General features: G+C 45.4%; 3 protein-coding genes across 5 annotated transcripts in view; 1 reads left to right on the forward strand and 2 right to left on the reverse strand.

Annotated features, from left to right (window-relative positions):
- Positions 1–9,853, reverse strand: part of CEP192 (centrosomal protein 192) — a 506,433-nt gene extending 496,580 nt beyond the window's left edge. Inside the window, exon 1 of the mRNA XM_082258491.1 lies at positions 9,677–9,853. The gene's annotated coding sequence lies outside the window, so the exon portion shown is untranslated. The remainder of the gene's footprint in view (positions 1–9,676) is intronic.
- A 24,885-nt stretch (positions 9,854–34,738) lies between these two features.
- SEH1L (SEH1 like nucleoporin) lies at positions 34,739–115,791 on the reverse strand. Of its 3 annotated transcripts, XR_014225367.1 has the most exons (10): positions 115,540–115,791; positions 111,404–111,454; positions 108,386–108,532; positions 100,136–100,347; positions 96,305–96,403; positions 95,299–95,439; positions 91,168–91,325; positions 82,226–82,373; positions 79,901–80,028; positions 66,556–66,773 (listed from the first exon to the last, which is right to left on the reverse strand). XR_014225367.1 is itself a non-coding variant. In XM_082259803.1 (9 exons), the coding sequence occupies exons 1-9, from the start codon at positions 115,648–115,650 to the stop codon at positions 34,823–34,825; spliced, it is 1,257 nt and encodes a 418-aa protein (XP_082115929.1). In that variant the 5' UTR covers positions 115,651–115,791; the 3' UTR covers positions 34,739–34,822. The 3 variants fall into 3 exon arrangements, 2 of the variants coding, with proteins under 2 accessions (XP_082115929.1, XP_082115930.1); XM_082259803.1 differs by lacking the exons at positions 66,556–66,773; positions 79,901–80,028 and adding an exon at positions 34,739–35,012; XM_082259804.1 differs by lacking the exon at positions 79,901–80,028.
- A 6,269-nt stretch (positions 115,792–122,060) lies between these two features.
- Positions 122,061–144,179, forward strand: part of PTPN2 (protein tyrosine phosphatase non-receptor type 2) — a 148,875-nt gene continuing 126,756 nt past the window's right edge. Inside the window, exon 1 of the mRNA XM_082258979.1 lies at positions 122,061–122,250. Coding sequence (XP_082115105.1) covers positions 122,194–122,250 — 57 coding nt within the window. The 5' untranslated portion in view covers positions 122,061–122,193. The remainder of the gene's footprint in view (positions 122,251–144,179) is intronic.

The following is a 144,179-nucleotide window of genomic DNA, read 5'->3' on the forward strand; positions in this document are numbered from 1 at the left end:
GCACTGCGTGACTTTAACTGACAATTGCGCGGTGGTGCGACGCTGTACCTAAAACGAATTTGACGTCCTTTTTTTCCCCACAAACAGAGCTTTCTTTTGGTGGCATTTGATCATGCGCTATAAACAAAAAAAAAAAAAGAGCGTCAATTTTGCAAAAATAGCAATATTTTTCACATTTTTTAATATGAAAATTCCCCCCCAAAAAAAATGTCAAAATCAAAATTTAACATTTTCGGTCAATTTGTTTTATGCTACATACGTTTGGTAACAAAAAAAAAAAAAAAAAAATGGGCCAACTTTGTTTAGTTTTTTTAAATGCAGTGAAATGTGATTTTTCGTAATTTTTCCAACGACAAGCATCATGCCCGGTCTAAGAACCCTGTTGACTTTGATGGGGTACTCATTCAGATCTATCCTGATGTCTCTAGGCAAACACGGGCCATGCAGGGGCTGCTGCGCCCTCTCCTTGAAGTGATCCACGTGGCAAAGGCTACTTAATATTGGGGCCATATTTTCCATCCTATGGTGCATAAACAAGGGACTAAATTCTATCTCTGCTCCCCTGATCAGCTTCAGAAACTGTTCAGCTTTCTGGAAAGGCCTGCTGTCGACGTTCCCAAACTGGTGTGATTCCCTACATAACCTGGAGGCTTCTGGCCTACCAGTACTGAGACCACAATGGATCCGACGACTTAGATAATAAGCCTCTATTCGGAATGCCCCCAGATCCACACCGAACACTTGAGGATTGACTGCCCAGCTTTTTGTGTGGGGTACTACCAAGAGAGTCTGGTTCTACAGGTGCATCTCATAAAAATTTAAATATCATTAAAAACGTTAAAGCGGAGTTCCACCCAAAAGTGGAACTTCCGCTTTAAATAGTCCTAACCCCCTGACATGCCACATTTGGCATGTCATTTTTAGGGGGGGAGCGGGTACCTAGTTTTGACATGTACCCGCTTTCACTTCCGCTCGGAGCGCCGCGGCGCCCTGAGCGGAAGTTCTCCTCTCTCCCTCCCTGCAATCTTCTGGGACATGTCAGAGGTCCCAAAAGATTGCCGGCCAATCACGACGCATAGCGCAACTCGCGCATGCGCAGTGCGTACCTGGCTGTGAAGCCGCAAACTGTCACAGCTGGGTGCCCACACCAGTGATGCCCGCGCTGCGGAGCAGAGAGGGAGAAGACGACGCATCGCTGGACCGTGGGACAGGCGAGTATGTGGTTAGGCTGGAACTCCACTTTAATATCAGTAATTTGATTTAAATAAAAAAAAAAAAAAGCGATTTTTGCACTTATCGTAAAATGTATTTATCGGAGGAGTTCGCCAGATACAGCAGTCTATAAATCATAACTAGTGGGTTGTATTGCCTCCTCCAGGAGTAGGACTAGCAGAACAAAAAACACCTGGCTAAGCCCATGGGCCGTCCACAGCTGGTATCTAATCCCCCTCTTCTCTAGGCAATCAGTTTAGTAGCAAGCAGTATTAGAAGTATCAGATCTCAATAGAGGGGTGGGTGCTGTGTCCGTTGAACTCAGAGAAATGGATTTTACAGTATGAGCAAAAATCCAAATTTTCGCTTTCGTTTAATCGACGGACACATCGCTCCATAAATCATACCTAGTGGGACGTCCAAAAGCAGTGCCAAAAGGAAAATGAGGGGTGGGGAAAATAACCAAAGGCTTAACATAGGAGCCCTTAACCGGGTCACAGGAGCAGGGCTCTGGAGTCAGTAGATAAATGTTCCGACTCCTCCATTTTCTGTACTTCCGACTCCTCCATTTTCTGTACTTCCGACTCCTCTGTATTAATATGTATTATTAATCTTTCGACACTGACTTGGGTGGGTGGCATTGCAGTAACTTTTCTGGCCACATCACTAACAATCTCTGGATAAACAAGGATGGCTTCTTCAACAGTAAGTTTTGATAAGCGATCACACTTTTCAACTTCTTTTAGTGCTTTATAAAACTCCTGTTGGAATTTTGTTTATTTGGACATTTACTGGTTCTATAACGCTTATGCGACATCACTTTCCTTTAGCAACTTCGATTTTGTCTAAGAAGGAATCAAAGTCTAATTCTTCGAAGAAGATGATCCTGAGTTACCACTATTGCTTAAAAGAACTTCATCCTGTGGAGGTATTTCAGGTCGTAATCCCTTCATGCGAACTGCTACATCATAGAGGGCCTTTTTCCCCAGTAGCAGTCTGTTCACTGTTCAACAAAAGTCAGCTCATTGGGTCGATATAAATAGCCGCTAACAAGATTTCATTTTCCAGCAAAAGACTCTTTTCATCATTGAAGATGCAATGCCCTCAGCTATTAACCCTCCATTTTTGTTCAGGCGATACAACAGGCTCTTCCATTCCAAGAGGAATTTACCCGGGGTTAGATCGTCACATTGCAACCTCTTGGTGACAGTGATGGGGTGAGAAAGAAGGTTCTCCAGCTCTTTTGTTTGTGTCCACTGGCTTTCAGTTAATGCAAGATTTTCATTGTCCATTTCTTCTATGAAGTCTTTTAAGTTCAAGCAAACGCTTCACTATTAAATAAGTGCTTCCCCAGCGAGCTGTTTGATCCAAAATGGCTTATTGCAAGTTGCAGTGTATGAACAGCACATCACATGATGAATAGTAGCAAGCTTCAATGCTTCTTCAACAAAGTTGTCTAAAAAAAATGTCAGCATTCTCTTCAGTTTCTAAACTTGCTCCAATACTTGCAGAGCTGTCTTCCTCTAACTCTAATATCTGTTTGTTACCTTCTTCATCTGCGTTCATCTTCTCAATTGTGCTCAACATGTTAGAAGCGTTATCTGTCACAACACATAAAATCTGTTCCTTTGTCATTTAAAAATCTTCTAGAACACCCTCCACTAACTTCTGAAGGTAATCACTGGTGTGATGTGCCTGAGTGTCCTTTAGGCTCAATTCACACCAGGGCGTTTTTGTTTCAGGCGTTTTTTGTGCAGGCGTTTTTAGATTGAATAGAGAACAATGGAAAACGCCTGTAATCTGCCCAAAAAGAAGCTCATGTACTTTTTTGAGCATTGGGCGTTTTGCTTCAGGCGTTAAAAACGCTCAGATGTGAACAGGGGCCATTTAAATGAATGGGATTTTACTTGTTGGGCGTTTTGTAAACTTTTTTTTTTGAGCGTTTTTGGAGCTGAAAACGCCCAGGTGTGAATGGAGCCTTAATCCGAGTGTCCGTGTTATTGTTTTGTTATTTTCATCCACAAATGAAAACATTAATAGCAAAAAAATTGACTCTGTGACGTGTGCATGCATCCATCTTAAGGAAGACAAAATGTCCTTTCAGTACTTTCTGTAGTTCTTCCTTTTTACATTTGGCCTCCTCAGTTATAAGTTTCCTTATACTGAGTCATTAATTATAACTTTTTGTGATTTGGGACATTTAAACTTGCTTTTTTTTTAAATTCCAATCTAAATTTAGTAGGAGTCGGTGCATTGTTTGCCTCTTCACCATCTGACTGCGAGGACAGCGACCCTTCAGGTGGGGGGGGGGGCGCGTCCATGGTGACCACATCAGCCTCTGAATCAGAGAACTCCACCAAAGATGGAGAAGGCAGTGGCCGTTTCGGCTATTACTCTTTTTTTTTTTTTTTATGACAAAATCAACTTTTGTTGCCAGGTTTTCCAGAGCTTTAAGAGGCGCCGATCCCATTGGTCTGCAGAGCCCCCCTTAATAAATATATATATATATATACACACACACACACAAACAAACTCTAACAGCAGAGTGTGCAGGGATATGCCCGCAAGGACCCCAGTACTGTACCACCTCCAGAGAGAACTCTCCGGAACAGCCAGCAGCAGGAAGTGACCTCGGCCTGGATGCAAAAGGTCACGCTGCTAGTGCAGCACAATAGGACCACACAAAAATGGTTGCCAATGCATTTTAAATGGGAAAATGGCTGCCCCATAAAAGTCAATGGGAAAAATATACACATTGCCCACACTTAAGATAGCGATGCCCACGGCAAGCCATGTGGCCAGGGACCCCCACAATGATGGCATCAAGGATCTACAAGACCCAGGAAGCAACAAGGTACTTTGCCACCCTCCTTTAGGATGCCAGGCGCACCAGTTGCATAGCCCCCCGCGGGAACGGGAGAGGAAGACATGGCACAGAGGCCGGGTGCCTCACAGGCCAGGGGGATCTTTTATAGGAGGTAATGGTCATATTATCCCCAGAAGAGGGCCCCCCCCCCCCCAAGGCCACCAGGGGCAAGGGGGGGGGGTCACATTTACGCACCATACCATGGAACGGGTGGGCTCCGCTCCGGTCAGACCTCCTCCCACCTAAAGTGGGAGTACTGCGACTCAGGGCGTTCCAGGTCATCGGGTCCCAGCGAGGCAGTAGCTCGCAGACTCTGGACAAGGGCACCGTTGCGGCAAGGCCTAGTGCAGTACTATAACCTACTCACGCTCGTAGGCCAGACTGGGGGGGACCATAAGGATATAGATTATCCAGTGCGAAGCCCCAGTCGGCATTGCTTGTAGATCACCAGGAGGATCCCCCTAAACACTAGCTAGCAAAGTGAGTAGAGAGTGTGGGCGTGTACATTCAAATTTTTCCTGCCTAGACTACTCCTGCAGGGAGGAGCATAACCCATTCAGCTAATAAAGACGGAGGCTGTGTCTGTCAATGGACGATAGAGAAAAAAAAAAAAGGGATTTTTGACTTAACTTAAAATCTATTTCTCTGATGTTCATTGACGGACACAGCTCCTCATCTTCTTGACTACCTGGGTTATGCTGCCCCCTACACTAGTAGGACACTAGGCAGGAAAGAACTTGACTATGCCTATGGGGCAGTCCCAGGGGGTATACTCCCACTCTCTGCTAGAAATACTCAGTTTTGTTACAAGCAGTGTCAGAAGAAAAAAACCCAAACTCAATAGATGGGTGGGTGCTGTGTCCGTCAATGAACATCAGAGGAATGGATTTTACAGTAAGTCAAAAATCCCGTTCTCTCTTTTGATGTCCGCCGGTCACTCTGCGATCGGCGGGGGACAGGGAGAAAGTCAGGCGGCTTGTGTAAACAAGCTGCCTGTCATTCTCCCCTGTGTATGAAGGATGATCATACGGTTCTACTATGTAGAACCGTTGATCACTCTTCATACATCTGAAGCCACAGCCAATCACAGTAGAAAGCACGCCCCTAGGGACACACATAGCCCCTCCCTTTAAAAAAAAAAAGTTAACCCCTTCACTGCCAGTGTATTTTTACAGTAACAGTGCATATGTATAGCACTGATTACTGTAGAAATGTCACTGGTAACCCCAAAAGTGGCAAAAATGTCAGTCAAGGGTCCGATCTCTCCGCCGCAGTACCGCAAGAAAAAAAAAAAAAAAAAAAAAAAAAAAAAAAAAAAAAAAATCGCACAGGTGATCAAATACCACCAAAAGAAAGCTCTGTTTGTGGGAGAAAAAAAAAAGGACGCCAAATTCGTTTAGATACAGCATCGCACGACCGCGCAATTGTCCGTTAAAGTCACGCAGTGCCGGATCGCAAAATACCCCCTGGTCAGGAAGGGGGTAAAATCTTCCGGGGCTTAAGTGGTTAATGGAATAAGACTGAATCACTGTCTGACTGATCCATCTGGAAATGGTCACAGCAGAAGTAGACAACACTTTTTGAGGGCCATCCGTGAGGACAAATAGGGAGTCTGACTTTCTGAAAGACTCCGTAGCTGCCAGGTACACCCTAATTGCCCGATCCACATCCAGGGAATGCAAAGCAATTTACTTAGGATGCTGAGGCCTGAGACACAGGGAAGGCAACACAATGTCTTCATTCAAATGAAAATCAGAGGACCTTTGGAAGAAACAACAGATATGGATGAACCAACACCTTCACCCTGTGAACCACAAGGTAAGGTGAATGACAAGACAGCGTCGCCAGATCTGACACCCTGCGCGCAAAAGTAATAGCCACCAAAAAGGCCACCTTCTGAGATCACGTAAGCAGGGGAACTGCCCCAATATTTTCAAAAAAGGAGGCTTCTGGAGAACTGACAACACCAAATTGAGATCCCACGGCGGCAAAGGAGACTGCACTGGAGGAGCAAAGTGTCAAACTCCCTGGATAAAAAGTAAGCAACAAGGAATGAGTGGCCAATGGACATTGAAAGTAAACCGTCAAGGACGAAACCTGGCCCTCGCCTGAAAACCACCTCCACCCGGGACACAAGGGACTCCAGGACCGCCATCAGTGCATGGATGGATGGATGGTGGGGACCCAGAGGGCCTGCAGCCTAAGAGAGGGGATAAGGTGAAGATATGTGCTCCAAGGCCTCCATTAGCCCCCAGGTGGACACACAGAATAAGGGTAAACACTGCTAAGGGACTCCCCCCACCGAACTGGCAGCAACACCTGGTCGCCAGCTACAAGCACGAATGGGCCCTAAGCAGAGAGGTAGAGGACCCCACCAGGCTCACTACACACAGACAGGCACCTCTAGTCACCAAGAGAATCTGCATGTATGTGATCAGGAAATTAAAAACATACAGGAGTCAAGCACTAGGGGGGATGAGGAGGGGCTCCCACTGCCGGAAATGCCACCCTCAGACTCCACTGTCATGGTTGTCACTGTTTTGAATGGCAAACCACCCTGCATTGTAGCCTATGGGCAACAAGAAAATGGCAGCACCGCAAGGCTCTCGGGGGACCCAGGCAGTATCCCTAGCTACAGGACAGGCACAAGGCAGGATGGTCATCAGGAACAATCCCCCCACCACCCTGCTCAGCCCATCATCTGGTCACCGGCGCTGCACCCCCCTCCCATCATGGCACCCGGCCCCCACCCCAGGGGGTGTCCAGACCACCCATACAAACCCCGCAATAGTGGAGGGTGGGGGTGCAAGGAAAGAGTAGAACCCGGGGGGTACCCCGTCCCATCATGGCACCCAGCCCCCACCCCAGGGGGTCTCCAGACCACCCATACAAACCCCCCAATAGTGGAGGGTGGGGGTGCAAGTTAAGAGCAGAACCCGGGGATTCGTTCTTTCCATGGAGGGGCCCGCGTCCACCGCAAAACCCTCCAGGGGAGGGGGGGGCAGCTACTCACAATACCAGGAACCAGGCAGGCACCGCTCCAGACAGTTCCTCCTCTCCATCGAAATGGGGAATCTGTCGGCCAGGAGGAACGCTGCGACTCAGGCTGAGGCCAGGTCGTATGCAAACTCTCACAGACGTTTAACGGGCAGGGCCAGCCCATGTCCAGTGGGGCTAGGTAACAACTGACCTAGTGCGGAGCCGAAGCCTGCATGCGCTCACTGGCCAGACTGGGGTGACCACTAGATCTAGATTATCCAGCCCATCTCCCAGTCCAGCAGTTGACCGTAGATCTCACAAGAAAAATCTTTTTTCACCTAATATTTTGCCAGGACCAAAGATCCCAGCAAGTAACTAGGTCCTAACTAGGCAGAAAAAAAAAAAACAAAAAAAACTGTGCGCCTATAGCAGGGAGAGGGAGTAGCCAGAATGTTTTCTGCCTAGTGTCCTATGCATGTAGGGGGCAGCATAACCCAATAGTTAAGAATACCAGAAGCTGTGTCCAATGATAGAAAGAAAAATTGTGGCGCTAAGTGTCCATTCACACTGGTACGACTTGTCAGGCGACTTGGTCAGCCTGACAAGTCGTGCACCATCGCTCCCACTGTGTAGTACAGGAGCCGTTCTAATAGGAGCGACACAAGTCGCTCCGACTTAGAAAAAGGGTCTTGTACTACTTTGGGGCGACCTGGAGGCGACTTGCATTGACTTTCATTATGTGAAGTCCGTGCAAGTCGCGCTGCACGCGACTTCATAGGTCGCCCCCTAAGTCGGAGCGACCTAATGTGAACGGGGACTACTGTGTGAAATTGCAACAATTGCCATTCTAGTTCCTATGGTCTGTGCTTAAAAAAAAAAAAAAAAAAAAAAAAAAAACAACAGTAAACTATATAGGTGTGTGTTTATTCTAATTAATTTTCTAGCAAAAAAAAAAAAAAACACAGATTTTTACATATTTGAGAGAAAGAGAGAAATGTCAGAATTAGCCCAGTTGGCAAGTTTTTTCTTGAAAATTTTCTTTTTTTCATTTGTTTATCAAAAAAAAAAAAAAAAACCACAGTGGACATCTGCTCACATTGCTGCTACTGCGGCAATGTGGCACGTTATCGTCCAGCGACGTAGACCTACGTCGCTGGATTCCTCCCAGGGGAGGAGCGTCAGCGATCGCCGCTGCTCTTCCCTGATCATCGGAGAATCGAGTCTGGAGATCCGCCCGCTTGTGTAAACAAAGCGGGCGGATCTCCTAAGTGACAGACAGTGACAGATTGCAGGGTTCAGCATAGCTGAACCTGCGATCTGTCCCTGTGTCACTCAGTCACCTCCCCCCACACATGTCAGTAAGCACCAGGCATACATTAACCCCTCCCTCTCCTATAAAATTAACCCCTTCCCTGCCAGTGTCATTTTTACAGTAACAGTGCATATTTATAGCACTGATTACTTTAGTAATGTCACTGGTACCCCCAAAAGTGTCAAAAATGTCAGTCAAGGGTCCGATCTGTCCGCCGCAATCCCGCAAAAAAAAAAAAAAAAAAAAAAAAAAAACGCAGGTCGCCGCCATTACTCGTTAAAAAAAAAAAAAAAACACCAAAAATGACAGAAATCTTTCCCTTAGTTAGTAAAAGCAATAACTTTTGCGCAAACCAATCAAAACACGCTTATTGTGATTTGTTTTACCAAACATAGGTAGCAGAAAACAATTTGGCCAAAAATGTGAAAAAAAAAAAATTTGATTTTTTTTTTTTGGGGGGGGGGGGGGGATTTCATATAAAAAAAAATGTGAAAAATATTTTTTCAAAATTTACACTTTTTTCGTTTATAGCACAAAAAGTAAAAATCGCAGATGATCAAAGCTGTTTGTGGGGGGGGGGGGGGGAAGGACTTTAATTTCGTTTGGGTATGGCGTCGCATGACCACGCAATTGTCAGTTAAAGTCGCACAGCACCAAATCGCAAAAAGTGGCCTGGACGTAAGACCGCAAAATCCTCCGGTGGTAAAGTGGTTAAATACCAAAAGAAAACTCAATCACATGCAAAAAAAAAAAAATAAATAAATTTGGATACAGTGTTGCATGACCACGCAATTGTCATTCAAAGTGCGACAGCGCTGAAAGCTGAAAACTGGCCTGGGCAGGAAGGGGGTGAAAGTGCCCAGTAGGTAAGTGGTCTAGTAAAACACAAACTATTCCCAGATGTATACAGAGCATTACTAGATCCTATATAACAACCATCAGCCAGAACAAGTATTACTAGAGAATAGAGATACTACACAAAGTAATAGTAAATCCTATATAAAAACCATCAGCCAATACAAGCATTACTAGATCCTATATAAAAACCATCAGCCAATACAAGCATTACTAGATCCTATATAAAAACCAACAACCTGAACACGTATTACTAGATCCTATACAAAGCAACAGTAAATCCTATATATAAACAATCAGCCATTAATGTTCTCGATAGCAACTCAGCAATGAGACAACTGTTCAGAGCGGCCACTCCCCCTCCCCCACCTCCTGCCTGAGTAAAGTTAGGGGCACACACACACAGAGCCCCGGCCTAGCACACGCTGTCCATATTATAGTTCCATACTTGCCTGACACCGCCGGCTCAGTGCCAGAGCGCAGCCTACGTAGAGCCCCACACGGTGCAGATAAACGAGCAGCACAAACACCGAACTTCGGAGAACCGCAGTCACCGCTCAGCTAGAGGGCGGGGTCTAATCTAGAGGACGGCTGACAAAATACAAAACTCGTAGCCCGCGTCACGCCGCAAGCAGTCAGCTGCAAGGGGAGGAGCGTGAAAACAGTCGTACACGCCTAGACTGCCCCTATAGGCGGTGCTAATAGACGTGACGCAAAGGGGCGGAGAGGTGCATGCGTGTGCAATGGATGTTAGGCGGTCATTGTATGGCTAGATGCGCGTTGCGCGGGTAGTTTGGTTGTGCAGATTATTGTGTGAATGGCGGAAAAATACGGAAGGTTTCTCATAATAAATAGATAACTATGGCTGGAGAGGTTTAAACTACAGTCCTGTCAGAGCAGGAGGATGACAGCAAAATGAGGAGCTTTTAATACAGTAGAGCAACCACAGTGTCTACAGCTGCAGCTTAAAGTGGTTGTAAACACAAAAAAAAAACCTGCAAGACAAAGGCATAATGAGCTAGTATGCATCGCATACTAGCTCATTATGTATTACTTACCTTAGAACGAAGCCCCGACACGGACCCCCGGACACCGTTGCGGGTGTTGCCATGATCTCTTCCAGGTTCGGCGGCTCCGGCGCTGTGATTGGCCGGAGCCGCGATGACGTCACTCATGCGCGCGGGAGTGATTTTCCGACAAGCTCCCGGCAAGGGAAGCTGAAGGTCCGCCAGACCTTCAGAGCGCATGCGCCGCTCTCGTGAGCGGCTGCATGCACTGCAAATATCTCCTAAACCGTGCCGGTTTAGGAGATATTAATTGTACCTACAGGTAAGCCTTATTATAGGCTTACCTGTAGGTAAAAGTCAAAAAAATACTACTGCTTTAAAGTGTTACTAAACCCAGCCAGGACCCTGCATTCACTATATCTGGTCTCCCACAGTACACAGAACATGGAAATGCAATTCTTTTAGAAAATATAAACTGCTAAATACCTTTTCTCATCAGCTGTATATAGCAGTCTTGTGACTTCTATCAGTGTCCAATTAAAGCTTGTAGGAGGGGTTTTTATTCTCCTCTGACTGTCCTATGGGGCTGCATGATCCTTGACCCTCTATCTGGACAGTGCTGATTGGCGTTCTGCTGATCGAATGCACTCTCTCCTAGGAATACACACCGAACTGAGCATGTGCAGAGTGCCTCCAAAGGCTCTGTCTTATCAGGAGATAGATTGGGGACAGTGGAAGAAAGGGCAGATCAGAGTAGACAGGATCAAACAGCCCTTTTACACAATGCAGAGGATTAACCCCTTAGGGTCCACAGTGGGTATAACAAGCATGCTTACTGCATATACAGACTGGTGTTAATGTTATGGGTTTAGTAACACTTTAACCGCTGTCTGAAAAACATTTGATTCTCAGAGACTAAGACCTTTAACCACTTGCCGACTGCCGCATGACTATTTACTGCGGCAGTCAGCCCCCTACAGGCAAACCGACGTAGGTCTACGTCGCTTGCTCCGGCCGCTCTGGGGTGCGCCCCCGACACCGCTGATGGTCTAATTGGGTTCAGAACCGATCAGGCATTAGGTCCAGGCTCCCCCTGCCGCCTTCCGCAGTTTTTCTCGGGCTCTCCTGTCCCACCGGTTAACCCGAGAGTGCAGACGGTGGTTCAATTATCTAACCATAGAGCTGATTGGAGACTAGAATGGCTCCAATCATCTCTATGGCCTAAGATACCAGAAGCTACCAGCATTTCATGACTTCTGTTTTGCCAGAAATAAACAGCGCCATTGGGAAAGCATTTTATCACACTAATTGTGGTGTGGTCAGATGCGTTAAGGTCAGAGGAGATATCTAGGAGATCTAGAGTCTAAAAGACCCCAATTTAAAAAAAAAAGAGTACCTGTCACTACAGATTACAGACATCATAGGGGATAGTTTAATTCACTGTGATAACAATAAAAATGATTAAAAAAAAAAAATGAAAGGAAAGGTGTCAAAATAACATAAAAAAGGGAAAAAAAAATCAAACCCCCCCTGTCCCCCCGTGCTTGCGCAAAAAAGGCTATTAGCTGAGAGGCATGGTGAGTCCATGGAATAGTTTATATTTTGCCACAAGTTTCGGGAAAATTATTATTATTTTTTTGTTTTTGTTTTTTTACACAAAGTTGTCACTAAATGATATATTGCTCACACATGCCATGGGTATATGTGGAATGACACCCCAAAATACAATTCTGCTGCTTCTCCTGAGTACAGGGATACCCCATGTGTGAGACTTTTTGACAGTGTACAGGACGTGTACTAGCCGTGTACAGGACCCCAAAAACCAATCCCCACCTTCAGGCTTTCTAAGGGCGTAAATTGTTGATTTCACTCCTTACTACCTATCACAGTTTTGAGGGCCATGAAATGCCAAGATAGCACAACCCCCCCCCCCCCCCCCCCAATGACCCCATTTTGCAAAGTAGACACTAAAAGCTATTTGCTGAGAGGCATGGTGAGTATTTTGCAGCTCTCATTTATTTTGGAAAATGTAGAAAATCAGGAAAATGCATTTCTTTTCCTCTTTTTTCAATTTCCAAAACTTTGTGAGTGACAAAAAGTGAGACCTGCAAAACACTCAACATGCCTCTGTGCAAATAGCTTAGGGTGTCTACTTTCCGAAAAGGGGTCATTTTGGTGGGGGGGGGGGGGGGGGTTGTGCTGTCTTGGCATTTCATGGCCTCTGAAACTGTGATAGGTATTCAGGTAATCATAATAGTTACTTGTCTGGACTAATACAGCTCTGTTACAGATAAAAGTGCCCTCTGTAGCAGTCTTCAGGCAATAGTGTAGTGGTTAGGGTAACAGGCTTATCATGGTGAAGTTTGTGGGCTCTAGGCCAGGTGACTGTACCTTTTTAGATTATATATATAAACTTTAACTATATTGATATTATCTTTAACATATTTTAAAATATAATTCACAATTCCCTCATGTAGGGGCAACAGTGTAATGTTTCCTACATATATTTTAAAATATAATAAAGATAATATCAATATATTTAACCACGTAACGACCGCCCAATGACTATTTACGTCGGCCGTTTAAACCTAAATACCGGTGTTATGGCAGCAGATAGCTGCCATAACCCTGGTATTTTTTTAAACGGCGGGCGGCCGGCTTTCCGATAAGGGTGGTCCCAGCAGTGGATTCGCCACGGGATCACCCTTCCGGGGCGGCGGAAGAGGTGCCACCCCTCTTCCTCCCGCCGCGTCCCGTTACTTTTCCCCGCTTACCAGACCAGCCGGCAGCGGGGAAAACGATCCAGTCCCGGATCCTCACAGACAGGATGTCGAGTGAGGGCAAGCTTGCCCTCACTCGACTCTATGATCTTGGAGGACCGGAGCGACGGCAAGCGTAGTTGCCTAGCAACTGGTTTAAAGGTCCCTCTTTTTTTTTTTCATTTTATTTATTTATTTATTTTTTTCATCTTTTAGTGTACTTGTGAGATCTGAGGACGTTTTGACCCCAGATCTCACAAAAAAGAGGTCCTGTCGTGCCTATTTCTATTACAAGGAATTTTTACATTCCTTGTAATAGGAATAAAAATGATCAAATTTTATTTTTTTTTAAAAAACGGTGTAAAAATAAAAAATTATAAATAGTAAAAAAAAAAAAAAATTAAAGCGCCCTGTCCCCGTTAGCTCGCGCGCAGAAGCGAACGCATACGGAAACCCCGCCCACATACTGTATGTAGACGGTGTTCAAACCACACATCTGAGGTATCGCCGCGATTGTTAGAGCGAGAGCAATAATTTGAGCCCTAGACCTCCTCTGTAACTCTAAGATGGCAACCTGTAGAAATTTTTAAAGTGTCGCCTATGGGAATTTTTAAGTTCCAAAGTTTGTCGCCATTCCGTGAGCGTGCGCAATTTTGAAGCATGACATGTTGGGTATCTATTTACTCGGCGTAACATTATCTTTCACATTATGGAAAAAAATGTGGCTAACTTTACTGGTTTCTTATTTTTTAATTAAAAAACAGTGAATTTTTTCCAAAAAAATTGTGTTTGGAAGACCGCTGTGCAAATACGGTGTGATAAAAAATATTGCAATAATCTCCATTTTATTCTCTTGGGTCAATGAAAAAAATATATAATGTTTGGGGGTTCTAAGTAGTTTTCTAGCAAAAAAAAAAAAAAACAGATTTTAACTTGTAAACACTGAGTGTGAAAAACAGGCCTGGGGCTTAAGTGGTTAAAGTTTATATATTAAAAAGGTACAGTCACCTGGGCTAGAACCTACAAACTTTACCATGATAAGCCTGTTATCCTAACCACTATGCTATTGACTTAGGACTGCCACAGGTGGCACTTTTATTGATCTAAGTGTCTGTAACAGAGCTGTATTAGTTTGGACAAGTAACTGTTATGATTAATCTGTTATAACCATAGACACACACGTTTTCAGCATGGCTCTTGATGGCAGAGCAGGAGGATGACAGCAAAATGAGGAGCTTTTAATACAGTAGAGGTACCACAGAACCCAGCACTGCCCTGCTTCCCTATATATACTGTGTGCTGGAACTAGGATAGATTTACAAATCTTACAGCGCAAAAGATATGTATGTCTGCAGAAAGATGATCTGTGGGTGTTACTACATTAATTCTCATTGGTTCTAAAATCATCCTAATAGAGACTACCATATTTATAAACTGAGAATTTACGATTTTTAATCTCAGAATTCTGACATTTAAACTCAGAATTCTGACATTTAAACACATTTTTTTTAACTCATATTTTAAAATAAGTTTAATATAATAAGGTGTTGCCACCTGGGCTAGAACCCAAAACTTCACCACTGTAACACCCCGTTCACACTGGGGTGACGCTACTTCCCGGGGCGACCTCACAGGTCGCGGCGCGCTGCTCGCACCGCGACCTTGGAGCGGCCGGCACAGACTTCATAACATTGAAGTCAATGCAGGTCGCTCCGGGTCACCCCAAAGAAGCTCCGGACCCTTTTTCTAAGTCAGAGGGACTTGTGTCGCTCCTATTAGAACAGGTCCACAGATTCTCTGTGGAAGGCGACCTACGGCGAGCTGTCAGGCGACCAGGTCACCTGACAGGTCGCCCCAGTGTGAACGGGGGCTTAACCTGGTACTCTTTTTAAAATCTAAAAAGGTACAATCACCTAGACTAGAACCCACAAACACTTCATCATGATAAGTCTGTTACCCTAACCACTATGCTATTGCTTCAAGACTGCTACAGAAATGGCACTTTTATAGATCTTAAGCCCCGTACACACGTACCGATTGTCGGCCGAACGATTGGCCGTCTTTTGTCCAGTGCTGTCGTGTTGGTTGAAAAGTGCTCAAGACTGCACACGAATTTTGTCGGCCAACAACAACCAACTTCAGAAGTGATGTCATGTGATGGGTAACTTTCCGTGTGTTTTTTCTTCTCTGAGCATGCCCAGTCTTGCTTATCTGGCTTTTGTCGGCCGAAATCTGTACTGACTGACGAACAATCGGCCGTTCTGGTGTTGGCCAACAAAAATTTTATAGCATGCAGACCAGATTTTGTTCGGCCGAAAAGTCGCAGTCGGTTGTCGGAAGCATCATACTAACAAGCCGACAATCGGCCGATCGGACGTTGGCCGAATATTTACGGCCGACAATCGGTACGTGTGTACGGGCCTTAAGTCTCTGTAACAGAGCTGTATTAGTCCAGACAAGTAACTGTTATGATTGATCCGTTATAACCATAGACACACACGTTTTCAGCATGGCTCCTTATGATGGAGCAGATGGCAGAGCAGGGGCGGATCCAGAGTCTAGTCTCGGGAGGGGCACTGCTAGAAAATAAAGTGTTGCTTACAAAACTGAATGTAGAACTGTGTTGCTGTAGAACGGCTGCAGTGCACCTCTCCATTCGGGAGCCTTCCTTCTTAGTTTTTTCTGTGGGGAGGTGGCGGAGGCAGGGCCATCCTCAATAGTGATTTGAACCTGGGCAAACATTTTTTAGCCCCCCCCCCCAAATTTGAATCATACAAAATAAATAGCAAGTAGATTTAAAATCAGTTTACTGCAGCAGATCACACAGCGATTGCAATTGGTTTTCAATGGTCACAGCCTGCCATTACCGCTCACTCACTGGTTGCTAGAGGTTACAACACATAATATCTGCTTGCTGATTGGTTGCTAGAGGTTACAGCACATCATTAGTGCTTACTGATTGGTTGCTAGTGGTTACAGCACATCATTTATCATTACTGCTCACTGATTGGTTGCTAGAGGTTACAGCACATCATTACTGCTCACTAAGCAATAGAGCAATCCCAAATAATTGAGCAAGTAAAGCGGCACATTAATATACATACTACAGGATATGATCAGAGACTTCAGACATAGTACAGGAGACGGTCAGAGGCTGTGGACATACTACAGGAGACTGTCAGAGACTGCAGTCATAGTACAGGAGATGGTCAGAGGCTGCGGACACACTACAGGAGACTGTCAGAGATGGCAGACACAGTAGAGAAGACGGTCAGAGGCTGCGGACATACTACAGGAGACTGTCAGAGACTGCAGACATAGTACAGGAGATGGTCAGAGGCTTTGAACACACTACAGGAGATGGTCAGAGGCTGTGGACACACTACAGGCGATGGTCAGAGGCAGCGCACATACTACAGGAGGCTGTCAGAGACTGCAGACATAGTACAGGAGACAGTCAAAGATGGCGGACACAGTACAGGAGACGGTCAGAGATGGTAGACATAGAACAGGAGATGGTCAGAGACTGCAGACTTCATACAGGAGACATTCAGAGATGGTGGACACAGTACAGGAGACGTACAGGAGACAGTCAGAGACTGCAAACGTAGTACAGGAGACGGTCAGAGACGGCGGACACAGCACAGGAGATGGTCAGAGACGGCGGACACACCACAGGAGATGGTCTGAGATGGGGGACACAGTACAGGAGACTGTCAGAGATGGGGGACACAGTACAGGAGACGGTCAGAGATGGGGGACACAGTACAGGAGACGGTCAGAGATGGGGGACACAGTACAGGGGACAGTCAGAGATGGGGGACACAGTACAGGAGACAGTCAGAGATCGGGCACACGGTACAGGAGACGGTCAGAGATGGGGGACACAGTACAGGAGACAGTCAGAGATGGGGGACACAGTACAGGAGACAGTCAGAGATGGGGGACACAGTACAGGAGACAGTCAGAGATGGGGGACACAGTACAGGAGACAGTCAGAGATCGGGGACACAGTACAGGAGACGGTCAGAGATGGGGGACACAGTTCAGGAGATGGTCAGAGATGGGGGACACAGCACAGGAGACAGTCAGAGATGGGGGACACAGCACAGTAGACAGTTAGAGATTGGGGACACAGCACAAGAGACAGTCAGAGATGGGGGACACAGTTCAGGAGACAGTCAGAGATTGGGGACACAGCACAGGAGACAGTTTGAGATGGGGGACACAGCACAGGAGACAGTTCGAGATGGGGGCACAGTATAGGAGACAGTCAGAGATCGGGGACACAGTACAGGAGACTGTCAGAGATGGCTGTGTGTTGAGTTATTTTGAGGGGACAGCAAATTTACACTGCTATACAAGCTGTACACTCACTACTTTACATTGTAGCAAAGTGTCATTTCTTCAGTGTTGTCACATGAAAAGATATAATAAAATATTTACAAAAATGCGAGGGGGTGTACTCACTTTTGTTAGATACTGTATATTGGGAAATTAAGGTAAGCGTCCTTGATATCGATAGAGGCCAGGAAATCCCCTTGATGAAGGGATGCCACCACCGTGCGAATGGCTTCCATTCCAAATTTATGATCCCGTACAAAGCAGTTCAAAGCTTTGACATCCAGAATGAGATGGACCTTGCCTTCCTTCCTGGAATCAGTATACAGGTTTGAATAAAACCCCTGAAAGCGTTCCGATTCTGGAAATGGTACAATGACCCCCTGTGAGAACAGATCCTGTACCGCCCTATGAAAACCTTGTAGACGATCTGGGGGCAAATGCAGATCGGAAGGAAAGAACCTTGCCGGAGGCAAGGACCGAAACTCGATCTTGTATCCGGACCGAATCAACTTGTGGACCCATTTATCTTGAATCCAGGATGTCCACTGGTCTAGAAAGAAGCGAAGATGTCCCCCCACCCCAAGTACAGGGGAGGGAACCCTTCCGGCAGAAGCGAACTTGTCTGCAGTCCTGGAGGGGCCCGCTCTCGACTTACCCTGCCAGGGCCTCTTGGAACCCGCTGCGGGGTTACGAGTCGATTTTGATCCATGGTCCTTAGATCCTGAAGGACAAAATCACCGCTTATGGGCCAAGAAGAAAGGACCACTGCGGAAGCAGAGTACTCTTACCTCCTGTAAGACCCTTAAATATCTCTTCCATGGAAGCACTGAACAATCGGTCTCCTACAAAGGGGAGATGAGTCAATACCTTTCTGGAAGCCTGGTCCGCAGACTAGTATTTCAGCCATATCATGCGGCGCAGAGTCACCGCTGTCACAAACACCCTGCAGGCTAAGGGGCCGCATCCAGAAAGGCATTACAGATATACTGCAACCCCTGGACCAAGTGGTCCGCCAGCTCTGCCAGGTCATCAATCCTGGCGCAGGATCTTAGCCCATTCCGTTAATGTCTGTGAAACCAAGGTTATGGCAAACACTGACAGCAGAATGGAACTGGCCATGGTGAAAAGGTATCATACCAGATATTTAGCTCTCTTGTCAAAGGGGTCCTTAAAGGACAGAGAGTAGTCCACCGGAAGCAGGGTGGCTTTATTCAACCTGGAAACCTGAGAGTCCACCACAGGTGGTACTGTCAGTTTCTTTAGCAGGGACTCTTTAAACGGATACTTTCTAGGGATACTTAGGGACCCCGACAGCGTATTTGGAGGAACCCCGTTGACTTGCGACAACGTTGTCGAAAAAGGGAAATACCTTTGCCGCCTTGGAGGTTCTGCGGGTACCAAACTGCACCGTCGCAGCTGACGCAATAGTAGCTGTGTCCCCCAATTTTAAAGTTTTCAGGACTGATACAATCAATGCATCCACCAGCGTCTTTTTATTAACGACTGTAGTGGAAGAGGAATCATCCTCACTATCAGAACACTTAGGATGCCTGGACGCAGATCCAGTAGGGTGACTCGCGTCCGTGGCAGCCAAATCCACCTCAGAATCAGAGGAGGCAGAGGATGCAGGTGAAGGCAGAGGACGCTTTTTACTCGTCCTATTTTGGAGGGCCAAATCTACTTTAGACACCAGTGACTGCAGGATCGCTGTCATAGCAGAAAAGGTGGACTGGGACCCTGCAGGTCCCGCAGCCTCAGAGAGGGGGTCAGGTGGTGACACGTGCTCCAGGGACTCCATGGGTTAACCCTGGAACCGCCAGTCCCAGTGCACCAAACTCGCTATAGCAGCTAGAGCCAAATAACCTCCGCAGGGACTCACAGATGCGGATGCAGAGTGTCAGGCTGCACGCCATGTGGTGATCAGAGGGAAGAGGAAGTTCATAGAACTGCCACTAGAGGCCCACTGCGAAATCCCCTCCCCTTAAAATCCAAAAACATGGCCGCTGATTGATAGCAATGGGAAACTACAAGAAAATGGCAACCGGACTACACAAACATGGCCGCCGATAGATACAGCAGCCATCCACAACAAAATGGTGGCTGCACACGGCTCCCAGGACCAACAGGTACAGTTGGACAGCAAGTGGGGGCCCCGCTAGGGACCCCCACCAGGACCATCCCCCCCCCCCAAATAATGTGTTTGTGTCGCCGGTGGCGCACCCCCCCAGCCCCCAGCACCTGCTCGACACCCCCACCATAAAAATCAGGCATGGCCGCCCTGGGGGGAAGGGGGGGGGAGCTGGGTATGGGTGTATGGGGGATGGTCCGAAGAGGGGCTCCTGATATTGAGGGGAGGGTAAAGTGGGAAGGAAGGGCACTCGGGGGTCTGACCAACCCAGGAAGGGGCCCACGTTCACCCAGAGTGGCCAACGCTGGTACGCTGTGACTCAGGTCAGACTAGGAACGTGACCAGAACTATGTGCCTGTCATGGTCTTACCTTCTTGCTGTTCTCCTTCGTTTGACATGTGCTGGCGGCCATCTTGGTTTCTGGGTTTCTTGTAGCCTCCCACCCTGCGGCTCCTCCTTCCCACTGGGAGGAGCTGGATGCCTAGCTCATATATATAGGAGGTCTGTGGCTTCAGTTCCTTGCTTGGTCCTCCTGTGTTCACATGCTTCTAAGACTGCTGCTGCTTCTGGTTCCTGATCCTGGCTTCGTCTGACTACCCTCTTGTTTCCTGATCCTGGCTTCGTCTGACTACCCTGCTGGTTCCTGATCCTGGCTTCATCTGACTACCCTGCTGGTTCCTGATCCTGGCTTCGTCTGACTACCCTGCTGGTTCCTGATCCCGGCTTCGTCTGACTACCCTCCTGGTTCCTGACCTCTGGCTTCGCAAGGACTCTGCTTCGGTTTCGCCATCCGTTTGGACTTTTGCTTTACAGCTTGATTTTCAATAAAGCCTTCTTATTTTCACTTATCTGTTGTTGTACGTCTGGTTCATGGTTCCGTGACATTAGGACCAAGCCATGAATTCTGACGGTACAGGGCCATCCTCGCTACCCACGCTGGTTGCCAGACTTGATCAGCAGGATCACCTGTTGGGTCGGTTCGCCGTGGCGTTGCAAACCCTGCTTGAACGCACGGCTCATTTCGCTCCCGTTGCCGATGGGTCGGTTGTCGCTCCTGGGCCCGCTCCTACTGCCGCTCCGGTTGTTGCGCCAGAGTCTACCCCGACACCTGTTGTTGCGCCTGCGGTGTTTCGGGGTATGACCGGTTCTGCCCCCCTTCCACAGCGCTTTGGGGGAGAGCCAACTCAGTGCCGAGGTTTCCTTAACCAGGTGGGCATTTATTTCGAGTTGCTGCCACATGCCTTTCCTACTGAGAGATCAAAGGTGGGCTTCTTAATTTCGCTGCTCTCGGACAAGGCCTTGGCCTGGGCCAGCCCTTAATGGGAGAACAACAATCCGGTGGTTGCTGAGTTTTCCGGTTTTGTTGCTTCTCTTCGGAGGGTATTCGATGTGCCGGCTCGTGCTGCCTCTGCTGCGAAGCTCCTTATGTCCATCAGACAGGGTTCACGATCCGTAGCTGAATACGCCATTGAGTTTCGTACCCTGGCAGCAGAGGTGGGCTGGAATAATGAGGCTCTGGTCGCTACTTTCTCTCATGGTCTCTCGGATGCCTTGAAGGATGAGGTTGCAGCTAAGGACCTACCAGTGGAGCTCGAGTCTCTTATTTCTTTCCTGATTTTGATTGACACCAGACTCAGGGAGAGACCTTCCTTTAAGGAGAGTCTGCGGAGGCCTCCTAACAGATTGGCGCCTACCTTTGCTGTCCCACCCGTGCCTCCCTCTCCTCCCACGCCTCCTGGGGATGACTTGGCTGGGGGTGAACCCATGCAGCTGGGGTTTGCTCGCCTGTCCGAGGGGGAGAGGGTACTCCGGAGACGCGAGGGCCGATGCATGTACTGTGGTCTCGGTGGGCATTTTCGGTTGGCATGTCCGAACCGTCCGGGAAACGCTCGCACCTGAGATCCTGTCGGGGGAAGATCTTGGGTGGAGTCTCCTCGTCCCCGGTTTCCCGTGTTGACAAACCACTGATCACTGTTGTCCTCTCCTGGGTCGGGGGCTCGGTGACGACCCAGGCGTTGGTGGACTCTGGTGCTGGTGGTTTGTTCATTGATAGTGTGTTCGCTGCCGCCAATTCCATTCCTCTGCAGGCTCGAGATTCTCCACTGGCTCTTGAGGCGATAGACGGCAGACCCCTTCTGCCGCCACACGTGACTCATGAGACCCTTCCAGTGGGGATAGCCATTGGTGCCGTTCACAAAGAGTCGGTCTGCTTCCAGGTTATTTCGTCTCCACACTACTCGGTGGTCTTGGGGTACCCCTGGCTCCAGAAGCATAATTCGACTTTCGATTGGAGATCGGCCGAGATCCTCTCGTGGTCACCGCAGTGTGGGGCTAGTTGCATCCATGGGCCTGTCAAGTTGCTGTGTACTTCCTCGGACTCTCTGTTGCCTCCTGAATACGAGGAGTACTGGGATGTATTCGATAAGGTGCGCACGGTTGCCCTACCTCCGCACCGCCCATACGATTGTGCCATCGAGTTACAACCTGGTGCCGTTCCTCCTCGTGGCAAAGTCTATCCACTGTCGGTAGCGGAGAATGAGGCCATGGAGGAGTACGTGAAGGAGGCGCTTTCACGCGGACACATTCGCAAATCCTCGTCCCCGGCAGGGGCTGGATTTTTCTTTGTGAAGAAGAAGGGCGGTGAGTTGAGGCCTTGCATCGATTACAGGGGTCTCAATCGCATCACGATCAAGAACGCTTACCCGATACCCTTGATTTCCGAGCTGTTCGATCGCCTTAAAGGGGCCACGGTCTTTACCAAATTCGACCTGAGGGCGGCATATAACCTCGTAAGGATCAAGGCGGGCGATGAGTGGAAGACCGCGTTTAACACCAGGACCGGTCATTATGAATCCTTGGTTATGCCCTTTGGGTTGTGCAATGCGCCCGCAGTCTTTCAGGAATTCATCAACGATGTTTTCCGTGACCTGTTGCAGCAGTGTGTGGTGGTCTATTTGGATGACATCTTGGTATATTCTGAATCCATGGAGACCCACATTCTGGATGTCAGACGAGTGTTGCAACGGTTACGAGAGAACAAGCTGTTCGGTAAGCTTGAGAAATGCGAATTTCACCGATCCCAGGTAACCTTCTTAGGTTACATCATTTCCGCTGAGGGGTTCTCCATGGATCCTGAGAGGGTTTCGGCTGTCTTACAGTGGCCCCAGCCCAGTGGTCTTCGCTCCCTGCAGCGCTTTTTGGGCTTCGCCAATTATTATCGGAAGTTCATCAGGGACTTTTCCATGCTAGCCAAGCCTCTCACGGATCTGACCAGGAAGGGCAGTAATTCCCAGGTCTGGCCGCTCGAGGCCATCCGAGCTTTTGAGGCTCTAATGTCCGCCTTTGTGTCGGCTCCGATTCTGTCGCATCCCAACCCTGGGTTGCCCTTTGTCCTCGAGGTGGACGCGTCTGAGACGGGAGTAGGCGCCCTTCTGTCTCAGCGTAGAACACCAGAGGGTCCTCTGCTTCCTTGTGGGTTTTACTCCCGGAAACTGTCTTCCGCGGAGTGCAACTATCAGATTGGTGACAGGGAGTTATTGGCCATCGTGCAGGCCCTTAAAGAATGGAGGCACTTGCTCGAGGGTTCGGTGGTTCCGGTCCTCATCCTGACGGACCACAAGAATCTGACCTACCTTTCTGAGGCCAAGAGATTGACACCACGTCAGGCCAGATGGGCTCTGTTCTTGTCACGTTTTAATTACGTGGTCTCCTACCTACCCGGTTCCAAGAACATCAGGGCGGATGCCTTATCACGGCAGTACTCCGACCTGTCCAGGGAGGAGTCGATTCCGACTTCGGTCATACCTCCGAATCAGATCCTGGCCGCCATTCGCACCAGCCTGACCTCTCCCCTGGGTGAGCAGATTTTGGCGGCTCAATCTGGTGCTCCCTCTGGGAGACCCAACGGCAGATGTTTTGTGCCTGAGGAGTTGCGCACTCGGTTGTTGCGAACCTACCATAACTCCAAGACCGCGGGGCATCCTGGAAAGAATCAGCTGTCCTGGGCTGTTTCACGTCTGTTCTGGTGGCCTTTCCTACGTTCCGACATCGCCGCATATGTAGCGGCATGCTCCGTTTGTGCCCAGAGTAAGTCCCCTCGGCACCTTCCGTTGGGCCTTCTGCAACCCATAGCCACCGGGGAGCGCCCATGGTCACACCTGGGGATGGATTTCATTGTGGACCTCCCTGCATCCCGAGGCCATACGGTCATTCTCATGATTGCGGATCTCCAACGTGTTTCATGTCTCCCTGTTGAAGCCACTGGTGTGTAATCGTTTCACTTCCTCGGTTCCTCGGATCTCGCAAAGCCTCCAGCAGATCTTTCAAATGCTCCGGAGACAGGTGAAGATTCAACTGAATGAATTCGATCTTGTACCCGGAGCAAATCAGTTTGCGAACGCAATCGTCCAGAATGAATAAAGTCTAGTATTCTTGAAAGAAGCGCAGACGTCCCCCCAACCCTGAGACGGGTGAGGGCGCCCCTTCATGCTGAACAGGACTTGTCTGCAGCACCGGACTGACCAACCTTGGGCTTGCCCCATGGCTTCTTGGTTCCCACAGAAGTTCTGAACGGCTTACCTTTTTCTTGCGCCCGGGAGGCACGAAAAAAATGTTTATGAGCAGAAACGGCGGGACCCTGCTTAGTACCGTTTAGTCTTACCCTTGGATGATTGAGGAAGAAGAGTACTCTTCCCACCAGTCAGGCCCTTGATTAACTCATCCAATGAGTCGCCAAACAACCGTTCTCCCAGAAAGGGGAGATTAGCCAGGGCTTTCTTAGAAGCTTGGTCAGCCGACAAGCTCTTCAACCAAACAATGCGTCTTAAAACAATGCCCACAGCCGAAATCCTGGCCACCAGGGGAGCCGCATCCATAGACGCATCACACAGGTACACCAGAGCCTGGATCACCTGGTCCAACAGTTCCAGCTGTTCCTGCAAACCCCTAATCCTTTCTGTCATCGTCTGTGAGACTAACAAAGACACAAAAAGGGATTCCACCCACTTGTCCACTGGATTCATAAAAACCAGGGAATCCTCCGCAGGCACAAGGGTAGATTTGTTTAATCAGGAAACAGGATTGTCCACCTTAGGCGGCACCATCCAACGGTTGGAGACCTTTTCAGCAAAAGGGTACCAGCGTTTAAAGTGTTTTGGCACCACTAACACGTGCTTAACAAGCCTTCATTGGTCATTCACAATACTGTGAAAAGTGTTGGGACAAGGGAAAACCCTGTCAGCTTTTGGAGACTTCTGAGAGCCAAAAGCCACCCGTGTCCCTGCTGGCGTGGGCTCATCCGCCAATTTTAAAGTGTCCCGTACTGAAATAATCAGGGCTTCCACTAATGCGTGTTCCCACGCTGCAGCTGAAGAGGACAGGTCCTCTTCACCATCTGACTGCGAGGACAGCGACCCTTCAGGTAGGGGGGCGTCCCCATCCGGAAAAGGGGCACTGTCGTGGCTAGGCCCAGGTAGGGACTATAATCTGCTCACGCTCGTAGGCCAGACTGGGGGGACCATAAGGATCTAGATTATCCAGTGCGAAGCGCCAGCTGGCATCGTTGCTTGTAGATCACCAGGAAAATTCTTCCCTGAACGCTAGCTAGCGAGTAAAGAGTAATAAAAAGAAAATATTCAGAAAAGAATAAAAAAAACTGAGACGGAGTCCCAGCAGAAACCTAGGTCCTACTCCTTCTCTAGGCAGAAACAAACTGATGTGCTGGGCTGTGGCAGTGGAGGTTATGCCTGGAGGGACAGCCCCTTGGGTGTGTACATGTTAAAAGTTTTGTACTAACGTACTGCCTAGACTACTCCTGCAGGTGGCAGCATAACCCACTCAGCTCAGGGAGATGAGGCTGCATCTGTCGATGGACGATAGAGAAAGTAAAATCTTGGCAGGTTTGGTACAAAAACAGAGGAAGTTAAGGCACTGAAAAGGAGACCAATGCGCATGTGCAACATGAGTGGCACTAAAAGTGGGAAATTAGAAATGGCAGGATCAGCCTGGTAGTTATCTAAATATGTGACATGAGATAAGAAAAGGTAAACAATATTAATAAAAGACATCATTATACAGATATTTTAAGTTTTAATTTAATGACACTTTAAGGGATCTGTAAGCATCCAAAAATAACTGGTTACTTGGTCAAACAATCCATTTCTGTAGCATGTAAATCTGCAGGTAAGAAAGCTTCTATTTTGCAAAATCCACTGGGCACTTTGTCAGAGAAGAGGTGCAAGTACTAACTTCCTTCTCACTTCCCTGAGAGAGCAATGATGCATGGTCAGTGTAGCCAAAAATGCTAACCGTGGGCTGTGGGACAGGATTAAAGTGAAAAATAAATAAAACCAGACAAAAAATGGATTTTTGTAAAATCTTACCGTAAAATCCTTTTCTCTTAGCTCATTGACAGACGTAGTCCTCGGTGATACAGCACCTTCGGGTTATGTTGCCTCCACAGGAGCAGGACTAGACAGGAAATAAAAATGCTCTGGCCACACCCCAGGGGCAGTCCCCGAGGGTATATCCTCTCTCTCTCTGCCACAGCAAATCAGTTATGTCACAAAAGCAGTGCTTAGAGAATTTAACCCAACCCAACTCAAAAACAGAGGGGCGGGGACTACGTCTGTCAATGAGCTAAGAGAAAAGGATTTTACGGTAAGATTTTACAAAAATCCATTTTTCTCTATCGCTCATTGACAGACGTAGTCCTCGGTGATACAGCACCTTCGGGAAGTCCCAGAGCAGTATCACAAATGAGGGGTGGGAAAATGGAAATCAAATCCCAGTCTAGAAGGCCCAACCGGTGCCAACTAGAAGTTTACAATGCTCATCCTTAATGATGAGACTCAACAAAAATAAATTTTTCAAATAGAAAAAAACCCTCGAGGTAGACCACCGGTCTCCTCAAATTGCGGCCTGCAAAACCTTGCGGCCAAATGAGGCATCCGCCGATGCCATCACATCAATTTTATAGAATTTTGTAAAGGTATGTACCGACGACCAGGTGGCCGCCTTACATACCTGGACCACTGACGCCTGATGGCGAAAGGCCCAGGAAGTACTGAGCGCTCGAGTGGAGTGCGCCCTAACAGGGAACGGAGGACTCTGATCCTTAATAGAATAAGCCTGTACCACCGTTTGTCTAATCCATTTGGCAATGGTCGCGGCAGATGCAGGCAACCCCTTTCTGGGGCCATCCGTGATCACAAAAAGTGAATCCGTCTAACGGAATGATTCCGTAGCTTTCAGGTATACCCTGATTGCCCGAACCACATCCAAGGAATGCAACGCATGTTCCCGATGATGATTGGGCTGAGGACACAAGGAAGGTAGTACAATATCTTCATTCAGATGAAAATCTGAAACCACCTTAGGAAGAAAGGATGGCTTAGGATGAAGTACTACCTTATCCCTATGAATCACTAGGTATGGGGACTGGCATGATAATGCAGCCAGTTCTGACACCCTGCGAGCAGAAGTGATAGCCACCAAGAAGACCACCTTCTGGGATAAAGTAAGCAAGGGAATCTCCCTGATGTTTTCAAAGGGAGGTTTCTGTAGAACCGACAAAACCAAATTAAGATCCCAGGGCGGTAAGGGCGCGCGGACTGGTGGAGCCAGGTGCCGCACCCCCTGGATGAAATTCCGCACCAAGGACTTGGTAGCTAAAGGTTTCTGAAAGAAGATTGCTAATGCTGAAACTTGACCCTTGATGGTGCTCAAGGCTAGTTTCTGCTCAACCCCTTTTTGCAAAAAAGCCAATATTCGAGTCACCGAATAGGTACGTGGAAGAAATCCTAAAGATTCGCACCACGCAATATAAGTCTTCCATGTGTGATAATAGACCTTGCTGGAAGTTGCTTTCCTTGCTTTAATAAGGGTAGGAATGACTGAAGCTGACAACCCTCTGTCCTTCAGTACTTGGGTCTCAATGGCCAGGCCATTAAAACCAGCGACTGTAAAGCATGATGGAAGATTGGTCCTTGAGACCACAGACACTCCCTGAGACGAAGTTCCCACGGAACGTCTGCGACTAGCATGTCCAAGTCGGCCAGGCCGGCTTGACGAGGCCAGCCTAGAATTTCTAGGACGCTGACTGGATCTAAACCAGGCGTCCCTAGAGCTATCTGGCCCCGACCATCCGAGAAAGTCTGGTCGTTTCCTGTTCCCACACATTTATCAGATACCTGATTCCTATCAGGAAGGGTGATCTTTTCTGGTTGAACCTCAGGGACCGAAGTCACCCGGCTAGAGGCTTTTTGGTCTGTCTGGTCAACCAGATCCGATTCCTGTGGAGAATAGAGACTAATCTTAGGAAAAGGTAAAGGAAAAGATCTATTCAGGGAACGGTGACTACCGCTCCCTGTAGTACTTAAATGTTGGAAGGGAAGAATCGCACCGGTAGTGGTAGTCGATGCTCGATCTAATATCCTGAATACCGGTGAAAACGTACCCCCACCCTCAACCCGGGTGGGGGCGCACCTTCAGGCTGTGTAATCCTTTGCTTCGGGTTTGGCTGAGTCGGTCCTCTGTTTGTCCGACCAGCCTTTCTTGAACCCTCCTGGAGGAGTCTTGCCTTTCCCGCTTGTTCCAGCCGGGCGTACGTACCCTTTATGGGCGGTAAAGAAAGGTCCTCGCTTGTTGCGAGGTCCCTTAGCTTTAGCAGCCTGTGGCAAGAAAGTGCTCTTGCCCCCAGTGGCATCCTTAATAATTTCATCTAGGGTGGCCCCAAATAGACGATTCCCCTGAAAGGGGAGATTCGTCAAGGTCTTTTTGGAACCTAGGTCAGCTGACCAGCATTTTAACCACAGCACACGCCTGAGGATTACCGCTGACATAGATGCATGCCCTAATAGGGGAGTAGTGTCCAAGGCTGCGTCACAGATAAACTGTAGCCCTTGTATAATCTGTTCCATCAAATCAGATGTTTCCTGGGGAATATCTTTTCCCCTAAGGTCTTGGCGTACCAATCTTGCCCATTCCGTAAGTGTCTGGGAAACTAGACCAATAACAATTACTGGTCTAAATGCTGACCCTATCAGAGAGAAGATAGTGCGGGACTCTGCTTCCATCTTCCGATCCACCGGATCCTTAAAGGACGAAGTGTCCTCCACTGGGATAACCGTGGCTTTATTCAGCCTGGAAATAGGTGGATCCACTACTGGTGGTACCGTCCATTTCTTAATGAAGGATTCCTCAAATGGATAGCGTCTAGCAATACGCTTGGAAATCGTAAAGGTACGCTTAGAATGCTCCCATTCTCCTTTAATTTTATTACCAAAACACTTGGGTACAGGAAAAACCTTCACCGTTTTGATGGGCTTGTTAGTACCAAAGGGAATCTCTGTTTCAGTTGCCTCTGCCGGTAAAACCTCAAGTCTTAAGGTTTCCCGCACTGCCACAACTAGTGCGTCCACCAATGCTTCTTCCTGAATTATAGCGGGAGAAGGAACGTCCTCCTCACTGTCTGAGGGAGCTTTACCTGAGGTAACAGCCCTTGCAGAGGGACCTGCAGCTGCAGTGACCATCTCTGAATCTGAGTCCGAGGTGTCAGATAATATAGGGGTAGGCGGGGGTCGCTTCCTTGACCCCCGTCCCTGACAGGCTGCCTCCACCCGAGCCACCAAAGACTCCAAAACTGCTGTAAATGCATCCATACTCTGTGCACCGGCGGGTCCCGTGGCCCCCTCGAGGGAAACAGGTGGGGGAATTTGTGTGGCAGGGTCCATGATTATTCCAGTAACTTCCCGGAGAATACAATTCAAAAATAAAAAACTTTTTTTTTTTTTTTTTCAGACCCCCAGCGCCACAAAAGCCCCTTAGTGTTACCTGCTAGGGATCCCTATCGATCGAGAGAGAGAGAGATAGACCCCCAGGCTCAGCACTTGATGCTCAGAGTTTAACTGCAACAGGTTACAGCGCTGTCTACACAAACAGGAAGTCTTTTGGCTGGCTGCCCAGGAAGAAAGGAGGCGGCTCCGCCCCTCTGCACGCCTTCCGGCGCCTCCCCTAGCTCCACGAGGTGTTTGGATCACCTCAAACATGGCCGCCCCCATGCTGGAGACACGAGGCTACGCCAAAATGGCGGCTCGTGCGATCCAGCAAAAAAAATGGCGGCGGCCTGTACCGAATAGCGGTGTGCTGCAGAGCACACAACACCTTCTCTGCATGGGGATTTGGCGTGGTTGGCGGTACCGGCCCTGGCGGACCGCATGGCCATTCGGAAGGCCTGCTAAAGCTGGAGATTTGACTAGGAAGGCAGTCTACATGTCCGTGGCTTCTGACTGGTAGGTACTTTATTATTATCATAGTAAGATTCCCAGACTGCCACTGATTACAATCTTTTTAACATGTATACAATTAGATTGTTAGCTCCCAAACCAAGCCTCCTGGCTTTTTGCACATAAAATCACACTCAAAGTAGGGGGATCTGTGCCATGTTATAGGATAGAGGGGGACTCTATCTTACCATACAGAGAGGGGCCCGCGTTCACCACAAGACCCGTCAGGGGAAAAGGGGGAACATACTACTCACCATACCGGAACCAGGCGGGCACCAACTCCTGACAGTACCCCTCTCCACCGGGGCGGGAGGGCTGTCGACCAATACGGACGCCGTGACTCATGGTCCTTGGCGTTTCAGCGAGACGTTTAACTCGCGGGGTCAGTCCCCCAGTGGGACTATGTCGCGGCCGACCCAGCGCGGAGCTATGGCCTGCACGCGCTCGTAGGCTGAACTGGGGTGACCACCGGATCTCAACATCCAGCCCGTCGCCCAGTTCAGCTTTCTTGCTTGAAGATCTCACAGGAACACTGGAGAAAAAAAGCTGTCTAAAAAATCTTTTTAAGAAAAAAATCTTGCCAGGACTGAAGATCCCAGCAAGGTATCTAGGTCCTTACTCCTGACTAGACAGAAAAAAACTGATTTGCTGTGGCAGAGAGAGAGAGGATATACCCTCGGGGACTGCCCCTGGGGTGTGGCCAGAGCATTTTTATTTCCTGTCTAGTCCTGCTCCTGTGGAGGCAACATAACCCGAAGGTGCTGTATCACCGAGGACTACGTCTGTCAATGAGCGATAGAGAAATCAGGATTGCATAACACATGTAATGCAATTCATGAAATCAGGCACATTAAAGGATAACTTCACCTTCCGTAACATGTTACATCCATACTCGGGGTTAACATAATTATACGAACAGAATGCCCCCCCCCCCGGTCCAACAGCTGTCATAATTTAAAAAAAAAAAAAAAGTTGAGCAGGGCTCTCCCCGCCCTGCCGCGTCACTCATTTACATTGTTCTGTGAATAGAAAACTAGCTCCAGCAGCCTTTGCGATTTTCGGCTTGTAGTTTTCAATTAACCACTATGGCGCTGTGGTAGTTCATTCTCTCTTCCTGTCAGATTGTATCTGCTTGCCCGCACACAGATACACTGACAGATCTGCAGGAGACCTGCATGGCACCTGCGATCTGCTGATAACTGGTGTAATGCTTTCTTTAGAGGCTCCAAAAGCAAAAAATAATACACTGCTTAAAAAAATTAAAGGAACACTTTCAAAACACATCAGATCTCAATGTGGAAAAATATGCTGGATATCTATACTGATATGGACTGGGTAATGTGTTAGGAATAAAAAGGATGCCACATCGTTTAATGGAAATGAAAATTATCAACCTACAGGGCTGAATTCAGACACCTGGAAATAAAAGTGAAAAAAATGATGCAGCAGCCTAGTCCATTTTGCTGAAATTTCATTGCAGCAACTCAAAAATGGTACTCAGTAGTTTGTATGGCCCCCACGTGCTTGTATGCATGACTGAGAACGTCGGGGCATGCTCCTTTTGAGGTGACGGATGGTGTGCTAGGGTATTTCCTCCCAGATCTGGACCAGGGCATCACAGAGCTCCTGAACAGACTGAGGTGCAACCTGGTGGCATCAGATGGATGTCAGACTGCACCAGCATAGGGTCTGACAATGGGTCCAAAGATTCCATCCCAATACCGAATAGCAGTCAGGGTGCCATTGTCTAGCCTGTAGGGGTCTGTGCGTCCCTCCATGGATATGCCTCCCCAGACCATCACTGACCCACCACCAAACCAGTCATACTGAACAATGTTAGCATGACAGGCAGCATAACATTCTTCACGTCTTGTCACATGTGCTCAGGGTGAACCTGCTCTCATCTGCGAAAACCACAGGGCGTCAGGGGGGGACCTGCCAATTCTGGTGTTCAATGTCAAATGCTAATCGGGCTCCACAGTGCCAGGCAATGAGGACAGGGCCCACTAGAGGACGTTAGGCCCTCAGGTCACGCTTATGAAGTCTATTTCTGATTGTTTGGTCAGAGACATTCACACCAGTGGCCTGATGGAGGTCATTTCGTAGGGCTCTGGCAGTGCTCATCCTGTTACTCCTTGCACAAAAGAGCCGATACCGGTCCTACTGATGCATTAAGGACCTTCTTCGGCCCTGTCCAGCTCTCCTAGAGTAACTGCCTGTCTCCTGAAATCTCCTCCATGCTCTTGAGACTGTGCTGGGAGACACAGCAAACCTGGCAATGGCACATATTGATGTGCCATCCTGGAGGAGTTGGAATGCCTGTGCAACCTCTATAGGGTCCAGGTATCACCTCATGCTACCAGTAGTGACACTGACTCTAGCCAAATGCAAAACTAGTGAAAAGCAGTCAGAAAAAGATGAGTAGGGAAAAACATTTTGGTGGTCTCCACCTGTAAAACCATTCTGTCGTCTCATTGTTGCCCATCTAGTGCTCCTGTTAATTTAATTAACACCAAAGCAGCTGAAACTGATTAACAGCCCCCTCTGCTACTCAACTGACCAGATCAATATCTCAGGAGTTTTAATTGATTAAAAAGTGTTCCTTTTATTTTTTTGAGCAGTGTAAATGCAGACTTTTCTGTCTGCAAACAAATGTGCCTTTATTGTTTTTTTTTTTGTTAAAGGTGAACTTATCCTTTAACTTCAACTAGCCTCACTGGACCAGAACTCCTTCCCTGTGTGGCTGGCTTGCTGGCTGCAATGCAGAACTGATTTGGCATGGGAGGGACCAGGCAAAGTGTCAGCAACAGGTTTGTAGTACAGCAACCTGTTGCTCACACTTCGCAGTACTAGCACTTCTGTTTGCTGTATCCCAATCGTCCACCAACCTGGGCACAAAAGGAGATACTCATAGTGGCACTATCAGCAGTCCTAAATATAGGAGCAGTGGTGGGACATGCGGGTACACAGCACTTGTGTATCCCAGCACAAAAAAGCCTGCTTCTTGGTCAGTAGTTGTTTATTGGGTGGCACAAATGTCCCCATGCAATATCTTTATTAAACATTATCCTTTAGATCAGGGGTGTCAAACTCAGTTTCATTGCGGGCCGCTTCAGCAGTATCGTTTCTATCAAAGGGCCAGTTGTATCTGGGGTGTGCTACATAAAGAGTGCTGGGTTCAGAGTGCAGAGCTTACGATTATGGTATGTACAGAGTGCACGGTTCAAGAGTGCATTACGTATTGAGTGTTGAGCTCAGGATTATGTTATGTACAGAGTGCAGGGTTTAGGGGTAAAATTCGCAGTGTGCAACCCCAACCCCCCTCCCTGAAGCTTCCTCGCAGCTCTCTCACCTACCTTGCCTGGCTCTAGTACCTCCCTGTGTAGGTGGCTGTGCCTCACTTGGCAGGGAATTGGCGGTGAGAGATGGAGGTGGTGGAATGGAGTTCTGCCACGTTCCGTCTGCAAAACTGGGTGCGAGGGCCACATGACAAGGCCTGGAGGGCCGGATTTGGCCCACGGGCCTTGTGTTTGACATATGTGCTCTACATGTATTGAAAATATAAAGATTTAGCTTTTTGGACACAAGGTACCATTGAATGTGGCTGAACCTTGAAGGAATTAATTAGGTCTTGGTTTGCTGTTGCTGCTGGTTATGCAAAAATGGGATTTCAACTTGGTTCATGTTGTGCCTCCTGGGCAGGAAGTAAAGGGAAATCCCCCCCCGTGAGACACAGCAAAAAAAAAAAAAAAACTCCTAGCAGTTCTAATCATTACCTACTCTATATAAAACTACTGAGGAAAAAAAGGATATGACTTCTTCAGTGGCTTAGCTTTATACCATAGATCCCAGTTTTACAAAAAGTCTTAAAGTGGAAGTAAACCCATCGATTTCACAGTTTAAAAAAACAGTTACATTCCTGGCACGTGCCTGGAATGTAACTGTCACATTGGCTGTGCTCTCAACCAAACTGTGAAACCATCCAATGGCTGGAGTCATAACTGATCCCATGTGCAGCTAAGGCCTCATGCACATTGGACGTTTTTACAACTGCTGTTTTTGGCATCAGACTTTTTTTTCTGCAGGCAGTGAACTTCCCAGCATGTTATCCTATGTATCCATGCGCACATAGGCTGTTATCAGCAGTTTTTGGCAGGGGCGTTTTCTGGCTGGGAAACCCCCCAGAACTAGTGGGTTTTGAGAGGAGTTTTTCAGCTGAAAAAAAAAAACACTCTAACTTTGATAAGAGCTGAAAAAGGCCAAAAAAACATGGCTATTCTGCGTTTATCAATGTTTTTGAGCCATAAGCTTTTGTGGGAGCAAAGTTTTGCTTATGCCCCATACACACGTGCAGATTATCTGCAGACTTTTGTCTGCAGACTTACCTTTTCTATGTAGTGCAAGGGCCTGCCGGATTGCATACAAATTGAAAGTGTTTAGGTTTGACCTCATATTATATGGTTTTGGTAAGTCTGCAGACAAAAGTCTGCAGATAATCTGCACGTGTGTATGGGGCATAAGAAAACGCTACAGCTGAAAAAAGCTTAAAAACTCTTTCTACAGCTACAGCTTTCTAATGGCGTTTTGATAACGTCCAGTATGCAGGAGGCCTAAAGATTAAACAGAGGGCAAGATGGCAGCTTCCTTGGCTGAAAACTATACGAGGGTTTACTACCACTTTAAGTTGCTATTGCTCATCATCACAACTAATCTCATTGTCTCTTTCATTATCCCTGACCAGAAAGAGATACCAAAATGGGGGCATTGAATTGCTATGCACAAGAGCATAACAATTTTTCCTTAATCAACCATTTTTAAAATGTTTATGAATTTAGAAAAAAATATTAACGCATGAGCGCTGCATTCATTTTAATAATAGATTACGGAATTAATATTATAACAAATCAATGAAGTTTACTGCATTAAGAGTGCTGCCTTATGTCTTCTCTTTTTCTTAATAATGGGTGTACTATTAAACTATATTTTTCCTGAACAGTTGGTAAGCTCTGCTTTTCATTATAAGCACACAAACACATACCACCATCCCTCACATAATCATGGAATTAATATTGTAAATTTATACTCCATAATTTTCAGGTACAGTCTTAAGAGGTGGAGGATTGTATCGACGACGAAGATGCGAGCATTGAAGACTTGCCGAGTCCGTCTCAGGAGAATTCAAAACTGGAGATGGTGATGGAATAAAATGAGCATAGCTAGACCATCTTGATCCAGCTTTGGGGCTGTCCAAAGGGGGAAAGCTATACCTGAAACAAAGAAAAAAAAAACAGAGCACAAAAGAAAATAAAAAGCAGAACATGTAGTAAATTATAAAATGGTGGAAAAAGAGAATAGGAAATAAAATTATACAGTTTCCTCTAAAACTCTGTTATGAACTACATTTCTTAAAGCGGAGTTCCACTCAAAAGTGGAGCTCCGCTGATCTGCTCCCCCCCCCCTCCGGTGCCCCATTTGGCACCTTTCAGGGGGGAGGGGGGAGGGGGGAACGGGTACCTGTTTTTGACAGGTACCCTTCCCCACTTCCTGGCAGACAGTGCAGCGGCGATGTCCCTCGGAAGTTCGGCCCCCTCCTTTTTCCTCCACCGCTGGGCCAATTACAAAGCGCAGAGCGCTTTGTGCATGCGCAGTAGGGAACCAGCAGTGAAGCCGGAAGGCTTCACTGTCGGGTTCCCTTACTATGGATGGCGGTGGCAGCACCCGAGAGCCGATACCTAAATCGGCTTTGGGTGCCGACATCGCGGGTTCCCTGGACAGGTAAGTTCTACTATTATAGTATTTGTAGCTGCTGACTTATTTTTTCTTAAGGGGGGGGGGGGGGGGGACTCCGCTTTAAGCCTTTGTATTTAACTTTTCTTCTTTGCTCTCTTTTGCTCTGTTAAATATACATTTAAACACATTTTTCCATATTTTATCAATAAGTGCAAAAAAAAAAAATTGAAATTTAGAGTTGTCTTGTGTTTTATGCGCACATTCTGTGTTGTTTCAGTGAGTCCTCTCAGTTCTTATTTTGGACTTCAAAACAATAGGTCTCTATGTTTTAGAAATGAGGGAGAATTTGTAGTGTAGCACCACCCCCTTAGGAGTTGTCAATGAAAGGGTTACCCACTGCTGCACAGCCAGGCACATAGCATCTTTAACTTTCATCAAGACATAGTGAAGAGTCCGTAAACTTTGTTTTTGTGTTTTATTAGGGTGTATTACCTTTGGTTAAGGAGAGGTATTATGGGATGCCTAACTTGACAGTAACAAAAACCAGGGACAACTTCCTCCCTATATACAGCACCACTTGATCCACCTGCACAACTCCAATTGATTTACTCCTTTTTGAAGCAGTCTCTGGTATATTAGCAACAGCACTTTATAGGCTAAGAACTCTCAGTCCCTTAGGAAAGCAGCACGCGTTGTGAACTGCATCCTGGAGTACCTCCGATGCCCCTGTAGAAACTGGTCCCAGCTCTACCACTGCAGGAAATGCTAACCCACCTTTCTGCCTTTTCCCCAGCCCACCTGGCTTCTTCTTCCCCAGTGTACCCGACTGACTCACTGGAAATCTCCCAGAGCAAGGCTGAAGACTAAGGGCCCTTTCACACACGGAGTCCGTCAGACGGACTCAGTTTTTCTTAGCGGGGGATCGATCCGCTGATCCCCCGCTGAGCAGGAGGATGACAGCTGTTCTCCGTGCTGTGTGCGGAGACAGAGCTGTCAGGTCCCCATGCATCTCTATGGGAGAATCGGATGGGAACGAACCGTCTGTCCGTTGTCGTCCGATTCCATCCGATCCGATAGACTGATGGAAAATAGGGTTTCCATCCGTCCAGATTTGACGGATCGGATGTCAGCGGACATGTCTACGCTGACATCCAATAACCCATAGAGATGCATGGGGGTGACCGTTCAGATCTGCCTGAAAAACTGACAGTCCACAGAAGTAAATTAGGAGTTGAGTGCACTTTTGCCACTGGCAGATTATTTAGGGAAATGTAAATGTATTGCAGAGATGTACTAAAAATGTTTTTATTCTTTTTTGCCTTGACATAGACTAACTCTAAAACCCTTGGGAAAACCAGAAAAAGTTGAACCTAGTTTTACACTATGAGCCATGTAGAAATGGAAAATGACTTTTATACAATACTACAAACCCAATTCCAAAAAAAGTTGGGACACTGTACAAATTGTGAGTAAAAAAGGAATGGACTAAATTTACAAATCTCATAAACTTATATTTTATTCACAATATAATATAGATAACATATCAAATGTTGAATGTGAGACATTTTGAAATGTCATGCCAAATATTGGCTCATTTTGGATTTCATGAGAGCTACACATCCCAAATAAGTTGGGACAGGTAGCAATAAGAGGTCGGAAAAGTTAAATGTACATATAAGGAACAGCTGGAGGACATATTTGCAACTTATTAGGTCAATTGGCAACATGATTGGGTATAAAAAGAGCCTCTCAGAGTGGCAGTATCTCTCAGAAGTCAAGATGGGCAGAGGATCACCAATTCCCCCAATGCTGCAGCAAAAAATAGTGGAGCAATATCAGAAAGGAGTTTGCAAATAGTTTGAAGTTATTATCTACAGTGCATAATATCATCCAAAGTGTTTCAGATAAGGGTCAAGTCCGGAAAACCATACTGGATGCCCGTGATCTTCGGGCACTTAGACAGCACTGCATCACATACAGGAATGCTACTGTAATAGAAATCACAACATGGGTCCAGGAATACTTCCAGAAAACATTGTCGGTGAACATAATCCATTGCCGGCTAAAACTCTATAGGCCATAAAAGAATCCATATCTAAACATGATCCTGAAGCGCAGGCGTTTTCTCTGGGCCAAGACTCATTTAAAATGGACTGTGGCAAAGTGGAAAACTGTTCTGTGGTCAGACAAATCAAAATTTGAAGTTCTTTTTGGAAAACTGGGACGCCATGTCATCCGGACTAAAGAGGACAAGGACAACCCAAGTTCTTATCAGCGCTCAATTGAAAAGCCTGTATCTCTGATGGTATGGGGTTGCATGAGTGTGGCATGGGCAGCTTACACATCTGGAAAGGCACCATCAATGCTGAAAGGTATATCCAAGTTCTAGAACAACATATGCTCCCATCCAGACGTCATCTCTTTCAGTGAAGATCTTGCATTTTCCAACATGACAATGCCAGACCACATACTGCTTCAATTACAACATCATGGCTGCGTAGAAGAAGGGTCCGGGTACTGAAATGGGCAGCCTGCAGTCTAGATCTTTGACCTATAGAAAACATTTGGCGTATCATAAAGAGGAAGATGCGACAAAGAAGACCTACAATAGTTGAGCAACTAGAAGTCTGTATTAGACAAGAATGGGACAACATTCCTATTCCTAAACTTGAACAACTTGTCTCCTCAGTCCCCAGACGTTTGTAGACTGTTCTAAAAAGAAGAGGGGATGCCACACAGTGGTAAACATGGCCTTGTCCCAACTTTTTTGAGATGTGTTGATGCCATGAAATTTAAAATCAACTTATTTTTCCCCTTATAATTATACATTTTCTCAGTTTAAACATTTGGTATGTCATCTATGTTGTATTCTGAATAAAATATTGAAATTTGAAATTGCCAGATCATTGCATTCTGTTTTTATTCACAATTTGTACAGTGTCTCAACTTTTTTGGATTCGGGTTTGTAATTATTAGTCCTTCTTAAACCAAAATAGAACACGAGAGACATATAGCGGAAGAGAGTAAAAAGAACCCCAATAAATTCTTTAAGTATATAAACAGTAAGAAAGCGAGGCCAGAACACATTGGCCCCATAAAAGAGGACAAAGCAAATATGGCCACTGAGGACAGAGAAAAGGCGGAAGTGTTAAATCATTTCTTCTCTTCAGTCTTCACAAAAGAATCGGGGGGCTACACTAACCCAGCTTGTAAGGCCAAACTAAACAACACACCTCAGGAATTGCCGCCATGGCTAACAGAAGATAGACTTGGAACTAAACTAGAGAAACTTAACATAAATAAATCACCGGGACCGGATGGCTTGCACCCGAGGGTTCTTAAAGAGCTCAGCCAGGTGATTGCCAGACCATTATTCTTGATCTTTAAGGATAGTTTTCAAACGGGTATGGTACCAGCTGATTGGAAAAAAGCCAACGTGGTACCAATATTTAAAAAGGGCCGAGATATATCCCGAGTAACTATAGGCCGGTCAGCCTAACATCTGTAGTCTGCAAGATTTTGGAGGGGATGTTAAGGGACTACATACAAGACTTTAGTAATGAAAACGGTATTATTAGTAGTAATCAGCATGGATTCATGAAAAATCGTTCTTGCCAAACCAATCTATTAACCTTCTACGATGAAGTGAGCTGCAACCTAGATAAAGGTAAGCCTGTGGATGTGGTGTATCTGGACTTTGCAAAGGCCTTTGACACCATTCCCCACAAACGCTTACTGTACAAACTAAGGAAGGTAGGTATGGACCATAAGGTGAGTACCTGGATAGAGAACTGGCTCCAGGGGAGAGTCCAGAGGGTGGTGATTAATGGGGAGTACTCAGATAGGGCGGGTGTGGAAAGTGGGGTCCCCCAGGGTTCTGTCCTGGGACCAATCCTGTTTAATTTATTCATAAATGATCTAGAGGAGGGGATATCTAGTACAATCTCAGTATTTGCAGATGATACTAAACTAAGAATGCCAATATCTTCTATGCAGGATGTGGAAACCTTACAAGCGGACCTGAACAAAATAATGGGGTGGGCAACTACATGGCAGATGAGGTTTAATGTTGAAAAATGTAAAGTAATGCACTTGGGTGCCAGAAACCAGAAAGCAAGCTACTCACTAGGGGGGGAACCTCTGGGTGAGTCTAGGATGGAAAAGGACCTGGGGGTACTGGTAGACAACAGGCTTGGCAGTGGCATGCAATGCGAAGCCGCTGCAAGTAAAGCCAACAGAATACTAAGATGTATAAAAAAGGGGATTCACTCCAGAAATAAAGAGATTATTCTCCCGCTCTACAAGACTCTGGTCCGGCCACAGTCTGTCCGGAGGAAAGACTACAAGCACTTAACTTATTCTCTCTGGAGAAGAGACGACTGAGGGGGGATATGATATCAATGTACAAATACTGTACTGGCGACCCTAGCATAAGGAAGAAACTATTCAGAGAAAGGCAATACAATAAGACACGTGGCCACTCACTAAAACTAGAGGAAAAGCGGTTTAACCTTAAAGTGCGTAAGGGGTTCTTCACTGTTAGAGCGGTAAGGATGTGGAATTCTCTTCCACAAGCAGTCGTATCAGCAGGGAGCATTGATAGTTTCAAAAAACTATTAGATGGGCACCTTAAAGACCACAACATACAGGGGTATACAATGTACGGTTAACAGCAAACACACACACATCATAGGTTGAACTGGATGGACGGATGTCTTTTTTCAACCTCACTAACTATGTAAAAAAGTTAAATTAAAAACCTTGTAGTTGTCTCCTCTCAAATGCACCACAAATTATATAGGTGGAGGTGCTGTTTTTCCAACTGACCGTTAAGGCCCTTTTCACATAGGGGGGACTCCGATTAGATCAGCAGGGTATTTGACCACTAATCCCCTGCTGATCTGAGCAGAGCAGGCAGATGACAGGTTCCTGTCTGCTCAGTTTATGCAGAGGAAAACATAGAGAGAGCCCACTCTGCTCTATGGACCAGCAGCTGTAAAAGGACTCTATTGTCTGTTTACACCAGACTGCCTTACGATCCAAAACACCTAGATAGAGGGAGATGATCAGCTTCTGTTTTTTTAGCAGACCGGATCAGATTGGATGTAGGCAGGTGTAAAAGGACACAAGACCATTTACATCCGCCAGTCAATAGGCATGAAAGGAGGGTCTAAACTGGTCCACCTGAAATACTGACAGGCAAGTCTAAAGCTGATGCTTAATCTACCTCAACTTTACCTTCTTCTGTTACCTTCTTTCCCTGCTAATCAATATGTCCAAAAAAAATAATCAATTAAGTCTAACAGATTAAGTTACACAATTTATTTTGGACTGTAATGTCATAATTCTGTTTCTATGATTTAGGACCCTGCCTTTGTATTACTTCCAAGTGTCCTCAGCACTGATGCAAGCACGTGGGTGGCTCTTGAGAAAAGTTACGCAAATCTCAAAATGCCTTGATAGGTAGATATTAGTCTTGAGAAGTGGATGCTTTTGGGCAGGTTATATTTGCATGCAGACTGCCCTAGGTAACGCCCACATGTGATGCTGATCCTCCATGATTGCGATGGGGTGAAAAGAGCTAGATCATAGGTCACCAAACTTTTTAAACTAAGGGCCAGTGTACTGCCCTTCAAAATTTAGGGGTGCTGGATTGTGGCCAGCGGAAGAAAAAAATTCCCCAGCATTAGGTGGGCTAAAAAATGCTTGGTGGTAAGAGTAAAAAAAAAAATTAAATAACTGGTGTCAGTGGGAGGAATAGTGCTCCATAATTGGTTTCAGTGGGAGGAATAGTGCTCCATAATTGGTTTCAGTGGGAGGAATAGTGCACCAAAAGCAAAAAGGGCCACTGGTTTCAGTTGGGAGTTGCAGTTTGGAAACCCCTGAGCTAGATGTTGGATGTGCTCTAGCTCAAAAACGAGATGGGACCTGTCTTATTTGCTGCACCTTGTAATGTACACTGTGAAATCAGCGTAAATTATTTCAGTACACAAGATAAGCCTGTACAACAGTGCCAGACTGAAGATAGGGCTGGAATACAGTTTTAAAAGTAGAGAAGGGTCGAATCATACATTTTTTCATTGTGCTGCAATACATGCATTAGCACAATGCTATGCCATTCATTTTGAGCTAACATAGCTGTGAACCAAGTCCATGCTGTGGTGCTCTATTTTGGAAAGAATTCTGTGTATACCTTTTTTTTTTTTTTTTGTCAGTTTTTATGTGTTGAGAGCCCATTCAAAATTACTAGGCTGCCTTAACACAAGTTAAAATGTGATGCTACATGCATTAATCGAAAGCACAAGAACAGCAAAGTGTGACAGGGTATTTAAAAATACCCTATCACCAACCTAAAATCTGCAGGTATAGAGCACAGAAAAATCAAGTATTTTAAATGCTTGTGCGAAACAAAATTAAAACAGCGCTCAACACCTAAAGTGTTAGAAAAATGTGAAATGTGTTATGCAGCTGCTGTGCATCCAAAACAATATTGGAAAAAGTATGTGTTACCAAATTAAAACAGCGCTAGCATGAAAATATACCAATATACAAATAAAAACAATAAATTAATATATTTAGTTATCCTTTAACCCTCCTCTTATGTTAGAATTCCGTTACTATCCATGATGTTTAGGGTCAGTTTTGACCCGTGTTTTAAATCAGCCATAAAATACCCTCTGAATAATTATTTATCATCAAATTTGTTTCGTACCTCTTGGCTACCTTGTTAGGCTACTTTATCCTTGCAAAGATTGGTTTTAATATTTTTGGTGTGACCCCTAGACCTTTCTTTTGATAGCATACCTCTCATTTTCAAATTTAAAAAATGGTAAAATAAAGTCAGCAACTCTGAAATGAATTTGTCCTATGTTTCTTCACTTTATTTAGAGAAGCAGACAAGCAGGAAAAGAGATAGGCTCCTCCCTAACTACAGCTCACAGGGTTGAGAGGGGATTGGCTGTCACTGTTACTAAGCAGAGAGAGTGTTTATGATTTCAGTTTTGGCACTTATTAGTGTCCTAAAATCCTATATTATAGGGTCAGAATTGACCCTAACACCATGAACGTCTTAATTTTCACCATAGTATTTTATAATTTAGTGAAAATGATTCTTTTTCTATTACATTGTTTAAATAGAGGTTCCTGACAAAGTAAAAAAATCTTGATGCAATAAACAAATTTATGTGATACTTATAGACATTCAAAACCTGAAAAGGGGTCAGTTCTGACCCTAACATAAGAGGAGGGTTAAACTTATAAAAGTCCTTCTTAATAAATATAGTGACTCTTAAAGTGCTTAAGTGCGGATCCTTATTCCTGGTGCAAAATATAATTAAGGTGCTCGGGTGCAAAGCCGTCCAACAAATTGGTGCTCTTGTGAGTGGCCCTCCAGGTCCCCTACTCACCACAATGTAGATATATCAGCGCGTGTAGTGGTATAGCGACTTGAGATATATAGGCCCCAGTATTGGTTCCAAATGCCCTTGATGGGATTGCTCCGAAAGGCGGTGATCATATAGCCTCCAGGGTTAGTGGTTCCTCCAATGGGCCCACCAGGCTGAGGGGTTTCCGTGGAGACAGCCGGCACCGCCCACAGAGTGAAACCCCTCAGCCTGGTGGGCCCATTGGAGGAACCACTGACCCTGGAGGCTATACGATCACGGCCTTTCGGAGCAATCCCATCAAGGGCATTTGGAACCAATACTGGGGCCTATATATCTCAAGTCGCTATACCACTACACGCGCTGATATATCTACATTGTGGTGAGTAGGGGACCTGGAGGGCCACTCACAAGAGCACCAATTTGTTAGCACCTTAATTATATTTTGCACCAGGAATAAGGATTCGCACTTAAGCACTTTAAGAGTCACTATATTTATTAAGAAGGACTTTTATAAGTTTAAAGGATAACTAAATATATTAATTTATTGTTTTTATTTGTATATTGGTATATGTTCATGCTAGCGCTGTTTTAATTTGGTAACACACACATTTTAAATGCTTACTTGCAATTTTTTTCTTTTTGCTAAATGATTTTGTATTCACATGCAATGTGCCTTTTGAACTTGCTAGAAAATTTGAATCTTCTGGAAAATAAATTCCTTAGTACAGCGCCCCCCCCCCCCCTTTGCAGGTCATCATCCTTTCCTCTTCTTGAAGTGTCTAATTACTCGTGGTGCTAGTCAAGAGCCTTCACTCTTCACCTCCCAATAAAACCTTTTTTATTGTACTATGTGCATCGAAATCCACTGTAGAGGACATTTGTCTCAAAAGCAGTCACTTGAAGAGGCGCTCCGATCTCCTGTGAAAAAAAAAAGTCAGTAGCTAACAAAACTTTAGCTGCTGACTTAAACAGCCACTCACCTGTCCAAGGAGGCAGCGACATGCTCAACCTAGTCGGTTTTATGCACCCAGCTGTGACAGCTTGCGGCTTCATGGCCAGGTGTCCACTGCACATGCGCAAGCAGCACTGCACTTCGTGAATTACCAAGCAGTCTTCTGGGACCTGGTCACATGTCCCAGGACACTGCAGAGGGGGAGGGAGGAGAACATCCGCTCCGATCGCCAAGGTAGCAAAAGCGAAAGTAGGAGGGGGTACCTGCCAAAATCGGGTACCCCCTCACCTCCTCAAAAGTGGCAATTTTTCAAGAGGAGCGGGGGAAAAGTCTTTAAAGGAAAAGTTCCCCTTTGGGGTGGAGCTCCACTTTAAATATCCGATTTCCCTTGAAGTTCCTCCTCACATTTCGTAAAGAGGCACAGTTCAATTACCTTCGATAATATATTTAGCATACTATATAGAGTGGCTTTGCAGAAGTGGGCTTCTTGTTTATGTAGTGCTGAGGTACGATCCTCAAATTTCGCATTATTTAATTAAGTGCTCTTATTTCCTGTTGTACAGTGGGGGGGGGGGGGGGGAGATAACAGGGACCTCACTGCACTGGGATGCATGCCCTGGCCACATTGATAATGTGTCGCAACAAGGAGTTATGGTATTTCTTATTTCTGTTTGGATCACCAATGGCTAGGATGTAAAGCCTCGTACGCAACAAATTTCCGCCGACCGGTCGTTCGGCTTTGTCCAGATCGGTGTCTGTTGGTTGGAATGTGCTCTAGACTGCACACAAATTTTTTCGTCCTACAGAATTATACTTCAGAAGTGATGTCATGTTTTGGATTGCTTTCTTTGTGTTCTTTCATCTCTGAGCATGCCCAGTCTTGCTGATAAGATTTTTCCCTGTCGAAATCTGTACTGACTGCATGAAAATCGGACGTGTTTTGACGGTGGTCAAAAATTTAATAGCCTGCACACCAGAATTTTTTCGGCCGAAAAGTCGGAGTCGGTTGTCGAGAGCACCGTACTAACAAGCGAAAATCGGCAGATCGGTCATCGGACGAAAATTCACGGCCGAATTTAGACTTGTGTGTACGGGGCTTTAAAGATAGGCTACCAGGTTCTTCTCTATAGACAAGTAATTCAAGTAGTGAATCAGAGAACATATGCTAGTGTCAAAAGTATAATGTTATCCCAGTCTTAGTCCATAGGGATCAATATTGATTTAGCCAACCCTTTACAGCTACAACAGCTTCAACTCTTCTGGGTAGGCTGTCCACAAGGTTTAGGCATGTGTCTATGGGAATGTTTGACCATTCTTCCACAAGCGCATTTGTGAGGTCAGCCACTGATGTTGAATGAATCCTGGCTCAGTCTTCACTTTAATTCATCCCAATTGTGTTCTATCAAGTCGAAGTTCCTCCACACCAAAATCACTCATATATCTCCATATCGTTACAGACCTTGCTTTGTGCACTGGTGCAAAGTCACGTTGGAACAGGAAGAGGCCATCCCCAAACTGTTCCCACAAAATTGAGAGCATAAAATTGTACAAAATGTGTAAGTATGCTGACACCTTAAGAGTTCCCATCACTGGAACTGAAAAAGAGGCCAAGCCCAACACCTAAAAAACAACCCCACACCATAATCCCCCCTCCACCATATGATTTGGACCAGAGCACAAAGCAAGGTCCATTAAGACATGGATAAACAAATATGGAGTGAAGGAACTTGACTGGCCGGCACAGAGTCCTGACCTTAACCCAATAGAACAAACACCTTTGGGATGAATTAGAGCAGAGACTGCGAGCCAGGCCTTCTCGTCCAACATCAGTGCCTCACCTCACAAATGCACTTCTGGAAGAATCAAACATTCCCATAGACACAATCCTAAGCCCTGTTGCCAGCCTTCCCAGAAGAGTTCAAGCTGTTGTAGTTGCAAAGGGTGGACCAACTCAATATTGAACGCTACGGACTGAGACTGGGTTCTTCTGTTCAATGACAAGGTTGTCAAAAAGTTCCGGACAGGGAAAAACCTTGCCTGATTTCTGGGATTTGCAGATGCCAAAAGACACCTGCGTTCCTGACGCTGTAGATTCATCTGCCATTTTTAAGATTTCCCTCACTGACACAGGCAGGGGAAGGCATAGGGCGCTTTCTGCTAGTGGTATTTTTTAAAACCAAATCCACTTTTGACACCAGGTTTTCAAAACTGCTGTAAATGCAGACAGGAGCTGCGACCCGGAGGGTCCCGCAACTGCACTAAGGGGGTCTGTGGGTGAGATTTGGTCCTGGGACTCCATATTTACTTAATACAAAAAAAGTGTCACTTTAAGAAAATACTGCAAAAAAACACAATCCACACTGCTGCACCACAAGTCTCAGCCCTAGCACAGCCTGCAGCAGGGTGAATGAGAAATACCTACGGGGCCCTAGCAACATACCACCAAAACAATAGGGGGGTATATAAAAACATGCTGTGCAGAGAGAAAAAGGATCTGACACAGGAAAAGGAAATACCTGGGTCATGGACTAGAGTCACCCTAGCTTCTCCCGGCTTTCCAGCGATCGTGGACTCCAAGAAAATGGCCACCCCAATGCATTCCTATGGGGGGTTGTGACGGTATTCACCGTCACTATGAGTAAAAACAGATAATTAATGGTTTAAATTGCTTCAGATGGGACAGTCATATTTGCCAGCCATATCTCCATATAGGAATATAAAGATTTATTCCCATTTGCCATGAAATCTGTAATTACTAAATGCGGTGTATATTACATATCTTTCAATGTCAGACAGGTTCCTTTTGTTGTGTATTGGGAGGGAATGTGGATTGCCTTGTCTCATTGTTAAGTGCTAATGACCTCCCATTGCTCTGTCTGTCTGCCTTAAGAGAAACGTATTATGGGATGTATAAAGATATGTGGATTGGATGCTAAGGGGGAGGGGGGATTGTCCCACATTGTATATTTGTGTACACTGTATGAGAGTGTAAAACTCTGTTCCGATTGGATGGTGAATGTTGAGTACAGTCTTCAACAAGGTCCACCTGGGTGGTACCTTGTGGGTGAAAACTGTATACAAGCCTGTTCAATAAAGTTGTTCTACAGTTCCTTCACCCTCATCTAGAGTCCTGTCTCTTATTGGGGGAATCTGCTGCAAGGGATTGCTATGGTCTTCCATACTCCCTTAGAGAATCACTGAGGTCTTGTAAGAGCTTGTGTAAGAGCTTGTTCTGCTGCACTCTCTGGGGAAAGAGGTTCACCCACAGGAACCTGGAGCCTTGTCGTAGTTCCAGGGTGGGTAGGAGATTGCGAGACCCTAACCAAGCTGCGGCGGTTCGTGGGGTCTGAAGTGGTTACAGTGTCTGGTGGAGTTCTTGGAGCCCTTGGAAAGCACTAGGAGCATCTGTCAACGGAGGTACCCGGTCTGGGGTGCCCTGATCCGTTACAGGGGGAACTACCAAAACGTGGCCGCCCATGCATTTCAATGGGAACATTTTTACATTGAAGCAGAGCGAAACTACAGCAAAACGGCAGCGCCCATGGTGCGCCATGCGGTCTCCAGGACCCCCTGGGGTGGGGTCATTAGACAGTGGCATCGGGGGGTCCCCACTAGGATAAACCTCCTCCTTCCCGCAAAACATCCGCCCCCTGAGGTAGGAACCGGCTTGTGGGGGGGGGGAGCCTAAGGGTCCAACTGTACCAGGGAGGGGCCCATGTCCACCCTGAGACCGCCAGAGAAATGGGGGGACACTTACCATACCAACGGCATCAGATGGTCACCACTCCGAACAGACTAACTCTCCAACCGGGGTGGGAGTGCTGATGGCCAGGGGGGTACGCTGCGACTCATATGCGTCCTGGCAAGGTGCTTCACTCGCAGGCCAGCCCCCGTCCATCGGGGCTCTGTCGTGGAGAAGCCTAGTGCTGGACTATAACCTGGGCACCCTCGCTGGCTGGGCTGGGAGACCTTAAGAATCTAGCATATCCAGTCCGAAACCAAGCCGGGTGTTGCTTGTAGTTCTCCCAGGAACAAAACTAACTAAAAAAATAAATGGCTACAAAAAGGTTTAAAAAAAAAAAAAAAGCAGCCAAGACCGAAGTCCCAGCAGGGAATTAGGTCCCGCTCTTAAACTAGGCAAAAACAAACTGAAGCCTATAGCAGAGTGTGGGGGTGTATGGCTGCAGGGACAGCCCCATGGGCGCAGTAAAGCTTTTTCCTGCCTAGTGTTCTACTCCTGTAGGGGGCAGCATAACCCAATGGTCAAGAATTATATGGAGCTGCGTCTGTCAGTGAACGATAAACTATCCTTTTTAACCCCCCTCAATCCACCAGTAAATCTCAATGACTTTGCAAACCAGGTGGGAGATTGGGGGCCTTCCTTCCACAATGGCAGCAAGGCATTAAAAATCTTCTTTTCTGGACCTCGTGAGTCAAGGGTACAGAATAGAGTTCGAGTACAGGCCTCCACACAAATTTTTGCAACACCTCTTCCTAGAGCTCAAACTCGAGCAGAGGGTCTTATTGCCCCTTTTACAAGAGTTGCAACAAGCGGCAATCAGTCTAATCCCACCACAAGCGAGGGTTTATTTTTCCATATCTTCCGAAGAAGGAAATCCTCAGGAAAATGGATTGATACCAAATCTCTAACATCATAAGAAATGCACAGCAGCAAAAACAAAAAATGAATTAAAATTAAATAAGAAATATACTTTTCCAGTGTACACAAAAACACCAGAAAGTCATTTTACGCAATAAAGCAAATAGAGCTATTGCGTCACAGATTATTTGTAAAAATAAAATGTCCGCTGTAGTGTTGAAGGCTGGTGGAAGATATATACTGACAGTCTTGAACCAAACACTCACTGAGGTCAATTCACTAAGCTTTACCGCATACAATACAGGGTATCATGTTACTCATTTGCATAAATTATCGCATTTGGTAAATAAAGTCCAATTCATTAAAAAAAAAATCAAAAAGATTTTGCAGTAAACGAGAAAAATTGGATTTTTGTACTTACCGTAAAATCCATTTCTCAGATTGATGGATACAGCTCTCCATTATTCAGAACCATAGGGTTATATTGCCCCCTCCAGAAGTTGGACACTAAGCAGAAAAAAGACCTTTGGGCAGTCCCAGGCAAACCTCTATTCTTCAACACCTGAGTTTCAACAGCCAGGCCGTCAAATCCAGCGACTAAGGCAGGAAGGAAGATCAGCCCTTAAGACAGTAGATCCTCCCTGAGAGGCAGTTTCCAGGGGACGTCGGCAAACAGCCACCCCAGGTCGGTTTACCAAGACCAACAAGGCCAGTCCAGAGCCACTAAAGTGACCTGAATCCCCTCGGCCTCAATTCTGTGCAAAACCAGCGGCAGAAGCTTGAGAGAAGGAAAAGCGTAATTCAGACAATACTGTCCCCACAGGGTCACCAAAGCTTCTGTGGCGCCCGCCAGAGGATCCCATGACCTTGCCACAAACCTCGGTACCTTTCTGTTGAGCCAAGCCACCAACAGATCCACCTCCGGGGTGCCCCAACGGGGATATATCCGATGAAACACGTCCAGATGAAGGGACCACTCCCCTTGGTCCAACGCCTGCCGAAAGGAGATAGCCCGCCTGCCAGTTTTCCACTGCTGGAATGTGTACGGCAAAGAGGGCCGGAATGAAGCGTTATGACCCCTGGTGAATGCCGAATACTTCCAGGGCTGCAAACACACTCTTTGTTCTGGGCTGGTGATTGACAAAAGCCCCCGCCGTGGCATTGTCCGACTGAATCCGCCCCCGGAGTCAATTAGTCCAGTAATCCAGGCACCGCCTGATCACCCGAAGTTCCAAGACATTGATTGGCAGTCTGGACTCTTCCAGCGTCCAACAACCTTGAGCAGAGCTCAGTCCCAGGACACCTCCCCACCTGGACAGACTGGCATCCGTAGTGACCACTGTTCAATACAAGGGGAGAAAGGATTTGCCCTGCCGAAAAGCAAAGCTACCACACCAGAGACCCCCTGGTTTCCCGGCTCAGCCGAATCCGATTGTTCAGAGACCTCCGACACCTCCTATTTTTCCAGGATTTTTCCCTGTGAAGGGACCTTGTGTGACACTGTGAAAACGGAGCCGCCTCGAAGGTAGATACCATCAAGCCTAGCCCCTGCATGCTACTCCAGAGGGAGGACCACCTGCTGGACAGCAGTAGGTGAATCGCAGCATGCAACTTCTGGATCTTGTCCAGAGAAAGGAACACTGGCTAGGGCTGAATCCCGAGTCAGACCCAGATAATCCAATTTTCCTGGCCCACCTCACATCAAAGGACAAGTTAACGCCTCCTCTGGAGCCCACAGGACCACCTCTTCCTAGCTAAATAAAAGACAACCCCTCCCCCAGCTGAAGTGTTCTTTTTTGGTCATGCTCCAGGCCACCTGTGGATTGCAGTTGCCAAGTGCTTTGTGAATGATGTCACAGCAAGGAGGGAGAGGGGCAGCACAGGATGGTATCTGCCAGGCACTAAACAATGGCGTAAACACTCTTGGAGGTCTGCAGGGAAAATTATTTCTCTCCCTCTCTCGCTCTGCAAGTTCTGCCAGGTAAGGACTTGTAGCTGTTGCTCCCCTGCTGCCGTATGTTCCTAGAGATTGGACTGTCTGACTGATTTGGTCTCAGATTCTGATTGTCTTCTGTCTGCCTCTGGCTGTGCTGTCCTGGCTCCTGTGCTATGCGGTGTACTCCTGTGGGTTTGACGGCCTGACTGGTTTTGTCTCAGACTCTGACTGCATCTGCTGTCTGCCACTGGAAGTGTTGCCGGGCTCACCTGCTGCTGCTTCTGAAGTAAGTGGATGAAGGCAAATGAGTCTTAAAGAGACAGCGTACATGTTTTTTGGTGAGAGGTAATATAGGATTTTTCTCTATATATTTTGTACAAATATGAGCTTGCCACACCTGTTAGTGGCACCGAAAACTAGCAAAGGTAGGAGGAGGCAACGTGGGACATGTTTTTAAAAGAGTGCTTAAGGCCTGCAAACAATGATGTTTTGCATTATTGTGGGAGCAGAGACCCTGAAAGCAAATGCTCCAAAAAATATAAGACCCGCCAACAATCTTCTCCTGCTACGGACAATCCACATCCCATGGAGTCCTCCACAGGGCAGCTTTCATGCTCCCCACGCACCCCATGTGGCAATGGCTCCCATGCATTTGTCAGCATGATAGGAAATGCCTCGGCCAGCTCAGGTTGCATTTTGGGCCTGCATGCAGCTGCAGTGGCAGAGAAAACTGGATTTTTGACTTACCATAAAATCCTTTTCTCTTAAGTTCATTGACGGACGCAGTTCTCTCTGATTCATATCAGTAGGGTTATACTGCCCCCTACAAGAGTAGGACACTAGGCAGGAAAAAGTTCTGGCTACGCCTATGGGCAGTCATGGAGAAAAGGATTTTGCGGTAAGTCAAAAATCCAGTTTTCTCTATCGTTCATTGACAGACGCAGTTCTCTCTGATTCATATCAGTAGTGACGTCCCAAAGCAGTGCCATAAAATGAGGGGTGGGAACAGCAGAAAAGTCCCCCAAGGCCAAACACAGCCAACCAGGCAACATAGGACTCATCAGAACAAAAGATGTGGCCCACCTGAAAACAAACAGTAAACACCCTCAAGGAAGGCCAAAAACAGCAGCCAGCAAAAAATCTTGCGGCCGAAAAGAGGCATCTGCAGATGCCAGCACATCCACCTCATAAAACATAGCAAAGGTGTGAACAAACGACCAGGTAGTCATCCTATAACCTGAAGCACAGATGCCTGTATGGCAAAAAGCCCAGGAAGCACTAGGTGCCCAAGTCGAAAGCGCCAAAAACAGGGCAAGGTAGGACCTGACCCATAAATGAAGAAGCCTGCACCACCTACTGGAAACAGTCGCAGCAGACACAGGCAGCCCTGTCCTTGGGCCATCCATGAGCACAGATAGCGAACCTGACTACGGGAAGACTCTGTAGTCGCCAAGTACCCCTCGAGTGCCCGAACTCCATCCAGAGTATGCAGCGCACATTCTGTAGGATGAGGGGGGCTCAGGACACAGGGTGGCAACATAATGTCCCCGTGCAAGTGAACACTAGAAACCACCTTCGGAGGGAAGGACGGATCCGGACAAAGTACCACCTGGCCCCATAAACCAACAGATAGGGAGAATGACAGGACAATGTCGCCAGTGCTGACACCCCGTGTGCAGAGTGACACCTTCTGCAATAAAGGTAAGCAGGGGATACCCACGATACTCGCAAAGGAGGGTCTGGAAGAACCGACTGCACCAACCAAGGTCCTCAGTTGGCGACGGAGGTCGCACCGGAAGAACCAAGTGTCGCACCCCCTGGAAAAAGTTATGCACCAGGGAACGGGCGGCCAACGGCCTGTGGAATAAAAATTATCAAAGCCGAACCCGACCCTTGACAGTACTCAAGGCCAAAGTTTGATCAATCCCCCCATCGAAGGAAGCCAAGATCTGGCCACTGAGCAAGAGCGAGGGGGAGTCCAAGAAGACTCACACCACGCAATACGCGACTTTCTCATATGATGAAAAAAATCATCATAGAAGATGCTTCCCACGCTTTACGCAGGGTTGGAATCACCGAAGCAGACAACCCCCCGTCCTTTGACACCTGGCTTACAACAGCCAAGCCGGCAAGCCGTCGAACGTAAAGCCAGACGGGAGATCGTCCCCGGAGAGAAGAAACCCAAGGATGTGTCAGCAGCAAGCCTGACTAGGTCGGCGTACCAAGCTCGGCGAGGCAAGTCCGGAGCCACGAGAATGACCGAAATCCCTGCCACCTCGATCCTGCGAAGGATTCTTAACAGCAACAGGAGAGGAGGAAAGGCAGACAGCAGCTGAAACTGACCTCGGCCCATCCGCGAGCACTCTCTCACGACCATCCAGGCGTCAGCCTTGCACAGGTGACCACGCCAAACATCTCAGCATCGAACATGTTGAACCTAGCGAATGTTCTTGCCCATGACAGAACCCATGAGGCCACCATTGCACCCGCCAGAGGGTCCCGGGAGCGGGCCACGACCTCCGCACTATCCTGGAGATGCAATGCTAACAGGCCCATGTCCGGAGTGCCCCCAAACGAAGGCACAACTGCTGGAACGACTCCGGATGAAGGGACCATTGCCCTGCATCCAGGGCCTGTCGACTGAGGCAAACCGCCTACCAATCCTGTTTCTCCCCTGGAAAGGGAACAGCGGATAGAGCCAGAACAAGGTGCTCTGCCCAACAAAGAAACATCACTTCCAAGGCAGCAAGGACACTTTTGGTGCCCCCATGGTGAATGACACAAGCCACGGTCGCGGCGTAGTCATTGAAAGTGCACCGGACAGCTGCAGGTGCCCAATCCAGTGAACTAGACAAAGCTGGATCGCTCTCAGCCCCAGGACAATAAGCGGTAACCTGGATCCTCCAGGGACCATACTCCCGAAGCAGAAAACCTGCCGAGGACTCCTCCCCACCCGGACAAGCTTGCATCCGTGGTGACAATTGTGCAGTAGACGGGGAGGAAGGATTCCAGAGCAAGACCCAGCCTAGCCGAATCCGCAAGTCCAGAGAGTTTGGATTCCAGTCGTCTTCGAGAAGGAGTGCCTCCTGGGGGATCCCAAGAGGGATTGAGCGAAAAAGGACCATCTTGAAAAACACCACCATCAGTCCCAGAACTTGCATGCAGGTCCAAAGGGAAGACCATGTGCGGAACAGCAACAGTCAACCGCAGTCTATAGGGCCAAGAGTTTTGACCCTGGAGGGAGAAACACCCTGAACGAGGATGAGTCCAAAGTCAGACTTAGAAAGTCCAATCTCATGGAAAGGACCAGGGATGATTTCTGAAGGTTCAGAACCCACCTGAACTCCACCAGAGTTCCCACGGTGACAACCAACTGCGTTGTCAGCACCTTAGGGGACTCCAAACGGAAAAGCAGAGCAGCCAGGAAACCAGGGCCGATACGCCCCGCTGCCGCAACAGCGCCAGGACCAGAGCCAACACTGTCAAGAAGACCCTAGCAGCATAAGCGAGACCAAAGGGTAACGCCACAAACCAAGAGATCCTTCCCCACGGCAAAAAACGGAGAACCCGTATCTGTCCAGAATATAACGAAACGTGAAGGTAGGCAGCTTGATGTCTATGGAGGCCAGGAAGCACCCTGATGTAGTGAAGCCACCACCGTGCGAACCAAATTAAATTTGTGATCTGCACGGAACCAACAAAAGGACCAGTAGGTCCAACTTGTTGAACCAGAGCCTGAACTGCCCCACAGAGCGCCTGTAAGCGATCCGGAGACAGCCGTACATTGGAAGGGAAAAACCTTATTGGAAATAACCAGATCGAAACTCGATCTTGCAACTGGACCGCATGACCTCCTAAACCCAGGTCAGCCTGGGATCCGGGCCAGCCGCAGGTCCTCGACCCCCTAGATGGGAGAGGAAGCACCTTCAGGCCGAGTAGGCCTTGTCTGCAGGTCTGCAAAAAACCAAACCCATGTACACCAGACCAGGGTCGTCTGGAACCCACGCGGAAGTCAGGAAGCACTTTGCCACATCGACTGTCCCCGAGGGACGAAGAAACCGTTTGTGAGCCGAAAGGGAGGAACCCCGACTGCGTCGAAGGCCCTCACCCTTGGCAGCCGGTGTCATCCAGGGCAGCGCCAAACAGGCAATCCCCCTGAAAAAGGAGATCCATTAAGACCTTCTTAGAAGTTTGATCCGCAGACCAACACTCCGGTCAAGTAGACTCCGGTCAACCACCACCAAAAACCACCGCCTTCACTGCAAAAAATCTCCAGCAAAATGGCCGAAAACGGGTGTACCAAGATGGCCGCCTCCATAGAAGCAGACAGAGGCTACAACAAAATGGTGGCCCCGCCTGAAAATCGCGGCAATCGGGGGCCCCCAGGGGGACCCCCCAAACGCACCATCCACTTCAGGAGAACCCAGCAAGGCCCCCCCCGCACGATCATTGAGCACCGCGGACAGCGAACTCGTCCGGCCCCCCATGCGGCCTGCACACTAGGCCCCAGGCTCAGGTAGGCCCAAACAGTCTCCCACGTGGAAAGGGGGGGGGGATGGAGAGGTGGGGGGGTCACAATAGGACAGAGGGAGACCCAGGAGTGCGAGGGTCCAACCGTCCAAGGGAGAGGGCCCGCGTCCACCCCAAAATCTGCCAGGGAGGGGGGGGGGGGGTTGGACATTTACTCACCATACCAGGAAAACAGGCGGGCGCCATCTCATGACAGGACCCCACCCCACCGGAGTAGGGGGGCTGTCGGCCAAATGCTGCGACATCAGCCTCGACCTTGTCATGTGCGTCCTGGCGAGACATTTAACTCGCGGGCACAGTCCCTGTCCAGTGGGACTGTTGCGGCCAACCCAGCGCAGAGCTAAGGCCTGCACGCGCTCGCTGGCCAGACTGGGATGACCACTGGATATAGGGTCCAGTCTGTCGCCCAGCCCGGGATAATTGCTTGAAGATCTCACAGGAAAAAAGTTCCGGAGAAAAAAAAAGGCTAGCTAAAAAAAATTCTACATAAAAAATACTTTTATGCCAGGACCAGAGATCCCAGCAAGGAACTAGGTCATTACTAGGCAGAAAAAAAACTGACATCCTATGCAGGAAGAGAGAGGGTGTACCCTCCGGGACTGCCCATAGGCATAGCCAGAACGTTTTCCTGCCTAGTGTCCTACTCCTGTAGGGGGCAGTATAACCCTACTGATATGAATCAGAGAGAACTGCGTCCGCCAATGAACTTAAGAGAAATGAGAATGCACAGATTGCCTCACAAGGATGTGGATGTGCAAAATTCTAAGCCCTATTGAGGAGGCTATAGCAGAAAGTACGCTGCAGAATCCCTACCACTGCAAAAGCATGCAGATATTTCCAAGGGCCTTCTTTTCTTAGGACACAGCGTAAAATGCTTGTTAAGGAAGGATGGCAGAGACCTCACCAGAAGACCAATTTACAGTAACGGGTTCTCCAAGCTTTATCCAAATAGGATGGCTTATGTAGGTTTATGCACTGCACTTCCAGGAGTGGATGCTGCCCTGTAATGTCTGGCGCATTAAGTGTAATTGCCTTTTTATATCTCCGTTGCCTTTATAGAATACTTAAATCCCAGAGAAATTGGGATATTGTTGAGATGGTAAAGTGGATTATTCATACCAGATGCAGTCCAGTACGTATTTATTCTGCAGCAAGAACGCATGGACAGTGTTTAATTGGGATTCCAATGACCTAGTTCACACCAGTGCAGTGCATTCTAGTGCAGTCAACAAAGTAAAAAATGTTACATTGTTTCTGTATTGAACATCTGGAAAGTGGCAAAACGCATCAAAAACACTCATGCAGAAACACATATGGAACGCAGAAAGTGTGGTGATCTGGCCATCAGGCTTGTAGGGAATCTATACAGTGACCGGTTTTCCTGTCAACAAGCAGCATTGTTCACTTAAACATATAAACGGTTTAGAAATGGCATTATATTCAAGACTGAAAACTGCAAGGTTTGGCACAGTTTCTGGAGGAGTTTAACCTGGCAGATGGCTTCTGGTTAATGCATTGATAGACCTAGTACAAGCCTGGCACACTCAGTCCCAGCCGTGAGAGAATTGGGATTACCTTCCCCACTGGAGGGCAGATATCAAGTCCACACAAGCCTTCAACATTTCCTATAGTTGGAGGTTATTGTTTGGTCAAACACTTAACAACGCAATAAGGCAAATGACCAGAAGAAAAGTCGGGACTGTGGCCACAGACTAGTATGAGAAGGCAGCCATCTTTGACTCAAGCCTAATGAACTTCAGAAGGGTGCAGGAGGCCAAATCTTATAGCAGTGGTCCTCAACCCTGGCCTACAGGGCCCACTAACAGGCCAGATTTTCAAGATAACTGAAATACATCCCAGGTGATATCATTTGCTGCTCAGCGATTGCAGTACTCTAGTCTGCATCTCCCCAAGGTAATACCTAAAATCTGGCCTGTTAGTGGGCCCTGTAGGCCAGGGTTGAGGACCACTGTCTTATAGGACAGGCTGTAGATTTAACAGATCACAGTGGAGGTGCTTCAAAGTTATTTTTTACATAAAATCAAGTCCAGAGCAAGTTGCTAAGATGGCTGAAAGGTCTTTTGAAGTTGGGCTCAGATAGTCTTTTCCAGTTGGGGCCGGAGGCCTGAGTGAAGTTGATGATTGTAGCCTCCCCTTCTGGAGGGTTTGAAAGACAATCCTCAAAGACCAGTGGGTCCTGAAGACAGTCAAGTGGGAGAACAATGGAAGATTCCAAAGTTGACCACTGAATCCAATTAATTTATGACCAACAGATCTCAGAAGAGAGAATGTTTGAAGATTATGTTTAAGAATTTATACTGCTACAAGACCATCAAGCCAGGGATACAAAAGACAGAGTCATCTGGTTGCTTTTCTCCCCAGTTTGTCTAGTACCTAAGGCAGGAGCCTTCTGGTCGATTTCAGTTTTAAGGAATCAAAATGTGTACATACACACCAAGAGGTTCAAGATGGAGGCCATGCAGACAGTCACAGGGATAGTGCAGTTGGAAGACCAGTTAGTGTCAATCGACCTGCCAACTCATACTTCCAGGTACAGATCAAGGCTGAGCACCAGAGGCATGTGGGATTTGCAGTGGGCAGATGTCTCTTCCAGTTCAGGTGTTTGCCTTTTACAGAAGTGGCACAGCTCTAGGAATCTTTTGAAAATCTTGTTGGCAGTGGTGGGCCAGGTGGCACATGAGGGCGTTTTCAATTTGCCTTCTTTAGTCTATAAGCTGGGCTGTCTATGGATCAAAAAATCTTTGTGCATATACAAATTCAGCAAGAACTGGAATTTTGGATATCGCTACTGTACTTCTTTCAGGGCATGCCTCTCAGCCCAGCAGATAGGATGATTCTGATGGCAGGAGTACACAATCTAAAGAAACAGGTGGAATGCAGACTCTCCAATTATCTGGAACTGAAGGAAACATTTTCTAGCATTGCAAGCCTTTCAGTATCTACTTCAAAGGGGCCTGAGTGAACTTGGTTGACAAGACGACAGCAGTAGCCTAAATTTCTTCCCAGGGGACACCAGAAGCCTTTTCCTGTTGCATCTTTCAAAAGAATCTTTTTGCTGGACAGAGAGCCAATTACAGCTAGTTAATAGTGGCCTTCTTGCCAGGAAAGCAAAATCAACTAGTGGTTTGGTTGGGAAAAATATTTTGAAACAAGTGCCTCAAACCAGTATTGGCCGAATGAGGCGTTCCAGCAGTAGTTCACCGGGAGACTCCACTGAACATGCAGCTTCGGATATTTGCAACATGATACCAATGCAAAGGCTCCGTCATAAAAGATAATTCATAGGTTCACAGTACCATGGAATTTTAGGTTTGATCTTTGTCTCTCTCCGATGTCCTTAAATATAAAGATGCTTTTGAAAATTTGGACAGGACAAATCCATGCCATACAAGTCATTTCCACCTACCGAGAAGGCCTTGGCTTACACTGCTCCCCAGATGTCATCAGCACCACCAAACCAGTTTCTGGTTAAATGAAATCTTTTTATAGCAAGGTCAGTGACCGCCCCCTAATCCAATGAGACTACTTTAACAGCCTGGTTATGGAATAGGCCAGACTAGGTGTGCAGGGATTCTCATCCAAGCTTGCTCAGACCTTGGTGTCCAGAGTATCGACCGTAAACGCTACATATGAAAGGATATTGAATTGGTGTTTTTTGTGTACACTGGAAAAGTATATTGATAGTTGGTTATTTATGTTCACATTTCTGTTTGTTTTTAGTGCTGCATATTTCTAATCATGTTTAATATTAAGAGGTTGTATACTAACATTATATTGCTATATGCCAATGATCTGTTAGTGCTGACTTTTTTTTCTATACACAAGACAATTTTAAAAGCTTCAAAAAAAAAAAAAAAAAAAAAAAAATATATATATATATATAAAAAAATTAGAATGGAATGGATATACTTAATCTGGGATCTGTTGTCACCAGTATTGATGTAGAGGTATGCATCCCTTTCGTGGAGGCATCCAAAAAATTCCTTTTGCGGAAAAAAGGGACAAAGAAAATCATTTCCAATTTAATACTTGATGTTGGGGAAATTCAAATGTTTAAGTACAGGGGACCGTTGTTCCAACGGTTCTCAAGTTTTCGCAGGATGGAGATGACCTCAATTTAATGGGCAATGCTCTCAAAGGTGCAAGCAGTGGCTCTGTTCAGTATTTTGATAATTCACTTGGATAAACCTCTCATTAGGAAAGACTTACCTGCGATAGCTAGGAAAAAGAAGCTGACAGTTAAGCCGTTCCCCTGTGGGACCTTGCCACAGTTCATTAGCCTTTCTAGGAGAACCTTTTGAACCCTTAGAAGGTTAGTCCTTCAAGCGTGATGTTAAAAAAAACAGCTTTTTCTTTTTTTACCACAGCTGCCTTCGGAATTATAGGTCTCAAAAAGTGCCAATTCCCTCCTTCTGTGGGAACTCTTCTAATTCAAAAGAATCAAACTTTAATAAGATGAGAGGTTTTGTATCTTATATTGATTGCACTAAAGACTGGAGAACGTCGACAAGCATATTTGGCCTTTTTGCTGCACATAAGAAAGGGACGCAAGCCTCTAAAAACACTATTGTTAGGTGGAGGCGTAACGCAAGGAAGCTGATCAGGTGGGGCTCGAAGACATCACCAATGAGGAAAAGAGCACAATACACAAGGGTTATGGCCACATTCATCACTACCGGTTGGACGACCCATATAGCTGCGACCAGGCTTTGGAAGGAAGGTGGTACAAGCCATGGTGCCCCCCCCCCCCCCCCAAACACAGGTATTACTACCCTGTCCTCTTTGTAAGCTGTCCTGAAAGATAAGAGAAAACCAAGCTTTTTTCTTTTTTATCTGTCAACTATTTCCAGGAATCTTACAGAACAGTGTTCATTCTTTTTTCCTTTATTGTTGTAGATTTGTTAGGGCAGTTGTTGGATGTACATTATTGGTTTATGGTATTTACCTAGAAAGGAAGGGCTGGGGCATAGACCTCTTTTTTTATATTAATATAGCACATGCGTTTTCTGTTCAGGTGGGCAGTGCCTCTTGAGCTGGCTTGTAAGATTCATGGAAAACGAGTTAAGTAAATAACTTTCTTTACTCTATCCAAGATTTTCTTCACCTGAATCTACAGCCAAAGAAATACAGTGCCTTGCGAAGGTATTCAGCCCCCTTGAACGTTGCAACCTTTTGCCACATTTCAGGCTTCAAACAAAAAAGATATAAAACTGTAATTTTTTGTGAAGAATCAACAAGTGGGACACAATCATGAAGTGGAACAAAATTAATTGGATATTTCAAACTTTAACAAATAAACTGAAAAATTGGGCGTGCAAAATTATTCAGCCCCCTTAAGTTAATACTTTGTAGCGCCACCTTTTGCTGCGATTACAGCTGTAAGTCGCTTGGGGTATGTCTATCAGTTTTGCACATCGAGAGACTGAAATTTTTGCCCATTCCTCCTTGCAAAACAGCTCGAGCTCAGTGAGGTTGGATGGAGAGCGTTTGTGAACATCAGTTTTCAGTTCTTTCCACAGATTCTCAATTGGATTCAGGTCTGGACTTTGACTTGGCCATTCTAACACCTGGATATGTTTATTTGTTAACCATTCCATTGTAGATTTTGCTTTATGTTGTGGATCATTGTCTTGTTGGAAGACAAATCTCCGTCCCAGTCTCAGGTCTTTTGCAGACTCCATCAGGTTTTCTCCCAGAATGGTCCTGTATTTGGCTCCATCCATCTTCCCATCAATTTTAACCATCTTCCCTGTCCCTGCTGAAAAAAAGCAGGCCCAAACCATGATGCTGCCACCACCATGTTTGACAGTGGGGATGGTGTGTTCAGGGTGATGAGCTCTGTTGCTTTTACGCCAAACATAATGTTTTGCATTGTTGCCAAAAAGTGTGATTTCGGTTTCATCTGACCAGAGCACCTTCTTCCACATGTTTGGTGTGTCTCCCAGGGGGCTTGTGGCAAACTTTGAATGACACTTTTTATGGATAAAAAGGGCAGTAATTCCCAGGTCTGGCCGCTCGAGGCCATCCGAGCTTTTGAGGCTCTAAAGTCCGCCTTTGTGTCGGCTCCGATTCTGTCGCATCCCAACCCTGGGTTGCCCTTTGTCCTCGAGGTGGACGCGTCTGAGACGGGAGTAGGTGCCCTTCTGTCTCAGCATAGAACACCAGAGGGTCCTCTGCTTCCTTGTGGGTTTTACTCCCGGAAACTGTCTTCCGCGGAGTGCAACTATCAGATTGGTGACAGGGAGTTATTGGCCATCGTGCAGGCCCTTAAAGAATGGAGGCACTTGCTCGAGGGTTCGGTGGTTCCGGTCCTCATCCTGACGGACCACAAGAATCTGACCTACCTTTCTGAGGCCAAGAGATTGACACCACGTCAGGCCAGATGGGCTCTGTTCTTGTCACGTTTTAATTACGTGGTCTCCTACCTACCCGGTTCCAAGAACATCAGGGCGGATGCCTTATCACGGCAGTACTCCGACCTGTCCAGGGAGGAGTAGATTCAGACTTCGGTCATACCTCCGAATCAGATCCTGGCCGCCATTCGCACCAGCCTGACCTCTCCCCTGGGTGAGCAGATTTTGGCGGCTCAATCTGGTGCTCCCTCTGGGAGACCCAACGGCAGATGTTTTGTGCCTGAGGAGTTGCGCACTCGGTTGTTGCGAACCTACCATAACTCCAAGACCGCGGGGCATCCTGGAAAGAATCAGCTGTCCTGGGCTGTTTCACGTCTGTTCTGGTGGCCTTCCCTACGTTCCGACATCGCCGCATATGTAGCGGCATGCTCCGTTTGTGCCCAGAGTAAGTCCCCTCGGCACCTTCCGTTGGGCCTTCTGCAACCCATAGCCACCGGGGAGCGCCCATGGTCACACCTGGGGATGGATTTCATTGTGGACCTCCCTGCATCCCGAGGCCATACGGTCATTCTCATGATTGTGGATCGGTTTTCCAAGATGTGCCACTGTGTTCCTCTCAAGAAGTTACCCTCTGCACAGGAGTTGGCCACGATTTTTGCCAGGGAGGTCTTCCGGTTGCACGGTTTGCCCAAGGAGATTGTGTCGGATCGGGGGAGTCAGTTTGTGTCCAGGTTCTGGCGCGCCTTTTGCTTCCAGTTGGGGATTCATCTCTCCTTCTCCTCGGCCTACCACCCTCAGTCCAATGGGGCCGCAGAACGATCCAATCAGGCCTTGGAGCAATTCCTTCGTTGCTATGTCTCCGATCACCAAGACAATTGGGTTGACCTCCTGCCTTGGGCTGAGTTTGCCAGGAACACGGCGGTGAACTCTTCCTCTGGGACGTCTCCCTTCATGGCCAATTATGGGTTCCAACCTGCCGTGTTACCGGAGGTATTCTCTCCCCAGGATATTCCGGCTGTGGAGGATCACCTTTCCGTCCTACGTGCTTCTTGGGTACAGATCCAGAGGTCCCTTGAGGTCTCTGCGCAGCGCCAGAGACTCCAGGCTGATCGCAGACGAGCGCCTGCTCCTTCCTACCAGGCCGGAGACCGTGTATGGTTGTCCACCTGCAACCTCAACCTTTGAGTGCCCACTCCCAAGCTGGCGCCTCGCTTTGTTGGTCCCTTCCGAGTGCTTCGCAGGGTAAACCCGGTAGCCTATGCCCTTGCGCTTCCTCCTGGCATGCGGATCTCCAACGTGTTTCATGTCTCCCTGTTGAAGCCACTGGTGTGTAATCGTTTCACTTCCTCGGTTCCTCGGCCTCGTCCGGTCCAAGTGGGCAATCGTGAGGAGTATGAGGTGAGCAATATCCTGGACTCACGCCTGGTCCGCGGTCGGGTGCAGTTTTTGGTTCATTGGCGTGGTTATGGTCCAGAGGAGCGTTCCTGGGTTCCCTCCGCAGATGTCCATGCTCCTGCCTTGCTCCGAGCCTTCCACGCACGCTTCCCTCAGAAACCGTTCTTTACTCCACGGAGGAGGGGCCCTTGAGGGGGAGGTACTGTCATGGTCTTACCTTCTTGCTGTTCTCCTTCGTTTGACATGTGCTGGCGGCCATCTTGGTTTCTGGGTTTCTTGTAGCCTCCCACCCTGCGGCTCCTCCTTCCCTCTGGGAGGAGCTAGATGCCTAGCTCATATATATAGGAGGTCTGTGGCTTCAGTTCCTTGCTTGGTCCTCCTGTGTTCACATGCTTCTAAGACTGCTGCTGCTTCTGGTTCCTGATCCTGGCTTCGTCTGATTACCCTGCTGGTTCCTGATCCTGGCTTCGTCTGACTACCCTGTTGGTTCCTGATCCCAGCTTCGTCTGACTACCCTCCTGGTTCCTGACCTCTGGCTTCGCAAAGACTCTGCTTCGGTTTTGCCATCCGTTTGGACTTTTGCTTTACAGCTTGATTTTCAATAAAGCCTTCTTACTTTCACTTATCTGTTGTTGTACGTCTGGTTCATGGTTTCGTGACACACGGTGCTCCTTAGGATGTTTAAAGCTTGGGAAATCTTTTTGTATCCAAATCCGGCTTTAAACTTCTCCACAACAATTTCTCAGACTGGTGTGTTCCTTGTTCTTCATGATGCTCTCTGCGCTTTAAAACGGACCTCTGAGACTATCACAGTGCAGGTGCATTTATACGGAGACTTGATTACACACAGGTGGATTCTATTTATCATCATTAGTCATTTAGGTAAACATTGGATCATTCAGAGATCCTCTCTGAACTTCTTGAGAGAGTGTGCGGCTCTGAAAGTAAAGGGGCTGAATAATTTTGCACGCCCAATTTTTCAGTTTTTTATTTGTTAACAAAGTTTGAAATATCCAAAATTTCGTTCCACTTCATGATTGTGTCCCACTTGTTGATTCTTCACAAAAAATTACAGTATAATATTAATTAAGTATAATAACAGTAACAATATGGCAGAAGAGGGCTTGTCTGTAGGTCTGGAAGGACCCACTCTCGGCATACCAGACCAAGTCCTCATGGAACCTCCAGGAGGAGATCCTTCCAGAAAGGCTCCAAACAGGTGGTTCCCCACAAAGGGAACATCACATAAGGCCTTCTGGAAAATCTGGTCTGCAGACCTTTATCAGCCATATCATGCTCCGAAGAATCACTGCTTTTACGGATAGCCCAGAGACTAAAGGGAGCCGCATCCAGAGAGGCATCACAGACAAACCCCTGGACCAAATAGTCCACGAGCTTTGCAAATGCAGGTGGAAGCAGTTTCCCCCTCCAGATCCTGGCGCAAAAGCTTAGCCCACTCGGGACAGTCAGGAACACTAATGCTATGGTGAACACCGGCCAAAGGACCCGAACCCCGCAACAGTTAACAATGTGGTGGACCAAAGTCTCGGCTTTCCTATCAAAAGGATCTTTTAAAAAACCAAAGACTCCTCCACCAGAATTAAAGGTGTTTTTTTTCAGCCAGGGAGACCTGAGTTCACCACAGGTGGGACTGCCCATGTACTCAGACTCCTCAAGGGATACTGTATCAAAATGCTTTAGGCACCGCCATATTGCGTTTAGAATGCCACCGTTTTGTGACAATCTTGTCAAAGTAGGCGTGGGGGAAAAAAAAAGGGAATACCTTTGCCACTTTAGAGGATCTGTGGGCCTCAAAGAAACTTGCGCTTCTGACGCAGCAGCGGCTGCAACCCCATATTTCAAGTTTCCCGCACAGATACAATCAGTGCATCTGCCAACGCCTTTTGATGCGCATGCAGTAAAAGAGGAATCAACCTCACTGTCAGAGCAATCGAAGAGCCAGCCAAAGGTCCACAAAAGGACCACCTAAATGATCCCATAAAAAACAAGAGGGTTACCCTCCATAGAGGACATCATAGGTCATAGCCCCCTTGAGGGGGGGAAAACCGCCCGCCGTGACGCAAACGTGCAGGCAGGATACCCCCGCCCACACAATGCCTGCTAAACTTCACTAAAAATGAATCGCCCCCACGGCACCACCCTGTTCAAAGGAGGCGCCAGGCTGACCATATGGTCAAACAAGTCGCAGCCCGTGGCCTAAATTTCGGTGGAGGCCAAGGTGCAATTTCCCGGATCAACAGTCCGGCAGATGCCCAGGAAGAGAGTTGTGAGTCTCAGCTAAACTCACTGAGGCTACCCCCCAACGGCAGCACCCAAAGCGGCTGCGTAGCGCAGTAGGCCGCAAGCCGTGGCCTACATTTTTGAGGGTGCCCAGCCAATCAGCTTCAGCGGAGCTGACCACCCAGGGCAGCGGGGAGGCGGAAGCCCGTCAGCAGCTCGGACAGCTTAGCCAGCAGAACCACCATGACTGTTTAGTAGGGCTGGGGGGGGATTCGGGGGTCCAACGATTCCAGGGAGGGGCCCATGTCCTCCCCGAAAGACCACCAAGGGAGAGGGGGACGACGACACTACTTACCACACCATGGAACCGGGTGGGCACCACTTCAGGCAGCCCACTGCACCATCCTGGAATGGGGGTGCTGCGGGCCAGAGCCACGCTGCGACACAGGTCGTGACCAGGGCTATCGAGGCGTTTAACTCACCAGCCAGCCGCCTTCCAGTGGGGCTGTGTGGCGGCCAAACCATAAGGTAAGGATATCCAGTGCTTCACCCAATCCGGCAGTTGATTGCAGTTCTCAGGAACCAAATTGATTGTAGTTCTTACAGGAACAGAAAATAAGAAATAAAGAAAAAAAAAAAAGTAAAAAATGCCAGGACCAGAGATCCCAGCAAGGAACTAAGTCCTCACTCCTGACTTAGCAGAAAAAAACTGAAGACCTATAGAAGACTCCTGTGGGGGGCAGCATAACCCAAGGGTCAAGAAGATATGGAACGGTGTCCTGTCTATGAACGAAAGACAAAATGCTGTTTAGTTTCCTAGCATTTCCCCCTCAGATCTAGAGCAACTGCACTTTCAGAGCATATGGACGATTTGCCTTTAGTATATCAACTCCAGTGTCTGTCCAATCTAAACAATTGAGACCTCAAACGCCTTCCTAGTAGACACAAGCCTCTCTTTCCCCTTCCGGACTAGTCTCCTCCTTGTGTGGTTACTCAGCTTTAGTGGACAATCTGATTTTACCTTACATTCAGTTACACACTGACAGGAACTTTCAATTTCAACTGCCACAGCACTCAACAGCTCAAGAACTACAACCCGACAGCCGCAAAGGCCAGTAGTTCTAGTTTCCCCATTCACAGACTACTGTGAATGCGTGACGTGGCTGGAGCTCTACACAGCCACTTTTTTTTAATTTGTGGCAACAGACATCAGGATAAGATCCCCTGGGCCTGGATTGGAGAGCGCGCAGGGGTAGCTGCACCACTAACATGTTACACCCTGAATACGGGTGTAACATATAAGAGGAATTAGTCTTAAAGGATAAGTTCACAAGTGCTCCAACCAAAATATTAACAATGGGTTACCTGCCACTTCCCCAGTGACTGCTGGTACTCCAATAGTCACAGGTGGAGCAGAAAGTTAATTTGGTGTGCAGCGCCACACATCAAATCAGAAAATGCAATGTAATTTATAGGATTTGGGCTACAATATAGAAAGATGGAGGTTAAAAAAAAAAAAAAAAAAAAAAAAAGGGGGGGGGGGACAATATACAGAACTTTCCATGTACTTTAGAGCAAATTAAATAAGACATATGATCCTGGCATTATCCAAAGCATTTATATTCAAATACTCCTTAACAGTGTAAATATGGCTAAATGAACAGAAACAAGATTAAAGTACTTTTTATTATATCAAAACAAACAAAAAAAATATTAAACATATACACAAAATTATTTTTTAAGCTGTAGTTAAAAGGCATCCTGCATACCCTGGAATGATTCAAACTGTGCTGGTAATAAAAAAATTCTGCATCCAATCCAGCGTACATGCAACAAGCAGCAAACAGCAAAGTTACTCCGGTTAGGTTGGTATCAGCTGTGCGGTCTGTTAAAAACACAATACAAAAAAAAACGGAGAAAAGAAAATACATCACTCAGGTAAAATGTGTTATAAACAAAAGCATACATCTTTTTCGTATGGATTAGATGGGAAAAAAAAAAAAAAAAAAAGACAAAAATTTAAAATAAAGCTGAACGCTATTAATGAGAGCTGCACTTTAAATATACATTACAGATGAATTTGAACTTTATGATCAACTATCAAACTACATGGTCAGGTTTCCATGCCTCCATGCCATGGCCTCCTAGTGTGCAGCTTACTGTACAGGGGCGGACAAAAAGGTAAGTAACTTTATTGCAGAAGAAAGAAAACATGTCTCTTCTGCATTAAAAACCCTGCCTGTTCACCCATTTTTATTTTTTAGCTTAAAGTTCCACTTTAAAGGCCAGACAATACCAGGTACCATGGCAGGTGGATTGCCATACTGCTTTTAGAACATCAGCTGTCTGATTAAAAATGATTTGGGCACAGATTAGAATCCATAGGACCAAATTCATTTTAGCAGTTGGACCACCACTGTAGCTTTACTGCGGCAGGTGGCCGCTCTGTGCTGGATTATGTACCTAGTAGGTGATACGCAAATCTGGTTAGGGAGCGTGCCCGTGCTGCTCCATATAGGGATGCACCGAAATGAAAATTCTGGGCCAAAACTTTAACAGAAAATGCAGGATGCCCTTGGCCAAAAATCAAAAATGACTTTTTTCCCCCAAATGATTTTAAAATGAATAGAACAGGGGCATACACCAGAAACAGGCAGTGACGTACACCTGTAGCTGCCACCCTGTCACAGTATATGTACTGTGACGAGTTGGCAAGTGGTTAATTTAATTACCAATGATATTTGTATTATGCAGCATGAGGGGGCTAATGTATTGCCACTGCTGGTCACTGATGCATTAGTGACCGACCAGTGGCAGTTAATTAACCCCTTTGTGCTGCATTAGTGCAAACAGTATCAGTGTCAACACTGGTTGCACTAATGCAGCACAAAGGGGTTAATTAACTGCCACTGGTCGGTCACTAATGCATCAGTGATCAGCAGTGGCAATACATTAACCCCCCTCATGCTGCATAATACAAATACCATTCGTAACCTCGCCTCAGCATCCCCTCCCCCTGCCTCAGCATCCCCCCCCCCCCCTCTCCGCATCAGCGCCCCTACCCACCCCAATGATGCAATCTCCTTTCTCTCAGCTCCTCCTGTGTCCTTCCTTTCAAAAGACGTGCCTCTGGCCGGCAGCCCACATCCCGTTGATGTCACTACTACAATGTGCATGAATGAACGAACACACCGGGCGGGCGAGCGGCCGCTAATAGCTATAATTAAGTGAGCCCTTCACTTCCATGTCAGCGGAGATACCCGCCTGATAGGGAAGTGAAGCGCTCACTTAGTTACAGCTATTAGTGGCTGCTCGCCCGGTGCGTTAGTTCATTCATGCATATCGTAGTAGTAGTGACATTTCCGGGAGGCGGGCCGCCGGCCAGAGGCGGGTCTTTTGAAAACTGCGCTGTACCCGCAGTGGCCATCATTAATATCGGCATCTTTAACCCTTTTTCCGCCGAAATGGAATAAGCCCATTTTCGGCCGAAAATTTTGGTTGCCGAAATTTCGGTGCACCACTAGCTCCAGCTGTGCTGCGATTGATGCACCACCAACCAATCAGCAGGAGCCAGCCGCTAATTGGTCGCCGGCACCCGACGATTGGCTCTGGACATTACTGAAGAGAGGCCTGTGTATGTAAACGCATGGCTCTCTTCTGACAGCAGCAATGTGCTGTTTTTTTCTTCCTGCAATGTAGAAAGAAAAAAACAGCACATTGCTTCATAAAAAAAAAAAAAAAAAAAAAAAAAAAAAGCACACACAGTATGGCCACACATTTAACCCTTTGATCACCCTAGATGTTAATCCCTTCCCTGCCAGCATCATTAGTACAGTGACCGTGCATATTTTTAGCACTGATCGTTGCATTGTGTCACTAGTTCCAAAAAAAAAAAAAAAAAAAAGTGTCAAAAGTCAATTAGGTGTTCGATTTGTCCGTAGCAATATCGTAGTCCCGCTATAAAAGTCACTGATCGCCACTATTACTAGCAAAAAATTCCATAAATATATCCCATGTTTGTAGACACTAACTTTTGCGCAAAACAATCATATGCTTATTGTGATTTTTTAACAAAAATATGTAGAATACATTTTGGCCTAAATTGATTAATTCGATTTTTTTTACTGAATGCGTTTTATAGCAGAAAGTAAAAAATGTAAAGGATTTTTTTTTTAAAATGGTCTTTTTTTGTTTATAGCGCAAAAAATAAAAAACCGCAGAGGTGATCAATTGCCACCAAAAGAAAGCTATTTGTGGGAAAATAGGACAAAACTTTATTTGGGTAAAGCGTCGCACGACCACGCAATTGCCAGTTAAAATAACGCAGTACCAGATCACAAAAAATGGCCTCGTCAAGAAGGGGGTAAAAACCTTCCAGAGGTAAAGTGAAGTGGTTAAGGTAGTTATGGAACCACACACAATTATTAAACTGTTAAAAATGCATAGAAATTAGAGTTCAGCTTTATTATAATCATTGGCTCATTTTATTACAAAAGCATCGTACCCATTTAGAACAAAAACAAAAAAAAAAAACACACACACACACACACACACACACACACACACACGGGTTAAGGGTACACAACTAGAAGCATTCAAAATACATTTAATGAAGCAATTACCACTAAGCTACCGATAAAAAAAAAAAAAAACACATTGGAGGGGCTTAATTTAGCATAAACTGCAAAGAAGAGCATTAACCCATGATAACTGAATCAAGATTTCTTCTCTTAGGGCCAGTTCACACTGGTGCGATGGAAGACATTGCATGTGAGTCGCACCGCACTGCTATGCAAGTCACATGCGATGTCTTTGCGATGCAAATTCTGCCAGATTGTTTGGCAGAATTCGCATCACATTCAAACCAAAGTCGTGCAGGACCCTTTTTTGGTCGGCACCATAATCGGATTGCATGGGTGTTTACACCCATGCAATCCAATTCCTGTCCGAATTGACAGTTCGCAATGCGATATGCAAACTAATCTTGGTTTTGTATTGACACGCCCAGCAGTTTGCATATGGCAGTGTGAACTGCATGCGAGTCAGGGTTCCCGCATCGCACCAGTGTGAACCGACCCTTAGGGTTTCGTCATAGTAATTCAGGTCTGGACAAATTACACAAATAAAAAGGTAAACATCTTGTTAGCTGTGCAAATATTTTCAGTGTATGCCAATATGCCCACACTAATGAACTGTTTATCAACTTCTAATAAAATTATATTCTGCGCAGTTTCACCAACCTGCAAAATATAAACCAGAGGACACCCACAGACAGTATTGCTCAGGACACTTTCTGCAACAATAGCAACCTCGCTTTATCTCATTCATAGCCTCCTATAGGTAATATCCAACTCCAATACCCAAAGCTCTATTAAACACACATCCTTAAAGTCGGTTCTAAAACCACTGCCACATGTCCATTTAAGGCAGGGAGTGCCCTTCCATGTTCCACCCACATTCCTTCCCTGTCAAAGTATACTCCTGGATCCATGCTTTCATACCACCTCATTGCTGCAGTAGCCCACACTGGGTAAACTCACCACCACCTGACAGGCCTGGCAAGTGAGCAAGTGACCGTACCACTCAAGTGCATCTAAAAACACACCTGCCATTGCAGCAATACATTGCATTCAAAGCTATGTGTCGCATTTGGTGGGCATTACAATTCAAGCAAATGGGGCTATCCCACAATCAGGTACAGTATCTCACAAAAGTGAGTACACTCCTCACATTTTTGTAAATATTTTATTATATATCTTTTCATGTGCCAACACTGAAGAAATGACACTTTGCTACAACGTAAATTAGTGAGTGTACAGCTTGTATAACTGTAGATTTGCAGTCCCCTCAAAATAACTCAACACACAGCCATTAATGTCTAAACCGCTGGCAACAAAATGGAGTACCATCCCTAAGTAAAAATGTCCAAATTGGGCATAGTCATTTTGTATGGCCACCATTTTCCAGCACTGCATTAACCCTCTTGGGCATGGAGTTCCCCAGAGCTTCACAGGTTGCCACTGGAGTCCTCTTCCACTCCTCAGTGACAACATCACAAAGCTGGTGGATGTTAGAGACCTTGCGCTCCTCCACCTTGCATTTGAGGATGCCCCACATATGCTCAATAGGGTTTAGGTCTGGAGACATGCTTGGCCAGTCCATCACCTTTACCCTGAGCTTCTTTAGCAAGGCAGCAGTCATCTTGGAGGTGTGTTTGGGGTCGTTATGTTGGAATACTGCCCTGCGGCCCAGTCTCTGAAGGGAGGGGATCCTGCTCTGCTTCAGTATGTCACAGTACATGTTGGCATTCATGGTTCCCTCAATGAACTGTAGCTCCCCAGTGCCGGCAGCACTCATTCAGCCCCAGACCATGACATTCCAACCACCATCCTTGACTGTAAGCAAGATACACTTGTCTTTGTACTTCTCACCTGGTTGCCGCCACAAACGCTTGACATCTGAACCAAATAAGTTAATCTCGGTCTCATCAGACCACAGGACATGGTTCCAGTAATCCAAGTCCTAAGGCTGGCCATACACTATACAATTTTCTTGTTCAACTTTCCTTTAGATTTACCAAAACCATGTAATGTAGGGTCAAACCTAAACACTTTCAATTTGTATGCAATCAGGCAGGCCCTTGCACTACATCGTTTAAGGTAAATCTAAAGGAAATTGAATAAGAAAATTGTATAGTGTATGGCCAGCCTTAGTCTGCTTGTCTTCAGCAAACCATTTGCAGGCTTTGTGCATGATCTTTAGAAGAAGGCTTCCTTCTGGGACGACAGCCATGCAGACCAATGTGATGCAGTGTGTGGCATATGTTCTGAGCACTGCCCGACTGACCCCCTCCAACCCTTCAACCTCTGCAGCAATGCTGGCAGAACTCATGTCTATTTCCCAAAGACAACCTCTGGATATGACGCTGAGCGCGTGCACTCAACCCTTTGGTTGACCATGGCGAGACCCGTTCTGAGTGGAACCTGTCATGTTAAACCAGTTTAGTCTTGGCCACCATGCTGTAGCTCAGTTTCAGGGTCACCATGCTGTAGCTCAGTTTCAGGGTCTTGGCAATCTTCTTATAGCCTAGGCCATCTTTATGTAGAACAACAATTTTTTTTTTAGATCCCTTGAGAGTTCTTTGCCACGTTGAACTTCCAGTGAACAGTAAGAGCGATCACACCACATTTACACACCTGCTCCCCATTCACACCTGAGACCTTGTAGCACTAAACGAGTGACATGACACCAGGGAGAGAAAATGGCTAATTGGGCCCAATCTTTTACATTTTCACTTAGGGGTGTACTCCTTTTGTTGCCAATGGTTTAGACATTAATGGCTGTGTGTGGAGTTATTTTGAGGGAACAGCAAATTTACACTGTTATACAAGCTGTACACTCACTACTTTACATTGCAGCAAAGTGCCATTTCTTCAGTGTTGTCACATGAAAAGATATAATAAAATATATACAAAAATGGGGAGGGATGTACTCACTTTTGTGAGATACTGTATATTGTATGCAATTTCAGTGCACTGATGTTATTTTAATGGTTTAAACAGGGGTCGTGTCCAAGATGGCGACTTGAGAGGTTGTATGGTCCAGAGCTCTGCTGGCCTGGCTACTTTATTCTTGTTTACCTTTTTCCTCTTGGGAATGCCCGGCTGCTTGATGCCTCATGGAGCCCCTAGATAGCAGCATGAGGGGGGGGGGGGAGAAGCTCCATTTCCAGCTGCTGAATAAAGTGGTCTTGCCAAACAGGAGGCCCAGCGTGGCGGCTTTCCCTGGTCCTATCTCCAACATGGCTTCTCAAAGCAGAGGCTGAAGAGCCTGCGGGCTCCCCACAGACCAGCTTTCAGGAGGTAATGGCTAGGTTTGCCTCCTGTCAAGCCACGCTCACCAACAAAATTGAGGCTGTGCAGCTTGATGTGGGGCTGATCAGACAGGAACTGGAAAAGATCTGATCCCACGTGTCGGTGGTGGAGCAGTGGGTCGTTAAGACAGAGGACACAGTCACGGAGCATACTTTCCCTATTCGCACTCTGCAGACCAAGGTCCGAGCCCTGGAATAAAAAAGGGGGATGATGCAGAAAATAGAAACCAAAGGAACAACCTGTGGATCCTGGGGCTGCCTGAACTGCTTAGTTCCTTTTTACCTGAGGCTCAATTCTCCCCTTACTACAATGTGGAGGGGCCCATCGGATTCCGCCCACACCTGGTCCTCCTCGTATCCCATTATTCTGGCTCCTTCATTTCCGGGACCAGGATGAGGTCCTCCAGGCTGAGGTCCTCCAGGCTGCTTGGTGATTTGAAATATCAGAATGCTAAATTGTTGTACTTTCCTGACTACTCGGTGGAAATGCAAATGGTCCGTAGGTCATTTGACCAAGTGAAGGTGGCACTGTGGGCATTGGCTACACACTACAGTATGCGGTTCCCTGCAAGATTGAAAATCCAGGAGGAGACCTTTCGCTTTTTTTTTTTTTTTTTTTACTTCCCCTCGTGATGCTGCTTCTTGGCAGGATACTCTGCCGCCCCATTGTTGATTGGATGTGTCCTCTGTGCCTACCATTTTTCAGATGGATCTATTTATGAAAAATAGCTTTTTTTTTTTTTTTTTTTACCCTGAGGCCCTGAAGTGCCTTAATGTCTGTCTGGTATGGCGGTTGGATATGTGCCAAGGACATACCTCTTCCTTAAGGCCCTGTTCACACCTAAGCGTTTTTCAGCCCAGAAAAATGCTCATCTGTGAAAATCCAGAACGCCCACCAACCAAAATCCCATTCATTTCAATGGCCCCTGTTCACATCTGAGCATTTTGTCCCCTGAATCAAAACGCCTGTAGCTCAAAAAAGTACAGGAGCTTCTTTTTTGGGCTGATCAAGAGCTGTTCTGGTCCCTCAGGAATGCATTAAAAACGCCATTATCAGCCTTTCACAGGTGTTTTTCAAACACACAGGTAGTCCCCACCCCTTTTAACACCCCCATTTTCTTAAATAAATCGAAACGCCTACAAAAACACCCTAAAAAATGCCTGAAAACGATACGCTCAGGTGTCAATGCAGCCTTAGTTCAACGTTTTGTTAAGGATGTTGCCTGCAGGCTGTCTATGGGTGCCTTTCTACTGTGAAGCCTGTCTTCTACTCCGCTCAGACTGTATACCATGGATATAAAAAGTCTGCACACCCCTGGTAAAAAAGGACAGGTTAGTGTGATGTAAAAAAAAAAAAAAAAAAAAAAGACAAAAACTCATTTGGAACTTTCTCTATCTTTAATGTGGCCTATAAACTGTACAACTCAATTGAAAAACAAATCTTTTAGGGGGAGGGAAACAGATATAAGAGGGTGTGCAAACTCATGCAACCACATTATAACTGGGGATGCAGCAATCACATTCGAAAACTCATGTTAAATAAGAGTCCGTACACTACCACCATCATTTAAAGTGCCTCCGATTAACCCCCAAATAAAAAGGTCAGCTGTTCTAGTAGGTCTTTGACATTTTCTTAGTCTCATCCTACAGCAAAAGCCATGGTCCGTAGGGAGCTCCCAAAGCATCACAGGGATCTCATTGTTAAAAGTTATCAGTCAGGTGAAGGGTACAAAAGAATTTCCAAGGCATTACATATACCATGGAACACAGTAAATACAGTCATCAAGTGGAGAAAATATGGCACATTTTGCAAAAACACATCTGAATTCTCCCAAAAACATGTGGGAAAATGTGTTATGGTCTGATGAAACCAAAGTTGAACTTATTGGCCATAATCCCAAAAAGATAAGTTTGGAGCAAGAAAACTGTGGATCATCAAAAGAACATCATACCCACAGTGAAGCATGGTGGTGGAAGCATCAGGCTTTGGGGCTGCTTTTCTTTAGCTGGAACAGGGGCCTTAGTCAAGGTAGAGGGAATTATGAACAGTTCCAAATACCAGTCAATATTGTCACAAATCTTTCAGGCTTCTGCTAGAAAGCTGAACATGAAGAGGAACTTCATCTTTCAGCAGGACAACGACCCAAAGCATACATCCAAATCTAAGGAATGGCTCCACCAGAGGATTCAAGTTTTGGAATGGCCCAGACATAGCCCAGAACTGAATCAGATTGAAAATTTATGGGGTGATCTGAAGAGAACTGTGCACAGGAGAGGTCGCAATCTGACAGTGTTTTTGCAAAGAGTGGACAAATTGCCAGGCCAAGACGTGCCATGCTGATACTCATACCCAAAAAGACAGTGCTGTAAAAAAATAAAAAGGTGTTTCAAAAAAGTATTAGTTTAAAGGGTGTGCACACTTAGGCAACCATATTTTAGATTTTTATTTTTTACTTCCCTCCACCTAAATGATTTGTTTGTTCTTCAATTGAGTTGTAGTTTATAAGTCACCTTAAAAAGGTGGAAAAAGTTCTGAAATGATTTCTTGGTCTCATATTTTTTACATCACAGAAACTTGACATTTTAACAGTGGGTGTGTCGACTTATCCAATGTATATGCTTTTGGCTTGCAGGAATATACTATTTGTCTTTGCTGATGCTTCCTACTGAGCAGATATACCACTTGTTAGACCAGGCGTCACACAGCCCATATCCTACTCCCTCTTTTTGGAACTGTGATGAGGACTTGACTCAACAGACATGTTTTTTTTTTGCTTTTTTAAGTTTCCTTTCTTTTTTTATTTCTCCTTGTCTACATGTAAGTGTTTACCACCGGGTATATCCAGGAGAAAATTAATCCTTGCACATATGCCAGTATCTGTTCAGACATCCTGGAGTCTCTGGTTGTAATCTAGCTGCCTAGGCATTCACACCCTCCCTAGTTATTTTCAGGTTCCTGTTGGGTATTTGGGAGTGTATGTATTACTTACTCTTGTGAGGAATGCAGAGTGGGGTTTTTTGTTCTGCTGTTGCAGTTCCTATGGGGAATTTATTTCGTTTTTGGCAGAGGTTTCTCTCTGCTGGAGGCCAGTTGCCTTTGCTAACCTGTATATTGACATGCTGTACTTAAATACCCTAAATGTCCACAAAATAGATTTAGAGGCTGGAGTCTGCTGGGCCTTTGTCTGGTTCTCTGGGTCTGCGTACTCTGAGCGGTAGGTATCCTTACCATCTCTATACTTGTACCGTTTCCATATGTCCCCAGATATGCGTAGATTCCTGGAATGTCCGGGCTCTTAATTCAGCTATTAGAAGGTCCCTGGTATTTCAATTTCTACAAAAGACCAGTCCCATATTTGCATCTTGCAGGAGCGCCATTTGGTGGGCTCCAGGGTCCTATGTGTTTATAAACCATGGGTTGGGGCTCATTACCACTCCACATACTTGAATTATGCTAGAGGAGTCAGCATCCTAATCCGCAGATCCCTGCCATTTCAGGTACTGAAGGTTCTTACAGACCCAGGGGGCTCTTGTCTATGACAAACAGTTGGTAGTGGCGGATTTATATCTTCCTCCCCCTGCTCATGTACAAGTTATATATGATTTGATACAAATGGTGTTGCACTTACACCTCTAAAGCTTTTCTTTTTATGGATTTTAATAAGGTTCCTTACCATGACCTGGACAGGCTCCACTCCACCACTGCTCGGTCATCCACTCACCTCCAGCAATGGATGGATACCTTTATGCGAAAGGATGTCTAGCGACACTCTCACCCCCCCCCCCCCCCCATTGTGAGGAACATACTGGTCACTCAACATATAGAGCAATACCCCATATTGATTTGGCCTTTGCCTCCGCAGCGGCTCTCTGCTGGGTGATCGAGGCCCAACACCCATCTAGGGGAGTCTCTGATCATGCTCCTGTTTGCCTCACCCTTTCACTATCATTCTCCAAGCTGGAGGTTGTGGCCTCTCTCCAGGTACTGGGCACTAGACACTAAAATTCAGCAACCAACTATGGAGGCCATTTGTAATTACTGGGTCCTGAATCAGGATTCAGCGAATTCTGGGGTAATGTGGGATGCAGTGAAACCCTGGGTTGAGGGGAGGGGGGGGGGGTAGATCTCCTGTATCTCTTCACTGCAAAAGGAGGCGGCCTGTTCATTGGAGGTTATGGAGGGAGAGGTTAAGAGGTGGTAGATGGTATATGTGGGCTCTTCAACTGAGGCCACTTATTCCACCTGGCAGCAAGCGCCACGCGAACTCTACTTAGACCGAATTGAGCAAAGAAATCCATGCTACACTTTGCTCAAAAAGCGTTTGAATATGGCAATAATAGGTTGGCTGTTGGCTCAAGGACCGGTGGCTTCCACCATTATTGCGAGCGCCCATAATGTGCGGGGGTCAGCTGGTGACATCCCCAGGGGGAATATCGGGTTCCCAATATGTATCAGGTTCCCAATATGTTGAGCTACATCCCTAGACTAAACAGCTCTTCGACACTAGAAACCCTTGCTGAGCCTGTGGAGGTGGCAATTATTGTGTTGATGCCCAAGCCTGGCAAGGACCCACAGGAATGTGCCTCTTCTAGGCCTATCTCCTTTTTAAATGTGGACGCCTATGTTCTTTCCAAGATTCTGGCCACTTGTTATCTACCGTGATCTCAGCTATGATTCATGTTGATCAAACAGGGTTTATGAAGGGGCAAGGGTACCGACATCTTGCCCTGAACTTTTCCTTGACCCATGTTAACATTGGCAATTGTTTAGTGGCCTCCCTAGATGCAGAGAAGGCTTTTGATTCTGTAGAATGGGGTTCTCTGGGAGATTCTTCATCGATTCGGTCCAAATTATTTTACAATGGATCCAGATGCTCTATTGGGTGCCTACTAGGATGAGGGTCTTTATAAATGATTGGCTCTCAGACCCATTTCTGTTGCTTAGGGATACCTCTCAGTGATGCCCTCAATCTCCAAGTCCGTTTGCCCTGGCCCTTGAACCTCTAGCGATTTTTGTCAGAGAAGCTCTGGGGGCCTGTGGGTTGCGGATTAGGAGGCTGAAGGAAAAGTTGTCTCTATACGCCGACAATGCCCTTCTCAAATTTGAAAGATGCGGGCCCCTCGCCTATGGCTACCCTGAAGATATTTGACACATTTGGTAAATTTTCAGGAATCCAAATAAGTTGGTCCAAATCGGTCCTTTTTCCACTAGATGACCAGGCACCTGCCCTTGCCAGCCCATCTCCCCTTCACTGTGACGGAGTTTCGTTATGTATGGATGCAGGTAACAAGGGATGTATTGCAAATCTATGCACGCAACATCCTCCCCCTGGTTTCCCTTCTTAAGGTAAGGCGCTCTTCATGGTCCAGGCTCCCCTTAAAATCCCCTAGGATGCATTATCCTCAAAATTATGCTTTTGCCCAAATGTAAAAATATCTATTTCGGAACAGTCCGGTTTGGATCCCAGCCTCTTTGTCCCACGATCTGGATAACTGTATTAGCTCCTTTATCTGAAATGGTGCCCTTCTGTGATTGGCTAAATCCACACTTCACCTGACTGTACAATTTGGGGGGGGGAATTGGCCCTATTTAACTTCCAAGTATACTACCGGGTGGCAGTTCTAGTAACAACGTGTTGGGGGTTTGAGGGCTTACGATTTAACACTGTAGTGTGTGTGGAGGCTGCCTGCTTGGGTTCCTTGTCAACCCTACATGATCTAGTTTATAGGGGTGCAGAAGTGTATGCAAACATACAGAGTCTGACTAAGACACTGTGGGTTTGGTCAGATGCTAGACGTCAATTTTTCCCAGACACGCGCTGGTCCCCTTTAGCCTCTCTGGGGGAATCCCAGACTAGCTCACTTTCAATCGGTTCCTAACTCTCAAGGGTGGGCACGCTACAGCATAAAAATCCCAAGGACATGCTATGCTGCTGACGTATTCTCAACTCACTTGGACATTTTGTTTACCAGGATGGATATATTTTAGGTATTCTCAATTACATCATGCTGCCAGAGCTCAGTTTCCCATTCCGCCTCTTCTCCAGCTAGATCCTGTGGAAAAATGGATTTCACAAGAGTCTGCAGAAACCACTCTCTGCATTGTATGGGACCTTACAGGCTCCTCTAAAATTGAGAGATTGTAGGATCTATGAAAGATGGATAGCCCCTTCTTGGACAGAGGACTGTCCTAAGCAATCTCCTAAATTGGTAATTTCCTCAAGGAATAAATTGACACAAACCAAATTTTTACATTGTGTTTACTTTATCCCGGTGAGACTGCACAAAAATGTACCCAGAGCTCCTTACTGTCCTTGCTGCCAGAAAAAGTTGGCTACCCATTTTCACATGTTTTGGGAGTGCCCTAAGGTGAAAGTCTTTTGATCGGATATCTTTGAACATATTACCCTTAGGCTTGACTTGTCTGTTCCTATGTCTCCAGAACTGGCTGTTTTGAATCCTTAAAGACACTGGTGAGGTCCCATCAACAAAATTATTGCGCTCTCTTGTTCAATGCTAAGAAAGCGATTCTTAGCTCGGTCATCCTGGTAGGCCATGATTGATGCTGCGCTGCCTCTTGACAAATTGACGTACATCAGTCATGGTTGCCCTTGAAAATTTGAAAAGGTGCAGCAGCCGTGGACCTTCCAGTGGTGTGGGGCTACTAAATATCTCTCTCTGTTATGCGAGATGTAGTGTCATGATGCCTCCTGGACTTGGCTGGTGCCCCTTTCCCTCCCTCCCTTTTATTACTCCCCCGACTTGCTCCAAGAGAATGTAGTTCCTCCTATTGGTATTGGTATATCATTTGGTACCATGGCATCGTACTAAAATGGGCTACTAATCTATCAAATTGCTGGATGTTTCTATTTGTTCCCCTTTTCTTCTATGTGAACTTGTTTGACATACTTGTGTATTGCTTGTACTTATGTACTACCATGTCAAATTGGTTTTGTTCAGTTTTCATCTACCACAGATCTCCTTTTAGAGGTGCAGTAATAAGAGTTGCATGTCTAAATGTAGCAGGTTCATTTGCAGAAGTGCTGCTATTGCCTCCGCTTTACTTTTACTTCAGGCCGGTCAAAACTGTAGTTTATTATGCTTTCTAGTACAGTATTGGTGAAGTTGTAGCATCATACCAGTAGCAGCATTTTACAGCAAGTTTGCTGTAATCATCAAGTGTTGAAGAAAGTCTTTATCATATGGTCAGTTCTCACTTGTCGGAGAACAGGGTTTTGTCCAGCCCTGAACTAATACAGAGATTATTCTGCGGATAAACAAAAGCGAACATGGCTGGTTGTTAGAAAATATAAAATAAAATTAGAAAAGCAGTTAAATGTATAAACCAGCCAAAATGTTTGTGGGGAAATTGCAACTCTGGTACTCCCATAAATAAGAGTGGAAGCCACACCAAGATCTTATCAAAGTATAAATAAAAAAAAAACTTCACTCATATTTGCATAGAGTGGTGAGTATTTAGGACCATGGTCAGATTTTTTTATTGCAGTTTGTGTCCTCGGATGTTAACCCTAGCTGTCCTGATCATCAATGTCACTAGAACAAAAAAGTTGAGTTATCTAAAAAGTTTTGCGTAGCCATCGAGTTAGGAATGGAGTGAAAATCTTCCAACGGAGACACTTGGTCTCATGACCACTATCTAAAAACTAACCATATGTGGCTAGAATTTTGCCCCAGTTTAAAAAGCTTTGGGCCCCAGTTTAAAAAAAAACAAAAAAAAAAAAAAAACTGGTTAATTGTGATGCAGACATTACTTTGAAATACACTAGCAGCATTTTCTTTACCAGGCTCTATGTGATTCTCATATTTTAGAGCTAAGAAGACTGTATAAAAAGAGAAATACTATGGTCTTGCTATGCTGTAATATTTGTCATGTGTGATGGGAAACAATTAGCTAAGTGAAAAATGTGAACGCCAATTTTCGGCTTGAAAATCTGTAGATTTGAAAAAAAACTCACTTTTAATCCCAGTGACAAAATCATCACTGAAATAAGGACTCTCCAACAGAGACACTACAGCAATGCAAAAAAAAAAAAAAAAAAAGAGAAGGCGCTGGAATTTAATAGTCATAAAAAAAAAAAAGGTACCTGTAGTATATTGTCACAGAGTTCAAGTAGAACATAATATTAGCTGACAGGTTTGGTGCCGCCATGCCTTAGTGCAACGTGTAGCCTGTTTCTATCCCCACTGTGTAATATGAGAAATCCAGGGTGCATTATTTGAATCAAAACTTAAATCCCACCAACATCAGTTTTAAAAGACCGGTGGCCGCTATGTCCTGCATCTTCCTGGCCAACGGTTTCGTCTCTGCCCTGCTGTAATTCTTTACAGTGAGTGGAGACATCCCTGCTCACTGTAGTGGGCAGACTTGGTAGTCTGAGCCACCCACTGTGCATAGCAAATACAGCCCTCAGCTTCAACGCTGCACTCCAGCTTCCTGTACACGCTACCTCTCTGGACAGCAAATACAGACATCAGTACAAACTCTGCCCTATACTCCTCTAGTTCACTACACACACCGACTCCTTTCCCTTCTAATCATGGGAAATGTAGTCCCCATTTCCCTGCCTGAATGTGATTTAGCGTGAGAAAGAAAATCCTCCTCCCAGTACCAGGAGCAAGCACTTATTTTCCTAGGTAAATATGTCATTGGGGCGGAAACAGATGGATTCCAAGAAAAGTAAGGCAGATCATTAATCCACTTCACGCCATTGACAAAAGGACGGTTACAGCACAGGCTTAAGATTGTCGGGAGGGTGTACATGGACTTCCTCCTGTTCTCGTGCGCCCCCCGCCGATTGCCAGCTTCTGTAAGAAAAACATCTGCTCCACTCCGTAAACACCAGTGCCCATCAGTACTGCTAACCAGTGCTACCCATCAGTGCCCACTCCTGCAGCTTCTTAGTACAGTTGTCTACCCATACCTCCTGTATGGGCAGACAGTTACTGAAGTCCTGGAAGATCAGTGAACTACAAGAGAGCTCACCAGCAATCTTACAGTTCTATGGGAACAAGCCGTCTGCCACAGTAAGCAGATTGTGCTTGTAATTCATTCATAGAAATCTGAATTAATGATGGGACTGTGTGGGTGATTTTCAACTTTAATGTCATTGTTGTACTTGCCAACAAGAACAATTGCAATAGGAAAAAAATCCTCCATCTTTTCTTCACGTTTTAGAAAGTAAGGAAGGGTTGGAGCCCAAAACTTTCACCAGAACAGGTTTCCCTGTGGGAAGATTTTCCCTATACTCCTGGTCCAGTAAAAATAAAATACCTTGGCTGGAGTTTACCTTCCATTTTAAATATTCATGGGGTTTTGTTATTTAAAAGATGGTTTCTCACACAGTTTCAGTAACATGCATAAGTTTAATCACAATAACACCTCCATTTCAGATATGACAAGTTACGTGCACTTTTAAAATGTCCACAAGGAACACATCACTTACCTGCTAGAAGATGAGCCATTAATGGAATTAGGTAAACTCTGATTGGTGGATCCAACAGAAGAAACATGAAATCCTTGCTGGTTGGAACTTACAGGATTCCCATCGCCTTTTAATACACCGGTGCATTTCCAGTTGTCCATATAGTTGGCTGAAGCAAATTCAGAAAAAAAGTAATTAGAAGGGTCATCAGGGCCTAGATTACTGTTAGAACAGGGGTGGGCAAATAAAACACCAGGAATCACACACCTTTGGAAAGAAAGCAAGAAAGAAAAAGACAGACGTGGTCTAAACCGCTTTAATAAAAAAAAAATTAAAAATAAAAAAAAAAGGCTGTAAAAATGTTTAGCATCTCTTTAGGAACTTTTTAACAAATTTCCTCCCAAAACGTAACTAGCCAACTGTACTCAATCCCTGCTGAAAATTAAAAAAAACCTAAATCGGATGAAGGAAAACATTAAAAGTCAGATTTCATAAAGGTCGTTTGTTGGCAATCGAGATGAAGTGAAGACCAGTTGCAAAGATTGTAGTTTCTTATTGTTCCTAAGTCATCGTAGGGTTACCATTTCCCTACTTATGTAAAACATTGGTTGCTGTGTGCACCCAAGTGAGAAAATGCCCCCCAAAAATGACTATGCATTTGAGAATTAAAGCAGTATTAAATCTCAAATCAAAAAATGTAATTTATTACAGCTCATCATTAGATGTGGTGGCTGAATTGGTTTCCTTTTTTTCTCCTGTATTAGAGTACCCACACTCTCAATGAATCAGTACTGGGGGCACTTTTGGACATTGTCAGTCTGGGGGAAGGGGAGTGTTCGATGTACTAACAGATTGAAGCCACAATTCCAGCCTACACGTTATAAGCACTCACAGCTATTTTTTTTCCCCTTTTGGGATAATGGTTTTGCATAAATAAAAAGTTGATCATTGTAAGCATGCCAGGCGGGGGTAAATAGTTTGTCTCATGCCTTTAATACAATCTGCTTGTTCTTTTAAAAATAACAGACTTGTTCACCAGATGAAAATAGAAGAAAATAAAGACCAAAAATAAAATAAAGACCAAAAGAACATCTACAAATCTTACTTGCGAGAGAAAGGATTTTCTGCTTTAGTAAAAGGGAGTCTTGGTTTTCTTTTTCTCTAGTAGATACATAAAAAAAAATAGGGGAATTTGGCTTCCAATGACTACAGGAAGTACTGATACAGCATCAACTGTCTCACTCAAGCGATTTTTCCTTTGTCATGGAAGGTAAAAATAGGCCAATAAACTGAAAACCTGGCAGAACGCTGAGAAAAACGAACGCTTAAAAAAGTGAAACTGTGTTGAAAGAGCTTTAAAGTGATACTAAACACAAACACTAAAATACTAAAAAAAACCACACACGTTAACATTGTCCCTTCTATTGCAGTATGTCAATTAGGACACAAATTAAAACAAAAAACATTTAGGCACCTTTTTCCTAATCGATATACAGAGGTCACATGAACCAGATCTTTCCAACCTGTCTGCAAGGAAACATAAGCAGGAAGAGCTTCTAGCTCTCTGCTGCTGGTCACGGGTTTAAAAAAAAAAAAAAAAAACTAACCCCACAGCCTTTGGAATATAGAGTAACAATAAAGATCAATTAAAGATTTTAAATTGGCATACACATTTAAATGAAATTAAATCTTACTTTGTAGAAATAACATGGTGTGAGCAGATTTCTGCTAGTCAGACTGTCACGCCCCTTCAGCCTGCCTTAGAAAAAAAGGGAGGTGAAGCCTCCATTAATCCACATCTAATATTCCACCCCCTATTGTGTTTAGCTGGCATGGAGGAGGGAAGCAGTGGGCTGTCACTGTCATTTACCACTGTGTATTCACCCACATGTGTGACTTTATAGTCACATGGGATGCTCAGATGTATAGGGAGGAAATGCTCACCAAAGAAACCCTAAAAACTGAGCATGCACAGAGTTGCCACCACAGCTGCAAAATCCCTTGCTGAATTGGGGACATGAAAATAAGGTAGAGACAGAACAGGATCAAGAAGGTTTTTGCAGAAGACACATCTCAGTGACTGAGCATGAACTGCATGTAATACAGCACCAAAAAAAAAAAAAAAAGTTTAATTGAGTAAACCTGTTTGGTTTTTCTCACGTAGTCTTCCAGGGCAGCATCTGAGAGAGATAGGGCTCCTCCCACTTGTAAATGGGAAAGACAATGTCCACCATTATAAAAAAATTGCACATACCTGTCTGCCTCAGTTCTTGCGTTTCCTCCAGACCAACAGGATCAGCACACCTCCAGTCCCTGTGCTAGTTGCAGGGAACTCCCTGGCCAGTCTTAAATTGCCTCTGAAGGGGTCAAGCAGCTCAGGCCAGGGCTTCCAGGGACCCACACAAGGATCCCATCTGCCTGAGGTTTCGCTCCCATTAGGGGGGGTATGCAAACCCCTCCCCCCACTGCCAGCCGACAAAGCATCTTGGGATGCCTCCGTGAGTCTCCCTTTGGCATTCGCGTGCAGCAGCATTTCCCGGTCGTCTGCGGGCCACTATCCACTCTCCTCACACTGCTGGTGTTAGGAGGGGTGTAGCAAGATGGCGTCGGCCCGGGATGCCGAGTGTGTCACTTCAGGTGGGCAGACCTTCTGGTGATGCACTTCCATCCCCATCTTTTTGTGGGCACCAGGACGTGGAGGGGGGGGGGGTGGGGGGGGGGGGAACAGCAAGGACGCTTCTGGTGCAGTCAGCAACCTGGATACAGCATCTCTTCAAGACAGACACATGGAGAGATACGAGTCCAGCCATACCTTCATCAGGGTGGCTGGAGCAGGGGCAGGGAAGCCTAAAAAAAAAAAAAAAAAAAAAAAAAAAAAAAAAAAAAAGAAGGAGCACCTGAGGGATGCTCAGCAGGCTAATCATGTTGAAACTGCATCACCCTGCAGATCCTGCTACACAGGACAGTTCCAAGGTAAGCCAGAGCGCATGCTCAGGCCACCTCGGTTCTTACTAACCACTATTCGCCCTAGGCATTGTAGTGGTATGCAGCAGGCTACACCTTCCTCATGCTGGGACCTTTCCTTGCTTACAGACAAAAGCCCCAGAAGAGAGAAAAGCCAGGATCAGTAGTAAAGCATGCGCTGCATGTGATCACAAATTAACGTCAGATTAGACAAAACCCTTATGCCAAAAATCTATCAGCAAGCAGGGGTGCTTTAAAAAAGGTTTTTGTCAACTTTCAAAAAGGAAATGTGGGACACCTTTAACCCCTTCAAAACCCGGCCAAAGTAGTGGCGGTGAGCAACTCTTCCACCAGTCAGGCAGCCACCCCATCCACTAGCAAAGAACAACCAGGCGGGTCGGACCATGAAAAAAAAAAAAAAAAAATAAGGTTTAGAATCCTCTGACTCTGAATTGGAGTTAGGACTATGCTTGGATTCTGACGATGAAGAGAAAGACTCAAGGTTAACTCTCTTTCTGACCGAGTATACCAAGAAATTGAGGGCAATTGCAGACACACTAGGAAGAAAAAAAAAAAAAAAAAAAAAAAAAACACAAACACACACAATTGTCTTTTCATGATGAAAAATGTAAAAAAGGGACAGCAACCAAAGAAACCCAGGACATTCCCTGTACATCAATCCTTACAAGACATAAAGAAAGAATGGGAAGAGCCCGAGGAGAATGTTCATACCATCAGCAATTAAACGCAGGTACCCGTTTGTGGAAGAAGACACAAATTCCCCAAGGTAGACGCATCACTAGCAAGAAAAGCAAACAAGTCAGATCTTTCTTTTAAAGATTCTGGTACCTTAAAAGACCCCATGGATAAGAAAGCAGAATCACTGCTAAAGAGCATGGGAAGCAGGAGCATCAAATCTTAACCCGGCAATTGTATCCACATGCACCGCAAGAACTCTGCACCTTTGGCTAAACCAACTGCAAAAGCTCTTAGAAGGGGATACTCCCAGAGAAGAGTTACTAAAAAACATGGCCAATGGGGCAAGGGCAGCGGCCTTTGTAGCAGATGCTTTGGCTGAAGCAGTCACCAAGGCCAAGACAACAGCACCGTTCAACTCTGCCAGGAGGGCCCTATGGCTTAAAGAGTGGACAGGGGATGTCTCCTGCAAGAACAAGTTGTGTGGTATCCCCTTCACAAGCAACCTTCTTTGGACCAGCTCTGGAGCAGGTACTTGACAGGTCAGCGGATAGGAAAAAAGGGGTTTCCGCAGACCAAGAACAAGCAAATCAAGACGCCCTTTCGGTAGCAAAAAAAAAAAAAGCTATAAGCAAGACTAAGCCAGGAAGAGATGGTCCTTTCCAAGGAGGAAAAATAGAGAAGACCTTTTCCGTAAGCCTCCCGGTCCAACACCAAAAGATAATGACATCCAGTAGGTGGGGTGGGGGGCAGATTCTCCTCATTTACATACAAATGGCGAGAAATTTCTACAAACAAGTTTGTCCTTCACACGGTAGAACAAGGTTACAACAACAAATTTTCCAACACCAACCCCCCCCCCCCCAAAAAAAAATTCTTGGTGATCTCACTTTCCAGAGACAGAGGGCAGAAGGGATTCTGTCCTCCCTAGAAAACCTCCCAACACAGATAGTCATTGCTGCGGTCCCACAGGATTAACTAGGTGAGGGTTTCTACTCCCACATCTTTGCCAGGAAGAAATCATCCAGGAAGTACAAGCTTATTTTGAACCTAAAACTTCTCAGCAAGAAAATAAACAAAAAAAAAAAAAAAAGTTTTGGATGGAGGCATTTACTCAAATATTCAAATAAAGAAAGTGCACCACAAGTTTCTAAGATACGCAATACAGGGGCCAAAAGCCACCCTGCACTTCCAGTACACCTCCTTGCCATTAGGCATTATGTCAGCACCCAGAATTTTTACCAAAATGCTGGCAGAGGCACTGAAGAGCCTACGGTTAAAAAGGCATAGGCGTAGTACCATACCTGGACGACCTCTTTTTGCCAGCACAAAAGAAACCCTGGCAGACAACCTACACTCCAGTATCCATCTAAAAAGTTTAGGATGGATAATAAAACTAACAAAAAACCTACCTAATCCCCAGCCAAAAGGTAAATGACCTAGGCGCAGTGATGGCGAACCTTGGCACCCCAGATGTTTTGGAACATTTCCCATTATGTTCATGCACTCTGCAGTGTAGTTGAGCATCATGGGAAATATAGTTACAAAACATCTGGGGTGCCAAGGTTTGCCATCACTGACCTAGGGTATGCGTTGGATGCAAAGAAAACAGATTTTTCAACCTCAAGACAAGATAGTAAGGTTAATGGAAGAGGTCGAGACCTTAGGACTTCCCCCAACGTGGTCACCATCAGAAAAAGCATGAGAGAGTACTGGGCCTCATGACATCTTCTATACAGGCCATCACGTGGACACAACTGCACACAAGACCATTAAAGAACTTTATTTTATCGGAGTGGGAAGCGAATCCACGATCCATGGAGTCGGATCACAATCCCACAAGAGATCAGATCCTTGCTGCAATGGTGGCTAAAACCACACACATACAGAGAGGAGCGCTTGTGGACTCAAAACAAATGTGATCCGAAGTCACCACAGATGCCAGCACTTCAGGCTCAGGAGTGCACTTAACAGAACATCTGGCCCAAGGCACTTGGAGACAGGACTAGTCTCCAACCTCATCGAATATGAGGGAAAAGGAAGCAGTGCGACACATGGAATGGTCCCTAGACCATGCAACCTTTGATTGGATCGTTCAGATCTGGGTAACACCTTTGATACACCTATTTGCATCAAAGCATAACAACAAGGTCCTTTTTCCTCTTCCCAAGGGACAGGAACATGAGGGTGAATGCCCTGGCACAAGACTGGTAATTCCCTGCAAGGTAAGGCTTAACCCCCCCCCAACAACACAGATCCCCAGGGTCATCCCAAAAAAACATCAAGGAAAAGGCCACGGTCATACTGATCACCCCTCAAGCAAAAAAAATGGTGACCGCACTGTGACGTAGATGGAAGCATAGAAGTTTTATTCATCACCACAAAATCTAAACAGGACTGACATAACAAGACAGGTGCATAGGTTGACGCATTTCACGACACTATAGTCACTTACTCCTAACTGTATCAGGGACTCCCTGGTCAACCGGCTCAGTTGGATCAGAATTTCTATAAAGTTTGTATTCTTGTTCCATCTGAGAAAGATTTCCCTCTGGAGGATCCTCGCGTGGAATTGAGTGAAGGGAACCGCCTGGAAAGACGCCACCATCAGTCCCAGAACTTGCATGCAGGTTCGAAGGCAAGACCATTCGCTGGACAGCAACAGCTGAACCGCAGTCTGAAGTTTCAAGAGTTTTTCCGAAGGAAGAAACACCTTGGCTGAGAACGAGTCCAAAGTCAGGCACAGATAGTCCAGTTTCATGGACGGGACCAGGGATGACTTCCAAAGGTTCAGAAGGCGATTTCCAGCACCATAGGGGACTCGGCACGGAGAAGCAGATCGTCCAGGTAACCCAGGACCGATACCCCCCGCTGCCGCAGCAGCGCCAGAATCGTAGCCGACACCTTCATGAAAACTCAGGGAGCAGAGGCGAGACCAAAGGGTAACACCACAAACTGATAGTGATCCTCTCCCACGGCACGGTGACCTGCACAGATTGGGATGTGAAGGTAGGCATCTTAGATGTGTATGGAGGCCAGGAAATCCCACTGATGTAGGAAAGCCACCACCGTGCGAAACTATTCCATCTTGAATTTCTGAACTCGCACAGAACCTTTCAGTGCCTTTAAGTCCAGGATTGGACGCACCTTGCCTTCCTTCCTGGGAACCGTGAACAGGTTGGAATAAAAACCCCTGATAGCCTTCCACACACGGAATCGGAACTATCACCCCTTGTTGTACCAGGTGCTGTACTGCCCCATAGAGCGCCAGCAAGCGATTGTACATTGGAGGGGAAAACCCTTACCGGAGGGATGGATCGAAACTCGATGTTGTAACCAGACCGTATGACCTCCTGAACCCACCTGTCTAGGATCCGGGTTAGCCACAGGTCCAAGAATCTTCAAAGACATCCCCCCCACCCCAGATACGGTTGGAGAAAGATCAAGGAGACTTGGTCCGCAGGTCTGGAGAAACCGGACTTTTGTTTGCCAGACCAGGGTCGCTTGGAAACCGCCCAAGGGAGTCTTGAAGGACTTTGTCTTATCGACTGACCCTAAGAGAAGAAAAAACTTTTTGTGAGCCAAAAAGGAGGGACCCCGTCTGCGACGAGTGTCCTTACCCTGGTTAGCCTGTGGAAGGAAGTTACTCTTCCCCCATGTGAGACCCTTAATGTCATCCAGGGTAGCTCCAAACAAGCGATCTCCTTGAAATGGGAGATCAGTCAAAGCCTTCTTAGAAGTTTGATCCGCAGACCAACACTTCAGCCAAAGTATACACCGGATAATCACCGCCGAAACCTAAAGTTGGCCCAATAAGGGAGCAGTGTCCAGCGCAGCGTCGCAAACAAATTTCAGCCCCTGCACCAGCTCCTCAAAGGCAGGAGGGACTGGTTTTCCCTCCATGTCACGGCGTAGCAACTTCGCCCATTCAGTCAACGTCTGCGTGACAAGGGCAATCGTAAACACTGGTCTCAGTGCAGTTCCCGCCAGAGAGTACATATTGCGGGACACAGCCTTCGCTTTCCTATCCTCTGGGACCTTAAAAGGACGGAGATTCCTCCACTGGAATAATAGTAGTCTGGAGATCTGTGGGTCCACCTTAAGTGGCACAGTCCGCTTCTTTACCAGAGACTCCTCAAAGGGGTAGCGTCTAGCAATCCACTTAGGCACCCCAAGGGAACGTCTTAGACGGTCCCATTCTTTCGTCACCTCCATCCGGGACACAAATTCTTCCAGAACCGCCAAAATTGTATTGGTAGACAGCTGAGAACCGGAGGGCCCTGCGGCCTCAGAGGGGGTCAGTTGGGGACAAATGTTCTGCAGGGTCCATGTTGCACCAGGGGCATCGGTCAGCAAAAGCTGGAAAAAAAAAAAAATAAACAGAAATTTTTTATTTTTTTTAAAGTTCCAATGCGCTACAGCGCCCCCCGAAGGTCAGGCATTGCGCTGAAGAGCGAGCGAGAGAGAGAGCGAGAGATCGAGCCAACGCCCGAACTCACTGTCCAAAAATGCAGCAGCAGGCCCAGAACGTCTGCACCTGTCAGCAGTAGCTCTCCAAAAGGAAATGAGCTCAGAAACTGCCCAGTATAAAGGGAGGGGCTCTTACCCACAGAACACTGCATCCAGGAACTCCCACACAGAATCCACCGCAAAATGGCCAAACCGGGTGTACCAAGATGGTCGCCGATCTCTAACACATGTGGCTACAATAAAATGGCAGCCCCACGCGGCGAGCGGAGCATCCGAGGACGCTCAGGGGAACCCCCCAGACTCCACAACATAATCAAGCAGCAGGTGGGCCTGCAAGTACAGACGCCCCCCCCCCCCCCCGCATCATTGTTCGGCCGCCCATAACAGCCCCCGCATCGTGGTTGGGGGGGGGGGGAATAGAAGAGGGGGTGCATGACAAGACAGAAGGGAGCCGGGGTTGTGAGGGTCCGAAAGTCCCAGGGAGAGGCCCTTGTCCACCGTCCACCCCAAAATCCGCCAGGGGGAAAAAGGGGGGGGGACATTTACTCCCCATACCAGGACCACAGGTGGGTGCCACTCTGACAGAACCCCTCTCAGCCGAAGTGGGGAGTCTCTCGGCCAAAAAGGAATGCATCAGAGGACTGCGTCCGTTAGTGAACGATAGAGAAATGCTAATTTCCAATGTAATTATAAACCCATATCAACCACATATACACTATACCAAATCCAATTGGATATGTATCTTGACTGACTGACTGACTGATTGTGATTACTGCACTATGCTTGAATAAATAAGCCAACATTTGCTACAAAAATAAAATAAATATTTTTACCTTTCCATAAACGAACAGTTCCATCATCACCAGACGATGCCAAAACAGTGCCTGTTATGTTCCAGCTTACTCGCCATACCTGTGAATTGTGGTTATCAAATTGTGCCACTGTATGAATTTCAAATTTTGTCACGCCCCCAGCAGAAGTCAGTTCCTTTCTGGAAAAAAAAAAAAAGTATAACACTTGAAGCAGAAAAATACATGACTATACAGGTAGGTGCATCTCAAAAAGTTAATTCATTAATTCAAAAAGTGAAACTTGATATACACTACTCAAAGAAAATTAAAAGGAACACTTTTGAAAACACATCAGATCTCAATGGGGAAAAATATCATGCTGGACATTTATACTGATATGGACTGGGTAAAGTGTAAGAAATCAAAGGATGCCACAATTTGATAGAAGTTAAATTTATCAACCTACAGAGGGCTGAATTCAAAGACACCTCGAAAATTAAAGTGAAAAAATTATGCAGCAGGCTAGCCCATATTGCTAAAAATTCATTGCAGTGACTCAAAATGGTACCCAATGGTGTGTGCGTGGCCCCCTGGTGCTTGTATGCATGCCTGACAACAACGGGGCATGCTCCTAATGAGACCATAGATGTCCAGGGGTACTTCCTCCCAGATCTGGATCAGGGCATCACTAAGCTCCTGAACAGACTGAGGGGCAAACTGGCAGCATTGGATTGAAAAAAAAAAAAAAAAAAAAAAAAAAAAAAAAAAAAGTTCCAGAGGTGCTCTATTGGATTTGGTCAGGAGAGCGTGGGGTCCATTCAATGGTGCCAAATTCCTTCATTCACCAGAAACTGGCTGCATACGCTCGCCACAAGAGGCAGGGCGTTGTCGTGCACTAGGAGGAACCCAGGACCCACTGAACCAGTGTAGGGTCTGACAATGGGTCCAAGGAGTTCATCCTGATACCCAATGGCATTCAGGGTGCCATTGTCTAGTCTGTAGAGGTCTGTGCGTCCATCCATGGATATGCCTCCCCAGACCATCACTGGCCCAACAACAAACCAGTCATGCTGAATGATGTTACAGGCAGCATAATATTCTCCAGACCCTTTCACGTCTGTCACGTGCTCAGGGTAAACCTGCTTTCATCTGAAAAGCATAGGGCACTAGTGGCGGACCTGCCAATTCTAGTGTTCAATGGTAAATGCTAATCGAGCTCCACAGTGCCAGGCAGTGAGCAGACGACATTGGCCCGTAGACCACCCTCATGAAGTCTGTATCCGATTGTTTGGTTATAGACATTCACACCAGTGGCTTGCTGGAGGTGATAGTTTAGGGCTCTAGCAGTGCTCATCCTGTTCCTCTTTGCACAAAGGAGCAGATACCGGTCCTGCTTATGGGTAAGGACCTTCTTCGGCCCTGTCCAGCTCACCTAGAGTAACTGACTGTCTCCTTAAAACTCCTCCATGCTCTTGAGACTGTGCCGGGAGACACAACAAACCTTCTTGCAATGGCATGTATGGATGTGCCATCCTGGAGGAGTTGGACTGCCCCTGCAACCTCTATAGGGTCCAGGTATTGCCTCATGCTACCAGTAGCGACACGGACCCTAGCTAAATGCAAAACTAGTAAGTCAGAAAAGAGAAGGCAAAAAAAAAAAAAAAATAAAAACGTCAGTGGCCTCCACCTGTAAAACCCTTCCTGTTTTGGAGGTTGTCTCGTTACCCATCTAGTACACCTGTTAATTTAATTTACACCAAAGCAGCTGAAACTGATTGACCCCATCTGCTACTTAACTGACCCGATTAGTATCCCAGGAGATTGATTTGATGCTACACTCTGATTAGAAAGTGTTCCTTTAAATTTTTTTTTGAGCAGTGTAGTTTCGTTACACGGAGTGATCTATTTCAAGCATTTTTTTCATTTTGATTATGGCTTACAGCTAGTGAAAACCCAAAATTCAGTATCTCAGAAAATGAGATTACATAAAACCTACAAAAAGTTTAATACAGAAGTGTTAGCTTACTGGAATGTATGTCAAAGTACAGTATAGCATGCATGCAATACTTGGTCGGGGATCCTTGTGCATGAATTAATGCATCAATGCGGCGTGGCATGGTGGCATCAGTCTGTGGCACTGCTGAGGTATTCTGGAAGCCCAGGTTGCTTTGATAGCGGCTTTCAGCTCGTCTGCATTGTTGGGTCTGGTGTCTCATCTTATTCTTGACAATACCCCACAGATTATGAGGATAGGAGAGTTTGCTGGCCAATCAAGCACAGCGATACCATGATCATTAAACCATGATACTGGTAATTTTGGCAGGTGCCAAATCCTGCTCGATAATGAAATAAGCATCTCCATAAAGCTGGTCAGCAGAGTGAAGCATGAAGTGCTCTTTACTTTCCTGAGAGGGCTGCACTGACTTGATAAAACAGTGGACCAACACCAGCAGATAACCTGGCTCCACAAATCATCACCGACTGTGGAAACGTCACACTGGACCTCATGCAACTTGGATTCTGTGCCTCTCCACTCTTCCTTCAGACTCTGGGACCTCGATTTTAAAATGAAATGCAAAATGTACTTTCATTCGAAAAGAGGAATTTCGACCACTGACTAACAGTCCAGTCCTTTTACTCCTTAGCACAGGTAAGACGCTTTGGATGTTGTCCCTGGATCAGGAGTGACTTGACACAAGGAATGCAACAGTTGTAGCCCATGTCCTGGATATGTCTGTGTGTGGTGGCTCTTGAAGCACTGACACCAGCCATAGTCCACTCTTAGTGAACTTCCCCCAAATATATAAAAGGCCTTTGCTTCACTATCCTCTCAAGGCTGCAATTATCCCTGTTGCTCGTGCATCTTTTTCTAGAACACTTTTTCCTTCCATTCAACTTTCCATTAATATGCTTGAATACAGCACTCTGAACAGCAAACTTCTTTAGCAATGACCTTTTGTGACTTACACTTCTTGTGGAATGACTTCATGACTGTCTTCTGGACAGCTGTCAAATCAGAATTCTTACCCATGATTGTATAACCTCCTGAACCAGACAGACGATGTATAACCTCCTGAACCAGACAGACGATTTAAAGGCTTAGGAAACCTTTACAGGTGTTTTGAGTTAATTCGCTGATAAGAGTGCGACACCTTCAGTCTATAATATTGAACTTTTCACAATGTTCATATTTTTTTGTGATATTGAATTTTGGGTTCTCTCAGGCTGTAAGCCATTATGAAAAATAAAAGAAATGCTTGAAATATCACTCTGTGTGTAATGAATGAATCTATATAGGAGTTTCACTTTTTGAACTGAATTACTGAAATAATTTACCTTTATGATCATATCCTAATTTTTTTATTTATTTATTTTTAGATGAACGCATAGATAGAAACATTAAATCAAAAACCTGCCCCCGATAACTCCCTCCCACCTTGGGAAGATTTCCTCTCTTGCTGCTAGTACAGCAGAATTAAAAATACATCTTCTCAGCTATACATACACTAACTACTTTAAGACACTGGATGTGCTAAAGAAAAAAAAAAAAAAACTCACAAAACAACATAATACACAGCAAGTGTGTAGCATGTCAAGCCCCCTGGTGCTGGAACCCCTGCCGGTACATACACACACCCCCTAAGCAATTCTTGGCTCTAATTAATTCCGGAGTTGGTGTGTAGAAAGCAGCTCTGGCAGCCATCAAAAAAAAGAATTAAAAAAAAAAAAAAAAAAAAAAAGCGGACTCTGCGTTGATCAACAATGCTGTTCGCGGTTTCATTCATCTGAAGATCATAGAGATAAACATCAAACTGCAGATGGTGTCAGTTAACGCAATCTAAAAAGTTGTGTTTTTTTTTTTTAAAGCAGTCTTTTCTTTTATGTGAAACTTTGGTACAAGACATTCAAGGTCCATTCACCTCAGCACTCTCCTCAGAACCTCAGTTGAGCAGTGGCAATGTATAAAAAAAAATCATTTTTAACTTGATGACATTAAGCATTATGGCAGGAGAGTATAGTAGCTATTAAAAATAAACAAAATAAATGTTGCCACACCTACTCTGCGGTGGGTACAGGCAATACTTGAAGGTGTGCCAAATAAAAATGTATGCATCCTATATTTAATTTTTAAAAAAGCATTTGTCAACTGAATATTCTACCCCAAGAACTCACCTTAAAGGCTTCAGGGTGAAAATTCTGACATCTTTACTTGCAACAGCAAGGATGTGGAATGATCTCCCCAAGTTAGGAGCAAACGCAAGATCATGAACTGGATCTGTGACCGTCATAAAAGTTTCAGCTTTGACATATTTTCTGCAAAGAAATAAGATAAATAAAAGCCTCCTAAATCACTAAGTGCAAGTAAAACAATGCTATTTCCATTTGAAAAATTTGACAGTCTTCAAAAAGCCTATGCAAGTTAATTGCTTCCAAAGTTAAAAAAAAAAAGAAAAGCTAAAAAAAAAAAAAACAAAAAAACAAAAAAAACACACACACACACACACACACACACACACACACACACACACACACACAGAAATGAACACATGGGATATAACTTGCAGTCATTAGGATGTGTCCCTTGTGCTGACTCCTCTTCTGTTAGTAGATCTCTTCTGCCATTCATGCCTTCCTCACCATCTCGGCGAAAGTTAATACAACAAATGAGCCTATGCCAGCCATTTCTGCCCAGCTGCTCCATTCATAGAAACCGTACTACAGCTTCTATGAATGAATCAGGATCATAGACCTGGAGGTGGGGGGGGGGGGGGGGGGGGAGCCATCTGTCCATCCTCAATTAATAGAATTTGTAGTATGGCTTCTATGAATGGAGCAGCTGGGCAGAGAGGTCGGGCATACCAGTGCTCTCTTGTTGAGCCTGCGACAGCCCTTCATAGTATTAACCTCCTCCGCAACAGTGGGGAAGGCATGAAAGGCAGACGAGATCTACTAAAAAGAGGAAAACGGCACAAGGGACATATCCTAATGACCAAGTAACATCCCTTGCGCTAATTTAGTTTTTTTATTTCAACTTTCATCTTCTATTTTACTTTGGATGCCGTTAAATTGCATTGTTAGACTTGAGGACTGCCAAATTTTAGACAGTCATTAGGGTTATATCGTATTACCGCTTCAACAACAATTATATAATGTAAATTTGGTAAAAGGTTTCTCTTACCTAGTGTTCTCATTGTATTCATAGATTTGAACTTTTCCCATTATATTTGGGCTGCTGTCATCACTACCCACTGCAATCATAGGAGAATGAGCACGACAACTATAAAACAGAAAGTCACAAAGAAGAGTTACAAAAATGGATCTAATTCACATCATAGCTGAACAAAATGATTTAACATGAACAACAGTTAATGTTCTAAAGTAAAGCGATGTGATTAGGGGAAGTAGTACCGTATGCCTACTCCAACTAGCTTGGCAGTACAATTTGGAACAATGCTGCAGCCACATCAGTCTGTGTCCAGAAGGTGTGACTATACGCTGGATCATACAACACTGCATCAGTAATTGCACTACTAGGAAAAAAAAAAAAAAAAAAAGTGACAATGTATGCTACAATTCAGAGTGCAATTCCAGGAAACAAGCGAAATCAAAGCCTTACCCCAGGATGCACTGAATTTATCTTAGAAGACACTGTCACCTTGCGTATGAATGAGAGATGCCGCCGCTCCCCCCCCCCCCCCCCCCCCCGCTAAAAGCCCTCTGACTCCCCTCATCATTGCTTCCTATTCTCCACAACAGCCTAACACCACACAGCACTTCCAAGTATGAAGTGACCTCCTCCCATGTCAGAGACTGGATATAGCAGCCAGCCAATCATTGGACCCGATCATGGTCTCTAACACCGGTTAGTTATTTGCAGGCTGTGAAAAGTGATCCAGAAGTGAAGGAGTGCTGATAAGGAGAGTATTGCGGGGGGGGGGGGGGGTCTGAAGCTTTTGAAGACATGGTAACTAGATCCTGCATAGAGAAGATATCCTCCAGTACTTTCTGCCTCTGGACTGTTAGCAGGGAACAATGCTTTCTGTTATCTCGGACTACTAAACACCTCCCTCTGTTATATTCTATAATAGAATCCACGTACCAGCAAGAGCCTGGGACTGGAATAAAACATTATTGCAACTGGAAATGCGCTGGATCAGACTTCTTAAAGCTACATCACCCCCTGGTTTCAGCGAAGCAGAACGTTTTTGCCCATTCCTAGAAGGCTTTGTCTCAGGGAAGACAGACAAACCTCCCAACAAAAAGTTAAATAAACCACAAAATTTTCATCCATTCACCAAAGTTTTGCGAAAAACCGCATTGTATTGGTATCCCCCAATATCCTTCACAACCAATTTCCTTAGGAACCTATGACCAAGAGGTACTTTACACATGCTGAAACACACTCTTTGGTCATGATCCATTCACTAAAAACCTTGCCGGAGAAGAAGAAGTTTTTCAATGGGAACTCCACAGTACTCATAAAAAGCAACCCCCTGAGTAAACCGACTAAAAGATAATCTTCAAAAAATCCGAATACCATCATCAAAACTCCGCTCTTCTAAAAAACGTCAGAATAAGAAACCAAGCCCCTTCAGACACCATATATGATTTTCATCCTAAATTTTGATGAAAGTCCAATATACCTTTTCTAGAAAACAAAGAGGAAACAAAATACGCCCTAAACCCCTGTATGACACTCTCTGTGTCCGAAACTCGGACCATCCTCTCCCCTCCTATCCGCAAGCCCCCCTTGACACAATCCCATGTGTCATTTCCAACCTTTGTACTCCCACTGCTGTAAAATATTAATGATACGACACAAATGTTCTCTTTATTATTGCAGTCATATTTGACCAATTTATCAATTACTTTTGTAATAATTACTGTAATGTCGATGCCATGATTGCTTTTCCCTCATCTGGTCCATCAAATCGCACCCGGCACGGAAAGCCCCGGTATCTCCAAGACCAGGGCTTCTAGGAGCCCAAGAGGTGGTAAATTACCCTCTCTGATTGCCTCAAGGCATCAGCTCCCCCTCCCGTGTCGGTGGCAGCTATAGCTAGTCACGGCTACACGGCCTCTCAGATGCATGTACAGCCTCTCCAGGCAGACGCGCACTGGGAACATGGCCGCGTGACGGCCATGACACATGGTGCAGTACTGCGCATGCACAAACCGCTATAAAAGGCCGGGGACTGATCTGGGTGTCACTTTCCTCGCCGAGATGCACACCTTGGAAGCGCTGCTCAACGGATCCTTGAAGACTGCAAAAAAGTGAGTTTAACCGTGGAAACTGCCTACTACTCCTCCCCAAATATAGGAGGAATTTTTCTCATCTGCATTCTTTTTGGCTTTTTCCACAATAAATTACTCACCCCAAATTTGATATTTTTAATATTATTTGCTAGTCACATGGTAAAAACCTTTGATGGTAATCAGGGAAACTTCTGGATTCACCCAGCACAGCTGCTAATCTCTGCTAATTAGCCTGTGAGTAAACTAAGAATCCTTATACTATATTTCTATGGGACACCATAAAAACCTAACATTAACCCTTACATATATACCATCGGCAGAAGCAGCACAAGTTCTCAATGCCATTCGGGGACCTGAGGGAACCAGCCTTCATACATGGTTTGGACAAATAATATGTATGTACCCAATCACACTGCACCAACGGAAAGTAATCCCTTGGTTTGCATATGTGTTTACTGTACTCACAGATATGGTGACGACTACTTGAAAAAGGCACATTATTGTAACCAGCCGAAACATGTAAGGCTGTTTTTCGGACATTTTCTCTGCGGAGTTCCAAGCCCAATCGCATGCATGGAACAACAGAGAGAAAAATGTTCTAAAAAAAGTCACCATTTCACCCTTGTCACCTACCTTGATATTTTCTTCACCAATGGGCCTTTAACATAACACACAGGATATGTGTAATCACTTCAATTGTATTTTAATAGAATGTTAATTTTACTTTCATTTCTATCTGCCCATAAAGTCCCATTCTTTTTTGGTTTGAGGCACCAAACCCAAACAAATCCGTTTATTAAAAAGGTATGTTGGCAAACTCTTATTCCCGGGCCACTTGGAGAATCGCAAACCCTCTTCATGTAGCCCTAACACAAACATTGTCCAAGGTTGACAACACTGCTCAATATGGTTGCCACTTTAGTACAGCAAGTGAATTAATGGCAGGATTACTAGTTAAAATAAAAGGGGGAAAAAAAATGAACTAAGGCTTCTTTCACACGGTCCGCCTCCGCAGGCGGATCCGTGTTGCTCAGCGGGGATCGATCCGCGATCCCCGCTGAGCCGGGCGGATGACAGCTCCATCTCCGCTTGCAGAGCGGAGAGGGAGGTGTCTCAGCACCCGCTGCCCTCTATGGGGGATCGGAGGAGAGCGGACCGCTTGTCCACTCTCATCAGATCCGCTCCGCTCCGATTAATGAACGGATGGAAAAATAGGGTTTCCATCCGTCCAGATTTCAGCACAGGATCGGATGCGGATGGCAGCGGGTGTCAGCGGAGGTGACCTCCGCTGACACCCGCTGCCCCATAGAGCTGCATGGAGGATCCGATCAGATCCGCCTAAAAAACTGACAGGCAGGTCTGATCGGACCGCCCGTGTGAAAGAGCCCTAAGAGAAAAAAACTAAATGTAGCCACCACATAAGAATGAATAAGATTAAATACTATACTTATTCATTCTTGGGTTTAGAGACACTTTTAAAATTTACTTTCACAGATGGCCACCCTCACCAGGAAAGAATCAGGGAATTATTTGTACACGCCACATAACACTTTTCTTCTCCTCAGAAATGTTTTTTTTTTTTGCGTGTCTGATTGCTGAAATGACCCATATCAGTACCTGCAGAACAGTAGTGAAGAAGTTGCAATGAACATATGGGTTCTGGAAAATACTGATTTCTCCCTTTAACAGTAAAGTTTCTATACAAGAAAACAAAAAAAAAAAAAAAAAAAAAAAAAAGGGAAAGGAGAGTAACCTGGAAGGATTCCAGGAGATGCAACTGCAGCTGAGCTTGCAGGAGATTTCATGCTGAAGAGACCACTGGCTGAGGTTCATGACATCAGGAGCTTCGTATATTCTCACCACACCATCAGCAGAACAGGTGGCTAACATTAGGCCCATATGTTTAGGTGCAAACTTCACATCTGTTACCGATGTTCTGCTGTCCACAAGTGTAGTTCTTTTAACCTAAAAACATAAGCCAGTATTGCCAATGAAAAAAAAGACAGGTAAAAATTTTTACATTAACACACTGACCAAAGTTAGATGATCATTGTCTCGTTAAAACACACAAACTACAGTAAAACCTTGGATTGTGAGCATAGTTCGCTCTGGAAACATGCTTGTAATCAAAAGCACTCATTATCAAAGAAAAAAATTTCCCATAAGAAATAGTGGAAACTCAGATGATTTGTTCCACAGTAATTCAATTTTTATAGTCCATATAAAAAGATTATAGTAATGGGATAGGTTGTGTAACCATTAAATGTCCATCCACAAATGGCAGCCTCCACAAGGGAATTAGAAGGAAATCCCTGCAAGAACTAGAGTATAAAAGTAGTGAGGCACCTCCACATTTAGCAACTCACATGGCTGATGGTTAAAAGAGGCACATCTAAGTACGCAGGCATCCAGGGGAAAGCTGTCCACATAGACCGTCCTCACCGCTGTCAGTCTGCAATCGTTACTGGGAAGACTACCCTGCAGTAGAGCAATATGAAAGCGAGGCTTGAAGTGTTTGTGGAACGCAGCGTGGAAGGGATGACGTTGATAGCCATGCAGAGTATGGTCTATGTGGATAGCTTTACCCCGGATACCTGCATACTTAGATGCCATTAAAAGTAACCATATTTCTACAATTAGAGGCTCCTCATCTTTTATATACTCAGTCGTGACACTACTTGTATCTCAAGACATCGCTTGTTTATCAAGTCAAAATTTATGGAAAAAACATTTTGCTGGTCTTGCAAAATTCTCAAACCAAGTTATTTTCAATCCAAGGTTTTATTGTACTTCTCTATATCCAGGTACAGCAAGCAATTTTGTAAATGTAACTATCCGCTAGCTTTTCCTCCCTTGGGTTTTTGAAAGCAGTCATCATGGAACCAAGACAATGCAATAACTAGATCTTAAAAGTTGCAATACACAAAAAAATCCTACCACTTTACTTTTAATTAGAATATAAAGCTTCTTCCTTTACATAGCATTGGAGTACAAAGCCTTGCGAGGTTACAATTTAGAAAAAGGAAAACCACCATCACACAAAAATATGCTGTAAACCACTGAGAAAAGATAACATGTAGCGCACTCCCTTTACTTTATCCTGATGAAATGTCACCATTAATGAGGATGCTGGGATGCATTTACTATACCCATCCAGCCTGGAGGATACAGACAGGGATGAAAAGCTGTGGATTGTTTGTGATTGAAGCTTATATGCATGACACAACTGGTTCAGCATAGGCTTTCTTTGGGAGAGTACAAAGTATGAGTGTAAAGTGTCACTAAACTCTCAAAAAAATCAATAAATGGTGAATTACATGCTACTCATACTCCCCCATCACTATGAGATTTGTTTTGTTTTCTGTATTCTACAAAAAAAACAAAACAAAACCTGGTTGATCCTACTATTCTCTAGCTCCACTTTCTGTTCACATCCCCAGTTCAGCTAGGGATTTTACAGCTGTAGTGGCAACTCTGCACACGCTCAGTTTTCAGTGAATTTCTATGCTGAGCATTTCCTCCCCATCACATCTGAGAAGTCCATGTGATTATAGAGTCACATGTGGGCCGTATACACAGTGGTAAATGACAGCCCACTCCCTCCTCCACGCAAACTAACCAGTTAAGACAATGGGGGTGGGATATTACATGTAAAATAATGGCGGCTTTACCTCCCTCTTATTCTAAATAGACATGCTGGAGCGGTGTGACACAACCTGACTGGCAGAAATCCCCCCCCACACCAGGTTACTTCTACAAAAATGGGATTTTTGGCTTAACGTGAAATCCATTTCTCTGACGTTCGTTGAATGACATAACTCCTGATATTCATAACCTTTGGGTTATACAGAAGAAGTGGACAACCCTTTTTGAGGTCTATCCGTGAGCACAAAGTGTGAATTCCTGAAAGACTCCATAGCTGCCAGGTACACCCTAATTGCCTGGACCACATCCAATGCATGCAAGGCAATTTCCTTCAGATGCTTAGGCCTGGGACACAGAAGGCAACAAAATGTTTTCACTCAAATGAAAAATCAGAGACAACCTTTGGAAGGGACGACGGACAGGGGTGAAGAACCACCTTATCTCTGTGAATCACCAGGTAAGGTGAACGAAAGGATCAGAAATCCTGCGTGCAGGTGCGATAGATATTAAAAAGGCCACCTTCTGGAACAGTGTAAGCAGGGGAATCTCCCGAATATTTTCAAAGGGATGCCTATGTAGAGCAGAAAGCACCAAATTAAGATCCCAAGGCGGCAACACAGCCCACACTGGAGAAACCAATTGTCTGACATCCTGAAGAAAGGTACGCACCAGGGAGGGTGTGGCCAAAGGTCGTTTGAATTTCTGTTCAACCCCCCATTGAAGGAAGGTCAAGATCCGAGCCACCGAGAAGGAGCGAGGAATAACCTCAAGAGACTCACACCACGCAATGTACGTCTTCCACGTACGATGGTAAATCTTCCTTGGAGGTAGATTTCCTAGCTTTCAACAGTGTAGGAATCCTTATCCTATAGCACCTGGTGTACAACAGGCAAGCTATCAAAGCCAGCAACTGTAAAGCAGGATCGAAGATCGCAGCTTCCTCTCAGGGAGGATCTGCTGTCCCAAGGACCGAAGGAACATCATCGACCAGCTGCATCAGATCGGTGTAACAAGCCCGACGAGGCCAGTCCAGAGCCACTAAGATGACCGGAATGCCCTTCGGCCTCGATCCTGCATAGAAGTCTTGGCAGAAGCTTGAGATAGAAGGCCTAAATCAGACGATACTGACCCCACGGGGCCACCAGCGCATCTGTGGCATCCGCCAGAGGATCCCTGGACCGAGCCACAAAAACTTCACCTTTCTGTTGAGCCGAGGCACCCACAAATCCACCTTGGGAGGTGCCCCACCAGGGAGACAGTTGATGTAATCCCTCCGGATGAAGGGACCACTCCCCATGGTCCAATGCCTGCTGACTGAGGTAACCCACCCTCCAATTTTCCACACGGGGAATGTGTGCAGTGGAGAGGGCTGGAACGAACCGTTCTGCCCACCTTAGAATGCCGGCTACCTCCAGAGCTGCCACTTCTTGTGCCCTCTTCGTGAGTGACAAAAGCCACAGCCGTGGCATTGTCCGATTGAATGTGCACTAGGCATCCCTGAAGATGATCTGTCCAATGATCCAGACAAAGTGTGATCGCTCGGACATTGTCGAGAGTCTGGACCCTTCCAGCCACCAGATCACCCTCCCTGAGCAGAATGCTTGCCGAGAACGCCTCCCCAGCCAGACTGCCATCCGTGGTAACCACTGTACAATACAAGGGGAAGAAGGAATTTCCCAGCCGAAGCGCCGGAGAACGAAGCCACCATATCAGGGACTCCTTTGTGCCCCGACTCAACCGGATCAGATTGTCCAGAGACTGCGGAGGCTTGTCCCATTTGAGCAGAATTTTCCTTCTGCAGGGACCTCAAATGGAACCATCTCGAAGATAGACACCCTCAGGTCCAGCACACGTTTGCATCTCCAGGGGGATGACAGTTTGTTGGACAGCAGGGGGCAAATTGCAGCCTGCAATTTCTGGAGTTTGTCCAGAGGAAGGAGCACTCTGGCTAAGGCCGAGTCCAGTCAAGCCCAGATGGTCCAGCTTTGTGGACTGAACCAGAGCCACAAACTGATATTGCGCCTCTCCAACAGCAAAGCAGAGAAAACACTGGTGACTGGAACATATTGGAATGTGAAGGTAGGCATCCTTGATATCCATAGAGGCAAAGAAATCCCCCGATGCAGGGATGCCACACCACTGTTCGAATGGACTCCATTCTGAACTTCTGTACTCGCACAAAGCAGTTTAGTGCCTTGAGGTCCAGGCTTGGACACACTTTGCCTTCCTTCCTGGGAACTTGACAGGTTTAAGTAAACACCCTGAAAATGTTCACAGGTCGGAACCGACACAATCACCCCTTGAAGGAACAGGTCTTTTATCGCCCCCACACAGGCCCTGTAAGCGGTCCGGGGACAGGTGAAAGTTTGAAGCAAAAAACCTTGCCGGAGACAAGAGCAAAACTCGATCTTATAGCTGGGACCGAAATACTTTGTGGACCCACTTGTCCTTCACACAGGAAGTCCAAGGGTCCTGAAACCAGCGAAGACATCCCCCCACCCCCGATACGGGTGAAGGCACACATTCCAGCAGAAGGAGCCTTGTCCCCAGATCTTGGCTTGCCAGACCAGCTTCATTTGGATCCTCCAGAAGAGGCCCTGAAAGGCTTCAAGCCCTTGTCAGTCGATCCTGAGGGATGGAAGAAAAAGCTTCTTATGAGCCAATAAGGAAGGCCTACGTCTACAACGAGATTACTTGCCCTTAGAAGCATGCAGAAGAAAAGTACAAGTAAATGGCTGCCGGACTACACAAACCTGGTCCCGTGTATAGAAACACAGGCAACAACATAATTGCGTCACCACGAGGCATACAGGGACCCAGGAGGGAGACCAGGCCGCAAGGACAAAATTTAGGCAGGATGGGGGCCCCACCAGGTACAACTCGCCCTCCGCACAAGCGATCGTGCAGTCGCCGGCAGCACAGCTCGGGTCCCATCGCCAGTTAGCGCCCTGTCCCCATCCCAGTAACCTGGCCAGACCAACCAAATAGGGGGGGGTGCCCACGGGAAGGAGGGGAACCTAGGGGTCCGACCATCACAATGAGCAGCCCACATCCACCCCAAAAACCTCCGGGGGTGGCAGCTACTCACCATACCAAGAACCAGGCAGGCACCGCTCCAGGCAGAACCCCTCTCCATCGAAATGGGGGGGGGGGGGGGATCTGGTCCTGAAGGAATGCTGTGACTCGGACCTGGGAGCCGGTCGTATGCGACCTCGCAAAGCGTCTTGTAGCTCTCACAGGAAAAATATCCAGGAGAAAAAAAAGATTTATATCTAAAGAATTTTTGCCAGGACCAAAGTTCCCAGCAAGGAAATAGGTCCTTACTCCTGACTAGGCAGAAAAAAAAAAACTGAGTGGCTAGCAGAAAGAGGGAGTATACCCCCTAGGACTGCCCATGGGTGTAGCCAGAATTATTTTCAGCCTAGTGTCCTACTCCTGTAGAGGGCAGTATAATGGCTAGGAATATCAGGAGCTGTGTCCGTCAATGAATGAAAGTGAAATAAAGATTTGATTTCAAATATAGATTTGTATTAATTTTAAAAGCTTGATATTGATTTTTACTTTGTATTTTAAAGGCTGTTTTTATTTTTAACATGACCAGCAGTAGAGGACTAGAAGCTCCTCCTGCTTAGGTTTCCCTGCAGACAGGCCAGGAAAGATATGGGTCATGTGACAGCTGTTTATCAATAAGGAAAAAGGTACTTGAATGTTATTAAAATTTCAGTGCCATCATCGACATACAGAAGTAGATAGGACAATGTAAATTAAACTGTGTGTGTTTAGTATAAATTTAAGGATACCCATATGCACATGAAAATACAGAGGACCCAAAGCTGTGACCAGCACACCTTGCCACTAAACCACTGGTATAGTACTCTCTTTTTCTTTGATTTTTTTTTTTTAACCACATGGTGGTATTTATGCAATTACAGTGAAACCTTGGTTTGCGAGTAACTTCGTTTACGAGCGTTTTGAAAGACGAGCAATATTTTTTTTTTTTTAAATCTGTCTTGATATACGAGCAGTTAAGTACACTGTGGGCATGCCATCCCCTCTGTTGATGCCCTCTGTTACATACTATTGTGTGTCCCAGTGCTTGTGCCGTGTATGAAGATGCTGATTTCTCTGAGTGTTTCCCTGCACTTACGTGCAGTGTTAATTTTGGCAGCAAATTTCAATTTAATTTTAGTCTTAGTATTAGGACTAAAAATGGCATTTTAGTTTTAGTCCCATTTTAGTCTTCTGCAAGTGTTTTAGTCATATTTAGTCGACTAAAACTTCAGTACATTTTAGTCGACTAAAACGTCCTACATTTTCGTCGACTATAACTAATTTTAGTCATCTATAATCGAATGGGTGTAGTTCAATTGTAATTTGTAATGCATTATTTGAGCATTTCTCTACAATTTAAAAACTCATATACTACTGCTGGTCCTGGAGTGAAAAATCTAATATGTTATTATTTATGGTATTAAGCTTTGAGCATGCACCAGTGTTAATTTTGGACGCAAATTTCGATTTAGTTTTAGTTATAGCCTTAAGACTAAAATGCCATTTTAGTTTTAGTTGTATTTTAGTCATCTGAATTGTTTTAGTTTTAGTCAACTAAAATTGTGTTAATTGTGTTAATTTAGTTGACGAAAACGTTTTAGTCGACGAAATTAACACTGCTTACGTGACTGTTCGGCTCTCTGCTCTACCCGGCGGGAGGGGCCGATCACTCCTGCTAACGTCATCTGAGGAGGAGGGGAGGAGAGAAGCAGAGGGCTGAGAGGAGTCACACAGCAGACAGACACGCTCTGATACAGTGTAGATGGGCATATGTTATGTGCAGTGCAGACACAGGGACACAGTGTTATTTAGCAGAGGAGATGGCATGCTTATACTGTACAGTAATGTACTTTATATATAATACAGCATATCTTTATTTATACCATCAAATGCTTGTGGAACGAATCATCGGAGTTTCAATGCTTTCTTATGGGAAAACTTGCTTTGATATATGAGTGTTTTGGATTACAAGCAAGCTGCTGGAACCAATTATACTCGCAAACCAAGGTATTATTGTATTTGCATGATTATGCAATTTACTTGATGATCAAAAAAAAATAAAAAAATTATATATTGGAAGGTTTAGGTAAACATTCACCCTACATAGAGCCTGGTAAATATAAAAAAAAAGGATTCTAGGATTTGCATGTATTCAGCTGATTGGGAAACTGTATATTTTATATTTCCTTATTATTGTTGGTTCAAATTCTAAGCCTCCAAATCATGGTCAAGGAGCTATATAAAAGACATAAGCATAGCTTTACCATATACCAAAGGAATGTTATGGTTAACTAGTCAAGTCCTTGAGGGGGTCATATTACAAAAGGGATTTAGCTTAGGGATTGTCTTTTCCTTACTTACAAGACCTTATACCCTAGCTAATACTTGTAGGGTTATGCCTCGTACACACGCAACGATTATCGGCAGACCGATCGGCCATCTTTTGTCCAGTGTTGTGTTGGTTGAAATGTGCTCTAGACCACTGGTTCTCAAATCCGGTCCTCGGGACCCACTAACAGGCCAGATTTTAAGTATTACCTTGGGGGATGCAGACTAGAATACTGCAATCACTGAGAAGCAAATGAGATCACCTGTGATGTAATTTAGTTATCTTGCAAACCTGGCCTGTTGGTGGGTCCCGAGGACCGGATTTGAGAACCACTGCTCTAGACGGCACACGAATTTTCTCGGCCAACAAAAACCAACTTCAGAAGTGATGTCATGTGCTGGTTTACTTTCCGTGTGTTTTTCTTCTCTGAGCATGCCCAGTCTTGCTCATCAGATTTTTGCCTGCCGAAATCTGTACTGACTGACGGAAAATCGGCCGTTCTGTTGACGGCCAACAAAAATTGTATAGCCTGCACACAAGATTTTGTTTGGCCGATAAGTCAGAGTCGGTTGTTGAAAACATCATACTAACAAGCCGACAATCGGCCGATCGGACGTTGGCCGAAAATTGTGTACGGGGCTTTAGTCCCATCTCCAGAGCAGTGTCATGTAACATGCAATTGTCTGGTTTGATTAGCTGTCCATGCCTTAAAAAGGGGACTCTGTGGAAACATCCTTTAGTTAAGTATTCTTCTTATATTTTCTTTTATCTGCATCAGTCATTACTTTTAATAAATATTACACTTGTAAGTATTTGTGTGATCACTCTTTGTACATATTGAAAAAAAGTGACAAAAAACACAAGTTTAACACCCACTCAAGCTTTGCACAAAAAGATACATTTATTATAGTGATTAAATAAAAACCAGTAAAGGTTATACCACTTTAAAATGAGTTTTAAGCCATTGGCCGATCTTACCCAGTGACTCTGCCCACGAGGTTTGTCATTTGATTCACCTACTATTTCCTCCCAAACAGCAGCTGTTCTATCAAAAGAGCATGAAGCCAAAACCTGCCCAAACTCTGGATGAGCCCAAGTGACACGCCATACAGAGCCGCTGTGTGTCTGAGGAGAAAGGCACATAAAAGTTACTCATACAGTAGATCAATCCTGAAGCAAACTGACAATATCAGAACATATTTTACCATTTGCAATTCAAATGTGGCTGCTTACTGCTTAACTGGCCAAAAGGTGAATCAGTTAACCTTCCTGGCACCACTCAGCTCTACAAACTTCGATTTTGGGTGGGGGGGGTTCGGGGCCAGGGGAAGAAACCACACACAAACACAAAGGAATCCGGCAAAAAATTGTTGGCAGAACAGTGACTGCAGCCAATCAGCTGATTGTAGTAGTATAAAAAAAATCCAATTAGAATTTTTATTTTGCTTAACTGCCCCACGTATATGTACTGCGGGACGGAGGCTCCTGATTGGACACAGATGGAGCCAATCAGTGGGTCCGGCGGAGCCAATGTCTGACAATAGCTCCTGACAGAGGCAGAACGATGGTCTGCCCACGTAGGCAAGGCAGATTGCTGTTCTGTGACAAGGGGAAGACCGAAATCTTGTGTTTCTGCTAAGCAGGAACACAGATCTCTGCATTACTACAGTACAAGCAACCCCCACCCAGTAAGAAAGCACTCCCTAGGGACACATTTAACCTTTTGATCGCCCCCTGATGCCAGTGTCATTAGTACAACGACAGTACATATTTTTTTTAGCACCGATTACTGTTTAGGTGTCACTGGTACCCAAAGTGTCACTTAGTGTCTAATTTGTCCGCCACAATCCCGTTAAAAGTCGCTGAACACTGCCATAACTAGAAAAAAAATTAAAAAATAACCTTTGCGCAAACCAATCAATATACACTTACTGTTTTTTTTTTTTTCTCCTTTTAACCAAAAACATGTAGCAGAATACACATTAGCCTAAACTGATGAATTCGTTTTTCTTTTTTTTAATTGGGTATGTTTTATAGCAAAAAGTGAAATTCCCCCCCAAAATGTATTTATTTTTTGGTCAAAGCGCAAAAAAAAATAAACTGCAGAGGTGGTCAAATACCACCAAAAAAAGCTTTATTTGTGGGTGGAAAAAAAGGACATACATTTTAGTTGTGTACAGCATCGCATGACCGCACAATGATCAGTTAAAGTAACGTATTGCCGTACCACAAAAAAACGGCCTGGTCAAGAAGGTGGGTTTAACCTTTCGGAGCTGAAGTGGTTTATGAAGTTGTTGCTATAGTGTACTGCACCCTCCATTTTTAAAGCGGAGTTCCGGGCTCGGGGGTCAATTTGAGCTAAAAATACCCCCGGGACAGTCAAGGCAAGTACATTCCATAATGGATAGCCTCTGAACTGTCCCGGGTCGCACTTACCGGTAAGAAGAAATACTTACCTTGAAAATTTCTTCTCCAGCACTGCCATCTCAGGTGTGGGCAGCTGAAGCCACCGCGTCCCTCTTCGTGTCCTCTTCTGTGACGTCGGGAGTCCCACAATGCACTGCACCGGCCCCGCTCGTCACTTCCGGTGCAGGCACGGCATCCCTGCACAGCTTCTGGGCATGTCCAGAAGCTGTTTAGCAGTGAATACCACGCCTGCACCGGAAGTGACGAGCGAGGCCGATGCAGGCGCATTGATTCCTGGGAGCGATGACGTTCAGCTCCCAGGAATCATCGCAAACCGGATGTGATGGTGTGGGCCACGGCTGCAGAGGGGGGAAGTGGAAGGAAGGTGAGTATATTTTCTTCTATAATAAGGTAAGTGACCAAAAAAAAAAAAACCGCCAGTATCCACTTCTTTTTCAGGTTCCCCTTAGGAAGTGGATGGCCCAAAATCGATTTTATCAATTCTGTGGCTGGAACTCCGCTTTTACTTGTTTTTTCAAGTCCAAATGCATTGGAGAAAAACACACATTAAGGCCGGGTTCACACGGGTGTGGTGCATTTTGGCCTCAGCGAAGGTGTTTGCGTGGTTTACATGCATTTTAAAAAACGCTTTTAGTCGCAGTCCCACCTCTATTAGGTCAATTGTTTTTTGCTGCATTTTCTGAAAGCACACCAAAATTCCAGCATGCTGAATTGTTGTTGCCCTTTTAGAAAATGTGGCACATAAAAAAAATAAAAATAAAAATAAAAGTGTTTAAGATGCATGTGAACCGTGCGTACACCAACGCAGCAGCCAAAGAATGAAGCACACCAGTGTGCATCAGCCTAATAGAATTGTTTACAAACTGCAGAAAATCCTCTAAAGCAGTTATTAAACTCTTGAAACCAGCTGCACGCATATATGTGGCTGCTCAGCGGGTGGGCCTTAATGCAGCCCTGTTAAAACAGCTTACCATGGTGAGAGCGTGCGCCCTGCACACTCCCAGCACAGAGAGTCGGCAAGATGCATACTTGCGATCAGGAGCTTTCTGATCAAGTGACTGCTGAGAAAGCGAACCACGATCCAAATGCCTGCCGCCTCCCAGCTTTTAGAACTCTTAAAGGGCCAGCAATTGGTAAATTTCTAATAGGTTTAATTCGTTTTTTTTTCTTTAAAATAATAAACACATAAAACTTACCTGCCCTGTGCAAGGGTTTTACACAGAGCAGCCACAATCCTCCTCTTCTCAGGTCCCCCACCACTTGTCAAGTGCCCTCCATAGCAAGCTGCTTACTGTGGGGTTAGTCGCGCGTGCTTGCTCCTGAGCCACCTCTATGGGTCTATGGGGGGGAACCTATCGTGGCTCAGTGCCGCTCCCCACTCCTTCCCCCACGCCAATGGCTCCCGCTGCTTTCTCAGCCATTGAGGGGGGGGGGGGGGGGCACAGGAAAACAACTGCTCTCATGCACATCATTGGATCGAGATTGAGCTTAAGTATTGGGGGCTTACCTTCATGCAAGAAAAGTAATGAACCTTTACAACCACTTTTAATAAAATTGAAGCATGCTCACCTTCCAACTTGCAGTACAGTGCCAATCCCCGGTTTCAGTTTTGTCCCAAACCTAAAAAAGAAAAATGAAGTCAGATTCTGGTTTGGTTTTTAGGAATGTAAACTAACACTTGTACAATATGTGCATTTACTAACAAGAGATAAGTGCACTATGAATAAGTATAGTATTTGCATCGTGGTGTGGCAGAAGTTAACCTGCCCCCTTTTTCATTAGGTGGGCAGTTATGCTGTCAAGTGTGACATATTCAAGTAAATAGGGCCATGCCAAACGCCAGGACCTAAAAGTTTTTTTTTTTTACCTAAATACATTCTGTGAATTAGGGTAGGAAATGTCCCACTACATGTCCCAGCCCTAAACATATACCTGACTTCAGCATCACCGAACATTAACAATGATTTTAATTCTATTTAACCCACACTAATGAGGTTTAGGGCTCAGGCACAAGGACATCTGCAGATGCAAAAGTGCTCTAGAGTAAAACATTTTCATCAGTTTTTCACACCCAAGGAGTTGCAGGCGATTCGTACAGCCAGCCAGAGAAGTGACTGGGCATATGCATTTGCACACCTACTATGCTACTTGGGGTCAGAATTTCCACTGTGTATATGATGTATGGCCCCAAACAAGAAACTTCTGCCGCTGTACACTATCTGCAGCTTCCAAGGCGCAGGTAACCAGCCACAAAATTTACACTATAGGACATTTGAGCCTGCAAACATCTGTGTGCATTAGCCTTTAAAGCCGTATTAAGGCCAAAACCAGAAAGGTAAATGGAAAAAAGGTGCATATAAATATACACAAGCGGCGCTAAAACCCAAAATACCATGAAATCAGGTAATATGACCTATCAGAACATAGGTAAATTATTGAATGCAATATGTAACCATTAAAACGTCAATAAAAATGGTTAAAAACGGTTAAAACAGAGTCCGTGCAATAGAAAGTCCATCACCACAATTGTTCAGTGTAGGTATGATGTCATAAGCTCCACGTGTGGCGCTACCCGATGTGTACCTCCACCTCACCACTCGTGGGACATGAGTAAATACGCTTACCAGATGGCTCGTATGTTAAAGGCCGTAGAACAAATCATGCCTGGACTCTCACAGCAATCAGATCCCTGGAGAAGTCGATCGTGACAAGTAGTATTCTCCAAAAGATGCGGTGCTGTGATTACACGATCCGCCCTCAGCGCCCCCAGCTGACTCCACCGGCAACAACGTCACGTGAGAAAGGTAAACCCTTAACACAAATTTGCATCCTTCGGCTTCAAGGGGTTGTACCGGGGTGATGTTTGCAGCCATCAACCCAGTACCGTTCTTTAGGGCAGACGGTTGGCTTTGTGATAACCAATAGAGCTAATCAGCAGCAGGAGAGAACGTTTGTGACAGCAATAAAAAGGGATCAAGAATAAAAAAAATAAGAAAAGAAAACAAAGATTAAAGCGCCCCATCCCTTTGTGCTCGCGTGCAGAAGAGAACGCATACGTGAGTCACGACAACAAACGACCCCTTAGCAGATTTACTGCTAAAGAGCAGCCATGCTGTGCAGAATCACGTATATATGCACGCGATTCTGCACTTCTAGGTTTCAAGCGCAAGTGCGTGCCGCCGTCGGCTCGCTCCCGCTGTGCTTTTACACAGCAGGACCTGGCGATTGTTCAGTTTACTAACAGAATGGCAGTCTGCCTATGTAAACAAGACATGGATCCTGATCATTGTAATAACATGTTCCTGGGAACCCCTGAAGAAGCCACGTGATGCGGAAGTGGCGTAATGCGTAGGGACGCTCGGACCGGAAGTGACGCACATTGCGGAAGTGAGGACTGCGATCCCACTCCGATGCTACTATATGCGCTTATTTTATTCAACAAATGTGAGTGTTTTTAACCTTATCTAAATAAAGCACCCCATTTTTCCATAACATACTTGCACTATTTCGAGCCTTTGTTTTGAGATCCACTGAGACCGCTGGGAGCCTGGAGAGGGAGTAGGGAGCCAACCCACCCGCAGCAGCCCAGATATCTGGCCCTAGTGGAGCACGGTACAGGATTGGAGAGGAGTCCCCTGGATTAACTATAAGGCCTTTACCTTTAGACCTTGAGGTGAGCTGCTAGAACACTTAGAGGGGCTAAGGAGAAGCACCCCACCACCCCAAGCACGGTGTTAGGTGAAGGAGCAGCACCTGTGGATAATTCCCCCCACTTCAACACTTACCCTAATCATTTGGACTATACTTCACCCAGACTGTTGTATTTTTGTGGAGCACAGAGGACACTTTATTTTGCTCTATATATATATATATATATATATATATATATATATATATATATATATATATATATATATATATATATATATATATATATATATACACCTGAGCACTTTATCTGTCACTATTACATTATTAGCACTATAAGTGGTGTTCTATTCTTTTATTTATCTACTACTTTTAGAGTGCCGTGTCAATATTGTAGCACTGTGTAATTATTTATTCAAGTACGGATTTACTTTGCAGTTTTTATACATAGCACCTTATTTATTTATTTATTTATTTAATCACCCATACATGCTATAGTTCCCTCAGTTCATTGTAATAGGCAGTATTACTTAGTACAGTTCATACTTTTATCTACCCAGAAGCGCAGTACCCCCCACCTGTTTATGATTCGGACACTGTATGGTTATCAGTTTTGGTACTAGCAGCTTCAGGGATCTACACCAACCCTTGTAAATTGTTCTCCCTAGACAGCGCAGGACTCACCACACTACTCTCCCACCGTCATACCTTGCTAAACAGCTTCTGGGCATGCCCAGAAGCTGTGCAGAGATGACGTTGCGGCACCGGAAGTGACGGCGGGGCCGGTGCAGTGCATCGTGGGACCGAAGAAGACGGAAGAGGACGCAGAAGAGGATCGCGCTGGCTTCAAGCTGCCCACACCTGAGATGGCAGTGCTGGAGAATACTTTTTCAAGGTAAGTATTTCTTCTAAAAGGTAAGTGCAACCCGGGACAGATCAGAGGCTAGCCATTGTGGAATGTACTAACCATGACTGTCCCGGGGGTATTTTTATTAAAAAAAGTATTCCCAGGGTGGAACTCCGCTTTAAGTCTCATTTTAAAACAAACATGTTATACTTCCCTCCTCTGTGCAGTGGTTTTACACATGGCAGTCTGGATCCTCCTCTTCTTGGGTCCCTCTTCGCTGCTCCTAGCCCCTCCCTCCTGTCGAGTGTCCCCAAAGCAAGCAGCTTGCCTCCATTCAAACACAGAGGTGTGGTTTGTCCCCACCCCTCTTTCCTAATTAGCAAATTTACTTTAAAATGACAGCTGTGGGAGGTAACAGCGCCACGGCTGTGTCTCAGCCAATCAGGAGGGAGAACCGAACTTCCAGGAGACCTCGCTGCAGTAAGATCACCTAGAAGTGGGGACAAAAAAAAGCACACTCAAACCCCACAAAAAGTGCCAAATGTGGCACGGAGGGGAGGCAAACAAATTCAGATTCCCCATTTGGGTGGAGCTCCGCTTTGTTTACAAAACAATAGACTTTGTGGCCAGATCACACTAACGAAGAGAAAGCCTAAAAAAAGAAAACTGCAGATATCACATCTAAAAATCTGTAAGCTGCAATGTAAATGTTTGCCTTTGGGTTTAATATTGCTTTAAAGCTCCAAGGTAGGACTGAACCCAGCTGATATGAAATGTCACTGGGCCCTATGTAAAAGGAGAAGCGATGGCACTGTACACAGAACACAACACTGATGACCCTGCACTGTACAGGTCATTCATAAAATGTAGGCCAGGTGTGGAGCCTGCACCTTCCTTCAGTGCTCTCTGAATCATGCTATAAGGTACATTGTGTGATAGGACATTGACAACATAGGGATGTTTGCATTATGCTAGTCATGGTTAGTTTGCTAGTGATGGTTAGTTTACAGATGGGACTTTAGTGTTTGTAAACATCAGATGTCCCATCACAGGGGACAACACATGGGAGAGGACAGACCATGTGTGATGGGTCGCAGGCTCCGACACCACAAGCTGGCTTCACCCCATCACCGTCCATACAACACAGCGTCCGCGGACTGCAATGGAGGACCCCATCCCCTGGCCCACGTGTTCCCGCTGCCACACTCACTTTCACGCTCTGATCACTGGAGCAGGTCGCCATTCGTCTGCCATGGAAATCAAACGACACATCGTGGATGAGATCCTTGTGATCAGCGGCGATGCTCCGGGCTACAAACATACCGGGAGCTGAAGAGTGACACTTCACTGACTTCTAATGCTCGGCCCCTGACGTCATACGTACACCCAATTCCCAGCAAAAAAAAACACCCACCGTCCCCTGACCAAAAGACACCCACTGCGCATGCGCGTCACCTCGGCGCCTTTTTTTACGTAACCCCGCCGTCACATGATATCAGGGTGGCGTCACGTGCTTCAAGTTTTGTAGATAAGATATTAGGGACTGTGCTGTCAGTGTTGTTACAAAATATGGCACAAATAATAATAGGGAAACGGCATTCTTGTTTAGCCATCAGGAAGATTATCTCCCCTTCATGACAAGGATTTTGTTTTTGCCATATGGCACTGCGTTACCTTAACCACTTAAACCCCGGAAGATTTTACCCCCTTCCTGACCAGGCCCTATTTTGCGATTCGGCACTGCGTGACTTTAACGGACAATTGCGCGGTCGTTCGACTCTGTACCCAAATGAAATTGACGTCCTTTTTTTCCCACAAACAGAGCTTTCTTTTGGTGGTATTTGATTACCTGTGCGATTTTTACTTTTTGCGCTATTAACAAAAAAAGAGCGACAATTTTGAAAAAAATAACAATATTTTTCAAATTCTTTTATATGAAATTCCCCCCCAAAAATGTAAAGATCAAATTTTTTTAACATTTTAGGCCAATTTGTTTTCTGCTACATACGTTTGGTAAAAAAGAAATCGGAATAAGCGTATTTTGATTGGTTTGCGCAGAAGTTATTGCGTTTACTAACTAAGGGAAAGATTTCTGTAATTTTTGGTGTTTTTTTAATCAGTAATGGGGGTGATCTGCAATTTTTTTTTTTTTTGCGGGACTGCGACATTGCGGCGGACAGATTGGATGCTTGACTGACATTTTTGACACTTTTGGGGGTACCAGGGACATAACTACAGTAATCAGTGCTATACGTATGCACTGTTACTGTAAAAATGACACTGGCAGGGAAGGGGTTAACTTTATTGGAGAGGCAGGGGTTAAATGTGTCCCTAGGGGGTGTTTCTAACTGTAAAGGGGCGTGGCTTTTCGTGTAGCCACCGAGATATACAATCCTACATAGCAGGACCGTATGATCTCTGCAGTTACACAAAGGAGAATGACAGGCGGCTTTGTTTACATTAGCCGCCTGCCTTTCTCCCTCTGCACCGGACGATCGCGAGTGACCAGCGGACATCGGGTCCGCCGGTCACACACGCGGACTTGTTAGGGAACAAGCGGGGCGAGAGCGCGCGCGCCCCCTAGAGGCTCACAGGCAAGCAACGTAGTCCTACCTCACTTTGCCTGTACGGGGCTAAACGCCGCAGTAAATAGTCGTGCGGCGGTCAGCAATCGGTTAAAGCGGAGTTCCGGCCACATACAACTTTTTTAGATAAAAATACCCCCCTAATCCTAATCTATCCCTAATTACCCTAACAATAACCCTATATTACAGGTCATTACAGTAAACAAATAAAGATAAATACCTTTAAAATTGATTACAGAGCGTGGCCATCTCTGTTGTGGGCGTCTGAAGCCGCTGTGTCTCCTGCTGTGTCCTTCTTCCTGGAACTGGCTACCCAGAATGCCAATCGCAATCTCGCGCATGCGCTGTAGATTGTGATCTGCATTCTGAATAGTGGCCGGGCCGTTCCCATTGCATCCTGGGATTGATGACACTCATCTCCCAGGAGGCAATGCGAAGGAGGAAGTGACGTCGGCGGCCATGTCCGCAGAGGGAGGAAGAGGAAGTAAGTATATTTACATTAAAAACAAGGTAAGCGAAAAGAAAAAAAAAATGTCATTATCCAATTCTTTTTCAGGTACTTTAAAGCAAGCGGACAAGCCAAAAATCATTTTTAGGGTGGAACTCCGCTTTAACAACTTCAGCCGTGGAAGGTTCACCCCACTTCATGACCCGGCCATTCCTTGCAATACGGCACTGCATTACTTTACCTGACAAGTGCACGGTCGTGTGACACTACACCCAAATAAAATAGATGCCCCCCCCCCCCACAAGTATAGCTTTCTATTGGTGGCTAAAGACCGACAATTATGAAAAAAAAATATATATATATATTTTTTACTTTTTGCTATAAAACACGTGCAATAAAAAATGTAAAAAATCAAATGCCTTCATCAATTTAGGGCAATATGTACTCTGCTACATATTTTTTGTAAAAAAAATCCCAATAAGTGTATATTGATTGGTATGTGCAAAAGTTATAGCGTCTACAAACTAGGGGACATTTTTATGGAACTTTTATTTATTTATTATTTTTTTTTTACAAGTAGTGGTGGCGATTTTTATTGGGACTGCAACATTGCGGTGGACAAATCGGACACTGACACTTTTTTGGGGACCAGTGACACCATACCCTGATTAGTGCAAAAAATGCACTGTCACTGTACTAATGACACTGGCAGGGAAGGGGTTAACATCAAAGGGTTACATGTGTTCCCTGGGAGTGCTTTCTAACTGTGTGGGGTGATGTTTTAACTGGGGGAAAACAGAGATCCATGCTTCTGCTTAGAAACACAAGATCTCCATTTTTCCCTCTTACAGAATGGCGATCTGCCTTGTTTACATAGGCAGACCGACATTCTGCCTCTCTCACAAATGATCGCAAGGTGGCGGGCATTAATCGGGTCCTCCCAGACCCGCTGATTGGCTCCAACTGTGTCCAATCACAGCAGGAGTGGGTAGCTGGTGGCACGCACATGCGCCCCAGTCCCATTGCGCAAAATCATGTAAAGGAACGTGATTTCGCACAGTAGAGGCCACCCTGCCACAGTATATATGCATGGGGCAGTCCAGAAGAGGATAAAGGATAAGTTCACCTTTAGGTGGAACATGTAACATGTTCCCAATGCTGCTGTTTGCTGCCCTCTCTCCCTGTGGCAGCAGTACAGTAAAACCTTGGATTGAGAGTAATTTGGTGTGAGAGCGTTTTGCAAGACAAGTACATTTTTTTTTTAATAATTTTGACTTGATAAACAAGTGATGTCACAACTGAGTATAAAAGAGAAGAGGGGCGCCTCTAAGTGTAGCAATATGGTTACTTTTAATAAAGGTTCAACATTTAGCAACTCATATGGTTGATGAATAAAACAGGCACATCTAATTATGCAGGCTTTCGGGGTAAAGCTGTCCACATAGACCGTTCTCCTCACTGCCATCCACGTCATCCCTTCCACACTGCGCTCAACGAGCGCTTCAAGCCTCAATTTCAGATCGCTCTACTGCAGGGTAGTCTTCTCGCTCACGAATGCAGACTGATGGCGGTGAGAGCCGGTGGTGCAGAGAATGGTCTATGTGGACAGCTTTACCCCAGATGCCTGCATACTTAGGTGTGCCTCTTTTAATCATCAACTATGTGAGTTGCTAAATGTTGAACCTTCATTAAATGTCCCCATACTGCTACACTTAGAGGCGCCCCTCTTCTCTTTTATACTCTGTAGCTCCTGCTGGATTTTGCTTCTAATCCCCTTGTGGAGGCGCCATTTGTGAATGGACATTTTATGGTTACACAACCTATCACATTGCTATAATCTTTTAATATGGACTATAAACTGAAGGATTTATGAATAAATGGTTGTAGAACAAATCATCTGAGTTTCCACTATTTCTTATGGGGAAATTCGCTTTGATATAAGAGTGCTTTGGATTACAAATATGTTTCTGAACAAATTATGCTGGCAATCCAAGGTTTTACTGTACAGGGAGAAGTTCCCTGTACTAGCTGTCACTTTTTAAAATCAGCACGTCATTCATTCACACAGCTCTGTGTGCTAATGAACAACAAGCCCCGGCATCCTTTGGGGTTGTCTGTTTGTAGTTCTCAATGAACTACCACTGCACTGTTGAGTGCTGTGGTAGTTTATTGATTTGTTCCTGTCAGTGTATCTGCCTGTCCGTATGGGTATACAGATATACTGACTGTAGAAGACCTCCATGGGACCAGCGATCTTCTGATAGCTGGTGTAATGCTATACAGGCTCCAAAAGAAAAAAAAATAATAAATGCACATTTTTTTACCTGCAAAAAAAATGTGCATATATTATTTTTTTCTAAAAAGCGAACTTATTCTTCAACCACTTGACGACCGGCCGCCCACCGCAGATTTACTGCGACAGGCGGCCGGTCCTGGGTAAACAGACGTAGTACTACGTCGCTCGCTCAGGAGACTCTAGGGGGCGAGCGTGCGCCGCCAGCAGCGCATTCCCGCCCCCGCTCGTCAGCCGGGGAGCCACCGGCCACTCGCAATCTCCCCCCGCTGACAGAGAAGGACGGACTGCTGATGTAAACACAGCCATCTGTGATCCTGCTATATAGGATCGCATGTCTCTGTGATGATCTCACAAGCCCAACCCCCCCACAGTTAGAATCACTCCCCTAGGCTTAAATTTAACCCCATGATCACTAATAGTATTAACCCCTTCCCTGCCAATGGCATTATTACAGTAACAGTGCATATTTTAGCACTGATTACTGTAGTAATGTCACTGGTACCCCCAAAAGTGTCAAAAATGTCAGTTAGGGGTCCGATCTGTCCGCCACAATGTCGCAGTCCCACAAAAAAATCGCAGATCGCCGCCATTACTAGTAAAAAAAAAAAAAAACAATAAAAATGACATAAATCTTTCCCGTAGTTATTAGACGCAATAACGTTTGCGCAAACCAATCAAAATACGCTTATTGCGATTTTTTTTACCAAAAATATGTAGCAGAAAACAAATTGGCCTAAAATGATAAAAAAATTCGATTTTTACATTTTTTTTGGGGGGGGGGGGAAATTTCATATAAAAAAATGTGAAAATATTATTTTTTCAAAATTGTCGCTTTTTTTTGTTTATAGCGCAAAAAGTAAAAATCGCACAGGTGATCAAATACCACCAAAAGAAAGCTCTGTTTGTGGGGAAAAAAAGGATCTAAATTTCGTTTGGGTATGGCGTTGTATGACCACGCAATTGTCAGTTAAAGTCGCACAGCGCCGAATCGCAAAAAGTGGCCCAGACGTAAGACAGCAAAATCCTCCGGTGGTAAAGTGGTTAAGCCTGGTACACACAGAGAGATTATCGGATGAATGATCGTCCATTTTATTTTTTTTTTTGCATGCTAGTCTAATTGTAAAATGAATGAAGAGGTTATTAAAGCGGAGTTCCACCCTGGAATTTTTTTTTTTTTTTTAAATACCCCCGGGACAGTCAGGGCTAGTGCATTCCACAATGGCTAGCCTCTGATCTGTCCCGGGTTGCACTTACCTGTTAGGACAAATACTTACCTTGAAAACGTCTTGTCCAGCGCTGCCATCTCAGATGTGGGCAGCTTGAAGCCAGCGAGATCCTCTTCTGCGTCCTCTTCCGCCTTCTTCGGTCCCTCGATGCCCTGCGCCGGCCCCGCCATCACTTCCGGTGCCGCAGCGTCGTCCCTGCACAGCTTTTGGGCATGCCCAGAAGCTGTTTAGAAGGGGATGACGCGCGCGCCCCGGAACTGACGTCGGGGCCGGTGCAGGCGCAATAATTCCTGGGAGCGATGACGTTCAGCTCCCAGGAATCATTGCAGAGCCAGGAAGTGACGACGGGCCGCGGCCGGGGAAGGAGGAAGTAAGGTAAGTATATTTTCTTCGCTACGAGGTAAGTAAAAAAAAAAAAAATGCGATTATACATTTCTTTTTCAGGTGACCAGGAGCGAGAAGATGGAGGTAAGTATAAAATTAGGGTGGAACTCCACTTTAAAGTTACAAAGTTCTCGTACGATAGAATAAAAATTTGAAAATAATGTAACGTAATGTGTTGTATTTTCAGATGAAAACTGTACTGATTAAATAAATAAAAATCGCACAATCTGGTATCCTACAAGAAAAAAAAATTTGGACGATCCGTCCTGATTGGCTTTTGAAAGCTGTGTACTAACGATGAGATTATTGCTTTGAAAGCGGTATTTTTCATACGATTTCTGATCATATACTAGGCTTTATTATAAAAGTTCTACAAGAACACAGCGATGACTAATGAATGAATGTCTCACAAACCTGGCCAATGTACAGAGGTCATGCCCAGGCACTTGACTGAAACGCCCCATCTTTCTGCTCTCACTGCAACTTTGGTCCTCCTAAATCCCCCAATTAAACATCAGTCAGCAGTAAAACCTAACTATGCCCACATCAACCATGGTCGCCCTGTACCGCTGCCCTTACTTTGGTCCTTTTCACGTACTACAGGGGATCTCCAAATGGGAGGAGCAACAAGCAATGGGCTAGGACTATCTGTCCCAGCTCGCTGTTTATTGGCTGCTCGGCTACAGTGCCGGTTGCCAAAGGCAGGTTAAGCGAATAATGCGGAGAGGTGGGCGTGTTGCTAACCGGAAGAGGGTGTGGTTTGGGAGGCCGGTTCGGTTGCTGTCGCAGATCAGGGCCGTAGCTGGTTTCCTCTTCTCTTCTCGTAAACAGCGCTGCGGTGTGCCAAGAGTGCCCGGGGAGCGATGTGGCCGAGTGGACAGCTGTGAGAGCGGAGTTCCTGAGAGAGAAGCCAGGCATTGGAGACATGGAGAACGAGTTCAAGAGCATAGACGAGGAGAACCGCTGGAGTCCGCTTTATGGAGTGAGTATGGGCTGTGTGTACACATTACTGGCAGTGTGTGCTCTCACCTCTCCGTGTACAAGGCACGGCAACCCTGGCACTCTTCATCTCATTATTCATGTCTAATATCAAGGCTGAGCTGAGACATCATTGTGCCAACTTCTAATGGGCGCTAGATCAACTATTCCAGGGAAGTGCGTTTCCTTGTTCGGCCCATAATAGATGCAGAGGAAGCCTATTAATTACTGGTGATTGTTTTCTGAATTATGCAAGCCATATCATTACAGTAATCGTGATGTTGGGTGGAGTAGTCGCACTATACACAGGATTTCAGCATAATTTACATCTGAATGGCCTCACTGAAACCAGAACGTACCCCAGAGTTATCTAGATGTAAACCCCAGTTGCTGAAATGAGAGGGGACCCCTGTGTCATCTGAGTGTAAACCCGATCACTGAAATGAGAGGAGACCCCGGTGTGACCTGAGCGTAAACCCCTGGTCACTGAAATGAGAGGGGACCCCTGTGTCATCTGAGTGTAAACCCGATCACTGAAATGAGAGGGGACCCCTGTGTCATCTGAGTGTAAACCCGATCACTGAAATGAGAGGGGACCCCTGTGTCATCTGAGTGTAAACCCCCGGTCACTGAAATGAGAGGGGACCCCTGTGTCATCTGAGTGTAAACCCGATCACTGAAATGAGAGGGGACCCCTGTGTCATCTGAGTGTAAACCCAATCACTGAAATGAGAGGGGACCCCTGTGTCATCTGAGTGTAAACCCGATCACTGAAATGAGAGGGGACCCCTGTGTCATCTGAGTGTAAACCCCCGGTCACTGAAATGAGAGGGGACCCCTGTGTCATCTGAGTGTAAACCCGATCACTGAAATGAGAGGGGACCCCTGTGTCATCTGAGTGTAAACCCAATCACTGAAATGAGAGGGGACCCCTGTGTCATCTGAGTGTAAACCCGATCACTGAAATGAGAGGGGACCCCGGTGTGACCTGAGCGTAAACCCCCGGTCACTGAAATGAGAGGGGACCCCTGTGTCATCTGAGTGTAAACCCCAGTCACTGAAATGAGAGGGGACCCGCGGCGTGACCTGAGCGTAAACCCCAGTCACTGAAATGAGAGGGGACCCGCGGCGTGACCTGAGCGTAAACCCCAGTCACTGAAATGAGAGGGGACCCGCGGCGTGACCTGAGCGTAAACCCCGGTCACTGAAATGAGAGGGGACCCCCGGCGTGACCTGAGCGTAAACCCCGATCATTGAAATGAGAGGGGACCCCTGTGTGATCTGAGCGTAAACCCCGGTCACTGAAATGAGAGGGGACCCCCGGCGTGACCCGAGCGTAAACCCCAGTCACTGAAATGAGAGGGGACCCCCGGCGTGACCCGAGCGTAAACCCCAGTCACTGAAATGAGAGGGGACCCCCGGTGTGACCCGAGCGTAAACCCCAGTCACTGAAATGAGGGGACCCCGGTGTGACCCGAGCTTAACCCCGGTCACTGAAATGAGGGGACCCCCGGTGTGACCCGAGCGTAAACCCCGGTCACTGAAATGAGGGGACCCCGGTGTGACCTGAGCGTAAACCCCGGTCACTGAAATGAGAGGGGACTCTGGCATGATCTAGATCTAAACCCATATCGCTGAAAGCAGATGGGACTGCAGCATAAGATAGAGCTTAACCCAATCACTGAAATCCTAAGGGTCCCCAGAGTAATCTAGCGTTTAACCCGATTACTAACAAAAAAGTAAATAAAAAAATATTTCACTGCAGTGCAAGCTCTAACAAGCAGGGCCCTCACCATCTTCCTGTATTGGATTGTAACTGTACTGTCTCATTTTACTTGGTGAAGTGCTGTGTAAACTGTTGGTGCCATAAAAATAATCTAGATCTGAACGCAATCCCCTATATTAGGGCTCATTCACACCTGTGATTAGGGCCATCAGTGGATTCCTACAGTTGTCATTACAGGTGTGTGAGACTAGCTGCAGCCGATCAGCCTACACAGAGCAATGGCTGGAACCCACAGCTATCTGCTGCTGTTTGAATGTATCTGCACATTGAGCGTTGTTACCTGCATTTAGGAGGGCTATTGGCCCTAGATGCAGACAGGTTGTGTCCAGGACTGATCTTGTGTTCTGACTGCAGGTAACTGTTGGATGTGTAAATATGTGCAAAACAGCGGTGGATAGTTGTTGCCTGTCATTGGTTTGTACAGACTTTCTGGCTGTAGCTGTTTGCACACACCTGTGATCTTGCTACTGGAATCCTCTTAAAGCCCTTAATGTAAGTATAAATGATGTCTTTATTCTTTATAAATTATGCAAATTTTAGCCATGGAAGTTCTTGTTCAGGCACTTAGTGTTATGGGGTGACAACTGTGTCCCATTTGTGCTCCTGTCTTGTCATCCTGTCACATGCACCCCTGGCTGTGACTACAAGCAGTTGTGCTGTCGCATATTGTGTAGGAATGGTATACCATTTTCACTCTAAGGAGCCATGCCAGAGCAATGATGTGCAGCCAATGCTGGAGTAAGTGCATGTTCATTGGAAATTGCTGGAAGAGCTCAGCAGCAGTGATATGGGATAGGCTGAAAAAAGTATTTCATTTACAAAAAAAAGGCAATTGTTTATTATGCCCTGTGCTTTAGAAAACAAAATTTCCTACCGTTGTAGAGAGAGAGCAGGTACTTTAAAACATGATGATCAAGAGATGAACCACTAATGCAGCTCTGCAGATATGCCTGCACTGTCTGGTCTCCAGCCTTTTTCCTAATAACCCTTTACCCATCATTTTCCCTATTAAGATTTCTTCTGGAGTGTGAGAGGCCCCCCTCCACTCATCCATCACTGTGCTGTTTGGTCCCCATCATTTTCCCTAATAACTTTTGTGAGCTGGGGATAGGTTGCAGGTACTAAGCTCCCTGGCGTGAGCACACTTTTAGGCACCGATACAAATCTACACTGCAAAAAACACACAGAAGTGCGCAACCACCTCGTGATGATCCCTCCAGCTGGAACACAATGACGATAAGTCCTAAATGCAAAGGGTTGGTCTGCTGACGCGTTTTGGGGGTAATGCCCATTCGGAGATGACCAACCTGAGATACCCAAATATATATATATATATATATATATATATATATATATATATATATATATATATATATATATATATATATACTGTATGTGTGTGTGTGTGTGTGTGTATATATATATATATATATATATATTAGTAACGGAAGAATCTGTTACTATATATGGGATTTGCCCTGGGTCTAGCGCTGAAAGTGTTTATGGACTTCTGATGTTCACCGATACCAGTCCAGTGATGTAAATGGCACTAATCAACACAGCACTGTTTGTTACTACAAGTCTGTTTAGGGTTCTTTCACATAGGTTGGACTCTTCTCAGCTAAGCAGGGAGATCCACTAGCGGACGGATAACCAGTCGGTGCCTGATATGCAGAGTAGACACACACAGCCTGCTTTCCTCTGACTGACGGTCATTCGATCTGCAAGACCAATGGGGAAGGGATCCCCCCATCCATTTGATTTTAGTGGACAGGATCAGATGTTGAGGGGCATAAATAAACACATGTCCATTTACATCTGTTGCTCCATAGAGGGCAATAGATGGTCCGATCAGGTCCACCTAAATAAAATAACAGACCGCGGAACCATATTGTTATGCCTGTGTCAACGTATGGTACAACAGTGTTCCACAAAATAAAACGGGGCAAAAATTCCAAAACAATATCCTAATCTTGTCCCAGAACTAACTACGCCAATTCATGTCCTAACTAGCAGGCTGAGCAAGCCTAATGCTTGTCCGTCTCCACAAAAAACTTTACAGTTTCCACCAACCTTGCAGCTCTCACAGACATGACTTGTGACTGTTTCCCCAGGATCCAGAGTAGGAGTCTCCAAACGTTTCAAATAAGGGACAGTTTACTGTCCTTCAGACTTTAAGGGTGGCCAGACTGTGTGGCTATTGGGAATAGAAAAGGTCCCTTCATCAGTGGGAAAAAATACCACAGCGTTTGATTCAGTGGGAGGAATTGTGCCCCCCATTGTCGGTGTCATTGGGAGGAATTGTGCCCTCCCCCATTGTCGGAGTCATTGGGGAGGAATTGTGCCCCCCAATTGTCGGTGTCATTGGGAGGAATTATGCCCCCCATTGTCGGTGTCATTGGGAGGAATTGTGCCCCCCATTGTTGGAGTCATTGGGGAGGAATTGTGCCCCCCCATTGTCGGTGTCATTGGGAGGAATTATGCCCCCCATTGTCGGTGTCATTGGGAGGAATTGTGCCCCCCATTGTCGGTGTCATTGGGAGGAATTGTGCCCCCCATTGTCGGTGTCATTGGGAGGAATTGTGCCCCCCATTGTCGGTGTCATTGGGAGGAATTGTGCCCCCCATTGTCGGTGTCATTGGGAGGAATTGTGCCACCCATTGTCGGTGTCATTGGGAGGAATTGTGCCCCCCCCCCCATTGTCGGAGTCATTGGGGAGGAATTGTGCCCCCCCATTGTCGGTGTCATTGGGAGGAATTATGCCCCCCATTGTCTGTGTCATTGGGAGGAATTATGCACCCCATTGTCGGTGTCATTGGGAGGAATTATGCCCCCCATTGTCGGTGTCATTGGGAGGAATTATGCCCCCCATTGTCGGTGTCATTGGGAGCAATTGTGGCGCCCCCCCATTGTCGGTGTCATTGGGAGGAATTGTTCCCCCCCCCCCCCATTGTCTGTGTCATTGGGAGGAATTGTGCCCCCCCCCCCATTGTCGGTGTCATTGGGAGGAATTGTGCCCCCCCCCCCATTGTTGGTGTCGGTGGATGAAATGGTGCTCTGAGGGCTAGATAAAGGCAAGCAAAGGGACACATCTGGCCCCTGGTGATCCTAATCTTCTAAATGTGTGAGGTGCAAAACCTGACCTGGACAAAGAATCCGATCTCTAAAAGTTTGAGAGGAGGCTAGAAAATGGTGTAAACCCCCAACAGGACTTTTCCAGGGTTCCTTTGAGACCCGCTACTACACACTTCTGGATCGTGAGAGAACTGTGCCACTGGGCAGTTAGGGACAGCCATAGGCAGTGATGCGGATACCTGAAGAAGGACCTTGCTGGATATAAAAGATAAGGAGAGGATACAATTGGGACTGGAGTATCTGATGACCATGGCATTAGTGAAGTAAAAAGAGAACTTGTTTAATTTTTTTTTTTTTTTATTATTATTCCATTGATTAGGTAGAGGGGCTGGAAGGGGGGTTCTTGTGTTTTCTTGAGTTGGTCTTTAAATTGCTGACTAAATAGTTCAAAGATCCTTATCTTTAAAGGATGCCCCAAATTATAGAAATATATCGCCTGCTGTTGATTGCTTCCCTGTACACTCACATGTAGGTTTGCACCAATACCGTTTTTTTTACCAGCGAGTACGAGTACTGATACTTTCAGTCAAGTGCTCGCCGATACCAAGCAATGATACTTTGCGGTACAATTTGAGCCCATACAAAGTGAATTGCCCGCACCTCTTCTGTGTGAACCCAGGTTGAAGTCACTATGACAAGTCTGGGTTCATACAGGAGTGACGGGGGAAACTGCATACTGTTCAAATCACATGTGATTGTTTGCAGTGCAATTTGAGCCCATTCATTAATTTTGTATTTGCTTAAATTGCACTGCAGTTTCAAGTATTGGAGCATTTGCACGAGTACGAGTACACGAGTTAATATCAGCAATGATAGTGGTATCAGTGCAACCTTACTTATATGGCTTTAATACTTTGTCACTGAACTGGAACAAGCATATTGCTACCGAAGTCAGACCTGATCTGCAACCTCTTCTGGATTGGTGACTTGGAAAGCTATTAAACCTCTCTACTTTACTTTATAAAAGAAAAAAAAAATACTTTTTTTTTTTTTTTTTGTATTTGCCAGTGCAAGTATTGTACTTGTCTGCTGTGCTGACTGTACTTTGCTTTCAGTGGGGGGAAGTTTTTTCCATGCTATAAGGAGTAAATGGATTCATGTGCTTATAGTAATACCATGCAAGCTGTGAAGCAGAATATTTGCTGTCCAATGTTGCATTGCAGTTGTGTATTCAAAGCAGTCTCTTTGTTCATCCAGATCATGACCATATTGACAAATCGAATGGTGCTGTATAAGAAGGCATTGTCATCCTTGAACCAGATCAGTGCCATTTTACAAAGGCTTTAAGATAAAGCAATGCTGCCATACAGCCATAGTTCCTGGTTACAGATGGAAGTGACTTGTGACCGCTTAAACACAAAGGCATCTCTGTTTTACATTTAGAAATTAGGTGACTTTTTATTTGTATGTTCTTTAGTTAATCATTTTTTCAATTGTGAAATAGTAACTAATCAAAAAAGTACAACGTAATGGTGGAAAATACTGAAAAAATATATGATGGCCATTTATTGCCATTTTGTGTTCCTCTTAACCTCCCTGGCGGTATGATTCTGTCAGGAATTACATATCAAAAGCGGTACAATTTTTTTTTCATGGAAATTTGGCGTTATGTATTATAGGCCTACAATTATTAGTAATTACTGACTTAAACCTGACCAAAACAAGAGTCTAGTAGACATCCCAGATGCGATAAATTTGAAACACAAACGCATGAATTATAATCAAATCAATAATATAATTTTATTATATATATATATATATATATATGTATGTGTGTGTATATATATATATATATATATATATATATATATATATATATATATAATAATAAAATTTTATATATAATAATAAAATTATATTTTTGATTAGATTATAATTCATGCGTTCTATATTATATGTATGTACACACACACACACACACACACACACACACATAATATAAAATGTGTTGTGTTTGTGTTTTGTGCAACGTTTTTTGAATTTCCCTCCCTAGTTCCGCTCCCATGCAGCATTGCTGCTGCAGGGAACAGAACTAGGAAGTCATCACACCGACGGAGGACGGACGAGCGGCGGGGATCTCGGCTGGCGGTCACAGCAATGAGAGATCATCGCTGGATCGCCAGGAGAAGGTAAGAGACACCGCTGCGCTCTCTGCACATTCACCCCGAGCGTGACTCGGGGATACCGATCCTGCACTAAAAAATCCACCCCGAGTCACGCTCGGGATTACCGCCAGGGGGGTTAAAATAATTGTACTCTAGATGCAGCCAAAATACCTACCTGTATTTTTCTTGCTATCTGCATGTCACCCCCCGTACAGCATCACTAGGGGCTTATCCACATGAATGTTCCGTGATATTGTCTGCTTTAACACAAAACACCTGAAGTTGATTTACTAAAACAGGAGAGTGCAAATTCAAATGCAGCTCTGCATGCTAGCCAATCAGCTTCTAACTTAGGTTTGTTCAATTAAAGGGGTTGTAAACTCAGTTTTTTATTTTTTTTATTTTAATGCGTTAAGTTAAAGCCTCCTGTGTGCAGCAGCCCCCTAATACTTACTCGAACCCCCCTCTCTATCCAGCGATGTCCACGAGTGCCTTAGCCACCTGGAACTCTTTCTCCTGATTGGCTGAGACACAGCAGTGGTGCCATTGGCTCCTGTTGCTGTCAATCAAACTCAATGAGCCAGTCAGGGGGAGAGAGGGGTGGGGCCGAACGGCAGCAACGTGTCTGAATGGATTCAAGGAGCTGAAGCTTGGCTCTGGTGCCCCCATATATCCAAAGAGAAAAAGTGACCGAACTCAAAAGGTAGATAAACTTGAAGTGTTTATTCCCAATCGTAGAAAACAACGGTGCATCGAACAGACGTGGACACGGTTAACGCGTTTCACGACTCTATGGGTTGCTTACTCATAACTAGGGTTATGAGTAAGCGACCCATAGTCGTGAAACACGTTAACCGTGTCCAACCGTGTCCACTTCTGTTCGATGCACCATTGTTTTCTACGATTGGGAATAAACACTTCAAGTTTATCTACCTTTTGAGTCCGGTCACTTTTTATCTTTGGATATCTGATCACTGGACGGCGGACCCGACCAGCACCTGGGTGCTTTTGCCTCACCTTGAGCGGCTTTTCCTGTGTTGTTTGAATGATCTCGGGTGCCCCCATAGCAAGCTGATTGCTGTGGGGGCAATCAACAGGAGGGAGGGGCCAGGAGCATGAAAGAGACTCGAGAAGTGGAGGATGTGGGCTGCCCTGTGCAAAACCACTGCACAGAAGTAGGTAAGCATAACATGTTTATTTTATTAGCAAAATAAAAACAGACTTTACAATCACAAGTTTGACCTAAACACCTGGGAGCCGATTGGTTTCTATGCAGAGCTGCACCAGATTTTGTACTCTTCGGTTTTAGTAGATCAACCGCACAGTTAGGATGGTTGGTGCAATAGGGTGAAGGAGAGCATACAAAGTTCCCAGCACAGCTGGAGAACTGACCAAGCTGTACTCGCATGCCAAGCGTGGTCAGTTTTTAATAGGAAAGCAGAGGGACTGGCAGGAACACCCAGGGCTTTCACACATATTAAGCTTTACAAAGCGAACAGGATACTTGTTCATACATGATACAGCAGGCACATACCAGGGATAGGAAATGTTGGTTTTACATATTAACTACATATGTTGTATGCATGTTGCTGTAAACCAGTCAGATACTTAAATTGGTTGTAAAGCTTTTTTTTTTTTTACCTTAATGCCATCTTGGCATTAAGGTAAAAAATGTTTAGGTGTTAGCAACCCCCCCCCTTTTACTTACCTGAGCCTTCATTGGATCCAACCCCATGTACCTCTGCAGCTTTTCTCTCCCCTCCCTTTTGGTCTCACTGGCTTTGCTGGGGCATCGGTAACCATTGGCTCCTAGTGCTGCAAACAAAACCGAGCTGAGTCCCGCTGTCTGTCAATGGAGGCAGAAGCAGGCTGGGGTGCGAGCATGTGTGAATGCCCCCATGGGAAGTGGCTTCCCTCGGGGGCAATGGACAGGGAGGAGGGGCCAGGAGCGCCGACGAGGGAATTGAAAAGTGGAGGTTTGTTGTCGCAGAGCAAGTAAGTATAGACATGTTTATTAAAAAAAAAATGACCTTTTACAGTCACTTTAAAGTATTTGTTAAAAAGTCGTGTAATGTTTGTGAATATCACCACGTATTATGTTTGATGCTCTTTACCGATGCAGATGATCTGTAAGGGTGTCTACCATTTAAGAGGCTAAAAAAATCCTTCTTGTAATTACTTGATACTCCATGCCAGGAAACCTATAATTTCTTCTAATCCTTTTGCAGGCTCTTCAGCGTCCTGCTCATAAACAATAACCTAGCCTGTGTGAATTAAATTAGTCATCAAGGGGTATGTGATTGTTTGCTTTGGTAGTTCCTTTGTAATAGTATTGCCTTTTAATGAGAAATAGTTGGCAGCAACAAAAGCTTTCCCAGGCTTTGTCACATCATCATTATATTGCTAATCTAGTTGTATTTGGCAAACCGTGGAACCTGTGAACTTGTACTGACAGCTAAAGAGTTCTAGTGAACAATAAATTTGGATAAAACACAGTAGTAAGTATGTATTTAAAGCTCCAGTCCTGGAAAATGCATACCTGTGAACTATTTTATTTTCCCAAGGATTTGTCATTTTGTTCAGCCAGCCTTGTGATCCTCTGTTTGAAAACACAGCCATGTCCTTCACCTCTATATATGTACTGTGCAAACTACAATCCAGAGGCCAAGGGCCTGCCTGTACTTACTTGCAGGAGTATCTGGTTCACATAATTGACCAGAATTGCAATTCTTCTGGCAAAGTGTGTCTAGCCATGATTAGAGTAGGTAATTACTGGCTGTGCGAACAGTGCTGAATACCCGTGGCTGCCGACAGCCCGTCTTTGAGCTGTGCACTGCTATCAGCACAAAGCTGTTAATTCCAGCCGCAGGAATCCTTAAGTTCTTGGCTAAACACCCATGTGAATGCAGCCTAACATATGAGCATGTGAAGCCATATAGCCATCTGCTCTTTTTGCTCCACAAAATACCGCTGCACAAAGCAGTTTCTCCTAATAGATGGGGGGGGGGGGGATCAAAAAAATCTAGTTGCCTACACTCCACCTAAAAATTTAAGATGTCACTTACACTGTAGGGTGTATTTTTTTATTTGTCCTGTGAAGCTGCATGTAAATATGTAAGAATGCCGGACAAATCAGTGTTCGGTTTTCTCTCCACGTCAGATGTTCTTCATCCATAGACATAGCATGAATTAGGAAAATGCTGCAGCAAGATGGCTGGATGGAGCTGATACTTAACCACTTAAGCCCCGGAGGATTTGGCTGCTAAACGACCAGAGGGCATTTTGCGATTCGGCACTGCGTGACTTTAACGGACAATTGCGCGGTCGTGCGACGCTGTACCGAAACGAATTTGGCGTCCTTTTTTTCCCACAAACAGAGCTTTCTTTTGGTGGTATTTGATCACCTGTGCGATTTTTTTTTTTTTTGATCACGCGCTATAAACAAAAAAAGAGCGTAAATTTTGCAAAAATAGCAATATTTTTCCCTTTTTTTTTATATGAAATTCCCCCAAAAAAATGTAAAAATCAAAATATTTTAACATTTTCGGCCAATTTGTTTTATGCTACCTATGTTTGGTAAAAAAAATCGCAAAAAGCGTATTTTGATTGGTTTGCGCAAAAGTTATTGCGTTTACTAACAAAGGGAAAGATTTTTGTCATTTTTGTTGTTTTTTTTTTTAACGCGTAATGGCGGCGATCTGCAATTTTTTTTGCGGTACTGCGACATTGCGGCGGACAGATCGGACCCTTGACTGACATTTTTGACACTTTTGGGGCTACCAGTGACATTTCTACAGTAATCAGTGCTATACATATGCACTGTTACTGTAAAAATGCACTGGTAGTGAAGGGGTTAACTTTATTTGAGAGGGAGGGGCTGTGTGTGTCCCTAGGGGCGTGATTCTAACTGTGATTGGCTGTGGCTTCAACTGTATGCAGAGTGATCAATGGATCTACATAGTAGATCCATGTGATCAGCTCTCATACAGAGAGGAGAATGACAGGCAGCTTGTTTACACAAGCTGCCTGACTATCTCCCTCTCCCCCGCCGATCGCAGAGTGGCCGGCGGCGATCGGGTCCGCCGGTCACGCGCGCGGGGGGGTCCGTGACCACGCGGGAGCGGGAGCGCGCCTCCGGCGGCGCGCGCTCGCTCCCTAAACCCTCACAGGCGAGCGACGTAGACCTACGTCACTTTGCCTGTGAGGGGCTGACCGCCGCCGTAGATAGTCGTGCGGCGGTCGGCAAGTGGTTAAAATTGCACCGATCCACTATACGCATGGAGAAATGATCTCCCATCCGTCCGTCCTTTTTTTTTTTTTTTTTTTTGCTAATAAGATATTGGCGGCTGTCAACAGGCACACATGTTCGTTGACACCCGCCGCCGCCGCTCCATAGAGAGCGATAGATGATCCAGTCGGGTCCACCTATAACACTAACAGGTGGCCCTGATCGGTCTGCCCATGTAAAAGGGACTTTGTCATTCATGCCAATCCTTGAATGTAACGGTTTTGGGAAATTAGGTTTAGTTCTGCTTTTAAAGGAAAACTCCAGTCCAAAAATGATTTTTTTTCCCTATTAATAGTGTCTTAAATATCTTTATAGTTATTTATTTTCTGGCTAGCTGCTTGTGTAGCTTAGAAAGTCCTATCTAAACTAGACAAATATCTTCTTCCTATTCTTCACTGACAACACTTATCTCCCTTTTTATCTGAATTTGCTAAGCTGTCTTTCACTTCCTGAAAAGGTTGTCCGTCTTTCTTAGACAGGCATGTCTAGACATGCCCAGCCCCACCCCCATCCCGCCTACAGAAAACAGAAAATGATTCAGAGAGTGAGAGAGGGGGGGGAGGGGGGCACGTGACCAGTGCAATATATGAAAATAGGAAGTTACAAAGAATACAGATCGATTTCTATTGCTCATTACATGTGAGTAATGAATTTTAGCCTCCGTTTCCACTAGTGCGACTTGTCATGCAACTTTGGACATACATAGTTGCATGACAAGTCAATCCATTAATTAAAATGGCACCTGTTCCTATCTATGCGACTTTGAAAATCAGCAATTTTTTTTTTTTTTTAAAAGATACCTGCACTACTTTAATGCGACTTGGATCCAGAAAGTGTAACATTGGATCAAAGCTGCACTCAGTCGCACTCCAAATTGCACAACTTAATGTCTCTTTCACACGGGCGGTCCGATCAGATCCGCCTGTCAGTTTTTTAGGCGGATCTTATTGGATGCCCTATTCAGCCCTATGGAGCAGCGGATGTCAGCGGTGACATGTCCGCTGCCATCCGCATCCGATCCTGTCCGTGAAATCCGGATGGATGGAAACCCTATATTCCCCATAGAGAGCAGCGGGGGGCTGTGACACCTCCCTCTCCACACTGCAAGCGGAGACGGAGCTGTCATCCGCCGGCTCAGCGGGGATCGTGGATCGATTCCCGCTGAGCAGCACGGATCCGCTTACGGAGGCGGACCGTGTGAAAGAGCCCTTAGAGTTACATTAGTAGAAATGTAGCCACTTGGCTAGAGTGCGGCTTTACACTCTTGATCAAAGTTGCATCAAAGTAGTGCAAGCACCTTTTCAAAGTTGCTGATTTTCAAAGTTGCATAGATGGGAACGTGTGCCATTGAAATCAATGGGCTGTCACTTGTCATGCGAATTTGTTTTGCAATAAAAGTCATACGAAAGGAAACGTAGACTTAGTGTGGTTGCCTGTACTGTTCCTTTTCATGTATAGAGATCATTGTAGACTGTGAGCTGAGACCCTTAGAGCACTTCTAGCTACACTGACCGTCTCCCCTCCCCCCCCCCCCCCTTCATTCTTCATTCAAAGCCCAGGACAACTATACTGTATATGTGCACTGCACTCCCCCCCCCCCCCCCCCTGTGTTCTGTGTGAATTATTTCTTCATTTCCTCATGAATTAGGATGTACAACACATTCTATTGATGAGAGAACACTGGGTGGGAACCTATGATCAGCTCCTCCCCATTCTCTATATGCCCACTGGCTACACAGGCACAGTGTCCCTCCCTGGAAGTGATGTCACTAACTTTCAGTAACCACACCCACTTGCTGCTCTTGGACTCATCAGGAAGAGGAGTTGAAGTCATGTGACAGCACGGAATACTGCAAAATAAAGGTTGAATAACTGGGATTTTTTTCACTTAGACATATAAAGCTGAACTCTGCTCACATTGCTGATTGCAGGGGAAAATTTAAAGATATTAGACTGTACTTCCGCTTTAAGATGCAGTTTGTCTCTCAGTTTGGAAAGCTTTCCTCTCCTATCCTGTTACTTTCAAAATAAAAAAAACAAAAAAAGAATAATTATAATAGTCTATTTTAGTATCCTGTTCATAAACAACATAGCCTGTGTGAATTAAAAAATTAGTCTTTTGGGTATGTGAATGTTTGCTTTGGCAGTTCCCTTGATGGCAATGTATTCATGAGAATTTGCTTCCAATTACTGAAGTTTTCCCAAGGGTTTAGTCACCTTTTTTATTTGGATTTTTATCATCTGTACTTCTTTCATTCGGGGGTTCTTCTCCCTGCAGCATTTGGTCATTATTTGAATTTGGTGCAGATCAGAAAAATCTGTTAAATAAAAAAAAAAAAAAAAAAAAAATAATAATCTCAAGTCAAAGCACGGTAACTTTACTGCACTTATTGTCCTTTTTCTACTTCCTTCAGCCTCATGACTGTATAAGGTTGTGTATATTTTTTTTTTTTTTTTAACCTAAAATATGGGTCTGGGGTGATGGAGGTATAGTCTGCAGGATCGGTTCGGGTTTCCATCCATCTGGATTTCACAGACAGGATCGGATTGGATAGCAGCAGGTGTCGGCAGACATGTCACCGCTGACATCCGCTGCCCCATAGAGATGAATGGAGCATCCGATCAGGTCCGCCTGAAAAACTGACAGGCAGACCTTATCTGAAAGCTGGTGTGAAAAGGCCCTTAGTTTGATCTAATTTTAGTTTGTTTGGACCAAGCTGATGCAAACAAACAATTTCCTTCATTAACAGATGCGTTAAGCTGGGAGCGCTGTATAAACTGTATGTAGTATCCGTTACATTTTAATAAATGCAGCTAGGTTTCAAAATTGGAAAATGTAATGGGGGTATCTATCCCTCAAGGACAATGCAGAAATCCGTAGTGGGATGGAAAGGGAAATTGGGACTTTGTTTTACCCAGAGGTAAAGGAAGGGAAATAGACCAGAAAAGAAAAATGATATGAGTGTCACAAGTTAGCCTGCAGTGTACCCTTACCTCCTTGCAGCAGTGTTTTTCTACCCTGCTAACTTTCACGTGTGGTTTGGCTGTGCTCACCTATGGGCATCGTCTGCTACTCTGTAGGCTTTTTTTTCCTTCCCTTCCGTCACTTCCTGGCCAGCCTCCTAGTTGGCTTGTCTATATAAGACATGCTCGGTGTAACCCACATTGCCTGAGCAGCTTCACAGTTCTCTGAGCTCCCGTTTGCATACCTTTTGGCTATATCGTGTCTGATTACTCACATACCGACCCCGGCTACGTTTACAATCTGTGTTTGTTCGCCCTGACCTCGGCTTGTCTCCATGATTTCCTTTCGTCTGCTGCTTGAACTCTGCACACGCCAGTGGTCTCCGCATCCTCAGCTGGGCCTACCTTGGGGCTGTGACCTGGTTCCAGCTTGCTGCAAGTCCATCCCCACCATCAGGGGCTCTGGTGAAGCAGCAGGCTGGGGCTTAAGCCCCGTACACACGCACCGATTGTTGGCCGTAAATTTTCGGCCAGCGGCTGATTGTCGGCTTGTTAAAATGATGCTTCCGACAACCGACTGCGACTTTTCGGCCGAACAAAATCTGGTGTGCATGCTATAAAATTTTTGTTGGCCGTCACCAGAACGGCCGATTGTTCATCAGTCAGGCCAACAAAAGTCAGATGAGCAAGACTGGGCATGCTCAGAGAAGAAAAAACACACGGAAAGTAGACCAGAACATGACATCACTTTTGCAGTTGGTTGTTGTTGGCCGACAAAATTCGTGTGCAGTCTAGAGCACATTTCAACCAACACAACAACACTGGACAAAAGACGGCCGATCGGTCGGCCAACAATCGGTGCGTGTGTACGAGGCTTTAGACTCCGCACCTTGGGGAATCATGAACTGGCAATCTACAAGGGCTTACTACCACAGACTCCTGACAATGAGTATATTAAAAAGTTGTTCTAAAGTTTATTCAAGCATTGTTTAAAATGCCTCAAATGAGGAACCATAAATTAACAACCAATTTAAACATTAGATCACATGAGGTACCCACATAATATCTGAAAAAGGGTAAACCCTAATACATATAGGGTGATGCTGAAATTGGTGGACGTATAGACCCCGACATGTTTCAACAAGAAGTCTTCTTCAGGGGGTAATAAGGTGCACTTGAGGGAGATATCTAGAACAAATATATACTGAACAAAATTATAAAAGCAACACTTGTTTTTTTTTCCCCCATTTTTTCATGAGCTGAACTCAAACATCTAAGAAAACCAGTATTCATCCGTGAAGAAAACACCTCTCCAGTAATGAAAATGGTGGTGTTACGTTTATAGTTTTGTTCAGTGTATAAAAAATATTTACGAATGAATATCGGCAGTAAAATATAAGCACAAAAGATTAAACAGAGTGCAAAACTCCAAATAAATATACAGTTAACAGAGCAAGCATCTAGATGCATGTATACATAAAGGACAGACTGTGTGTCTATAGCTCACAGCGGTACCCCACAGAAAATCCCAATGTCCCAGAGGACTGCACAAGGGATAAAACTGCAGGAGGCAAAAAGGATTCCTGAAAATGTAAAAGATCAACAAAGAAAAAACATATAAAAAAAAGGTGTATGTGTGTGTGTGTGTATATATGTGTGTGTGTGTGTGTGTATATATATATATATATATATATATATATATCGCCCTACAGTGTAAGTGACTTCTTAAATTTTTAGGTGGAGTCTAGGCAACAAGAATTTTTATTTATTTATTTTTTTTTACATGTTTTTTCTTAGTTGATCTTTTACATTTTCAGGAATCCTTTTTCCCTCCTGCAGTTTTATCCCTTGTGCTGTCTTCTGGGACATTTGGCATTTTCTGTGGGGTACTGCGGTGAGCTACAGATAGTCTGTTCTTTCTTTACGTATACATGCATCTAGATGCTTGATCTGTTGACTATAAGTTTTTTTTTTTTTTTTTTTTTTGGGGGGGGGGATTTTGCACTTTTGTTTAATCTTTTGTGCTTGTATTTTTGTACTATGTATTTGGAGGTAATTTTTTATATCTGTCCTGGATATCTCCATCAAGTGAACATTCTTACCACCTGTAAAAGACTTCTTGAAATGGGTTGGTCTATATGTCCACCAATTTCAGCATCACCCTCTAAGTATTAGGGTTCACCCTTTTTGCATTGTTATTTTGGTACCTTATTTGATCTAATGTTTTAATTGGTTGTTAATTAATGGTTCCTCATTTGAGGCGTTTTAAACAATGTCTGAATACATTTGGTAACTTTTTTATATACTCATATCATTTTTCTTTTCTGGTCTATTTACGTTCATTTTCCTCTGGGTATTGCAAAATGTCCCAATTTCCCTTTCCATCCCACTGTGGATTTCTGCATCTGTTGCATACAATATACAGTGCAGTATATAGGCCGGAGTTTAGGAACTTCTCTTCCTGTTCCAGGAAAACAGTTAAGGCCTCTATCACACGGCGATGGCGTCCGTTCTGCCCTGCTGAGCAGGTGGATGACAGCTCCGTCTCCGCTCTGTGTGCAGAGACGGAGCTGTCAGATCCCCGCTCTCCTCTATGGGGAGATCGGATGAGAACGGACCGCCTGTCCCTTCTCACCCTATCCTCCAGACGGATGGAAAATAGGGTTTCCATCCGTCTGGATTTCACGGACAGGATTGGAATTGGATAGCAGTGGGTGTCAGCAGAGGTGTCTCCGCTGACATCCGCTGCCCCATAGGGATGCATGGAGCATCCGATCAGGTCTGCCTGAAAAATGGAAAGGTGGATCGGATCGCCTGTGTGAAAGGGGCCCAAGTCTGGCCTGAGTGCTGCTCAGCCATTCAGAGGAAGGTTGTGGGTTTTTTTTTTAATGCAAGGCCTCCTCTGATAGGCTTAGATTGTTGCATCATCTGCCCACTCCTCCACTTCAGCCATTTACAGAAAGCCTAGTATTGCATCATAACATACAAAGTCTCATCTGAATTGCTGAGCAGTGCTCAGGCTGACTCCATTTGTCCTGGGAATTGGACAGAACTGCACTGTACAGCTGATTCTATGTACAGTTTTATACAGCGTTCACAACAAGCGCATATCTTGGTAAAGTTGAAGAGGAGTTCCAGCCTGTAAACAAATAGCTGCTGACTTTTAATAGGACACTTCTGTGTGTCCCAGAAAGCAGTGGGGGGGTAAGGAGGAAGGGCCGGAAATGTCGCAAATCTTACCCGGAAATGGGTTTAAAAAAAATTGGCAAATATGGCGGGGGGGGGGGGGATGGTGTGTTTGGTGCGAACAAGCGGAGCATCCCCTTTTGGGTGGAGCTCTGCTTTAAATCAAATGTGGAGTTTGGCTTTGAAATTTTGCTTTCTTAAAGGATCTATTTACAAGCATTGTTTTGCCTAAGCAGTACCCTAAAAATATAATTTACTCCCTAAAAATATCAGAGCACTTCTGGTATGTAAGGGTTCCTGGGCACTCCTGTGCCTTAATTGGGGTACACACTAGTAGAAAATTTGCCGAAAATTCCCATCCGAGTTAAAATCGTACGATTTTCGCCTAGTGTGTACACAACTTTTCAGCAGCCGATGCCGACATTTTCAACGAAAAAAAATGGAGGGACGAACACAAAATTTTTATCGTCCGTCCCCAAAAGACCAATTTTTGTTTAATGTGTATGCAGTATGTCCGAAAAATAGGATACGAAAGACCGTGCATGATCTGAAGTTGCTGATGACCCGGAAGTCTAGGAACAAATGTCCCAAAAAAAAAAAATCGGACGAGAAATTTCGTGAACATTATTGCACGGTCAACTAAAAACGGTTGTGAAAGAAAATAGGTGCGCGGTCCTGAAGTGATGTGAAGTGAAAGCAGCACTGAAATTTGAATTAAACGTGAGAGGATGGCAATATAGAAAACATTACCAAAGTGCGCTAAACAAATAATGAACCAAGTGTTCAAAGGTACATGGATGGTATCCGGATTTATACCAAAATCATATGCATTCAGTCCAAAACAAAAGTGCAAAAACTGTGAAAAAGTCTTTCTTTTCAAATTGGAGTGAAGGTGAGGGAGTGTTGGGAGGTGGGTGGGGCCTCGTCCCAAAAAATGATCCAAAGTGATTCTCAGTGGCCTGATATACACATGTGGACACCCACCTCCCAACACTCCCTCACCTTCACTCCAATTTGAAAAGAAAGACTTTTTCACAGTTTTTGCACTTTTGTTTTGGACTGAATGCATATGATTTTGGTATAAATCCGGATACCATCCATGTACCTTTGAACACTTGGTTCATTATTTGTTTAGCGCACTTTGGTAATGTTTTCTATATTGCCATCCTCTCACAACTAAAAACGGTTATGACCGCTGAGCATGAGAGAGAAAAATCGGAGGATATTTCGTCCGATTTTTGTCAAGTGTGTACGAGCCTTTACAGTGTTATATCTGTATAGCCGCAGTGTGAAATGTAAGACACAGCTGGTTCTGACTGCTATAAAGTTGAACTTTGGATCTATTATTAAGCACTTTTTTTTTTATCAAATGTAACAAGCATTTGCCCAGGCATTAAGTATTTTTACTGTATTTTGCATTATATATGGCCAGAATTTTGACGACTAGGCAAATGTTTGATTTCCCATGATTGTTAGCTCAATCTATTGGCCATAATGCCCTTTTTATTTTATTTATTTTTTTGGATCTTGAGGGGAACCCCACACCAAAATGAATAAAAAAAATAAAAAAATGGCGTAGTGTCCCCTGAAAATCCATGCCAGACCCTCATCAGGGCATGCAGCCCGGTAGATCAGGAAAGGGGGGAGCGCCCCCCCGTCACAAAGCACCTTGCTCCCAAGGGCCTCTTTTCCACAAAGCACCTTGCCCCCAAGGGGCTCTTTCCCACAACCTTGGGTGGTGGTCATGAGGCTCTGCAGGCAGGGGTTTCATCAGAATCTGGAAGCCCAGATCACGCCCCCTCATGTGAATGATTATGGGGTACATTGTACCCCTACTTTTACCAAAAAGTGTCTAAAGAAATAAGAACCCACCCAGTGTTGTGACAATTCCTTTATTAAAAATAAAAAAACAATGTCCCCCAATGTATATCCACGTCTATTAAGACGCCCCCATATCCAAAAAAGGGGGGGGGAGGCTAACTGCTGACTGCCTGCTCCTCCGTCTTACAGTTTATAAATGGCTGATACCTGGAGGTGTAGGATCATGTGTATACGTGATCCTGCGCGGCTGCCCTGTAGCAGCAAAACTGGATTAAACAGTGGGAAGCAAATGTTTTGGTGATAACTGTGTAAGATGGGAAGTCCCCACGTTTTAAGGGGAACTTTATTTTACATCCCGTTGTGTCATCAGGATAGGAAGTGAAGAGAAAATTTCCCCAACAGGACACTGCATAAGTTGACCTGATCATGGTTTTAAAGACTAACTTCCAAGTTTGATGATGCTTCAAATAGTTCATTTGGGCCAAGCATAAAAATTCATAACAATACAAGGCTACCTGCTAATTTTTAAGGAGGGCTCAACCCAATTCAATTTTGTTCCAAAACAGGATGGGAAATCCCTGTACTGCTGCTGGGACACAGTGCTGCATACTATATGTAGTTGATGCTGCATAGTTTATACAACACTGACAGAGGCAGCATTAGGAAAGGAAATAGTTTGGGCGGACCTTGAGTTAGACTTAATATCTTTACTACCTTTTTCCAAAATTAGGATAATTAAAGCAGGACTTCTCCCAAAAGAAAACTTTGATTTTTTTTATTTTGGGGAGTGGGTACCTAGTTTTGGCAGGTGTCCGCTCCCACTTCCGCTTGGATCACATAGGGCCCCCCCATCCGCAACCTTATGGGACCCGTTCCCAGGAGGCTGTGGGACGATTTGACAGGGCGCAGTGGGAAGTCTGTCCTGAAGCTGCAAGGAGTCACAGCTGGCTTCGCACAGTTATCATGCCGGCGCTGGGGATCCGAAGACCTGGCGAAGAACTGCCCCGGGTGAGGTCAGCGCTGGATCCCTGGACAGGTGAATGTCTGTTTTTTTGGAACCTAGCTGAAGCTCCTCCTTTTTTAGTTTTGGCAGTTCATACACTTTATAGATATATGTATAAACAGCCTGTTTTTCCCATGGGAATCACAAGCCTTGGAGCCAAGTGTCCCATGTAGGTGAGAAACCTAGGTGATACAAATGCCTTCCTCACTCCTGCCCGCCTGACTCACTCCCGATTAGGGACTCCTTGCAAGCTAAACTGGGATCCAAGCGTCTCTTCTCACAAAACACTAGCCTGTCGTGCATTTTTAAACCTTAATTCTCTGGTCAAAAAATAAATATATGTCTAGTTTGTGGGCATGATGAAGTGACATGGGTAATCAGGTGATGATATAGAATTAATACCACAGTGTGATGCTAAACTTCTTTGCTTATAGCTTCTGGCCAGTGACCAACCTCTAGGCTGCTTAGACACTCCAAGGATGTCTGACCTGCAAAGCATGAGAATATGGCCTTCAGGACAAAAATGTTCAGAGCCATCTCTAAACATATATAAGCTTTCCTCTGGCAACATGCTTATGTGTTTGGGGGGGCGGGGGCTATAGCGATCAGGACAGTTTTTGTCAGGCTAATCCACTTCACAGCCAAGAGCTTGTGGTGCCTACAGGTCCAAACTAGCTGACTCTTGTCTGTCTCCAGGCAATTTCTGCTTCACAAAGGCACATTATATGTTCCCTAATAGCACAGAGGGGAAATGCTCATGTTTTTGACAGGTGCATTTTAAATTGAATGTTTTTTTGCCATGGCAGGATGTTCCTTTTTTTGTTTGTTTTTTTTTTTTTTTTTTCTGCTGTATTTTATTCTGCCCTACAACTGTAAAATTGTTCCACATCTAACAAGTTGGCTTTAAAGCTGTCATGAAACCTAGTTCTTTATGCACCGTACATACACTATGCATTCTTCTGTACCCACATCAAAACTGTTTGATGCTGTCTCATTTCCTGGTTCTAAAACATGGTAATGATTGTGATGGAAACAGTGTTATTCAAGACCGTACTGAAAGCTTTTTAAGTACAGTTGACTCAAAATATCCTTAAAAAGGACCTGCAAAAGCTTTGTAAAAGTAAAGGTATTAGGAAAATTAAAAATGTATCTCTGTACTGGCTTCTGGTGTTACTCGAAGGTGCACGTGACATCACTGTGCATCACTGCTATCTCGTGGGAAAGATGGGCACTTGAAATCCTGCAGGAATGCACTCAAGCCTATTCTAGGGGCCCTCTGTGTGGAACCGTTGGTCTCTGCAGAGCTCTGACATACTTCCTGTTTAATCAGTGCTGGACCTTGCAAATCAGCAGGGAGCAAGAGCTGTGCTGACTGCAGAGCCAATGGGCTGTCCTAGTGGAAGCATATATCGGACCTCTGAAAGAAAACTGCTATCACGTACGTGGTGAAAGAGCCTGATACTATGGGGAAGGCCTCTCTTGCATCTCTGATCCGGGGCCCCTAATGGAGCAGACAGGTGGCACAGAATTTTAGAGTGGCACGAGTGCCTATTGGTCTTCATAGCAGGCGGGTTGGTCGGTCTCTCGGGTCAAGCAGGGGAAGATTGTCAGTGGACCGCAGCAGAGCAGGTATGTAGTATGGACA

Source organism: Pelophylax lessonae (genome assembly GCF_965119305.1).
Source record: "Pelophylax lessonae genome assembly, chromosome: 5".
Taxonomy (NCBI): Eukaryota; Metazoa; Chordata; class Amphibia; order Anura; family Ranidae; genus Pelophylax; species Pelophylax lessonae.

Bases quoted from the DNA above. Each gene is read 5' to 3' on its own strand.
- SEH1L (XM_082259803.1), bottom strand. From the start codon at position 115,650: ATGTTTGTAGCCCGGAGCATCGCCGCTGATCACAAGGATCTCATCCAC. The intron at 95,440-96,304 runs GTAAGAGAAACC...ATTTCTTTGCAG, and splicing joins GAATACAATGAGAACACTAG to AAAATATGTCAAAGCTGAAA. The intron at 91,326-95,298 runs GTGAGTTCTTGG...TTTTTTTTCCAG, and splicing joins TTCACCCTGAAGCCTTTAAG to AAAGGAACTGACTTCTGCTG.